The sequence below is a fragment of the Emys orbicularis genome, chromosome 7 (genome assembly GCF_028017835.1).
Source record: "Emys orbicularis isolate rEmyOrb1 chromosome 7, rEmyOrb1.hap1, whole genome shotgun sequence".
NCBI classification, from domain to species: domain Eukaryota; kingdom Metazoa; phylum Chordata; order Testudines; family Emydidae; genus Emys; species Emys orbicularis.
This window is the reverse complement of record NC_088689.1, coordinates 31,470,031-31,588,667: the sequence shown is the minus strand read 5'-3', so window position 1 is coordinate 31,588,667 and position 118,637 is coordinate 31,470,031. Positions and strand designations below refer to the sequence as shown.

General features: G+C 41.0%; 2 protein-coding genes across 3 annotated transcripts in view; one reads left to right on the top strand and one right to left on the bottom strand.

The window, feature by feature from the left end:
• The first annotated feature begins 6,356 nt into the window (after positions 1–6,356).
• CC2D2B (coiled-coil and C2 domain containing 2B) lies at positions 6,357–103,180 on the top strand. Its single transcript, XM_065407632.1, has 35 exons — positions 6,357–6,422; positions 7,389–7,454; positions 12,994–13,063; positions 16,760–16,839; positions 17,111–17,188; positions 19,082–19,174; positions 22,285–22,471; positions 24,828–24,964; positions 25,094–25,219; positions 27,486–27,695; positions 29,590–29,687; positions 31,763–31,903; positions 33,533–33,668; positions 34,009–34,130; positions 34,666–34,843; positions 36,011–36,161; positions 45,843–45,990; positions 46,323–46,461; positions 48,284–48,487; positions 50,406–50,498; positions 51,866–51,960; positions 54,919–55,089; positions 65,791–65,893; positions 71,139–71,248; positions 74,739–74,835; positions 81,780–81,878; positions 83,855–84,037; positions 84,190–84,393; positions 84,670–84,759; positions 85,252–85,365; positions 86,298–86,432; positions 91,124–91,246; positions 92,130–92,188; positions 94,165–94,342; positions 102,992–103,180. The coding sequence occupies exons 1-35, from the start codon at positions 6,357–6,359 to the stop codon at positions 103,178–103,180; spliced, it is 4,473 nt and encodes a 1,490-aa protein (XP_065263704.1).
• Positions 103,181–117,418: 14,238 nt separating this feature from the next.
• CCNJ (cyclin J) overlaps positions 117,419–118,637 on the bottom strand; it is a 6,804-nt gene continuing 5,585 nt past the window's right edge. For both annotated transcript variants that reach the window (XM_065408370.1, XM_065408371.1), the window contains exon 5: positions 117,419–117,830. In XM_065408370.1, coding sequence (XP_065264442.1) covers positions 117,419–117,830 — 412 coding nt within the window. The remainder of the gene's footprint in view (positions 117,831–118,637) is intronic.

Genomic DNA, 118,637 nt, shown 5'->3' with positions numbered 1-118,637 from the left:
AGGTGCCTGCAGTTTTCCCACAGCCGGGTGCTAAGTTGCTGACAAGGGTCCCTTAGTGCTGGTGGTGTTTGTTTAAAAACATTGCAGTTACCATTATATGAGCAAAGTTGCCAGTATCAGAAGAAAGCGGTCAGGGATAGTTTTCCGAAGAAATTAGCGTCTGACGGTGATGAGAAAGCTGTGTGAATTCTAGGGGACTTTCTTAATGTGCTGAGAGAGAAAAGGGAGAAAAATAATCTAAAATCTGCATAAGGCACATAACTCCTTTAGCAGCCCTTACGTTCTCTGCATATCTGAAAAAGTGTGGCTCCTTCTGTTCCCCACCCCCCACTGACACTTTTGTACAATTTCTGCCTTTCAAAGCTTCCCTCTTCTCTCCTGATTTCTTCCCCATTTAGCTCAACTCCTATCACATGCAGGCTCCTCTTCTGCTCCCTGCCAGCTGTGTCTCCTCTTTCAGGAGCACTTGGTTCCAGCTCCTTCCCTTGTTGTAGATAGCTGAAAGTGGGTGAGGATTGGGTCTTCCTACTGATGAGAGAGGAGATGCAGGCATGAGGTAGCAGGGACAGGACAGCTTAGCTATAGGAGAAAAGTAGCTCAGAGAAAAAAGGCTGCCTAATGCTGTCACATATTCCTGGCTGGTGTGATTAGTGGCTGGGATACCAGTATTCCTTGATGATGTTTGAAAACCCTGGACTGTTGACAGCTAGGGCCTGGACGAATCAAGGGTGTTGGCCACAAATGCTGAAGTCTATGTAAAGTGCCACTTTTGTTCAATCTTGACATGTTATAATTTTGCATTAATCAGCTTGTTTTAATTTTACATGTTTTTTGTTTGAGAATCACCTCTTTTAACTCTTTAAGAATTAGTTTTTCATCGCATAAATATAGACTCAGCATACTTAGTCCTATCCCTTTTTCTATGCACAAGCCACATTACACTTTTAATTATGTTCCTTTGTCCAGGGCTACAAATTAAGAGCCATATACTACAGGGGATCTTCCAATGGTAACAAAAAAAGGTTTGCACAAAAATTGTGAGTAGTATATGGCCACTAAACTTTAAATTAGTAAAATTATTCTTACAGTAAGTATCATTTGGCTGAGAAAAATGATGCAGGATGCTTTTAGGATCATTACTATTTCTGTCCTTTGATTATTTGTTTATGCAATTAGCCAGTTTGTGTGTACAGTTGCAGTACTTGTACATGCAGATTAGGCAGACACTTGTACATCTGTATTTGAAAATTATTAGCCTTCATTAGGCTAAAAAATAAGCATTTCACGGGGGCAGTTCACACCTCTTTTACACCTGCTCTCTCAGCATTCTATTGCTTCAGATTTTATTTATCTATGCAACCATAAAGACTAGAAGCATCAGTGCTGTCTTCTTTCTTTGTTTCCATTCTGCAGGATCTGGATGTGTATTGAAGTAAGGGGTGTGCATAGCTGCACTTAGCTAATGATATTTGACTCTTAGGCCTTGGCTACACTGGCGCTGTACAGCGCTGCAACTTGCTGCGCTCAGGGGTGTGAAAAACAGTGCAGCGCTGTAAAGCACCAGTGTAATCAGCGCCTGCAGCGCTGCACGCTCGCTCGCAGCGCTGCAAGCTATTCCCCTCGGAGAGGTGGAGTACTTGCAGCGCTGCGAGAGAGCTCTCGCAGCGCTGGCTGCGCGACTACACTTGCGCTTCACAGCGCTGCCGCGGCAGCGCTGTGAATTCTCAAGTGTAGCCAAGGCCTTATTGTAGTAACACCCAGTTGGGAGAGGATTGAACCAACAATATAGTAGTAGTAGAAGTACCTGGAACTCTTGCTTCCTGATCATGTTGTCTGGTGAACTAAAAATACATAGATTTCTGCTTCTCCTGGTCTCAGAGCTCAGTTTTGTTGACTTTTGTACACCAAGCCAATTTCCAGATTATGGTTATATGTCTCGAATGGCATATGTGCAAGTGTTTGGTGTAGAAGAAAGAACATAAGAATGGCCATACTGGGTCAGACCAATGGTCCATCTAGCCCAGTGTCCTGTCTTCCGGCAGTGGCCAATGTTAGGTGCTTCAGAAGGAATGAACAGAACAGGCAATCATCAAGTGATCATCTCCTGTCGTCCACTCCCAACTTCTGGCAGAAAAAAACAAAACAAAAAAGTTGTGATAGGGTAAAATAAATGTCAAAACATACCATTCAGATAGTTTCCCATTCTTTGACTAGTGTAATAATTTTGCTTCTGAAAAATCTATTTTTCCATAGTATACATTTTGATTGCAAATTCTACGTAATAGAAGTTGCTGTTCTCCCCAGTGTGTCTCACTGTAGTCTAAGAGAAATTAATTAGAAATTAAAAGATTAAGTTCTAAGCTTATTTTGGTTGATTGGGTCCTTGGGAAGGAGAGAGGGTTTATTTATATAGGATAGATGCAGTTAAAACAACAAGAAAGTGGAGAAATAACAATGATAAGAAGAATGGGAAAAATAAAAAAGTTATCAAAAACTATAACAATAGACTCTGGATGGGACATGTAAGATTATTTATATTATATTAATTCAGAAGTGAACTAAATAACTTTATTTAAATGATAAAATGCATTTTTATGCTGTTGAAAGAGAGGAATTGTTCGATACTGTGTAAAATAAAAAACCATATATGGGTCTCATGTCTAAAACACTACATTACCATTACAGCCATATTAGGGGATCCAGTTATTATGCAGTTCCATTTTGTGGTATAAATAGGACTTAACAAGCCATATTCGTAGATCTTGGTTTCTTTTGATCTGTCAATGAAGATGAGAGCACAAGTACTGATATATGTATGTTTTATACTTATGTAAATAGCTATGCAAATTAGATACATCTCTCAGACTCTTGGCAAGTTGCCAAACATGACTGTTGGGAAGTGTGGAACAGGAGCGGGGGTCCTAAAGTTTTGTATCCATTTGGTTTAGCACATATTCTGGCATGTTAATTTGTTATAAATTTCAGGTTAGTAACCTGATCATTTGGAAACTCATGTCATAGAGTTTAAGACTAGAAGAGACTACTAGATCATCTAGTCTGACCTCCTGTATAGCGACCTGTATATCACAGGCCATGTAAACCAGTTGTTGCAAAATCCACACAGTGATGAAATTCTGGATATGCAGCCTTGTTGACTGATGTGGAAATGTGGCCATCTGCACAACAATCAGATTGTTATTCCATATTGTTCACTGTTGACTACAGTAACTCCTCACTTAAAGTCATCCCGGTTAACGTTGTTTCATTGTTACGTTGCTGATCAATTAGGGAACATGCTCGTTTAAAGTTGTGCAGTGCTCCCTTCTAGTCGTTTGGCAGCCACCTGCTTTGTCCACTGTTTGCAGGAAGAGCAGCCCATTGCAGCTAGCTGGTGGGGGCTTGTAACAAGGATGGACCGGCAGCCCCCTATCAGCTCTCCCTTATCAGCTCTCCGCTCCCCTAAGTTCCCTGTGCTGCAGCCGCCCATCAGGCTATCAATTGCTGGGCAGTTCAGCCGTCCCTCCCCCCACTGCCATGTGCTGCTCCTGCCCTCTGCCTTGGAGCTGCTCCCAGAGATTCCTGCTTGCTCTGCAGGGGGAAAGGGGGGGGGCTAATGTCAGGGTGTCCCCCTCCCCCCTGCTCCTGCACCTTGCTTACCCCTTCTCCATATAGAGCAGGGAGGGGACACGGCTGGAGAGAGACCGAGACGGCTTGGGGCAGCAGCTGCTGTCTCAACTTCCTGATCCACTTAAAAAGACAATGCACTTAAGAGTGGGTCAGCTCACTTAAAGGGGCAGTGTGTATCTCTCTCCCACACACAAGGTGTGTGTCTGTCTCTCTCTGCTATGCTGTCTCCCCTCCCTCATGTTCGTACTGCCTTGTGTGAGAGGCTACATTAACAACGTGTTAACCCTTGAGGGCTCAGCCGAGTGCTAGTTCATCATTTAGCAGCAAGGCATTCCCTGGGAAATATCTCTCCCTCTTCCACCCTCTAACTTCACCACCTCAACCAAGCTTCACAATCATCATAGCTGTGAACAGTATTAAATTGTTTGTTTAAAACGTATACTGTGTGTATATCTATATAATATATAGTTTTTTGTCTGGTGAAAAAAATTTCCCTGGAACCTTACCCCCCCCCCCCCCGCCATTTACATTAATTTTTATGGGGTAGTTGGATTTGCTTAACATCGTTTCGCTTAAAGTCACATTTTTCAGGAACATAACTACAACGTTAAGCGAGGAGTTACTGTATTTTAACTCAGGCTTTAGACATAGATTTTAGTTGTTAATTTATATATTATAGTAGGATATAATACAAATGTTAAATATCCAAATAGAAGTACTCTATATTATTTCAATAAAATGCTTGCTACAAAATTATGTAACCAGAATTTTATCTGAATTTATTGTGGTGTCTAGCACTAGATAAACATGAAATACAATGCACTGTGATTTTAAAGAAGAGGATAGCTAACTTTAAAATATGTAAGAATTTGGTGCATCATGTCTGTCGATGAACATTCTTTAAAAAAAAATTTAATCATTGGAAATATTATCGGTTTTTTTCTCTCTGTATTTCTGTCTCTGCATTTTTAAGAATTTAAAATGTTTTCTCTTGGTTTCATCTTATTCCTTCATGTTATATAATTAAACCGATTTTAAATAGCTGTATAAACATTGCTTTCCTGGACCCACTGCATTGAAGAGAAGTTAAATATTTTTATTTTGGGCAATGAAACTTGTAATTGTCTGATAGTTGATAGTATTAGTAGCAAACACTGATATGACAGTTTGTGTTTTTCAGTTTACTTACTATCTTGTTTGTTTAAACACTTCAGAATAAATGGACCCTGTTCAAAAAGAAGAAGAAATGTCATCAGATAAAACAACTAAGGGAAGTTGTGTTAGTTGAAAAGTAAATGTTTTATATTCCTTTCCAGACAAAATACAGATGACTGGATTCAGCATTCTTAATTCATGCTGGTATAAGCTAACTGCTGATGTTAATCATAATAATCAATAATAGAAATCTGTGTATAGAAGACCCAGAAGATCTGTGGATTTTCTGTTTTGCACAGAGTCCTATTATTTTTTTGTGGGGGAAGAGGGGAATATGTACAAGACATTGTGTTGAGAACCAGTAACAACAGGAGTGGGAAGTCATTAAATAGTAAAGCTCTGTAGTTTAGAGTTGAGATTTTTAGCTGCTAACAAAGGAAGTCTTCGATGTAAAGAACCAATAATGTCCGGAGGCTATCAAAAATAATTTAGTTAGAGGCTTGATCAGCTTAACCAATAACAAGCAATTCAGTCTGTGTTCACACAGCAGTTTTCTCCTTTCACAACCATGTTTGCGAATCTGCTCCTATGTGGTATCTAACCATGTTTATACAGAACATTCTGAGAAAATCTGGGCAATTTATTCCATAGTGTTTCATCAGGGGATATGGTGCCCACGAGATGTGCATAAAAGGAAACATCAACATCATATGATCCAATGTGTTATGGGATGCCCTTTGCAATAAGGAGTTGGGAGAAAGAAGGACTGACCAAACAAGTACAGTTAGGGGGTCATATCCATACTGTATGCACACACACAAACATGCAGTGCTGAACTGGCTGTTGGATGAGCCTCTGGTAAAGGTGAAATGCTATTATTGTTATTAATAGACTTTTAACCATGTGATGTGTGAACACAAATCATGTTTGAGCTAGCCATGCCAGTAACTGGCTACTAATCTAGTTAATTTTTTCCCCTTTTTGTCCCTTTTCTCCCATTCTGTTTGATATTTATTGCCCACTGTTTGTTGCTTCTGTCTTCTCCCCAATAGTTGCCTCTCACTTCTTGCCTCCTTGATGGTTGCCTCTCCCTGGTTATCTTACTTTCCTTACGTTGATTGCTTTTCTTCCTTGCCCTGCTTTCTCTTCCCTCTCCTAGTTGGTTCTGTTATGTGTTCCCATTGGCTTCCTCTCCTCAGCAATTTAATCCCTGCTTTCTTCCCCATATTCTGCCTCTTTCTTCTCCTTATTATCAGGATCATGCCCCATTATGTAGGTGCAGTACAAACAGAGAGAGACATAGCCCATCACAAAGAATTTACAATAGGACTTAAAACAAAATGCAACAAGTGGATGTAACAAATGGAGGTAATGGGGAATGGAGGCTAATGCCTCATACCCGATAATGTGTGGTTTCATAGGTTGGCTTTGTGCAGTACTGATGGTTTCAAGTGTCTGTCTAAAAACTGTAGGATATAAACAAAAATGATAAATGTCAGCGGTTCCTATTTGATACTTCGCTCAGTTTCCTTCTCTGCTTATTTTCATTGCTGTGCTGTCTTTGCCAGCAGTATATGGTACAAGGAGTGGTGTCAGCAGAAGACCTCTGGCTGTTACCACTTGAGTATCCGACCCTTAAGGTAACATAAGAAGGCTCTCTTTGTGGTATCCTTGTGCTGTGTATAACTATTTTAAGGCTGCAGAATGGTAGAACCCAGATTAGAGCTTGGATTCTTTACAGATTTGTAAAAGTGAGCATTAGGAAAGGTAATGCTGAGTCTGCAGAGTATATTATGGGCCTTGTCACTTCAGAGCAATACATGCAATAAAGAACTTGGCTGCAGTAATTTTTTTTTAAGTGATATGCTATCCTCTTCATTTACAGAGGATAGAGAGAAAAAATCCAAGGGGATTTCAGGAAAAAAATAATAATTAAAATTTAATCCTAAATTCTTCTACTAGATGGAACTTTAGGGACCAGGGGCATTGTACCTTTCAACTGGTCAGAGAGATTGCTGTAGAGTCATGTAAGATATTTTTATTTCCCAAGGATGATCAGTTTTTTTGCAGATCTCCTAGCACCTTGACTGTGAGGAAGAGGAGAATTTGGATTTCCTAGATGGCAGTATAAAGCACTGATACTAGGCCTGTCTTTGGACCAGACCTTGAGAGAGTCTTGAATTATGGAAATTCTAACTTTCTATTCTCCAATGTCCTTATATTGCAGATCAAGACCAGCTGAGACATAGATTAGGTACCAAGGGAAAAAATGTGAGATTGACAGACCAGGTGCAGGAGCTGCATATCAAATTCAACATCCAGATGCTGCCACATCATATTAGAGAAACCAATACTGACAGTCAAAACAAAAACCTGTCACTACTACAGAAAAGCCCCCCTACTGTCAAAGCAATGTGCCAAAGCAATTAACTGATTTTTGGGTCTTTTGAGGTATGGTCTTGTGCACAGTGACAGCTTGACAAATTGTTTGGAGCATTGGCCTTTAGTGTTCTTTTAGTACTGAGATGTATTTTACTCCAAAGACATGTAACCTATAGATGATAATAATAATGTAAGCTTTAAGATTCTGTTTTCTAATTCTCCAGAAAAAGGATGCTCAAGAAGCAATTCTAAAGAAGAACGCCCTGAGAAGAGAAAGTGCTAGAAAAAAGGTGAATTTGTTAATGCTACTTTTAATGATCTATCTCTTTATTAGAACAGATGTTAGAAAATACTTTATCTTGTAGAATCCAAGTATTTTGATGCCTTGAGCTCTGTATGTAATGGTACATATATACTTAATTGTGACCACTAGCTGTTGAATAGTAGTACAGATATTTTTCAGTAATATATTACTCTTTAGATAAGAATCAGAGGGGTAGCCGGGTTAGTCTGGATCTGTAAAAAGCAACAGAGAGTCCTGTGGCACCTTTAAGACTAACAGATGTATTGGAGCATAAGCTTTCGTGGGTGAATGCCCACTTCGAAGTGGGCATTCACCCACGAAAGCTTATGCTCCAATACATCTGTTAGTCTTAAAGGTGCCACAGGACTCTCTGTTGCTCTTTAGATAAGAGTATCTTATACTAACAATATCTTGTTTTATTTAGCCCAAATACATTCTTTAGCACTAAAATGCCCACTTTAAAATTGGCTGTGAACGTAATTTTCTCACAAGCATTTGACTTAATTTATCTACATAGCAATGTATATAACTTCCCAACAGAGCTTATGTGCACAGGTATTCCAAAGTCCAGACTTCATACTGATAGCAGAGTTGTCCTTTCAAGAGATAGTTAGGTTATGTCATATTTAAAAAGAAATCCCTGCATGTGTTAATACAACCTTAGATTGTTAAAAGTGAAAATGGTGAAAATCTAAATTTCTTTTCACCAGTTATGTTGCTTCTAGACGGGTCAGCTTAATTTTCCAGTTCTCATGGATTTGTGTGATGCTGTTGTGCCTGGTTTGCAAAGTTTGTAGGGAGAATGTTTAAATCAAAACTAAACACAAGTTGTTTGAAATTATTTAGAAATATAACTTTATAAACAAAATACTAATTTTGGCCTACATTTTTGGACAGTGCCTCTTTAACTCTGCTATCCCTTTGGCTAGGAGGAATAGATACTAAACAGTTAAATTGTTTGTGATTCTCTGTTTCATAGATTGTTAGTGTTTAAGGCCAGAAGGGATCATTAGATCTTTTAATCTGATCTCCAGTATATCTCAAACTATTAAATTTCACCCAGTTACCCCTGTACTGGGCACAATAAGTTGTTTTGCTAAAGCATATCTTCCAGAAAAGCATCCGGTCTTGGCTTGAAGACATCGAGATGGACATTTTACCTCATCCGTAGGTAGTTTGTTCCAGTGGTTGATCATCCTTGCTGTTAAAAATTTATGTCCAATTTCTCAGTTGATTTTGTCTGGCTTCAGCTTCCAGCCATTAGTTGTTGTTACGCCTTTCTCTGCTAGATTAAGGAGCCCTTTAGTACCCACTATTTTTTCACCATTATCAAGTCACTTTTGAATCTTTTGATAAGCTAAACAGATTGAGCTTTTTAAGTCCCACTGTACGGCATTCTCGCCAGACCTTGAATCATTTGTGGCTCTTTTCCTGAACCCTCTCCAATTTTTCCACATTCTTTTAAAAATGTGTCCTCCAGAACAGGAGATGGTATTCTAATAGTCTCGCCAATGTTGTATGTAGAGGTAAAGTCACCTCCCTTCTCTCTACTCTCCTGTTTAGCTCTTTTTGGCACAGCATCGCACTGGGAGCTCTTGTGTTGCTTGTCTACTTTGAGCCTAAATGCTTTAGAATCACTGCTTACCAGGATACTGTCCCCCATTCTGTAGGTATTGCCTTCATTCCTTGTTCCTAGATGCATAACTTTACATTTGGTGGTTTAAAATGAGTTTTGTTTGAATGGGCCCACATTACCAAGCAATCCAGATTGCTCTGCATGGCTACCCTGTCCTCATTATTTATCAGTCCTTTTAGATTTATCAATTTTCTGAGGCTTTTCTCCCTAATTAGCTATATTGTCTTTCAAAAGGACATGGTGATTCAGATCAACCCACATTTTTTTCTAAATATAGACTTAAGACTCTACTATAACCAATCAATTTCATTTTCCATTTTTGAATCTAGAATCTTTTCTTAGACATCAGTAGTGTCTTAAATTACGCTCTTAATTAAACTAATGTTTTCCTGAAATCTTTTGTGCTATTTGTTCTTTACAGACCCAGGTCTATAGGTGCTCCAGTTTTTAAGCAGAGGAGAGCCTCGGCTATAAATGAGAGTTTAAAAGTGTGAAATGCGCTTCGTAAGCCAGATTTTGCTCAGTTATGATGGTGTAAATCTGTAATAATTCAACTTTCTTTAGATGAGCTATTCTGGATTTACACCAGTGTAACTGAAAACAGAACCAAGTCATTTTCTGTAAAAAGAAGTACAATTTGCATCCAGTGGTCTGAAGGAAGGTAGTACAGTTTTCAGCCTGTACTTGGATTTTCCAGAAAGGAGGTGTTTCAGCTTGTGGATGGTTTTAAAGAGTTTTTTGTATATAGCTAGCTAATGGGTTGCTAGATATATTGTTAGATTAAAGCAAGTTAAAATATTAATTGTTGGGACATGCTGTTAAACCCATGAAGTTTAATAGGCAACTGGAGAACATTTGGAACAAGAACAAGTTGAAAGCAGCCTTCAGAGGAACAGCTGTGTTATCTTTTATTTATGGTACAGTGTGATACTGTCTAACATTCCTGCCTGCTTTTAACATTGGAAAAAAAGAGGTTGATATGAATATGGTATTCTTTTACAGCAGCTTATTGGTTATTAACCTTTTTCCTTTCCTGTATTTCAATGTTATTTCTATAAACTTAGAAGTTTAAATTTTGACACATGAATGTATTCATGATTTTACTAATTTATAGTATGTCTATTATTATGAAATCTGGAACCATTAAAGATTAGCACAATCATCAGTTTATAAATGCAACTTTAAAGTAGCAGCAGCAAAGATGGTGCTTTAGTATAGAACTATTTGGAAAGGCTTAACTCAAAAGATGGACTTTGCACCATTCTCTAACAGTTTAAGTGGGGCTTTGACAAACCACCAGAGGGAGCATATTCTATAGTCAGGAACTCTGCACGAAGAATTATTCTGCCTCTAGTCCTCAAGAGTGCACAGCTATGGACTGTCAACAAAACCAACCCAGTTAAAATTAACCAACTTGCTGTTGCATGGGGAGAGTCAGTCCCAAAGTAGCCAGGTGCAAAATATAATTTATAGATTAAATCCCTCACCTATAAATTACATTCGGAAGCAGATAGAAAGGTAGTTCGGGACACAGAGTACAAATGCAATGTGCTAATTAGGTCCCACTGCACTAATAATATTTGGTGCTTTGGCAGCATTTCTTACTGAGTGAAGGCACTTTACAAAGGTTAGTAAATTCTATCACCATTTTATATATAGGGAAAAAAACACTGAGAGGTTCTTTCCTCTTAACTTCTGAGAGGACACTGATTCTAACCAAGCCAGAGGACTGCTGCATTTTGCATTAGCCCACTCCAGGCCCTCCACACAAGTAGACTTACGTCATCAAACTTTAGAGGAGGGAAATGGAATAGTGTTTGTTAGAATGTTGGAAAGGTAGCTGGTACCCATCCTGTTAAGAGCTTTAAATGTTAAAATCAAAACCTTGAATTCAATGCGCATACCAATAAGCACCCAATGGAGACAGTACATTCTCTTGCATACCCCAAATGACTGCCCTCCTGCATCAGCTTTAGACAGCGTGTCAGTTATTTAGGTGAAGTTGCTCAATATAATGTTCATTGCAATGCTTAACTTCATGGTTACAATGGCATGCACTACCTGATGAACGTACAAAAGGAAGGGATGCAGGCTGGCAACATTTGTGGAGGCTCTAATAACAGCTGATTTTAAAAAAAATGATTTTAATTGTTTAAGTACTTCATAAAAATCAAAAGAAATCTACTAACGGTAAAGTACGTTTAAATATAGTTTGATAAAAACTAATTATAAAACTAATCAGATTTAGCTCCAGTATTTCTTGTGCTAAATTTTACTCTGTCAGTAGTATTATAATGGATTTTTAGCAGTGTAAGTAAGAGCAGAATTTGGCCCAATATCTTTTTAATTTACTGTATCCTTTCAGGACAGATACATTGTATTTGTGAAATTAAATATTTAATCTATTAGACCAGTGGTTTTCAACCTTTTTTCATTTGCGGACCCCTAAAAAAATTCAAATTCAAATGGCGGACCTTTTTGGAAATCTTAGACATACTCTGCAGACCGCCAGGGATCCGCAGATCACAGGTTGAAAACCACTGTTCTATGCTAACAGCAACCTTTTGCAGACCCCTTAGATATATTCTGCTGACCCCCAGGGGTCCATGGGCCACAGGTTGAAAACCACTGTGTGGCATACTCCCGGAGCACAACCTGGAACTGTGGGACTTCTGAGTCCCCTTAAACTCTCCTCCCTGAGCTGTCTCTCACAATGCTATCCTAGTGACAAGCAGCCAACCCGTCCAGGTGCTGTGATCACTCCATCAACATGTGGAGTTACTGAGTTGCATGAATGCTTTCTAAGGCACTCATGAATTATACACAGGGAAACTCCAGCCAATCACCATAGCCCTCCGCCTTGCATCCCAGAAATATACCGTCTTACACTGTCCAAGACTACTTGAACAGTGCAAGCTCATTAATTAGTTTACCACTTTGTCAAAGGAAAGTGAATATGCACCAGCCTTTGTAATCTGAGCAGATTCCCCAAGCACTTTAGACAAACTCACTGGTAAGGACAAAACATTAAAATAAGTTTAGTAACTACAGAAAGATAGATTTTAAGTGATTATAAGTGTTAGGCACAGAGTACATAGTTGGTTGTATAAGAAATAAAAATAGAATCGCGGCCTAAATTCTAACTTTAACAGACTAACACTGGATGTTCCATGCATTTTACAGTTCTTAATACACAGGCTGACGTCCCTTCTCATCCTGGGGCAAGTCTCCACAGTTCGTTTTCTTCTAAACGATCTTCTAGGTGTTGAGATTGGGGAGGAGAAAGGCCCAGTGATGATGTCATCAACCCTCATTTATAGTTTCTTTCCACATCCTAGAAAGATCTTTGCTGTGAGGTGGGGGTCAGGTAGCCCCCATTGTATACGTGCCCTCTCTGAGGAGTCTCTGGGAGAGTGGATGCTTGATGAAACATCAACACCTGTCTGGCCAATCTAGATGTAAATCTGTCTTGTCAGTGTTAGTTACTCCTTTGTGGCCACTGAAAGGCTAGCTGTGGGCATTTCCCTTTTACCATATATTACAGCAACAAATACATAGCATTACTTCATAACTTCACATACAATGATAGTACATACAATACAACAGGATATTAATGTTCAAAAAATCAAGACTTCTTAAATGATACCTCCACAAGCCATGCATTGTACAAAACATATAATCATATCACAGCAGCGAATATGGGGGTTCCAGAGTGCTAGTTTGAGGTACAGTGTCATACACTGTATTAGACACTTACCGATAGCAAGTACTATAAAATATTACACAATCAATGCAATATGCAATTTTAGAAAATATTAACTGTGGGATCTGCAGTTTAATTTTAAAACTTTTACTTTAAATCTTTCCTCTGGTAATTTGTTTTTCATAGTTGACTGAAGACAGCGAACATGTTATTAGGAATCAAACAGAAGAATTTGTAGATCAGAATTTCCAGGAAGGTAGCTCAATAAAAATACTTGTCTTTGCTCTTGATTGATATTGTTTGACGAAGATGCACTTATTGCCTGAGCTGGAACTATAGTATACGTTTATTGGTCCAGATTGATACCCACACTCACATTGAATAATACCATATTCAATGGGACTTCTCATGGTGTAAGGCAGCAGTTCTCAAACTGTGGGTTGGGACCCCAAAGTGGTTTGTGACCTAAGTTCCCTCTAAGGTGCTTGGCCACATGGCCGCGCAGCAGTCTATTAAGCGCTGAGCAGGCACTCAGGGCTGCAGCACAGAGAGATGCCTCTTCCCCAGCCCTGGACCTGCCGCGGCCAGGGGAGAGGCACCAGCCCAGCCCCGGACCTGCCGTGGCTGGGGGAGAGGCACCTATTCCACGGCCCCAACCCCGGAACTGCCGCGGTGGGGAGAGGCGCCTCTCCCCCCCAACCCAGGTGCTGCTGAGGGGAGAAAGAGCTGGTGGGGAGTTCTCGCTCCCTGCTGTAGCCCTGCTGCACCCCAAATCCCTCATTCCCGCCCCCTCCCAGAGCCCGCACCCCAGCCAGAGCCCTCACCCCGCTGCATCCAAACTCTCTGGCCCAGCCCTAAGCCCTTCATCCCTAGCCCCATCCCAGAGCCCGCACCCCAGCCAGAGCCCTCACCCCCCTGCACCCCAACCCTCTGGCCCAGCTCTGAACCCCTCATCCCCAGCCCCTCCACAGAGCCTGCATCCCCAGCCGGAGCCCTCACTCTCCCACACTCTGAACCTCTCAGCCCCACCCCCGCCACATGAATTTCAAGGGACACGATCATAGGACCTAACCACATCAGCCACACCATCAGAGGCTCGTTCACTTGCACATCTACCAATGTGATATATGCCATCATGTGCCAGCAATGCCCCTCTGCCATGTACATTGGCCAAACTGGACAGTCTCTACGCAAAAGAATAAATGGACACAAATCTGACATCAAGAATTATAACATTCAAAAAACCAGTAGGAGAACACTTCAATCTCCCTGGTTACTCAATAGCAGACTTAAAAGTGGCAGTTCTTCAACAAAAAACCTTCAAAAACAGACTCCAACGAGAAACTGCAGAACTGGAATTAATTTGCAAACTGGACACCAAACTGGACATCAAATTAGGCTTGAATAGAGACTGGGAGTAGATGAGTTAGTCTCTAAGGTGCCACAAGTACTCCTTGTTTTTTACAAAAACGAATTTCCCCTTGCTAAATACTCATACCTTGTCAACTGTTTCAAATGGGCCACCTTGTTTACATTGGCCTCATTAACACTACAAAAGTGATTTGCGCTCCTTCTTGTCAACTGTTGAGAATTGCCTACTTCCAACTTAAATTGAATCGGCTCATTAGCACTGACCCCCACTTGGTAAGGCAACTCCCATCTTTTCATATGCTGTGTATTTATACCTCCCTACTGTATTTTTCACTCCATGCATCTGATGAAGTGGGTTTTAGCCCACAAAAGCTTATGCCCAAATAAATTTGTTAGTCTCTAAAGTGCCACAAGGACTCCTCGTTGAATTTTGTTATGTATCACCTCCAATTCATTCCGTACATCCGTGGGAAAAATTAGAGTGTACATTGGTCATGACCCAATTTTAATGGGGTTGCCAGGGCCAGCAGTAGTCTTGCTGGGACCCAGAGTTGAAGCTGAAGCTCCACTTTCACCTGGGGCAGTGGGGCTAAGGCTCCGGGCCCCTCGCCTCCCACCCGGAGCAGCGGGGCTTGGGCTCCACCTCCATGTAGTAATTTTGTTGTTAGAAGGGTGTTGCAGTGCAATGAAATTTGAGAACCCCTGGAAGGTATTATTCACCATGAGTAAGGGTATAACAATTGGGCCCTTTGTGATTACATACTTTTCTATATTTTCAGGGTTGTCAAACTAACAATTAATGAAGGTGATTGCAAAATGTTGAGTTTGATGTTTGATCACTTGATGATTACCTGTTCTGTTCATTCCCTCTGGGGCACCTGGCATTGGCCACTGTTGGAAGACAGGATACTGGGCTAGAAGGACCTTTGGTCTGACCCAGTATGGCCATTCTTATGAGTGAGATTTTTAACAAAATGTGAAATACATTGCAAATATTTTCATAATAAGAGATACAGCCTCCCCTCCACAACTGACTTAAATTTAATTCAAAATTAAGGTGGGGCTACATTTTTAAAATTAGCATAGCATTCAAATAGTGAATGCTACAAAATGGTTTCAATTATTTACTTTTATTACATATTTATTTTGATTAATAAAATAAATCTGAGAGTCTGTCTCAGACTCTAGGCCAAATTATTAAAACAATTATATTTTATTAGAAATTAACCCTTTTGTGTTCACATACAACTTTTAAAAAAAAATCACATTTAAGATGAAACTTTTCTTTCCAAAGTTGAATTTATTTAGAAAGTTTGATCCCAGTTTCTCTAATTGTTTGATGTGGCAAGGATAAAAATACGCTTGTCCCATAACAATATTAACCACATTTTGTTTGACAAGTCGGTGTCAAAAAAGCTGAATTTCAAAACTTAAAACTATGTAAATAATTGTCACCTCTCGGAGGAGTAGGGCCTTTGTTAGGTTTGAAAAAGGTTAGTTTTGCTATATCGAAGTATTGCCTATTTGAAAATGGTATGCTATGCATATATGGCTCCAGATTTTAAATCTAGAGGTATGCGCTATGGTCCAGATTCTGAAGTTGGTTAGTCCACTGTAAAGCATGAGTTAACCATGAAAACAGGTGGAGTTACTTCTGATTTACAGTAATCTTAGATCAGGACTTGGCCACTTCTGAGAGAATACTTCACATTAGGGAAGTATTCACTTTAATAAAGGTAGGATGTTTTCCTCCTCCGTTTGCCCCTTAATCTGTTACCTTCCACCAACTACCCAGCACTTCAGTTGTCATCTTCTCCCCTAGATCATGTTTCTATGAATGTGATGATTGGAATTGTGATAATAAAGAATTATATACTGAAGTCCTGCTGAGCAGGCTGGTTTTCATGGAGCCCAGAGAGAGAAAGAGTGGCCTTGTTCACAGCAGTCAGTGCAAATCCATGCACTGAGCATGGGAGGCAGCTAAGCCAGGAAGCAGCTGCTGAGTTTAAATTATTTGATCCTTCTTATTTGAATGCGTGGGGGAAAGATAAGGGAGGTTTGGATGAATGTTTGTTTGTATATTCAGTATAAAATGGTAAATTAACAGACATCAAATTTTCAAATTGGGCTCAAGGGGCCACATATTTTGCTTTTGTTCCTGTAGTTATGCCTCGAATCAGCATGAGTATGCATTAATATGGTAGCTAGTAGTCAGGGTTCTCCTTTCTGAAATTTTTTGTATGTAACTTTAGAAGCCAGTTTGAAAATTGGATCCTGGACATCTGTGTTTTTCAGACACCCAGGATTTAAAAAAATAAATAAATAAATATTCCTACAAATTGTACATGTTACAAGATTCTAGTTGTATCTTGGTGATTCTGTTTACATCTATAAAACTACCTGATGAACACTATTTTAGTTTGTATTTCTATCTAATACTTTTCATAAGAAGACCATTCTATTCACTATAAATAATTAATAGTAAAAGGGCTATGCACTGCAGAATATACTTAAAAAAAATAGCATTTAGTATCACAAGAAGGTGTGTTAAAAATGTTGTGCTATGCTGGCTTTACACTAGATGTGGCTGATGTAGAAAAACGAAGGAGTGTAACTGAAGCATTACGAGGTAGAGTAAGAGAGAAACTGAAAACATACAAGGTAACTTATTTTTCTTGTACTTGTAATTTATTGTTCAAGTGAAACATGCAACAAGCTACCTTTTTTGTGTGTGTGAAAGGCTGAAAGTTCAGTCAATTTAGAAAACTTTTCTGCTGTGCCACACTGTTTGGAACACCTCCAAAAGTCAAGTATAAGATCTGTAAAAGTTGTAAGTGAATTAAGTTTTTGACTTTCTGCATGCTTTTCAGAACAATGGTTGTGTCGGTTGTTTCTGTAGAAAATAAGTATAATACTATACCTCTTGTTTTAGGTTGTACAAGAAAAGTCCACAGACAAAAACCTCTCTGATACTAAAATATATCAGAAAAACCTTGAAGTGAGGGCTGAGGTAATAAATTTTACAAATATTGCAAATAGTAAACAAAATAAGTAAGCTATATACATTATATTCAGTTCAGTGCAAAAAATGCATGAGTTAAATTTCCAATAGTATCTTTAACTATGTTGCATGACATGCATCTACTCACATTTTGTTACTAATTTGTTGGTTAATATATTGCTGTTTGTTATGGAATGTATATATAAATATTCCAGATATCCATTGCAGCCAAATTAACCTTACTGTTGAAATGTTAACTGTTGAATTTTTGAATTTTTATGAGCTTAACTGTATAACCTGAATGCTGCATTTGCATTTTCTGACTTTTTTGTGATTCATAAGGTTTGATCCTGCACAAGAGAGGTGCAGAATGTTGTGCATAATGGCCAGACTTGGCAGAATTTTATTTTATTTTATTTTTTATAAATTTGATAGATAATAGCGTTTATTTTTAAGCATTTGCCCCATTTTTATTGACTTAAATTTTCACAATTGCAGGAAATTATGGGGGTCAGACAACAGGGGGTGAGCAATAATTATTTAATTACAGTAGGTGTTGACATTCAAAAAGTCAAAGCTTTATAACTGTTAAAACACAAATTTTCAATATCATATGTCAAAACTTACAAAGTAAATACCCTTAAATCAAACTCGTAAGTTCTCAAGCAGCATTTTTCTTACTTTGTCTATCTGTAAATTTTGATTATTATTGATGGAATTATTTTTGGTAAGTTTGTTTGTGTATAATGGTATCAATGTCTCTAAACATTCCTGATCGCCATCACCTTGGCAAGAAGGATAGGGGAGATAGCGGCTCTGGCGAATCCCTCCTTCACAGTGTTCTTCCCTCACAAAGTCACGCTTAGACCACATCCGAAGTTCACTCCCAAGGTGACCTCTGCATTTCACGTGAACCAACTGATTCACCTTCCAACCTTTTATCCCAAGCCTCATCAGGAGGATAGGGAAACCATGCTCCATATGCTCGATGTTAGGAGAGCCTTAGCCTATTTGGCAGGAGAAGAGTTTTTAGAAAATCTCCAAGACTCTTCCTCTCCATTGCGGATAGGTTGAAAGGCCCAGCGATTTCAGCTCAAAGACTCTCCAAATGGGTCTTGAACTATATCAAACTCTGTTACCAGATTCACAATTTAGCACCCCCATCCACAGTATACTCTATGAGATCAGTCTCTTGTCTGTTGCCTTTGCCCAGGGTATCCCTATATCAGAAATCTGCAAAGCAGCTACCTGAGCATCTGCACACACTTATGCCATATTGGGGGACTCTCCTGCAGATGCCTGAGTCGGCACCACAGTTCTATCATCCATGACAGACTCGACTCTGAAGCCCCATCCTTCAGTGGGAGGTCCTGCTTGGGACTCACCCACAGTGGAGCACCCATAGGGACACTACTTGAAGAAGAAGAAGTTACCTTGTACAGTAACAATGGTTCTTTGAGATGTGTGTCCCTATGTGTGCTCCACGACCCACCCACCTCCCCTCTGCCTCAGAGTTCTTGGCAATAACTCTTCAGTAGAGAAGGAACTGAGGAGGATTTGCCTTTGGCAGAGCCTGAGGTAGAGGGCAGCGCATGCATGGGCTGAACGGACACTGCTACAAAAGTTCTCCAATCAGCAGTGCAGCAACGCAGATATACCTAGAATGAAGCACCCATAGGGGGACACATCTCAAAGAACCATCATTACTGCACAAGGTAAGTAACTTCTTCTTGTGGCGATCTCTGATAAGTTACTGAAAATCAAAACAATTTTAGACTCCTAAATCTGAAAAAGATTTTTTTTCTGGTTACATACAAGATTTTTACATAGCTACATAATAATAATGATTGCTGAAGATTAGTGTTTTTGCTTGGGGTTTGTTTGTTTGTTTTTCATCCTTAGACAGAAATCTTATCAGATGACGGCTTTACATTTTTTATTATGACTGGTGAAGAAGGCTCAGAATTAAAAGATTTGGACAAAAATACATACCAGGTATAGTATTTTTTTCTTCATGAAAGTCATCTAAATTCCTTTAAAAAATCTCATATTTATCTAATTGTCCTTGTGTATTCTTAATTTAACTAATGCCACTCTCCTTCAAGCATCTATCAACTATTGTAAAGCACCCATCACTGTAGTATCTAGGCACATTTTCTCTTTCCCCAGGTAATTCTGTGCCTCCTTTCATGTCTCCCCAAAAAACTTCCTCTCCTATGAATCCCGCCTCAAAACTTGTTTCAGTTAGCTGGCTTTCAATCATTGATCGCTGTTAAAGTGCTTCTATTGCCAGTCTTGCTCCTGAGCACAAAAGAGTTATTTATATAAAAGAAAAAAAAAGGTTAACTTTATAACTCAAATATTTGCTACCCATAATTTATGCCTATAAAATAAAACACAATCAAAATGCCCTTCCGAGAAGTGTGTCCTCTCTTGTTTTGTTTCATTAATTCTCCTAAAACATTGTTGATCATGTCTTGACTCTTCAACACTTGGTTATAAGCTTATCGAGATAGGGACCTTGTCTTACTTTTTGTATAAATTATAATGCACATCACTGGTATTATTAAATAATATGCAACATTTGGATTGTATAAAGGATAAACAACTATGCATCATAGGATTATAAAAACATTGGAGATTTAAAGTGACATCATAGTAAACTATTGGTAAGGCAGAACAAAATAATAGTAAGATAAATCCATCAGTAGTCTATCTTTTTCTACAACTAGAGCTCAATATCTTTTGTGTGTGTAGTGTGTAGAGTTTAAAATAAACTAAGGCCCCAATACTGCAAATACTTTTTATGTTGCCACAGCCCTGGTGAAGCTTCCCCATGTTAGACATTCACCAGACTGCTGCATTTGAATCTCCAAATGCTAGACCAGGGTGGGCAAACTATGGCCCACGGGCCGAATCCAGCCCCTCAGGGCTTTGGATCCGGCCTGTGGGATTGCCCCTCGTGGCTCCGCGGGCCCCACGCCGCTCTGCAGAAGCGGCTGGTACCACTTCCCTGCGGCCCCCAGGCGGGGGAGCAGAGGACTTCGTGTGTTGCCCTTCCCTCCAGGCACCGCCTCCCACAGTTCCCATTTGCTGGGAACCGCTGGAGGTTCTGGAGGCGCGGCAAGGGCAGCGCATGCGGAGCCCTCCGCCCCTCCCTTCCCCAGGGGCCGCAGTGCTTCCTGGAGCGGCGTGGAGCCGGGGACAGGGCAGGCATGCATGGAGCCTGCCTTGGCCCTGGTGCACGCTGCTGCCACCCCGGAGCCGCTTTAGGTAAGCGGTGCCGTGCCGGAGCCCTAACCCCTCCTGCACCCCGCCCCCCAACTCCCTGCCCTAAGCCCCCTGCCTGCACCTCGCACCCCTCCTGCACCCCAACCCCCTGCCCCGGCTCTGCATACAATTTCCCCACCCAGATGTGGCCCTCGGCCCAAAAAGTTTGCCCACCCCTGTGCTAGACCCATGTGCTTTAAGCTTCCCTGGGTTTGAGTAGACTCCAGCACTGTATCTTTCTTTAGCCTCTTTGGCACACTTATGGGAAGAGACTTTGTTACACCTTCATGGAAGTGGGACCTCATGGTTCAGCTGCTGTAAGCCTCAAGGACCAGTGCTGACTCCTCCAAGACACCAGTTGCTTAAGCAGAGCTCCAACCTTGTGGGTACTTTGTGGGTACATTTACCTCTCCATGGCTATGTGATAGTTGAAGCACATAACCACCAGGCTTTGCAAAGGTTTCTAACAAAATTACTCTTTACTTTAGATAGCACAAGAAATGGAGGGATCTGGATAGAATAATAAAAATCCTGTACACATTTCTCTGCTTCAGTTTCCTCACCACATTTGAGCATTCTTTGGGGTCAGGTCAGAGTTTTTTAAGGAGTCTAGGATCCATCCATCCTTCCTCTCCTCCTTCCCTCTTGCACATGGCTTCTCTTTCAGAACATGGAGTCCCTCTCATTCCCGCAGCCTACTTCTGGTCTTTTTTCCCTCTTTCTCCAAAATGGCTGGTGAGAGACCCTTTCTTTTATAACCTCCTTTGTAGCACGCTGATCAGTCTCATCAGGTATTCAGTCTCCCACCAGTGATCCATTGCTTAGTTATCTCCCTCTACCCTCATACCAAATTCAAACTTGAAAAACTGGTTTGTCCAGGGTGGTAGCCAGCTCCTTGTCCAAGGGGTATACATGTATATAAAGGACCATAAAAGTGTAACGACCCTCCATTGTTGGCCCTATGTCACTACTTCTTGGAATTTCAGTCTAGCAAAGACAGCAGAGAAAGCAGATGAGCGCCACCTCCTCCAAAAAAGTGCAGTTTGCAGTCTGACATACATACATATAGAAAGTTACCAATTTCAAACAGAATTCATAAGCTGTACATAGATTCCCCAAACTGTCACTCGTGGTTAAATTAGAAACGAGAATAGCCCCATTGAACTTAGATTCCTTAGACTGTGAGCTTCTTAGAACACAGAATGTGTTTCATGAATGTTTGGAAAGACCTAATGCACAGTAGGTGCTACTGTAGTTAAATAATAAATGTTGTTTGTTTTTCAGAATAAAATGGTCATACATTAGTTTAAATCTGTTTCCTTTCTGAAATATAAAAAATGTCACACAAAATAGTAAAATATATAAACTTTCAAGTATTACAGGTCTATATGTTATTCTGGTTTCTCTAGGATATGAAGGAGGCTCATTTTCTCCTAATCAGAGAGCCAGCTTTTTTTTTTTTTTTAACTTTCTGTGCAAAATGTTTTGCTCTCTTGGAGATAAGAAAAAAAAAAAAAGAATTCTGGATGATGGGTTACTCTGAGTTATGTCACTCAAAGTTCAGGGATTTTCTGTCTCTTCTATCATGGAAGGTACAACTAGGTTTGAAGGCTATTTCATTGTTCAGCACTTAGATACTATAGTGATACGCATTATAGAAATAATATAGATAGGCAAGGGAAACAAAACAGAAAATTTGCTTTTCCTGAGGATTACTGTGTCCATTTAGATTAATTTATCGAGCAATCCTTTTATGCTAATGTGGATATTTATCATATATATCACATCATTCTGTTAATTTGTGTGTATATGGAATTGATTTTCTTGATGAACAGCAGAAATTAATACATGACAGTCATCGAGATCTTGATGTCTTGAATGATGAAAGTAGTCCTCTGCTTGACAGTGTGGAAGAAGTTTTATTGCCAGATGTGCTTGAAGTGAAAGCTGCTGAATATGAATGCAATGAACTGCAGATTAACAAGCAATGGGAACATCTTTTTGTGCCAAGCAGTTCTCCAGGTATTGTGCCTTTCATATAAAATTAGGAAAATTATTAAGTGTATGATGAATGGCATTAGTGTTGTTAGCATTATGGCATGTGCAGTTCTCAGGGTGAATTAAGTGAAGATAAAGAATAAAGTAAACTTTCAGAGCCAATATTGAATCCAGTCTGCAGATATAAATGCAGATAGATCTGTATCTGTGCTCTAGTCTAGTAGCTCTGGCATTTGAACTAAGCTCAATTTTACAAAAAGCAAAAATTACATGACAAAAATGTGTAATTATTTCATAAATTGTGCAAATAAAGGAGGGTATGTGATTCAGATCCTTAATTGCAACCATCTACCATCTTATCTCTCAGCTCATATCATCTAATCATCTTAACCATCTGCCACTAGCCACATACCTTTGTATCTACATTAACCCATACCAACTTATCTATTGCCTTAACTTAACTGCAGCTTCAGTACATATCTCATGGCTGGACAGAAATTGCCACCATAGCAGTTGACAAAATGGACTAGAAGAAGATGGGGAGAATTTTAGGAAATTGTAGTGATCAGCTAAACCGTTAAATCAGTGTTCTTGCCAGAAAAAAAAGTAATTATTATTTATACGGTACCAAATGTGTAGTATTTTAGGTATTTTAAAGACAAATAAGAGTTAAAAAAACAGTCCCCAAAATGTTACAAATTATACAATACTAATCTAAATTCCTAAATTTACTAATCTAAACTATATATATTTAATAATGAGAATTTTTTTTAACTTTGAGGGATTTTTTTTAGGGCCGTCAAGCCATTAAAAAAAATGAATCGCAGTTAAAAGAAATGTAGGGGGGAAATCTTAATTTGATTTTTAAAAAAATATATTTTTATTGGAAGTATAGAGTACAATAAAATTAAGGAGCCTAACCTTGCTCCCTATGAAGTCAATAACAAAGCTTCCATTAACTCCAGAGGGAGACGGCGTACTGATATGTCCAAGATTGTATAGAATCTAAGAATAATACACAGAGCCAGATGATGATAAAGATTTTAGAGTGGTAGCTGTGTTAGTCTGTATCAGCAAAAAGAATGAGGAGTACTTGTGGCACCTTAGAGACTAACGAATTTATCTGAGCATAAGCTTTCGTGGGCTAAAACCCACTTCATCGGATGCATGCCCACGAAAGCTTATGCTCAAATAAATTCATTAGTCTCTAAGGTGCCACAAGTACTCCTCGTTCTTTTTGATGATAAAGGTTTCTTTTAATAAATCATCTGATCTCAATGAGGGCCTAGATAACCAATTAATCTTTACTTGTTAGAGGAGGAGAGTAGTCGTGGACATAGTGAGGAACTGTGAGGTGTATGCTCTGTCAAGAATAGGGTTATGGTTATCTTGCAGCTGATTTAACGAGGGAACTACAGTACAGAGGAAATAAGGGAATTTTAATGTAAGTCAATGAAAGCTCTAAGTGTTCCCACCTGGAACAGTTGTAACAGGTTTCTAGTTGTTCTGATTCCAGTTTCCAGTTTTGAGAGCCATTGGTTGCTACATTCTTGTATTTTTATGTTGTTCCACTTAGAAGACTGGGAGGTGATGTCAGGAGATAATTGGAATAAATTAGGTGTTCAAAACCAGATCCTCATATTTTAGCTCAGATTTAGGTTGGAGGGATACCCTGATTCTGGAAAGATCATCCTGTATATGGGCCATCTCCTCCTCCAAAAGCATCCAAGCATCTACTCCTAATACTGCCACCAACTCATCATCCAAAGCCTATCAACATCAATAGAAAAACTTCCACTGACATCAGTTCAGAACCTTTGTGGCCTTGGGCTAGTCACTAAACTTGTCTGTGCCTCAGTTTCCTCATCTGTAAAATAAGGATAATAATGCTCATCCTTGTGTATTTTTTATATGCTCAGATGAAATGTGCTATATAAATGCAAAGTATAGTAGTAATATTAATTCATAGATGTGGTTCAGCACAGGTAACAACAGCAGTACACTTCCTCACACCGCACTGCCAAATCTTTCTTAACCCTCACCTGGAGGAGTCATCCCTTAGGTTGAGAGGGTAGTTCAGTCATTGTGCCAGCTGACTCCTTGGGAGCCTTCTTTTCCAGCAGTAAGAAAGCTGACAGGATTGGGAACAGTCTGATTTTATCAGAATTACTTATATGACTTATGTTCTTGTGTTAGAAATAGTTATGGAATATTACTTACAGTAGCATCAAGAACAATCCTTTTGATCACTCTTTCGCTTTATGCTTGCAAGTAAAAAAATTAGACCAGTACAAATACTTATTTTTTTAAATTTTAGTTTTACATTTTATTTGCATCACTTTTAGCTGAAAATTTACATGCAGTAATTGTTGTTCTCAAGTGGTTCACAGCTTTAAACTACCAAAAGGCATGATGCCACGCATCCTAGAAGATGAAGGATTGTATATTCCAAGAAAACCAGAAATTTGTAGGAGAAGTTATAACAAAATGGAAAATCGTCTTCTGAAGCAAGAAGGGGTAAATATATTGTTCTATTAAAAGCTAAAAATGTTGTAAGTAAAATGTAAAATAAAATCAGTAAATGAAATGTATAGAATTTTGTAACATGTCATACATATATTGAACTTCTGAAATATTTCTAACAAGGGCAAAAACTGGTTTGAAGAAAGTGGGGAAATAATTTCATTACCTTCTCCAATCAAACAATCACGAAACTTCAGAAAAAGTTTTCCTCTTAAGACTGGTCCAGGATTAAAGACAATATACAAGAAGGTCAGCTATTACTACTTTTTACAGCTATAGTTATTCAGGGGACTTTATCTAGACAATGTAACAAAAATTAATAGCTTGTATTTTTTTCATGGCAAAATATTTCATTAGGCAGTATTCAAAGTACCTTTCGTGGAGTGTCAGTCCCAAGAATGGGTCGGGAAGGGGTGATAATATTGTTTAGATGGAACCATTTGATATTGCACAGACTGTTCATCACTTAATTTAAAAAATCAGAAAAGTCTGTGCACTGAGGATTCTACAGCATTATTACCTTTTGACCTGAGCAGGTAGCCAAAATCTGGTTGTAGCAGGTTGTTTCCATTAAGAGGAGAAGTTGATGATAGAGTGAGGTATTTCTTCGATGCAATCCTATTTATTTACCAAATATGTACATAAAGACCTGTTTCCTTGAACACAGATGGAATCAAGCAGCAGGAGGCAGGAGTAGTTTCTTTGCTCACTCTTCCAAGCCCCTTTCCAGCTAACACATAGCCTGAAAGTGGTCTCTCAGCTTTTCCTCGAGCTCACATACTACCAGTTCTTGTGTGGCAATGTCCTCAGCTTTCAGCTGCCTTCTTTCTCAGCTTCTCTGGTGTTGCTGCTGCTGCTGCTTCTCTCTCACACACAAGCATATACAGTTCCACCAGTTAATGCCTTAGCCCTTGCATTTGCTTTATCAGTGGCCAGGGAAACCTCTTGGGCCACATGGTTACTCAAGCCTTGTTATGTATCCATATTTTGGGTGATGCTTCTATTGTTTCAGCTATCTGGTTGCATAAAGTAGCTCAATTGTTTTTTATACTTAACCTGAATGAAAGGTGGTTGTTACACTAACCAATTTCAGTGAGGTTTAATGCAACCCATAAGAGTATATAGTTTAGTCTGAAATTAATGTATTTTAATATCTTCCATTTTTTCTTGAATATTTATAAATCCAATTCTTTTAAGAGTAATTTAATCCAAGCATACAAAACCGACCTGCCACTCTAGTTAAGGCACACATTTGGCCTCTTTGAGCCTGTGGCATTCCCATCCAGCATCAGATAAAGTGTAAATACTTTGTATTAGGTCAGATTTACCCTTTTTCTTGGATTTGGCTTTTTGGTAACAAATAACAGAACATAAACCTCATTTTAAGCTTTCTCCCCAAGCCTGACTGTTTCTAGAGTTCCTTGCAAGACATCCCTATCTTTGCCGCTCATTCTTTCTGACCACATGGTCATGCCCACTTCATATCTCGCCACAATGAGTCAGTAGAATTTACTTAGCCGCTTTAAGCATGGTTCTGATACTTGCTAACAAAAAGTTCTGTGTTCCTCTTTGGGACTGTAGATCTTGCTATCTGTTATACCTTGAGTGGTGGGTGGAGCAGGTTATCGAGTAGAGCAGCCATTCAGGGAAATCTTTGAACATCTTTGAGTGGGGGATTGGGAGTGGGCTCTTCAACAGCCCAAAAAGGATGGCATAGAAGGTGGTGGCATGGCCCATGTTGTGGGCTACTGACTACAATTATGCAGATCCAGTGGTCCTAATATACCACTCAGTTACTGCAAGGAGAGGGGCAGGAGTTATTCCAACTCATAAACTAGACTGATAGCTGTAGAGTTGCTGCAGTGTAGCCTGACCTGCTGGTACAAAGGAGATTTAAATTTTGCCCCATAACCTCTGTGTACTTCACTGGCATAAAGTCCAATTAGTTGGGCTTTTTGTAGGTGAAGTGAATAGCACTATGGAACTTCCTGCTTCTTCGGCTGAGGCACTGCTTATAAATATATTCAGGGCTTGTAAATCATCTGGCTCAAATAGCACAGTTTTATTCCTGGCTCTGTCACTGACTTACTATGTGATCTTGAACAAGTCACTTAACTGCCCTGTGGCTCCACCTTTTTAAAAAAAATGGGATCAGTGAATTGCTTACCCATTTTTTATAAAGTGCTTTGATACTTGAGGGATAGTGTCATATTAGTGCAAATTCTATTATTACATCAGTACATGATTGTCTCCTTTCACATTTATTGTCTGTATAAGGGGGAATCTGTTATTTGTCTGAGTCTAGCTTTAGTCAGAAAGTACTGCAGTTTAAGGTTACTACCATTTTGTTGAGTACCACAGACTGAAATCACTCTGTATTTTGAAACGAGAGTTTTGGATTTTGAAAGAAGAAAACTCTTACAGATACAGTTACTGGTAAGTAACACTGCCTTTCAACGTGGTATTTATAAAGATATGTGAAATAAAGACATTATTTTATTTTATTTTAAAACAGGCAATGCAACCTGAATTGGAAAGCTGCATCATAACTAAATCAGGGGGTCAAAGAGAACTTTATCAGCTAGATCTCAATATATCAAGTTTATTGTTCAGCCACCATCCTCTTTTCAGCCAAGAACATGTGTTGGCTGCTAGGTTGCTCCAACTTTATGAATGCTTTCAGAACAGACAACAGCATAATATAGCTCTCTTGCTATCTGAAAAGGTAAGAAAATGCTTCATGTTTTTAATGTGGACAGTTTCAAAATTAAAAGATGCACAGTTCAGGAGGGGATGGAAATGTGTATGTATATGTACGTATGAATTGTAGGTGGAGCTGTCAGCAAAGGCTATTCTTAAATTTGCCTAAAATTTTCCATTATAAGACCCTGTTTTCAGTTCCTTAGAATTTTGCCAAATTTAAACTCTTTGAGCTAAAATATTCTATGCTGGGTGTCTACCTCAGGTCAATTTTTTTTGTGGGGGTAGGGATAAAATTTCAGAAAAATGGATCAACCATTTCTGAGAACAAAACTAGTGAAAAATATTTTTTCTAATGTTAAAATGTTCTTATAACTGTTTCAATGAGAAACTAGCATGCCCAAACTTTGGAGCAGGGTAGAGGTCACCCTGGATTCAGAAAGGTGCCTTTTGCTGTCCCTGTGAAAATCCACCTAAATTTAGCCAAATGTATAAGTCTCTGTAAATCACTGTGTGTATATGCTCAGTAGAGTTTCGTTGGAGGCTGGCCCCTAAATTCTCAGATTATATCTGCACGGAATGTACTCTGGCCCAGGGATACAGGGGCTGACCAGGATTCTTCCTGCAATTGCTTTTCCCAGTCACTGGGGACCACTGTGATGTAGAGCTTGAGAGCTGGAAGATCGTCTCTTCTGTGCTCTCAGTTCTCCCCTTGCTGGCACCCAGGCAGTACAAAAGAGAAGGGAAGAATCAGAAGGGTGAGGTGCGATGTAGTGACAGGACAGGCTAAGGGGTAAAGGCTGGGAGGGATAAGAGAAGAGAGGGGAGAGTTTCAGTCTAGGGAAGACACACATAATTGGCTGGCAACATTTTTGTGTTCATGGGAATAATTGAGACACTCCCCAATGTGGCTATACCTGTAGTTAGCAGCTCATTTTGCCAGCTGGTGAAACTAAATCTTTGCACTATAAAACATTTTTTCAAACTAATTCAGATGTGTTGGGTTATTGGCTTATGTGACACTGAACATTTCATAATTAAATAAGAAAAGATAATATAGATCTTTGCCCTAAAAGTTCATTTAAGAAAAATAGGGGTATATTCTCTGTTTGACTCACAAGGATTTATTAATGCGGTTAATATTTAATTACTATTAATAGAAGCCTTGTATGAAAATATTCACTGATCAAGATGATGAAAAAATACCTCTTAATTTGGTTGCAAAGGTTCAGTCTCCCAATATGCTAGAAAGTCAAGTCTCTCTAAGTAAATATCCTCTGATTCAGATGCATATTTGATGTTGTTTACTTAGAGCCAGATTGTGAGCCCCTTAATATTGACTTCCGTAGAACTATACTGCTCAACGTTGTGGCTAAGGGACTGACAATCTGGCCCTTTACCTTTACTAACAAAAGTATCAGGCTGTAACCATACTACACTCATGTGGAAAACCTTCAAAGTGCTAGAAATTCAAATTTCCACTCATTTAGTTGCTTCTCAATCATACCAGGATAAGAATGGTGTTTACTACTCCTAAACCTTTTGATCTCCCTGTTGATATTTTTTTTTAAACAAAGTTGCCAAAATACACATCTTTGAGAAAGACCTGAATATGACATTTTGGGTTCTCTGATAAATAATCTACATTTTATAGTTTTCTGTAGCACTGAAAATCGAATACAAAAACGGATCAAAAGGGTCTGAATTAACAGTACAAAAATCAGAAAAAGTAAAGGTAAAGCTGCCATTTCATCTTTAATGGATTTCTTTGTACCTTTTAGGTATGATTATGTTTGGTATTTCATCAGCATAATATATTAATATTTTTATTAGTTTTGCCGAATGCAGTAGGAACTTATCACTAATCAGCAGAAAAGTTTTTAACTTTTTCAAAACAATGTATGGGATTTTTATTACAGCTTAAAGCATTAATAAATGCTACCAAAATAATAGAAAGTAGTTTGGAAGCAAGCCAACTGAGCAGGAAAACTTTAGATGACTACCAATGGCAAATAAGGTAATGTAATTGAAAAGAACCAAGCATATTACAACTACACTATGCAACTGTCAGTTCTGAGTTTTCTTTTGACAACTTATATCTCTATTCAATCTACTCCTTAGAATTCCTTAATAAACATCCATTTTTATAATGCATAACTATTGTAATACTGCACTATTTTCTAAACACACAACTACTACATTTTTTATGAGAACTGTACATAAGCTTCTGGATTTGTTTTTAAATATTGATGATAAAAGGCTGCTGAAATAGATTTTGGAGTTGCTTATATTTGGTTTAATTTTAAATTTTAAAAAATAAAATTCTTCATACAGTTCCTGACCTTAACTTGACACGTCCACATTTCCAGTATTTTCCATTTTTCCCATTCCCAGCATCTATCATGACCAATTTAATTTCTTTTCCCACAGAGAGACAGAATTAAAAATACATTATGTGACTTTTCTGCAGTAGCTGATGCACAGTAGCAGTTATAGTGGTGAAAGTCTCATGGCATAGTATATTTAATTTTTTTTATTATTTGGTGATAACAGCATGCTCAGCACTATACAAAACCTAGAGAAATACACAGTCCTTACTCCAAGAATCTTATATTTTAGACAAACAGTACATTTCAAACACAGACCATAAAGCACCCGATGGCTTGTCTTTGGAATGATGTTGTGCTGTAGAACAGCCTCTTTCAAGTAACTGGAAAGTGTTCACTTACTGGAAACAAGAAAGTTGTATGATATGCAAATTATAATATAAAATTTTTGTTACGGTGAATGTGGAAATTGGATATAACAGAGTTGTTTGATATATTTAACAATATATTTAGCTATATCATGCCACAGAAATTCTATTTATATATTAGATATTCTCTTTCCTTATGCAAGTAATCCTATTGAAGTCTGTGGAACTACTTGCATGGGTAAGGGCAACAGGTGTCACTGTTCAAGGCTTAACTGTACCTGTGATGCTTCTCTGGGCTGTCTAAGTGTACCCACAGAGGTGCCAGGTCTGGTGCTTCACTTCTCTTGGTGGAATTCTACAATTCTCCTACTCTTAGAGCAGGCCCAGGGCTGTATACCAACTTGGGTATGTCTACACTGCAATTAGACACCCGCAGCTGGCCTGTGCCAGCTGATTCAGGCTCGTAGGTGTTTGGGCTCAGGCTCCAGCCTGAGCTCTGGGATCCTCCCACCTTATAGGGTCCTAGAGTCTGGGCTCCAGTCTAAGTAACAAGACTCCAGAGGAGTCTTTATTGTTTGCATCTAATAATACAGGAATTTAGTTTCTTTTTAGATATTTTTTCTACAGTTTGTGTAGTGAAAAGAGGCTTACATGCCCACCAAATCATGAGAAGTAAAAAGAAGTATGGGCCCAACCTGCAAAGTACGTGGATCCATATGAGAACCTCCCCAGAATTTATGGGCCATTTGGTTTTAGAGTTTTGGTTTGAGGCCATCTCGAAACAAAAATAGTTGATATTTATACAGAGGCTATTAGGCAGAAAGTAATACAACGACAAAGCAGTCTTATTCTTTTAATCTCCTATGTAACACCCAAGATACTAAGCAGGGAAGTCTGACAGTTTAACAAATTTCTGCTTGAATATCTACAAACCAGAATCTCAGGTTACCTTTGTTCAGTCCTCACCTCAGTAATTATGGGTAATTATGGGTCACTGTAGAGAAAAAGATATGGTTTCTCATTTTATTCCCATATTAATTAGTCACCATGCCAGACTTTTTTTTTTTTTTCAGATTTGTACAGTAAATCTTTTTGTATTCCAGAAACCTGCATACTGTTCTTGCATATTTTTCTTCCCTTTCCCACTTAATGCTGGTAAAGGACCAAATTCACATTGCTGTGTGCTGTATCTGAAAAAAATCTGCTAGTGTATGTGCAAAGAATCGATGGAAAATGAATATGCAGATTTTAATAAACTAAGTCTGTGCCTGTGAAATAAAGTATTTTAAATATAAGTGTTCTATTTAAAACTTGAAGTTTGGCAGTATAATTATAGACTCTCTGATTTTTGTTATCAGAGAATTAGATTATCTTTTTGTTATATATTTTTATTGCAGAGATACCAAGAAATTGTATGACCTAGAACAGCAAAAAGATATTTCTTTAATACATAGTATGTTAAAAGTCTGGAAACAAATAAAATCTGTACGTAGACAGCAAGAATATACAAGTACACCTGTAAAATTACAGTTTCAAAAGTAAGTTGATATGATATCCTTTCAGAGTGTCTTTGAAATGTCTTTAACTCTGTGTAAAGGAGTTATATTGAAATTGCCAATTAAAGATAGCCTACATCTGTAGCACATATTACAGAGAGTATATTTTGTATAATGTAAGAATACAAATAATTTTTCAAAAATATATACTTGGTGATAATGAAAAGAAAGGAAAAGTTTAGATATTAAGTACCTTTTGAACTAGAAGAGCAGTTGGGTAGTGGAATAAGCTATTCAGTCAACTGAGACTCTCTCTGCTTTCTGGGTGCTGGTCTGATCTGTTCCAGACATAAGAGGAGAGTCTCCTCCCAGTCAAGATGTAAAATTAGGAATTGTAAATTCTCAATACAATTTTTCAAAGATACTTTATAAAAATGTAGCTGGATGCAATATCTCAAACACCATCAGAGGTGCTATATACACCATTCCAGTTCTTAGGCTGGAATAGCTGTTGCAGATTGCAGATAGCTGTGTTGGAGCCTATTGACTTTCCTGTGTTGGTTTGATGTTAGGCTAGTTCTCATGCTGTCATTTGTACAGCACAGAGGCCTCCAAATTCATCATGGGCCTCCATGATATTCTGTTCTGAGCCAAATCTGGCATATGAAGGGGTAGGACGCCTGTGGAGGACAGATATCAGTTGACACTGTCCAGTGATTGTGTTTTAGGACTTCCGGGGGAGAGGGGGAGGTGTCTTTTCCTGCTTTCATTGGGTCAAAGTCAAAAATGATTCTCATAGTGAAGTTGATAGGCATTCGGAGCAGATGGTCTACCACCTTAGAGAGGGTTGCGTGCATTGGAGAGAGTGGGATCTATTTAGTTAGAATCCAGATTTCTTGGGTTTGAGGGGAGGACTCTAACCCTAGGTTCCGGTTCCCTAGGTGGGAATTCCCACACAATCTGATTGTACTGGTGTTGTGTTGGGTTGATGGCCCTTCACTCTAGATGCCCTTATCTAGTGCAACTAATACCGTATTTTCTGTGTTCTGACATTTCATTAATTGAAATGGACTTTCTATTAGTATATTTAGAAAGCTGCAGTCAATCAAAACTGCATGTGTTTCATAACCAGGTTTATATGGAATACAGTTTTGGAAAAGGACATTTATTTGGTGAATGTAGTATACTTATAGTGTTGTTGTTAGATCCATATTTTCCTAGCTCTCTTATAAATTAGGGTTGTGGTTAGTTAAGGTATTGCCTGAAATTTTGATTGATTATTCTCTATCAGTCCTTATAAATTTCCTATTGTAAATTTTGTAATTCTATAATTATTTTATGGTAATGAAAATTGATTTTAAGAAGTTCAAATACAAGTATTGAGCATCAGTATCTTGAAAAGAGATAAACAAAACAAAAAGCATGGGTTTTGCCCTTGATGTAGGCATCTCCCTTCCCCAAACATTCTAACTAAAGCAAATAATTACAAAAAGTGGCTGTTTTTAATTTATAATCCTGTTGATATCTTCCACGAGTTTCAAACTCTGGTGTATTGTGAGGTAACACTTTGAAGTATTTGTTCTACATTGGAAGATTATAGTGTGTGATCTAACAACTATAGCTACATTTTTCTAATTATAATATTTAAATGTTTTGTATCCATGTTTGAAGAAGGCTGACAAAGAAAAATAATGAGGATGAATATAAGGCAGGATTAGCACAAGATGCTGAAAAAGACAGATGGCTGGAGGGAGAAGATAATATTGATAACCCTGACAATATTTCAGAGACCTGGGGAAAACAGAAGGTACTTAAATTATGAGACAGGTTTTAAAATAATAAATATTGTGTGCCTGATCCTTCTCACATTATAGCTAATGAGAGTTTTGTCACTCACTTTTATGACAGCAGTGTAGTGCTCCTTGATTTGCTAGAGAAAGCAATTGCTTTAGAATTGTGGAAATCTTGGTGATGCTGTTAAATGTCCCAGGTCCAGTGAAAATTTAGGTGGAGGTTTTCAAAGGGGCCAAAGGAACGTAATCGTATTTTATAGATATCTTATGATAACCAGTTTGAATGTAGGAAATTAATGCTTGTGCTAAAAAAGGTATGTTACAAACAGTTAAAATACTGATACTGATTTCTAGGGATGTTTGGATTCAGCTCCTCTATTGGTGAGTTCAACACAACTTGCAGAGATAAAGGAATCTTTTTTCATACCACATCTCACTTTGACTGCAGAAATAACAGCAGTGTCCAAGTGTCCCATGTAAGTTGTAATTATTAAATTGCAACATATTTATTTCTCTGCTAAGGTAGAATAATGATGATATGTATGTTTTAATTTCACATATCCTTAGAAATTAGTGTATTATCATTTGAAAGTAAATAGCTTCAAAATAATTCATTTAAATTAAAAATGTAGATGTTTGGTTGTTTTTTAAAAAAAAGTAAATCTTATATTAAAATAAAATTTAACATATTAATGCCATCATCCTTCAAGGAATTATGCACATGCTTAATCTTATGCAATGTGAAGTCAATGGGACTGCTCACAGTGTGTAAAGTTGAGCAGATGCATGGGTCTTTTCACAAATGTAGGCTAAATATCTCTTTATTATGTACTCAGTATTAATCTTTGATAGCAAACGTGCATGATTTATATTCCCTTTAAATTAACCAATATGCTAAGCTTTTGTGTTTTTGTGATGCTACGGTAACTGTTGCACTTAGTCACCAGTTTGTTACTCTGAGTTTGATTATCTAGAATTAATTAAATCTGTATTCTATTTGGTAATTTATAGGTATGAACAGAAGAGAAGAGCCAAAGTTCAGAGGCAACAGTATTTTATTAAAATATTTTACAATGAAAAACAAGTCTCTTGCACTTCAGTAGCTCCCCTACAGCTGGATTTTAGAGTAATGTTTCAGCAAATTTTTAGTATTCAGTTATTAAATTGGCCTGAATCTCTTCGATTGGAGGTATAGTAATGTAATTACTTTTGTACTTCATTTCTGTGCAGTGTTTTAGGTCTGATCCCCAACTTGCATTAAAATCCACGTGAAGACTCATATTGATGGGTAGCTATAAGTCAGTTAGCCTGATACCAGTCCTAGGCAAAATAATGGCAAAGCTGATAGCAGGATTCAGTCACTAAAGAATTAAAGGATGGGAATATAATTAATGTCAGTCATAGTTTTATGGGAAATAGGTCTTGTCAAACAAACCTAATATTTTTTGATGAGATTGCAACTTTGATTGATTAAAAGTAGCAGTGTAGATGTATAATGCTTTGCAAAAGTCTGAGAACATTCCGCAGTATCAATAAGGCTCATGTTAAATGGATTCGGAACTGGCTAACTGACAGATTTCAGAAAGGGCTAATATGATTCTTGGTGATATAAACGGAGGAGTAGTGAGTAGGAGGAACGAGGTGATTTTACCTCTGTATACTTCATTAGTGAGACTTATCCTGGAATATTGCATCCAGTTCTGGTGTCTGCTTTTTTGAAAGAATGTTGAAAAATTGGAAACGGTTCAGAAAAGAGCCACAAAAATGATTTTAGGGCTGGAAAAAATGCCTTACAGAGAGATTCTTGAAGAGCTCAATGTCTAAGTACCTTCACAGGGAGAAAATACTGTATACTGAAGAACTCTAATCTAAGCTGAGAAAGGCATGACAAGAACCAATAGCTGGAAGCTGAAGCCAGATGGAAATTCAAAATAGATATAAGCCACACATTTTTAACAGATATTGATTAACCATTGGAACAAATTATCAAGGGAATTGGGAGATATTCCATGTCTTGATGTCTTCATATCAAGACTGGATGCCTTTCTGGAGCATATGCGCTAGTCAAACACAAGTTATTGGATCAATGCAGAGGTAGCTATATGAAATCATATGGCATGTGTTATACAGGAGAGCAGACTAAATGATCTAATGGTCCTTTCTGGCATTAAAAATCTATGACTATAATGGAAATTGGATTCATTACAAGTACATATTCTGTCTGTCTAAAATTATATTAATCCTCCTTTTTGGGGTTTCTTCCCCCTCCCCCCAGCTTCTTTCAGAATCTCTTTGCTGGAACTTGTTCTTTTTTGACACATCATCTTAACTACAGCACAAATTGTTTTATTTTTAGATTTGTGAATCATCTAAAAGGACAAATATGTTGGCCAAAATATATTTACCTATTCCTGACAATACTGTACTGCAAAGCAAAGGTGTATTGGAACAGGCGGAATTTAGCTGTGACCAGCAAGTTAAACCCATAAATGGAGAAGTGGGAAGCAGTAAGTTACTTATATGTGAAAAAGATTTGAGCCTGGCTTAGTGGTTTGTTGGCAGAATAGTGCACTGCGAGACCGAGGTCTTAAATCTAAATTCTTTGACTGATGCTTGAAGAAGAGTTGATAGTCTCCTCGGGGAGTAGTGTTTGGCCTCCTTCCTCCTGACCTCTTACACCAAACCTGTGGTAGTATTTAGTATTTTTCAGAGCTATGTCAGAGTGAAAGCACTTTGCATTACTCTAACACTGAGACCTTCCTTTGAAATGCCCTTCCTGTAGCTCACTCTGCCATGACACAGACACTTGGTAGTTCCTCCTCATTGGCAAAATGATGACCATTCACCATCCAGGATTTTCCTGCTGTTCGGAGCTTCCCTCTCTGCTTATCCAGTTCAATTAATACCTCACTGAGAGAAACACATAAGAAGTTTGACTTCTTTGAGTAGTGTCCCTATGATTGCTCCACTTCAGGTGCACGTGCATCTCTCGAGTCCTTGATCGGAGATTTTCTGTTAGCAGCATCTGTTCAACCTGCATATGCATTCTATGAATCCTTGTGCCATTCACCGAGGTGAGATAGGGCTGCCCAGTGAACCATTCTAAGTTCCTAATCAACCATCTCAGCCTGAGACGGAGCCTTAGTATGTCTGCCTTGAGCATGCCTCGTCTATCTCATGCAGTTTCTTATGGTTGGTTGTTTAGGATTAGCTTAGTGTAGTTAATTGTTAGTAGATAGTTTATAGTTAGTTAGTTAGATATAAGTAGTGAGAAGATTTATTTGTTTCCTTTCCCTCCCTTTGGAGAGTCTTATTCTCCTGATATAGCATGCCTGGCTCATCTCTCCTGTTGAGAGGCTATACCTGTTAGTGACCCATTCCAAGTATATTTGTTTGAGGGAGTCTCACATCTCCCAGAAATGCAACTTCTGCCTGGCTCTCATATCCAGGGCAAGGAAGAACAGTGTGATTGAACTGAGACTGTTCATGATGGAGTGCTCCCTTTGACATGCTTCTGAGTGAGGTCAAGAGTTTCCCCCACACCCACTCCACCTGTCTCTGGACAGATCAAATGGCCCTTCAGCCTCAGTGCAGGTTCCTAAGAAAAGGAAGGCTATGGAAACTTCAGAGAAAGCTTCGAAGAAGAGGCACTCGGACACTCTCATCTTAAGGAGCTTGTTCTTAAATGGCCCCAGTCCTCTGCTAGATCCACAGTCTTGGAAGCCTCGACCTCTCGGCTCAGTACCATAGAGGCAAAAGACTCCTCCTGTACTAGCGGGGCTTGAAAGTCCTGGAGAAACACATATCTGATAGGGTCCTGGTACCGTCTACGAGGGACAAGGTGGGCATGAATAAGCACTCCAGACAGTTACCTTCTGGCACAGCCCCACCATCAGTACCTACCCACTCAGCACCCTTGGTACCAGGCAAACCACAGTGTCGGTGTATTCCCAGTCAGTGGTACAGCCTTCTTCGGCTACCAAGTTGGTACCAAGCCCCTACTTAGTACCACAAGAATTAAGGACTTGTTTGTGACGGATGAACCAGAGTTCCCATTGCTCATGTGTACCAAATGCCTCTGGGTACTGAGACACTGATCTCCAGATTACCATTGTTTTCCGGTTACACGGGACTCTCAACCCTTTTTCATTGGTGTCTCCCAGGTGGAGGTTACTGAGGAGGATGAAGAAGACTTCCGGTTAGTCTTTTCTATTTCTGTACATGGTGCTTCTATATATCCCAGAGCTGCTTATCAGTAGCGATTCACTAGACCACCAGCACTATTACATAGGGAGGCTGGAATTGGACAGTCCTCTGCCGCATTCAAAACTGAGTGATAGGCATGTATTGGCCAGAGAGGGGGTGCTTGCGAGAGTCGGGTACGAACTCTATTATATTATGGTATCGGGGTGAGGATCTTCAGACCGACCCTGATCCACAAGGGCCGTGAAGAGGCAGTAAAACAACTGAGGCTGAGGCAGCCACGGAAACAACAGGCAAGATTTTAACTGCTTTATTGTGTAAAGCCAGAGGCAGAGGCCGAAAGAGAGCCACAGGCAAAGGCAGTAGCACAACAAAGCCAGTGTCAGAGGCAGAGGCAAAGGAGAGCCAGAGGCAGAGGTGTACTGAAAGGGCTCTTGAATGCTCTATGGGTAAGAGAGACCTGGGAGAAAAGACCCTGACTGACAGGGGCAAGGAAAAGAATATGCCCTGACTGAAGCGGGGGCAGAAAAGGACTGAGGGAAGAACCACTGCCCCAATCCTGTCTGAGAGGGGAGGTGTATGATGGGCTGGACTAGGTCCTGAGGCCCCCTGCTGGAGGCCTCATAGCCCTGCCTCACCCCGCCCCAGAAAAGAACAGAGGAGAAGTCCTCCTGGCAGCCTAGAGTGAATGCAGAGGAAGCAGCCAACCAGAGGGGCTGCTGGAGCAACCAATCAGGGGCCAGAAGTGCCATGTAAAAGGAAGCAGCAGAGGCAGAGCAGTCAGTTGTTGCCTGGAGCTTGAAGAGGGAGGACTGGGTGCCTGGCTGGCTGGAAGAGCAGCTGGACTGGGGACAGGTCAATGCAAGCAGGCTGAGCCCAGGGGACTGAGTCCAGAACCTAGCCAGACCAGGTGAGGGTACCATGAGGGGCCCTGCTGGTCTGGTTGAAGACTGAGCCCAGGCGAGGGCTGCCAAAAGGACACCAACCTAGGGTACCAAGATGGGCCCTTGTTGGGCTGTTAAAGAAGGCAGTGCCTCCGGGAAGGAAACCTTGGTGCTATCTCCCTATACCAGGGCCGTGAGCAAGAACTATAGACTATATACCCTGTAAGGGGCGATAGTGGTCTGCTGAGTGACTGAAGACCGGCCAAAAGAACCATCAGCCAGGGGTGGGGGCACTCGCGAGAGGCAGGTGCCACCCCATCGTAAGAACAGGAAAAAGCAGGCTCACATCTGACCAGAAGGGGGTTCCCGCAAGAGGAGGGTGCCGCCCCATTCAGAACAGAGTGATTGCAGGCATATATCGGCCAGAAAGGGGCACTCGCAAGAGGCAGGTGCTAATGCCATTACAGCCTCATAAAGGTTATAACATCAAGCTATACCATCCACTTTATGTCCCTCCCTCCCTTTCACGCCTTTCCCTGTCCCTCTTCAGGGACCTCTCTCACGAGCTTTTATTGAAACAAGAAGTGGACTCTTTCCTTCAGCTAGGCGCAATAGAGCTAGTCTCACCTCCTCACAAAGGGAAAGGGTGTTACTCAAAGTATTTCCTTGTGCCAAAGGAGGATGGAGAACAATTTTGGATCTAAAACTACTAAACAAATTTTTAAAGCCTCCAAAGTTCAAGATGGTGACTCTGGCAGCTATAATTCCTTCACTAGAGGAAGTAAATTTTGTTTTTGACCCTTGACCTACAGGATGCCTATTTTGATATAGTGTTACACCCAGCACACATTAAATACCTATGTTTTACTATAGGCCAGAATCATTTTCAATAGTGAATTCTTCCATCCAGCTTTTCTTTGGCCCCAAGGGTATTTTCAAAGGTCCTGGCAATAGTGGCTGCTTACCTCTGATGAAAAGCAATTCTAGTCTTTGTGTACCTCAATGACTAGCTACTCAAAACCAGTCCTACAAGGCAGTGCTGTCTTCACTCAGACAGCTTTTTTTTTCAAGGAATTGGGTCTCCAGATAAATGTATAAAAAATCCATATTAACCCCTGTACAGAAAATACTACTCAGGAGTTTTCTTTGTTTTGTTGGCAGCCAGGGCCTACCTTCCCATAGACAGATTCATAACTTTGTCAGGTCTGGTCAGGGTTATGCAGGGGAGTCCTCAAATTACAATAAGGAACTCTTGGGACACATGGCAGCTTGTACCTTTGGGACTGATCATGCAAGGTTATGCCTCTGCTGCTTCCAGGGCTGGCTCAGAATGACCTATTCACCAGCCAGAGACACTTTGGACAGGCAGATCAAGGTTCCTCTCCAGGTGAGAAACTCCCTAGCCTGGTGAAAAAATCAACTCACCGGCAGTGCAGTCATTCCTCTCATTCACCGAGCTCCAACTTTAACTGTGACAATAGATACATCACTTTTGGGAATGGGAGCTCACCTCAATGCCCTCATGACTCAGGGCAGATAGACACCTCTGGAAACCAGTCTCCACATCAACATGCTGGAATTTAGGGCAGTCAGGAATGTCTGCTTTCATTTCCTACCCCTTATTGGGGCAAATAAATTAGGGTCATGACAGAAATGTGGCCTGCATATCAACAAACAGGGAGGAGGAGGATCTCCCTCCCTGTGCCCCAAAGCTATGAAACTGTAGAACTGTTGTATAGCCCATCTGTCATAACTATAAAGGGAAGGGTAACAGCCCTCCTGTGTACAATACTATAAAATCCCTCCTGGCCAGAGACTCCAAATCCTTTTACCTGTAAAGGGTTAAGAAGCTCAGGTAACCTGGCTGACACCTGACCCAAAGGACCAATAAGGGGACAAGATACTTTCAAATCTTGGTGGGGGGAAGGCTTTTGTTTGTGCTCTTTGTTTTGGTGGGAGTTCGCTCTTGGGACTAAGAGGGACCAGACATCAATCCATGCTCTCCAAATCTTTCTGAACAAGTCTCTCATATTTCAAACTTGTAAGTACAGCCAGTTTTATCTTTGTTTTCTCAACTTGTAAATGTACCTTTTACTAGGGTGTTTGCTTTAACTTTGAACCTAAGGGTAGAGGGGGTTCCTCTGGGCTCTTTAAGTTTGATTACCCTGTAAAGTTATTTTCCATCCTGATTTTACAGAGATGATTTTTACCTTTTGCTTTAATTAAAAGCCTTCTTTTTAATAACCTGATTGATTTTTCCTTGTTTTTAGATCCAAGGGGATTGGATCTGGATCCACCAGGAGTTGGTGGGAGAAAGGAGGGGGGATGGTTAATTTCTCCTTGTTTTAAGATCCAAGGGGTTGGATCTGTGTTCACCAGGGAGTTGGTGGAAGAGTCTCTCAAGGCTACCCAGGGAAGGGAGTTAGCCCATTGGGAGTGGTGGCAGCGGACCAGATCTAAGCTGGTAGTTAAGCTTAGAAGTTTTCATGCAGGCCCCCACATCTGTACTCTAAAGTTCAGAGTGGGGAAGGAGCCTTGACACCATCAGATCCAAATTTCAGCCATCTACCTCCCAGGTATACAGAACACCACAGCCAGGACTACAAATGGAAGCTAGACTCTCAGATTTTCCCCAGAATATTCCAAAGGTGGGGACTTCCAGAGGTGGATCTCTTTATCACCTCCAGGAACAAGAAGTGTTCTCTATTCTGCTCACGAGGAGGTCAGGGCCACCACTCTTTGGGAGACACCTTTCTCCTGTCTTGGACAAAAGGTCTGTTCTATGAGTTTTCTCCAACACTTACACCAATACTTGTGATGAACAAGATCAGACAGGAAAAATCCAGGGTTATCCTTCTAATACTGACCTGGCTGAGACAGGCTTGGTACCCTTACCTGCTTCAGCTATGCGTCCAACTGCCATTTAAGCTTCCGACCATTACTCATTTCCTCTCCCAGAATGTGGGTTATGTGCTTCACACCAGCCTAGGGGTTCTCTGTCTCAGGATGTGGTTCTTCAATGGTTTGTGAGGTTATAAAATGGTTTGGTTCTGTTCTGCAGAAGTGCAAGAGATACCACTGAACAGTAGAAAGGAGTCAACCCAAATTACTTACCTGCAGAAATGGAAGAGATTCTTCCACTGGTGTTTCCATTGCCATTTCGTGCCTGAATCTGTGTTGCTTACAGTTATCCTGGATTACCTGTTGATCTAAAGAAATTGGAGTTATCAGTTAGCTTGATTAAGATCCACTTTGCTGCGATGTCAGCCTTTCATCCTCTAGTAGACGGGTTCTTCATATTTGCTCAGCCTGTGTCATCTAGGTTCATTAATGGTATGGGGAATCTGCCTTTAGGTTAGGGACCCCACTCTTACTTGGGACCCTAACCTGGTACTTAAATACATCATGAAACCTCCATTTGAACCAATGCCAACCTGCTCTCTGCTCCATTTATCTGTGAAGATGCCCTTTTTGGTAGCTATCATTTTGGCCTATAGGATTGGGAGGATTGGGATCTTGATGACAGATCCCCTTCTTTGCGGTGTTCTTCATGGACAAAGTCTCTTTATGCCCAAACCCTAAATTCTTACCCAAGGTTCTATCAGAGTTTAAACTTAACCTGTCCATTCATCTACCAGTGTTTTTTCCAAAACCACATAAGGCCCTACAGGAGACCTGTTTTCATACCTTAGATGTTAGAAAGACACTGGCTTTCTACCTTGATAGAACCAAACATTTTCAAAAGATACCTACAGTGTTCATTTCGTCCCAGCTAGATCCAAGGCATCCACGATTTCTCAGAGATTGTTGAAGTGGATCTCTAGGTGTATTGTTATGATGCAGCTGACGTTCATCTCCCTCAGAGGGTGACAGCAGAGTCTTCAAGTTATGAGCAATATCCACAGCATTACTCAAGAACTTTCCGGTATCTGAGATATGTAGAGCCACTACACAGGCTTTAGTACATACATTTTCTAAACATTACACCTTGATCTATCCCCAAGATCCAATGCAGTGCTTTGCAATGTAATACTTTCTTCAGTTCTAGACCCAATTCTGAAATTCTCACCTCCCACCTGGAGATACTGCTTGGGAGTTGCCTGAAGTTGAGCACTCATCGGGATACTTCTCAGAGAAGAATAATACATTACTCACCTTGTGCTGTAACTGCAGTTCTTTGAGATGTGTATCCCTATGGGTGCTCAACAACCTGCCCTCTGCTTCAGACTTTTCTCTGGGGGACATTTGGATGCAGAAGGAAATGAGGGTGGTTCATCCATGCAGCCCTATATAGCATCAGTGTGCGGCATGAGGATGCATAAGACGCAAGCATGGGCCAATGAACAATGCTAACAGAAAATCTCTGATCAAGGACTCAAGAGGTGCGTGGGCACCTGAAGTAGAGCACCTATGGGGGGACACATCTTGAAGAACCACAGTTACTACACAAAATGAGTAACCTCTTCTTACGAGGTTGCATCTGGACATCATTTGCCTCTCTAGGGAAAGAGAGAAAATAAGATCCATCTCAACTATGTCTTTCTTACATGGGCTTTAAGTATATTTTGGTTTTTCTGTTCACACAGAGAGAAACGTCCACTATTTCAGTGCAGTGAAGCAGCAGCTGAAGTGATTTCTGGAGCTGTGACAGGAAAAAATAGCCTGCTCAACTTTTCTAATTGAGGAGGGAAACTCACCTGTGAAGCCAGAGGCTCTCCTTGAAGCAGCAGCAAAATGAGGCAGCTTCTGAGGTGGTCTCTGGAGCAGTAAAAGAAAAACCTAGCCCTCCCATCTCACGTGTGGGGAAGAGACAGTTCCGGAACTAGCTTCAGTCTCTGAGAGCTTATCTACACGGATACTTACATGGAAAACCAGGAGATGAATCTAGAGCTCACTAGCTTGCCACACCCTAACTGATAGTGTGGACCTGCTACTAGGCACTAAAAGTTCCATAATCGTTTTGATATACTGATGTTTGCAGTACATCAGAGTGTCCTACAAAACTTTTGGTGCACAAGTAGCAGGGTCCACACAGCCAGTTAGTGTGCTGCAAGCTAGTGGGCGGTAGAGTCACATTTTGGTTTGCTGCATGCTAAATTTCTGTGTAAACAAGCCCTGAGGAAGAGGTGCCTCAAGACTTCCACAGAGTGAGGATCTCAGTGAGCCTTCTTCATGCTATTTTCTCTGGCATATAGTATCTGAGTGGACCAGTGAGTGCTTCCTGTTTTGCTAAATTTTGCCAGTAGGTTTTAACCTCTCCTCTAAGAAGTTTCCTACAAAGCCTTTTTAAGGATTGCTGAGAGTTTTATTGTGTTTCCGAAGAGTTATTTGAAATCTGTAAGTCAATGTGTGACACAGAGGCCCAATGGTGGTTCAGTAACCTGTGAGCAACTCTTGTCAGGCTTGACAAACTCACTACACCTAACACATTGCTGTCACAGTATTTATCTGTACAGAGCATCTTGTAAGATATTGAATGACAGCCAGTGGCACATTAGTCATTAATATCATTATGAATGTGTGTGTGTGTGTGTGTGTGTATATATATATATATGTATATGTATATGAGTACTTACCAATATTATGCTTTAAAATCTGTAACCAAACAAAGGGAAAAACAGGTTTTCTTCCAGACAGGAGTGAGGGTAGTTATTTCCTTGTCTCTAATGTAATGAGCATTGTGGAGCTGAATACAATGGGAGCTGCATTTGTATGTCAACAGGAAAAGGCAGGGGGATGGCAGGATGTGAAATCAGTATGTGAAGACACCAGAGACTAGAGCCATGGGCCGGGGTGGTGGTGGGGAGAGGGTTTTCTTGACTTTGGGGTCAAAACAGTGAGTTGGGGGGGAGGAATATAAAGAAAAGCAAAAGGAACATTTTTGATTCATTTCACTGAAGAACACTCCTGGTGGAGGGGAGTAATTCATGAAAAATTTGGATCTTGGTTTGACTGAAAATCAGCAAACTCTGCAAAAGGACTTTGAGGGTGAGAAAACTATTTTAGCCAAAGGATTGTAGCTTGCTAAAGTTAGGTTTAGTCTCTTAGAAATGTGTTATACTTTTGTTTCAGTTGTAACCATATCTGTTTCTACTACCCTTACTCAGTATCACTTGAATATCTATCTTTGTTAATAGCTTCTCTTTGTTTTATCATAAGTAGATCTCAGTGCTGTAATATTAAGTAAAGTGTGAATTCTTGGTTGAATCAAATAAGTTGGTGTGTACACTGTCTCTTTGGAGACAGTGGACTTGTTAATTACTGAGAGTGCCTAGTGACTGGTGCTGGATATCATAGGGGAATGCTCTTAAAGGGGGCTCACGGACTTGTGTGCTCCAAGTGTTAACTTCAAAGCAAAGAAGGGACTGGCAGAGTCCTGAGAAGTTTGACTGGGATAGCTAACAGACTGGGGTGACAGGAATCTGTGACTCAGTTTAGCACCAACAAATCTCTCTCTTGCTGAGGCATGGGGTGGTAACAAGGTAAACCACAGTCCTGGGCACACTGAGAAAGTATAACACAATGGTTTTGCCATTTTCATATCAAGTTTTTGTGACTGGCCTAGTGAGCCATGGTTCTGAGGAAGGAGATATCCTCTAATTCAGAATCTGGATGCCAAGTCCAAGAACCAATAAAGAAGGTCTCAAAAGGATTGGGAATAGACCTGTTTTTTCAGAATTCCCTCCCAGTCAATTCCTCACTCCAGCAGATCACAAACTGCCTATTGATGCCTGTCAGAAATTCTTGCTAGATCTGCTAAGGAACTGTACATATTCCCGAAGATCTGGGGGATGAATGGCTCTCCTCCTTTAAGCCCCAGATCAAGAAAGCATCCTGATTCAGGAAAGCACTTAAGTATGTGCTTATATCCTAAAGAAGTCTTGGGATGTGGGTGTGAAAGACTAGTCACTGGGGTATGGAAGATGTATGAATTAAGATGGGTAGACCTTTAACAACAAATGGCAGGGTTGAAGGATCAGTGTACTTGGGTTCATTTTTCTGAAGATCTCAGCTTTCAAAAGCTGGGGGAAAGCTGAACGAGAGAGAACTTTAAATTTAATTATACTGATTTATTTTCTTCCAACAACTTTTAATTTACAGATGTACCTTTTCTTCTGGATGAAAATGAAACTGAAGAGGTGTGTCTTTTGACATCAGGAAAACTAATGTATTCCTTATCCTGGGCGGTCGATGAGGAAGGAATTCCGTTAGCCCCTGTATCTCAGAAAATAATCTCAGCTAGTTACAGGTAATAATAAATCTTATATTTCTATAAGATTGTCACAGGTTTCACTAAATAGCATCTCATGTTTAATACTATGGGAAAAGTTATGCTAAATTATCATTTGCTTTATGGCAACGTATTCTGTATAATGCTAATTTACTGTAGACCACAGTTAACCTATTTTCTACAGATTTCTTGGGTGTTTCCATCTTTATTTTTCTTCTAGTCATGACTTAGAATAAGACTGAACCTGATGATGTCTGTGAGAATTGGAAATGTTTGCTAAACCATTATGTATATAGTATATAGGAGCTAATGTATGACAAAATAAGTGAAAGTCTTGCATTCCTTTTTAGTGTGCCAAGAAACATAAATGCAGAAATAGCTACTGGACTCTTGTGGTTCACTGACAGACAGAAGCTTACTGAATGGACCAAAGAAGTCAAGATTGATCCTAATGACCCTGAGTATTCAGATTTGATGGAATTCATTATGGTAATGTTTAGCAGAGTTCAGTATTAGGAATTTGTAATAATAATTTATAATTGATTCTAGAAGAAACTATGTATTGAGTCTAACATGACAGGAGTTAGGGAATTTCTAGATATTGACTACTAAAGCATTTTTTACAGGAGATCTTTGGCTCCAAGGTTATAAATAATATGGGCCTGAACTGTGAGACTACTTCTGTTCAAGATTTCTGGAGATGCCAAAAGAAGTGGGAGCAAAGCTGAATAATTTATGTATATACTTGGAGCAACAAGATAAAAGTGTTGCTCCCTAATTATAAGTGTGTCTATTTTTATTTTAGATTCTACTTGAATCAGATAGTTACCCCCTCTCCTTTTCTTCCTGTCATATCCTTTTCCCTTTCCCTAACTTTGGTCACTTGCTCTGAACTCTTTCTGGTCATTCTTTCTTCTGGTATTATACCACACTATGAATCTTACCCCATTGTTTAGATGAACCGTAGCAGACTTAGATCATCAATCTATGGATTCTATGAAAACAAATGATGGTGAAGCCCGGGAGAGCAAATGAATAAAACAATTTGCAGCCATCTTGTGTGATGAATTTTATTCTTTGTTTCTGTTTCAAGTCTTGTCATTTCAGTACATCATTTAGAGATAGGAAGCACAAAATCTGTGGGAAGGATCAGGGGTGAGGAAAACACACTGATGGGGAGCCTCATTGGGTTTTCCCTACTTCATTCACTCTGTGGATCTCAGGGATTCAGAAGGAAGTTAACTTCATGCATGGAAACAGGAGCCATCCTACCAGAGACACACTGCTGTCAGTTAGGTGATCCTATAGCTGCTCAGTAGTAGCTGCAGAGATTAACCAGGTGGTGGTCAAATGTGGTGCAATGGTAATAGTTGAAAATTACTGGGGCTCTGTGGACTTATTCGAGAGTCCATGTAATGACTTCTGATCACTGCCTGAACAGCTGACTTCACAATGCAATTTGGGGAATTTTTCAAAAGCGAGAAGAGGCTTCACTGCTACAAAATCTAGTTTAATTTTCATTTTGAAGTTTTTGAAAGACTAAGGGTTGTCTCCTTTGATCCCTTTGTAGATACTGAGTAGGCTGCTTCAAAGGTGGTAGTTTTAGACTCTGTTTCTCTTTGTAATATTTTACAACATATACTTTAAGCAAAGCACCTGGATCACCTGGATCGATCAGTCTTCAACTGTCATTAAGACTGCGCCGATCACAACACGTCCACCATTCTTCTCGCATTCTTGCCTTTCTTCTCCACGTTCATCCGAAACGTTTAACAATGTCATCTTCCCATCTTCTTGGAGGCTGACCAGGTGGTCTTTTCTGTTCTCGCAGGTACCACTCAGTAATGATTGCGGTCCACCTATTGTCCGTGAACCGTGCTATTTTAAGTAACATCTTCATTAGAATTTCCTAGGCCAATGGATGTATACAGAGATAGTATGGATTAGTCAGTCATTTAATTTCTGTGACATAGAAAAATACTAGGTGGATTTTTAAAGAAAAAGAACAAATAAAAATGCCATACAAACTCAAATGTCTGTTTCTCCTTAAAGTTAATACCAATAGAAAAAATGTGGGCCTTTGTTCACATAATAAAATCTATGCTGAAGAGAAGCCCCAAATAATAGCAATGGTATTGCAGGTCATACTGAGATGTATTGTTAGAAGTATGGGAAGTTTACTTAGAACCTGTTGGTTCTTTGCTTGGCTCAAGCCAGTAGTTGCACTTTATAAAAACAAATAGCAAAATTTAATAGTCATCACCCAAAAAGTTTTAAAATATTTGAACCTTGCTTTTACTTTCTCTAACAGTATGCAAGATCCAAGGAACAAACTGTGTCAAAATATTTTCGTCTTGAACAGCTGCAAGAAGAATTTAACTTTGTTACTGAAGAAGAGATTAAAAAGTGTAAACGTTTCCAGCTGTTGCAGCTTAGGAACTCAGAGCAGTTAGATTTCTGCCATTTTCGGCAAATACCACTGTATGATAGAGAGATACCAGATGCAGTCATTCAGGTATTTGTTTCATGTTATATATGACAATCTGAGTTTAATATTAATCTTTCATTTTTCACAGTAGTTGAATTCAACTTTCCTCTTCCTATTTGATTTCTATATGCAGCAAGGACATGTGTAATCTTTTACAGTATCATGATATAATGCTTAAGAGCCAGATTCCAATGTCCTTATTCATGTTGACTAGCACTTCATTACTCAAGTAGTCTTTGTTGAGTTCAATGATGTAAAGTGCTAGTCAGAGTAACGTGACCCTGAAATTTTAACACAATAAATTGGACAACATTGCTTTCAGTCTCTAGGAAATAATTGCTTTTTGTGACCTTAACCCAAGCATAGATTCTTCTAGTGCTGCTAAGAAAAAATGAGGGCAAACATAGACACTTCTTGGGATCCTGTTATATTAGCTATTTCTGAATGCTCCTGATGACATTTTTTTAAATAAAAATATTCAGGGATGTCTTTTGCTTGGTCTTTTGTCCCCTCTAGCTCTTTCTGATACCAAACGAGTTCTAGGCAGTGTTGGTAATTCTCCTTTAATACAACTGCCCTGGCTGGGATGATTTAGGTGGGGTTGGTCCTGCTTTGAGCAGGGGTTTGGACCTCCCGAGGTCTCTTCCAACCATAATCTTCTATGATTCTATGAACTGCCTGTTTTGTCCTGTGGTCCTTCTTTGATCATCAGTATTCTCTCTAGGATGCATGGGTAAGTATGCATAACATAAATAGAATGCAACATGTAATAAAGACAGTGGCCACAGAATGGGAACTTTGGAATAGCATTTCCAGTGCTCCCACAAGTATGGTTAATATCAGGAAGTGCTGGCATTGTTTGCTGATGATATTCAGCTGTTTATATGTTTTGACATCTTTAATGACTTCTCTGTGTTTAGCCTCTCTGCATGCTCTCACAAAGTAAGCTTGTGGCTTCATCTTCATTTTCTTCAGCTAAATATCTCAGGAAATACAGCCAGAGGAAAATCCTGCAGCACCACTCCATCTCCTCTGTCTTCCTTCTTGACTCAGACATTCCATTTGCCTCCTTTTCTCTTATTCTGTCATCATCCCTGACTCTAAACTCTTCTCCTTCACCTAGGGTGGCAGTTTTATCTAGCACACACTCCACAACATGGACTATGTGTGCCACCATCACTATTTCAGATTCACCTTGGCTGAAACTCCTCCATGCTTTCATCTTCTCTCATCTTGATTGGCTATGGCCTCCCCAAGTTCCAGTTCTCCAAACTGCAAAATACTTTGGCTCATTTTCTCACACATACAGAGAATCATGTTTTCCTCTCAAATTTCCCCACTGGCTCCCTAGTTCATTGCAGTATTCATTTCAGAAATGCTCTACTTATTTTTAAAACCCTCCATAGACTGTCTCCAACAACCACCAGCTTTTTCTTTGTCTTTTCACACAACCTCACAACTGGTGGTTCAAGCACTTTTTCTTTTCCTACTTCTCTTCCTTTGCCCTTTGCTCAGTTTGCATCAGTTTTTTTCTTGGTGTTGTCACACAGTCTCACTACTTTTAGTTCCAACACATTTTCCCCTGTCGTTCCTGTTTTCATAAAACTGCTTTTCTGTATTTCTGCACCTCTTTGACTCTCCTTTTGTTTTCAGCTCATGTATGGGGAAACACATATTTCTCCTCTTGCCTATATATTTTAATTTCCCTTTCCCACTGTTGTTGTTAGTTACAGTTTTGTAAATGTTTAACTTTGTGAAGTGTTTAGGGATACACTTTGAGAGAATCCAGCAAAGATGTCATATTCTGGAACTTCTGTTAATTTCATCATAGTTTTTAAAAAGTGGAACATAATATAGGTTGTTTAAATGCCTCTCTTCATTTTCTTTAAAAAGTTTTGTAAAGATCAGTGTATGATCCAGGAAAATTACCTAATTCTATATTCAGGAATATGAAAGCCAGTTAGAGAAGGATATATCAGTGACAGATGTGGATCCTATTACTGCTCAAAGGATTAGGTCTGCCAACTTTATAAGGAAGGTATGACAAATATTGACATGACTGTGTTGGCTATGAGAAAAATGACTTTTTCTTTTCAGAATCTGTAATGTGAAAGTAATACTTATTACAATGTTGGATTGAAATGTACTAGAAAATGAATAGCAGTAGAATGTGCAGCAGCAGTCCAAACTTCTTCACTAATGAACCTAAAACCTTTTCTGAAGAGATGACTTCTGGAGCTGAGTCTCTGTACCCATACAATCCTTGGCTTCCAGACTTTAAATAAGGGAGTCATTTGTGATTGTGTTTTTGGTGAGCTGGACACCTGTCCTCAATTGGACTGAGATCACCAATTAATTTTGTATAGAATACTGAATAGCTATCAGATGGTGATGACTTCTGGTTCCCACCAGCCAGCACTGGAATTCAGCTGATGACCTAGAGGTGAGGGGCACCATGTTCCATTACCAATGTCTGTCACTGCACTTTATGCATTAGCAGCAGAGTGACGATGACTAGGGCCCAGACCAAGGGCTCACATCTGTAAGATGCTGAGTAATTCCTGTGGCGTGTTGAATCCTCTTAACTCTTATTGAAGTAATAGCACCTCAGCATCTTCAGAAGTAGAATTTAAGAAATTAATATTTTAGTAAATTACTCCGTTGCTGCCATACACAAAGTCCAGTAGTGGTGAACAAATGTAAATAATGGAGGCAGGGATACACTAGAGAAGGTGGAGAGGGCTTTGAATCTTTTTCTTCTTAGCTGGTTGTAATGGGAGTTTGTTTCATGACACTAGAAGATTACGGTCAAGGATTTCTCCTCGGTTGCCCCCAGGGGACTTTATCAGTGTCCAGCCAAATTACTCAACCTGAGTGTGGGGAGAAGTTTTCTGCCCATTAGAATCATCATGTACGTTAATTCGGTGGGTGAAATTTTGTGCTGCAGATCTAAGAGGTACAGCACAAATCTCTCAACACAGGTTGTGGGAGGAAAGTGGCTTAATGCCATCTTTGCAGATTCCAGTCTGCTGCAGAGGCCAAAATGATCCCCAGCATAACTAAGGCAGCCTGGGGAAGCTGTCTAAGTTATCGTGACCTCTTCAGGCTGCCAAATGGTTTGCAGCATAAGGCAGAACAGTAACAGAGGTATCTGTGATGTCTATACTACCTCACTTTCCCTTCCATCTAATCTGCGACCTATTTGCTGGGGCTTGCAGTAGTGGACTTGCAAGGCAGTGTAAGCTGCTTTGAAGAATTCTGAACTCGGGGACCCTCCCCTGGCCAGATCCAGGGCACTGTAGCATGAAAGTGCCATAGTGGAGAATTCCTGCCTATATATTTACAAATGTGAATTTTCATTTTAGAGATGTTATCTTTCATTAAAAACTCAATTATTTTTTGCAGATGAGAAAACTAATTTTAAAGCGACTTGTCAAAGTTAAGCACAAATTTAATTTAATGGATATTGTGAGCGATTATGAAGAAATTATATCTATGAGGTATAACTAAAAACTAAACTTTGAATTAATGAATGTATCAAAAGATTATGAATTTATGCAAATGCATTACTTTATTAATGTAATATTTTACTTGGCACTTTTGTAATACTATATATTTTCAAATTGGTATATGAGAATTTAGCCACATGACTCTCACTGAGTTTAATGGATGTGAGTTGGCTAAAAGCTAAAAAGAACATTTTAGGTGATAGTCATTTTAAAAGTAATTGTTTAACAGTTCACAGTATGAACTTTTGGAGGGAATAGGTAGAAAAATAGAATGTTTTAATTGGTAATTTTTTAAATGTATGGTTCTATTCTGAAAATGTTCTAGTTTTAGTATTGTTTAATTTGCTAATCTTGCTTCTGTGCAGGACTTGCTTGGGGAATATCGGGTTATCAGGTTTCATTTTTGGTCTCTATATCCTTTTTGGTATATATCCTCAGGAGTTACTTTGTTAGGAATGCAGAATAGGTTCTCAAATGGAACCTAAACTTCAGAAAGTTTGCTTCTTTTGGAAAAAACAGGAATCTGTAACCAGGAATCCATCATATTTTTCAGGAATAGTTCCTATCATCTTTATCTTCTAAATTACATTTACATGAAAAGTGTCAAAAAGAATACTATATAAATTGCAAATATTAAAAGTGGAAATCAAATTTAAGAAACAAAACAAAACTTGATGAGATTAAATGAATTCTCTTTGCAGTTCCTTATTCATGAATCTATCAAGCAACATTTCAGAAGGGAGTCAGAATTATCAGCATGGGAAATTATCTTGATTCTGACCTCTTCCCTCAGTCTAAGACATTTTAGCTGCTGCTCTCTTCCTGAAAATACCAGAGGCAGATCAGACTTGTCCTCAAGACCCTGGGACTTGGCCTACCCCTTCTACTCTTTTGTTAGATTCTCTGCCTGTGGCAGTACAAACAGCAGCTGTTCAGTGCTCCCACATTATCCATTGCAATCTTAGCATTTAAAGTAGATTTTGCAGCAACAGTGAGTCAGGCCCTCCCCATTTCCTCCATTCCTTTAGGCTGAAATTTTAGAGGCTTTATTCTCCAAATGAGACCACCTGCTGAGCTCTTCTCAGTTTCTCACTCCTTGCATAACGACAGTGTGGGCCAAACAAGGAAAACCCGAGGCCAAGAGATGCTCTATCTGTTATGAGACCCTTCAGGAGCAATAGAAGCAGGACTCTAGTATGATTGTTCACAACTAGCAGGTCTCGCTCTGCCAAGGAAAGAGCTCAGAGTTTGCATCGTTAGTTGGGGAAGGGAAGGTCAGTACTTTTCAGCTCCGAAGGGTCAGCAAACTGGATCATTCTCATCAATCAAGGACTCTTGGTGTGAAAAACTAGCGTACTCCCAAGCCCAGTCCATCTCTGAGGGGGAGAGCTCCAGGGTCCTGTTCTAGGTTATTCTATAGTGGATCCTAGAACACAAAACTCAAGTCTAAATGCAGAAGTAATGCAGATTATTTTCTATGCAAGGAAGATCACCTAAACTGTATCAGGGTTACCCATGCAACAGTGACAATGAACAGATAAGTGGACTGGCTAAGCTGTCCGTGGATAGAATTTGGAACACTTCCCTGAACTAGGAAGTGTTTGGGTGATATCAAGAGAGGTGTACCTAACTGCATTAAGATTAAACCAAAGGCAAGACTCTTCTAGACTTGGGAAGCGGATTAAAGATCACTGGGAATACACCTGGCTCACAGATATCAAAACCTGCTTCTCTATGCTTTCCTTTCTCTGCTGGCATGAAGTTAGAGTAATTCAGAAGATAATGGAGGGAAAACTTGTTATTTTTTATAACCAAAGACCCATAGTATTTTGACTTAATGGAGATATTCCAGAAGTCTCCACTCCATTTTCCCAGGTGGCATAATCTCCTATGACAGAGCCTACTCTTGCATCCCAATCCAGACTACCTAAGCATGACAGTTTGGCTGTTGAGTAACAAGTCTTAAATAAGATGGGGATACTTCTCCAAAATTAATCTCCCATAGTTATTCTATCCCCTTGACTTATGCAAGGTTTTGGGCAGAATTCTTATATTACTTTCAATATAGAAATGTGAGCACTAGGAAACCAGATGGTGCAGCTCTTCTGGATTTCTTACAGAATGACCTACGGATAGGCCTGACATCCACTGTGACATACCAGGTCTTTCAGTGTTAAGCAGTGTCGTGAACATAGGTGTATCCAAATCTCTGGTAGATCATCCAATGGTATCAAGGTTCTTTAACACAGCATTTCTACACAAACCAACACTGGCACCTATCTTCCTTATCTGGGATATGCTTATAGCGGTAGAAGCTTTCATAAATGATTCATTCATACTGATAGGTTCTAACTCTGGAAAACATAATCTTAATTCATTTTCTTCCACCCTATGCATCAGAACTTGAAAGCTTGCAAATCTCTGTAGTTAGGTGGATTGAGTTTTGTATCACTGAAACATACTTAGCCTTGATTACAAAAGAGAACAGAATCTACTCAACACTTTCCACAGTAGCATTCTGGGTAGAAAGGGCATCAGGTACTTTAAAGGAAATCTGTAAAGCTGTCAGCTGCTCATCAATCAACACTTTTTTTAAAGCACTACAAGCTGTACCTTCATTCTGTTGCAGAAACCTCCTTTTGGCAGGAGGATGTTCCAAACAGTGGTCCCAAAATGGATCAATATTACTGATTTTAGGGAAGGGTGAAAATTCTTCTTTTGTCCTACATATCTGACTATAGGGGGCTTGTATTGCACATTTCACTGTAGTTTCTAAATGTTTCCCAGGTGAATTAGATTTGCATGGTAAGGTCTGTAGCGGACTTTGTGGAGCCTTCGGGTTGAGGACAATCATAGAAAGGTAACAATTTTTCCATTTTCTTAAATCATGTATAATAAAGGAAGATGTTTACATATAAAGCTGATTAAAACATTTTTAACTCTATCTAGCCATTTGAGGAATGCAGTTTTTAAAATAGGTGAACGTAGAAGACATTTAAAGCCGCAAAGAAAAGAAAGAAAAAAAGTTCCAGCGCAGACAATCTCTGATGGAGATGTTAAGCTTCTTATCAGAGTATTGAGAGCTTATAACATTCCTTCAAGAAATCCATCAGTTACTAGGTAGGAAACCATAGAAACAGAAGTTAGGGATGGTAAAATCCTATTAGGTAATTTGGTACATCCTCCATGTAGTCCAGGATTGTTCCCTAATTAATCTTTTCTTGAGTTTTGTCTAATTTAGTTTCTACCATTTCCCTTCTAAGAGTATTCGCATAGTTTTATAGATCTCACTTAAAAGAAGAAAAAATATAACTGACCAAAAGTGCAGATTATAGGAGTTTGTTAGTTATTCAACTCCAATGAAATCTGTATTTTATCTGTAAGGAACAGTATGCTGTAGATAGTTCTGTTATGTGTTTAATGCTGCTTATATTGACATGGAATTGTTTCAGCTAACCAGAATGCAGGGCTACTGTATAGTTATTGCTGCATAAATATACAGATTTTCCCCCCAGAAATGCAATTTTCTGCACTATGATCAGGAACATAGGAATTGACATAGCAGGTCAGACCATATGCTTTGGTAGATGATGTAAAACCACCTTAGGATCAGCAATAACTTGCCCAGAAAAGTTCTCCAGGATTGGGTCAGAATACTGTGGTATTTGCATGGCAGTCTCCCAAGTCCTGCTCCCAACCCATGTATAGATGTCCAATCCGGCAGAGGACTTTATGCAAGGAAGAATTCCACAAAGCAGCACTCTTTCCTTTTGCCCTCCCAGATGGTGATCTGGTGGAGTGCTCTACCTTCCACTCACAGGATGGAAAGTATGATGAGACTTCTTGTAACTGATTGATTGGTATTTGATATGTTCAGCTCTTTTCTGGATACTGCTTAGCTGGGATTGAACTAACTGTCTGCATCAAAGTATGAGCTATCAGATATAGTACAGAAAGGAAAAAAAGGAAGTCAACTAGGCTGGGACATCGTATGGTATCTGACAAAAAATGTTATTAATTAGAGACTATAATTTGTTAGCCAGTTTTACTTATCAAGTTGCTCATAATGTAACTTTTGACCCATATGCACTCTCTGGTAGTAATAGTTTGTTTAATATTTTGCCTCTAAAATGAAGATCAGTTTGTAAGTCTCATAGAATTTAGTATTTTTTCATGACTGCAACTGAATGACTGCATCAGCTATTTTTTTACAAGTATAGACTATGTTGTCTTCCCCCACTTAATATTTTCCTTTACTGTTTTATGTAATTACTCATTTAAGTTTTAGAAATATTCTTCTAGTAAGACTGGAAAATTAAGTGAAGCTTGCGCTGCAAAGGATAGTATTTGCAAGTTGGAACTAAATTTAAAAACATCATATAAGTTTTATAATACAGCAAACAAAAACAGTTGCTATTTACATTGGATGAGCACAATTTTCTTTCTAGCTACCACAAATATTAATCTAAATAGACATATTTTAACACACCAAGCCTGGTTTAAGAGCTACTGCATCATGAGAAACATTTTCATTAAGGCTAACATACTGCTAGGGCATAAAGTAGGAAATGAAAGTATTTACAGAAAAATGTATTCAAAGTGATACATTACATGTCATTGGTATAGTTTTGACAAACATTCTGTCATTTAAAAACTTGTTTAAAATATTAGTACTTTATTATTTGGATAAAGTAGGAGAACCTCATGACTTTCAATGCTTGTACTGTAGACTCAATTCATGAAGACATTGACTCTTTATTATACTTTATGGCTGAGCAAAGCAAGGTCTAACATTCCATGTGATAGCATTTCTGTTTGTATCTCTAAGGGTATGTCTACACTACGAGAGTAGTTCGATTTTAGTTAAATCGAATATGTGGAATCGATATTACAAAGTCGAACGTGTGTGTCCACACTAAGGACAGTAATTCGACTTTGTGAGACTTTGTGAGTCCACACTAACGGGGCAAGCGTCGACATTGGAAGCAGTGCACTGTGGGCAGCTATCCCACAGTTCCCGCAGTCCCTGCTGCCCATTGGAATTCTGGGTCGAGCCCCAAATGCCTTCTGGGTAAAAAAATGTGTCGAGGGTGCTTTTGGGTGCCTGTCGTCATCCGTCCGTCACTCCCGCCCTCCCTCCCTCCCTGAAAGCGCCGGCGGGAAATCAGTTCGCGCACTTTTCTGATTAGTGACAGCGCGGACGCCACAGCAGTGCGAGCATGGATCCCGCTGCGACCATCGCTGCAGTTGTGGCAGTTCTCAACGCCTCGCAGCTTCTCATCCACCTTTACCAGAGGCAGCTGCAGAGAAATCAGGAGAGGAGGCTACGGCACCACCGTGAGGGCATGAATTCGGAGAGTAGCTCCGAGCTCTCAGAAAACAGGAGACCCAGCGCCCAGGACATCTCGGTGTCACTGGGTCTTGTGGATACTGTGGAACGGCGATTCTGGGCCCTGGAAACAAGCACGGACTGGTGGGACTGCATAGTGCTGCAGGTCTGGGATGAATCCCAGTGGCTGCGCAACTTTCGCATGCGGAAGGGGACTTTCCTCGAACTGTGTGAGTTGCTGTCCCCTGCCCTGAAGCGCAAGGACACCCGGATGCGAGCAGCCCTGACTGTCCAGAAGCGAGTGGCCATAGCCCTCTGGAAGCTTGCAACGCCAGACAGCTACCGGTCAGTCGCGAACCACTTTGGTGTGGGCAAGTCTACCGTGGGGGTTGCTGTCATGCAAGTAGCCAAGGCAATCGTTGAGCTACTGCTCTCAAAGGTAGTGACCCTGGGAAACGTGGAGCTCATCATAAATGGCTTTGCCGAGATGGGATTCCCAAACTGCGGTGGGGCTATAGATGGGACTCACATCCCTATCCTGGGACCGGACCACCAGGCCAGCCAGTCATAAACAGAAAGGGATACTTTTCCATGGTGCTGCAAGCACTGGTGGACCATCGGGGACGTTTTACAAATATCAACGTTGGATGGCCTGGCAAGGTTCATGACGCTCGTGTTTTCAGGAACTCTGGTCTGTTTAGACGGCTGCAGGAAGGTCTTTACTTCCCGGACCACAAAATAAGTCTTGGGGATGTGGAGATGCCTACAGTGATCCTCGGGGACCCTGCATACCCGCTAATGCCCTGGCTCATGAAGCCCTACACTGGCGCACTGGACTCAGAGAAAGAACTCTTCAACTACCGGCTGAGCAAGTGCAGAATGGTGGTGGAGTGTGCTTTTGGCCGTCTCAAGGGGAGATGGAGAAGCTTACTCACTCGCTGTGATCTCAGCGAAACCAATATCCCCATTGTGATAGCTGCTTGCTGTGTGTTCCACAATCTGTGTGAGAGCAAGGGGGAGACCTTTATGGCGGGGTGGGAGGTTGAGGCAAATAGCCTGGCATCTGATTACGCCCAGCCAGACAGCCGGGCGATTAGAAGATCCCAGCGGGACGCGCTGTGCATCAGGGAGGCTTTGAAAGCCAGGTTCCTGACTGAGCAGGGTCTCCAGTGACTGTTTAGTTTGTGGACACAGATGCTGAACCTGCCCCCGTTTCTTTACCCAGTTACTATCCTTCCAAGTTACATACCCCCTTCACCACCTTCCCAACAAATAAAATCTGTTCCGTTTTGTTAATGAACAACGTTCTCTTTCTTACTGTTTTCGCGGGAATGTTTTAAACCGGGGACCAGACTGTGGCGGGGGGCGGGTTTAGTGTTCTGATGCAAATGATGCTTCTAAACTCCGGGAATGACAGGCTCCGCAGTGGTGGATTGGTTGTTTCAACGGAGCCTGCCAGCAGTCCTGGGCGGGACTGCGTGTATGTGTCGGCCAAGTGACTTTCTGGCAGGGGGTGGAGGGTTACAGACCCCCTGCTGCGTGGCTCTGTGATCCAGGATAAGGACCGCGGCATAAGATCTCTAACTGCCCTCCCCTGCCACAAAGTCACAGATCAACCCCCCCGCCCCCCAGAACATGAAAACCACCTCCCAGACTGACCAGGGTAAATGGTGACTGCACTGTGTATGTGTCCTGATGCTGGACCTGCCCCCGCCTCTGTAGCCTGCTAAAGGTGACTGTCCTGTCCAATTAACAAACCCCTTCCCCCCCTTCAGACAGAATCTCCTCTAAAAGACAATCTTGGAAACAGTACTTAACAGAAACAGATGTTTTATTATGAACCGCACATGAAAAGGGGGGGGAGGAAACTTGGACGGGGGCTTGTGTGAGATGGGTAGGAAAGGACTTTTCAAACTTTGTGGAACGAGAGCCTTCTATTGCTGCAGCAGTCTGCAGGGGTTGACTGAAAGTTTTAATGGCCCTTGCCGCCCCTCCTTCTTTGGACTTTTGGTGAGGGGGGTGTGGGACTTGGTGGCGGGGGAGGGCGGTTAGAGATAGACTGCAGCGGGGCTCTGGCCTCCTGCCTCCTGTCTTGCAGAACATCCACTAGGCGCCAGAGCGTCTCCGTTTGCTCCCTCATTAGTCCAAGCAGGGTTTGAGTAGCCTGCTGGTCTTCCTGGCGCCACCTCTCCTCCCGTTCCATGACTGCTCGGTGCATTTGTGACAAGTTCTCCCTCCACTGTGTCGTCTGGGCTGCCTGCTCTCGTGAGCAGTCCATAAGTTCATAGAACATGTCCTCACGCATCTTCTTCTTCCTCCTCCTAATCTGCGCTAGCCTCTGGGAGTGTGATGCCAGGCTGGGTTGGGAGACAGTCGCAGATGTGTCTGTGGGAATGGGAAAAAGGGAGTGAATTCCTGAAACAGATAAATGAAGTTGCTAACAAAGAACATAGTCTTTCTCTGTGAACAACACCATGCACTGCACCTTTCACATGCGCACTCAGGACAAGGTCGAATTTTCGGCCCTCGCCTTCAGTGCCTGGGGTCTTGCAGTTGCGATCTGAGAAGCGTGGCAGGACACCTCTACTTTTGTTGTAGGAAAACATGGTAAGCCGTAGACTTGTGGCAGCTTAAAAGTTTAATAGTAGCACTGGGCTCCTTTCGCACTGAAAGCAATGCCACTCTCTGCTGGCAGCAATCAGGGAAGCATGAGCTCTGCCCCTGTCCCACCACCTCGCGGCTGTCCCAGGGAAAGATCCCTGTATGCTGCCCCTCTGCCGCCTCCACCGCGTGGCTGTAAAGCAGTCCCAATACTAACATTCCCCTCCCTAATTTAAAGCAGGGCGTCATGTGCGACATCACGCTAATGAGGATCTCGGAGAGCGACAGGGGACGGATGCTTCGGGAGAGCATGCAGAAGCCAGGGCCGTATGCCGCCATGCTCTGCCGTGCTATGATCCCGGACTACTTGATAGAGTCATGGCGTGGGAACGTGTCTTACCACGGTGGACCTAACAAGATCGCCCTGCCACGGAACCTGATGCGCAGGCTTGAGCAGTACCTCCAGGAGAGCTATGCTGACCTCTCCCAGGAGGACTCTCTGTCAATTCCCGGACATATTGACCGTCTTTTCGTGTAACTGTACTGGAAGGGACTACAGAGTGGAGCGTCCTGTGGTTGCCTAATCATGAAAATCCGGACATTATTTGATTTTTTATACATAGTTGGGACTAAATAGTTGCCTAAGGCAAAGAAATCATGAACACCCAATTGCTGATATAGTTAATATTCCTGTTGTGTTATAAATAAAAGTTTCTATGTTTAAATGAGTGAATGAAAACCCCATTGTTAACAATATAAATATTCCAGTTATGTTAAAAATAAATGTTTAGATGTTTAAAGCACTCACTGCTTGATCCTTCCCCTGATTCGGTGTCCGGGGTAACGGATGGGGACGGTTGGTAGGGGATCTCGGTAAGGGTGATGAAGAGCTCCTGGCTGTCGGGGAAATCAGCGGTGCAAGCGCTGTCGACTGCCTCGTCCTCCTTCCTCATCTTCCCCGTCCGCTAACATTTCCGACGAGGAACCGGCCGTGGACAATATCCCATCCTCAGAGTCCACGGTCAGTGGTGGGGTAGTGGTGGCGGCCGCACCTAGGATGGAATGCAGTGCCTCGTAGAAACGGGATGTGTGGGGCTGGGATCCGGAGCGTCCGTTTGCCTCTTTGGTTTTTTGGTAGCCTTGTCTCAGCTCCTTGATTTTCACGCGGCACTGCGTTGCATCCCGGCTGTATCCTCTCTCTGCCATGGCTTTAGAGATCTTCTCGTAGATCTTTGCATTCCTTCTTTTGGAGCGCAGCTCTGAAAGCACGGACTCATCGCCCCACACAGCGATGAGATCCAAGACTTCCCGATCAGTCCATGCTGGGGCCCTCTTTCTATTAGATTGCACGGCCATCTCTGCTGGAGAGCTCTGCATCGTTGCAAGTGCTGCTGAGCTCTCCACGCTGTCCAAACAGAAAATGAGATTCAAACTGCCCAGACAGGAAAAGGAATTCAAATTTTCCCGGGGCTTTTCCTGTGTGGCTGGTCAGAGCATCCGAGCTCGAACTGCTGTCCAGAGCGTCAACAGAGTGATGCACTGTGGGATAGCTCCCAGAGCTATTACCGTCGATTTCCATCCACACCTAGCCTAATTCGATATTGCCATTTCGAATTTAGCGCTACTCCTCTCGTTTTCGAGGAGTACAGAAGTCGAATTTAAGAGAGCTCTATGTCGAACTAAATAGCTTCGTGGTGTGGACGGGTGCAGGGTTAATTCGATGTAACGGCGCTAAATTTGACATAAACTCCTAGTGTAGACCAGGCCTAAGGCATAAAGAAAAGAAATTAGAAGGTGGATGGAATGTGGGGGACACAAAGCCCCGGGCCTGAGGGGGAAAATGGGGGACAATGGTATGGGGGCCATCGGAGCCACACAGGTTGCTGGCATGAGGTGGGGAAGAATGAGGGGGGACACAAAGCCCCTGCCATGATAAAGAAGGGGAAAATATGGGGAAGGAGAAATGAAGCAGTAGAGAGAAACCCTGGCATTTTGGAGATGGGGAGAATGGGGTCATACAGAACACCTGGCAGGGGGAAGAATGGGGACCCTGAAGGGGAGAATGGTGTGGAGAGGAGAGATGAGGGAGCACACAGACCCCCTGGCATAGGGAGAGAACAAGGGGCAAAGGTGGGAGGGGGGAGATGGGATGTTGGGGGCATACAGAGACCCTTGAATGTGGGGAAAATGGGGGCACACAGAATGTCGGGCAGGGGGAAGAATGGGGACCCTGATTTGGGGGGAAGGCAAGAATTGGGTGGAGAGGGGAAAATGAAGGGAGCACACAGCCCCTGGCATGGGGAGAGAATGAGGGACGATGGTTTAGGGCAAGGGGGACAGTGGGGCCACATACAGGCCCTAGAATGTGGCAGAGAGAGGAAGAGGAGGACACACTGAGCCCCTGGCAGAGAAGGAAGAACAGGGGACCCTTGTATGGGAACATGGGCACACTGAGCCGCTGGCATGTGGGGGAGGAGGGAATTGGGGGGCACAATGAGCCCCTAGCATGTAGCAGTGAGGGGACAAGTAGAGACTGGGGCATGAGGGAGGAGAGTGTTGGAGGCACGTTGCATGGAGTCCTTGAAATAGGGACGGGAAGGTGGCTCACAGGGAACTTGTTGGAGCTGTGGGGGAAATGGAGGAATGAAAGGAGGCCCTGGTGTGTGCAATGTGCTCGGCCTACAAAAGTAACAAAGTGTGCAATCCTTTCATTTATTTGGAGTTCAGCTGCATAATGAAAGACTAATTCAGTGTATAAACATGTAGGAACGGTTTGTGAGAGTACAGATGTCTAGCATAATGGTTGCCAAATCCAATCAAATTCTTGTGCAGTTCTGAGCTCTTGTTTATTTGAAACAAAGAAAAAGTAAATGCCTTGAGAGAGTATGCATCTAAGAATGTGTGCCTCATTCCAAACTTGCTATGCAAATAATTAGCATTACAAAACAACAGTCTATAACTTTCATGCAATTGGACATTGTTTGCAATAATGGATAGGCTGATTCCTTCACAGAATGCAAATCATATTTAGCAACAATAATTAACTTAGAGATGGTTTATTCATTATTTCATCCATGGTATATTACAATACCCCAAATGTAAAGAAAAAAATCACTGTGGTTCTGAGATTAGTGTGAAAATAAAACAAAACTACAACATGAAAGAGACTCAGCAATAGTTTAACGCGGCCAAAAATAATTTATGAAAATTTCAGTCAAAGAGAAGTGAGAGTCCATCTAGGAGCTAAAATGTGGAAATTGTGTCCCTGAGAGAGACAGCCTCACCAGCTGCTCATAAATGCAGAATCAAAAGCTGCCAAGTGTTGGGAGGGGACATTCAGATTGGGCCTTTGGGCTGAAGTTTATTTTGCCTAAAAACTGCATGAAGTTTAACATGTTATCAAAGGACTTTATATAGAAATGGAATATCATAGTCTTAGGGATAACTATGTTTCTGTAGAAGCTGAGCTGGCCTGAGAAGCAGACCAACAGGGGTGCCATTTAAGGAGGGTGGAGAGGCACTCTTCCCTCCCCCCGAGTTTCAAACCACATTATAATTTTACCAACAGGCATGGTGCTGGGGGTGCTTGTGGAAACTATAGCCACCCCAAAATTGCCTGTGCTCCCCTGTATCCACCCCTCCCAGAACTGGGTGCCCAGCCCACAGCAGCTGCTCTCTGGCTGCCCAGCTTCCACCACCCTTCCCACACTCCCCCAACAGACACTCTCCCTCTCTCTCACACTCACTCTCTCTCTCATACTTCCCAAAGAAGTCTCCCCTTCTTTGGGATGTTGATCCATGGTTGGTGCGGCATGGGGGGAGCTCACCTGATGCAAGAGATGGCTATGCCCTAGTGGGTCTCTGCTGGGGTTGGGGGACAGGTAGCCTGTCTATGCTGATGCCTCTGGCTCAGGAGGGGGAGCTGTGGCTGCTGCTGTACTGAACAAGCTCATCTTAGGCTAGGTCTACACTACAGCGGGGGGTCGACCTAAGATACGCAACTTCAGCTACATGAATAGCGTAGCTGAAGTGGCGTATTTTAGGTCGACTTACCTGGCTGTGAGGACGGCGGCAAGTCGACCGCTGCCGCGCCGCCATCGACTCCGCTACCGCCTCTTGCTGCGGTGGATTTCCGGAGTTGACGGTAGAGCCATCAGGGATCGATTTTATCGCGTCTTCACTAGACGCGGTAAGTCGATCCCCGATAGACCGATTGCTACCCGCCGGATCGGCGGGTAGTGAAGACGTGCCCTTAGAGACAGGCGCAGACATACTCAGGCACACACACAGTCTCTTTCTTTCTCTCACTCACACACATACACACACTCCCCCCAACACACACACATACACACACTCCCCCAAAACACACACACACACACACACACACACACATCTCTCTCTCTCTCTCTCTCTCACACACAGACACACACACACACACACACACACACACACACACACACACACACAGAGTCTCCCCCCTACACACACTCTCTCTAACACACAATATTATTATTCTTGTTGTTACTTCTTGCTACCTCCTGTCAAAATGTGCAGTGCACATAAATTCTCTGTAATTTTATTCTTTCAGAGTTTAAGGATTATAGTACTGTTATTTTAGTTTTTTTGTCTGGGGTCTGTGCATTTCATAATTTTATTTCTCTCTTATGCTTAAATTTAATTCTTTGAGTAGTGAGTTCTAAAATGCCTAATCTGTCCTGGCTGGAGTAATTATCATTATTACTTTTATTACCATATTGTGCTTTGTCAGTATTTATTTAAAGTGGTACAATCAAATAATAGTATCCTTCTAGAATGTAAATTTAGTTTGTACTCACCTTAGCAGTGCCCGTTTAAAATCAATTAGCTAAACACATAACTATAGACACCGTGCAGATGGTCACTTATTTTCAAATTGTATTTTTAATTATATCTGTACAATAACTTAAAATTTGTACAAAAACAAATGTGGTTCCAAGACTAATCCTCTAATAGTAATGATAGAGTCAGATGTTAGTGAGTCATGTCCACGATTGTGATTGGTAAACATAAATGCCAAAAGAATTAGAAAAATTAAATCCCGTTCTTAATAAAAGAGAAAAAAATTGCGTATGTTAAAATTAAGTAAATGTGGTTTTAGAATGAAAAACTATAGAATAAAATGGAATAGATAATGGCAGTAACAGAGTGTGTCTGTTAGAGAAAGTAAGCAGATTTTATTTATTTTTATTTATCTCTAAAGATAGTGTATCAAAGTATCAAACTTGTGTTTCTTGTATCTGTGTTAAGGCTCCAAAACTGATACCGCAAGGCTTGGGATTGTGAATATCTTGCTGTATTATCTCCTGATTGTCCTAAATTTACATATAAATGTAAAATATGGCTTTAATTGGTGGTGTATATATATTTTTCTTTTTTAAAATAGGAAGTAGATACAGTGCTCCTGTAAGCTAATTTCTAAGTTGTTATTTGCAAAAAAAACCGAAGAATTTTCAGGTGCCTAAGTCGCCCCTGGAATCATGGTTAAAGTTACCCCTCTGCCCCCAAAAGCTGAAATGGCATTCCTGCAGACCAGGCACACCAGTACCATGGCAGCGCCGGGAGGCATAATGTGTCCAAATTGAAATGACTTCAGTGAGATTTGGACTGGAACAATGGAGTGGCTGCATGATCAGGCCCATAAAGCTTTAGACATTTCTTCATTTTAGGGATTTATGTTTTGATTTGTATTACTGATTTTGTTAGATGTTCTTTATAAGTATGTATAGAATCTGTAAATAGTAACTAATTATCTGTAGCATCTGTAAATAATGAACTAATACAAACAATTGCCATGTAGATTAAAAAGAAAAGCTGGTTGAAATGTGTATGTCATTCATGTTTTATATCTAAAGACCAGCAGGTGTTCATTCGCCAGCATATGCAATTAATCAGCTGTCCCGGAGTAGACATCTATTATCAGGCAACTCATCATACACATCTGATCCTCTAAGTGAGGTAAATAACTTAAATTACTCAAACAACCAACCCTCCCCCCCCAAAAAAAGAGTGAATCATTTTGTATTGTTTAAAAGTAGGGCTGTCGATTAATCGCAGTTAACTCACGTGATTAACTCAAAAAATTAATTGCGATTAAAAAAATTAATCGCGATTAATCACACTGTTAAACAATAGAATATCAATTGAAATGTATTAAATATTTTGGATGTTTCTCTACTTTTTCAAATATATTAATTTCTATTGCTACACAGAATACTAACTGTACAGTGCTCCCTTTGTATTATTATTTTTGATTACAAATATTTGCACTGTAAAAATGATAAACAAAAGAAATTGTATTTTTCAATTAACCTCATACAAGTACTGTAGTGCAATCTCTTTATCATGAAAGTGTAACTAACAAATGTAGATTTTTTGTTACATAACTGCACTCAAAACCAAAACAATGTAAAACTTTAGAACCTACAAGTCCACTCAGTCCTACTTCTTGTTCAGCCAATCGCTAAGACAAACAAGTTTGTTTACATTTATGGGAGATACTGCTGCCTGCTTCTTATATACAATGTCACCTGAAAGTCAGAATAGGTGTTCGCATGGGACTTTTGTAGCTGGCATTGCAAGATATCTACATGCCAGATATGCTAAACATTCGTATGCCCCTTCATGCTTTGGCAACCATTCCAGACAATATGCTTCCATGCTGAAGATGCTCATTAAAAAATAATGCGTTAATTAAATTTGTGACTGAACTCCTTGGGGGAGAATTGTATATCTCCTGTCCTGTTTTACCCACATTCTGCCATATGTTTCATGTTATAGCAGTCTCAAATGATGACCCAGCACATGTTTGTTTTAAGAACACTTTCACAGCAGATTTGACAAAACGCAAAGAAGGTACCAATGTGAGATTTCTAAAGATAGCTACAGCACTCAACCCAAGGTTTAAGAATCTGAAGTGCCGTCCAAAATCTCAGAGGAACAAGGTGTAGAGCATGCTTTCAGAAGTTTTAAAAGAGCAACACTCAGATGTGGAAACTACAGAACACGAACCACCAAAAAAAGAAAATGAACCTTCTGCTGGTGGCATCTGACTCAGAGGATGAAAATGAACATGCGTCGGTCGGCTCTGCTTTGGATCGTTATCGAGCAGTTATCTTGCGCCGCCAGCTACAACAGTGCCATGCGAATGCCTGTTCTCACTTTCAGGTGACATTGTAAACAAGAACCAGACAGCATTATCTTCTGCAAATTGTAACCAAACTTGTTTGTCTGAGCAATTGGCTGAAGTAGGACTGAGTGGACTTGTAGGCTCTAAAGTTTTACATTATTTTATTTTTGAATGCAGTTATTTTTTTGTACATAATTCTAAATTTGTAAATTCAACTTTTACAACTTTGAAAGAGATTGAATTACAGTACTTGTATTAGGTGAACTGAAAAATACTATTTTTTGTTTTTTTACAGTGCAAATATTTGTAATCACAAATAAATATAAAGTGAGCACTGTACACTTTGTATTCTGTGTTGTAATTGAAATCAATATATTTGAAAATATAGAAAACATCCAAAAATATTTAAAGAAATGGTATTCTATTATTGTTTAACAGTGCTATTAATCTCAATTAATTTTTTTAATCATTTGACAGCCCTATTTAAAAGGAATGACAAAGGCTTCAAACAATATTTTGACAATGGATAAGAGGGCAAAGTTTTACTTTCTTTATTGTAACCGTATCTGCTGTGTCAATACTTATTTAAATGGTCCCTCACCAATATATTGATTTGGGACAAAATTCCCCCTGACATTTAAGAATTTGTTCTTATTCGTTAAAAAGATCTCCAATCCTTTGTTCTGTTACAGCCTGTTTTTGCTTCAGCACCTCTGGTATTTTGAGGGATTTCAGTTTCATTATCATAGTTAAATATGTATTTTTATGGTAACTTCTCAAAATGCGTATTTTCTGATTTTGGACAGCAGTGGTTTCCAACCTTTTCAGCCTGAGAACTGAATATTATTTCAAAAAGGTCAAGGGCCACAATCAACATTTTTGGGCTCTCTGTTCTGTTCCGCTTAGTCTAAAGGGAGCCAGAACCACCTGCAGGTCCCATGCTGGGGATTTCCCCAACATGGGGTTAGTCCAGGGATCGGCAACCCTCGGCCCATGCGGCTTCCCGCAACCCCTATTGGCCTGGAACAGCGAACCGCAGCCAGTGGGCACTGCGATCGGCCGAACCTGCAGATGCTGCAGGTAAACAAACCATCCCAGCCCACCAGTGGATTTCCCTGATGGGCCGTGAGCCAAAGGTTGCCGATCCCTGGGTTAGTCCCAGTGGGCATAGAGAAATCATAGATGGCTTCTGTGTCTCCTTTCCCACATCCCCTGTCACAGGAGCATTTCAAAGTTAGGAAGGGGTATGCTGGGGTTGGGAGGAAGAGTGATCAGAGTGCACTGTGGTCTGGTTATTGCTTGGGAGGGCCTGTGGGTACCATAATTACCTGACCTGCTCTAATCAATGCTGAGACAAAGCAAAGAATTAGAGTGTGATAACTGGTTGCTGGTTCTCAAATTCTCTTTCTTTCCTTTTTTTCTGGGCTGCCCTTGACGGCTGTGTATGGGAAAGAGAGCCATCCTTTACTAAGTGCTCCCCTAGTCTCAGGCAGTGCCAGTTGAATTCCTATCCTGTCCTCCGATAGTCCAGTAGGAAAGCAGGCAAATGGCATAGCCAGAATTACTCTCTTTCTTCCTCCTGTGATGCAGCAGGTGGCCACCAGGGGAACTGTTACGCAATTGCCCCAGGGAAGGGATAGCGCTCCAAGTGCCCCCTACTGTCTCCCTATTGTAATGGGGTCAATTCAAACACTGCAGTTTAAAAGTTTTAAGACACAGCTCAGAGAACACATTTCCTATTAAGAATGAAATACATATTTTCTTCTTAACACTCACCATTCAGGGCCACAGTCTAGAGCCTCCAGGGCCACAGGCTGGACTCCACTGATGTATAATGATGACTCTAAATTTAAATTGATATTAATAAAAAACTAATTTTCAGAAATCTTAGAAGACAATGAAAATTAAACTGTATTTGGGAGACTTTCAGTCTTGTAGAACCTAATAACCTGTAAGTGTTAATATATCATAAGAGTTGGAATCATATCTTAATATAAATTCTAGAGATAAGGATCATCTTTAATGAGGGTATCGTTATATGTACTGAGCAACTGTTATCTAAATATAAATAGCGCTTGACCGGATGTATCATTTATCAGTCACAAATGTACTGAGTAAATAAGCTGGTTAATTTCCATGTGTTATTCACCAGGGAGCTGGACTTTAATGAATAAAATTGTCTTAGTTGCTACTTGCTTGCAGGTAGGGCGGGGCGGGGAAACTTTTTGGCCGGAGGGCCGCATCGGGTTTCGGAAATGGTATGGCGGGCCGGTTAGGGGAGGCTGTGCCTACCCAAACAGCCAGGCGTGGCCCGGCCCCTGCCCCCTATTTCCCCCCCCCCGCTGGCCCCGCTCTGGGACTCCTGCCCCATCCACACACACCCCCCGCTCCCTGTCCCCTGACCGCCCCCGGAACCACCACCCCTGAATGCCCCCCGCCTCCCCATCCAATCCCCCCTCCTTCCCGACTGCCCCCGGGGCCCCTGCACCCATTCAACCCCCTGTTCCCTGCCCTCTAACCGCCCTGATCCCTATCCACACCCCCGACCCCTGACCACCATCCTGAACTCCCCTGCCCTCTATCCACCCCCCCTGCTCCCTGCCCCCTTACCGAGCTGCCTGGAGCACCGGTGGCTGATGGCGCTACAGCCGCGCCGTCCGGCTGGAGCCAGCCACTCCACAGCGCACAAATTGAATATGGGTCACAAATTGAATATGAGCCAACAATGTGATGGAATTGTGAAAAAGGCTAATATTGCTCTGGGCTGTCTTAACAGAAGCATTGTATGTAAGACACGGGAGGTAATTGTCTGTCTACTTGGCCCTGGTGAGCCCTCAACTGGAGTGCTGTGTCCAGTTCTGGGTGCCACACTTTATGAAAGATTGCATGAATTGGAGAGAGTCTAGAGAGCAACAAAAATGATCAAATTCTCCTGGGGGAATTCTGCATCAAAATATTAAAAATTCTACAAAATTCTGCACATTTTATTTATCAAAATAACACTATATAATCACACCAGTTTCAATTATTTTGGTAATTTATTTCAAAATACCTGTCAGCAAGTTTGTTTGTAACAATACAGACACACAACAAATTCCCCCAGGAGTAGAGAGTTAAAGAAATCCCTATGACAACCCAGTTCCTGCTTCTCTGTTGTCCCTCCCCCCCCCCCAAACCCAGCTATGCCCACCCCCTGCCCAGACACTCACTCCCCCCTCCCCTCCCCAAGCCCAGCTTCAGGACCCCCACCCCACCCCCCCCGGCCCAGACACTCTCAAACCCTACTCTCCTAGAGCCCAGGGATCCAGAGGGAGAAACAGCCTGATGCTGGGTCGTGGGCTTACCGGAGTTTCCTCCATGCCGCTGCCTCCTTCCTTCAGGGTGTGCAGGGAACTGCACCTTCTGGGAACCCTCCAGTTTGCTTCCCCTTCCCGCAGCCTTGTCTTCCATTTGTGAGCTGGGCTCTGCTGGGTCCAGCGGCCCCTAGTGGGAGCCAACATTTCTACAGCCCATTTATGTAGGGAAAAAAGGAAATTCTGTGTGCACAACATTAATTTCTGCAAAATTCTGAATTGCGCAGTGGCACAGAATTCCCCCAGGAGTATAAAAGGTGTAGAAAACCTGACCTTTAACAAAACTGGGCACGCTTAGTCTTGAGAAAAGAAAACTCAGGGGGGATCTGGTAACAGTCTGCAAATATGTTCAGAGCTGTTACAAAGAGGATGGTGATTAATTGTTCTTCATGTCCACTGAAGGTAGGACAAGAAGTAATCGTCTTAATCTGCAGCAAGGAGGATTTAGGTTAGATATTAGGGAAAACTTTATAAGGGTAGTTAAGTTCTAGAATAGGTTGCCAAGGGAGGTTGTGGAATCCCTGTCATTGGAGGTTTTTAAGAACAGGTTAGACAAACATCTGTCAGGGATAGTCTAGGGGTTTACTTGGTCCTGCCTCAGCACGGGGGGCTGGACTTGATGACCTCTTGAGGTCCCTACATTTTTATTATTCTATAAGATGATGTGGAAATAAAACAAAGCAGTACAAATCTAATAAAGTGTATGATTTTTGTGTTTTAGGTGACTGTGCATCCTTTTGTAGAAGTTTCTTTCCAGCACACAGTTTATCAAACTAGCACTGCAGATGGATCTCATCCATGCTGGAATGAAGAACTTCAAGTGGATTTTATGTAAGTTGGCCAAATACTTCTCCATGAAAAATGTACAAGAAAATAACAGTATTTGAATGCTCTAGTGAAGGAGTCAAAGTTTCCCATGGTTAGGTGGTTATATTTTGTTTCAAAAGTATTTTAAAGTTTTTCATTTAGCCTGCTGAACTCATCTGCCTTTCTGTATCTGTGTATAAGAGTTGGAGATGAAGTAGGAGGATTGAATGATTTAGGGCAATGGTTTTCAACCTTATTTCATTTGTGGCCCCTTAAAAAATGTAGAATGGAGGTGCAGACCCCTTTGGAAATCTTAGAAATAGTCTGCAGACCTCCAGGGGTACCCAGTCCACAGATTGAAAACTACTGGTTTAGGGTAATGGTTCTCAATCTTTTCCATACCATGACCCTGTATTTCAACAGAAAAAAGTTTCAGGACTTCCCTTCCATGTAGTCATAAAGAAAAGGAGGTTGGCTGCAACCCTCTTGCACATATTCATGACCCTGAGGCTAAGATCTGATGGTTTAAGACATTAGGAATGGGATACATTGTTTTTTTCATCTCTGGGCCATGTTTTTAAACCAGCCAAGTCAGTAGTGACTAAAAGTTATAACTATCCAGTGGCCACTTGTAGTCCGTTCGTTCATTGGCATCTTCACTGACTATAACGGACTACAAAAATGCACAAACCAAGTAAAAGAAGTAACGAAGACGATAGGTTTGAGATACAATGCAAAGAAATGTCAGGCTGGCGGGAGATTACTAGTGGAGTTCCTCAGGGATCGGTTTTGGGACCAATCTTATTTAAGCTTTTTATTACTGACCTTGGCACAAACAGTGGGAATGTGCTAATAAAGTTTGCGGATGACACAAAGCTGGAAGGTATTGCCAATACAGAGAAGGACCGGGATATCATACAGGAAGATCTGGATGACCTTGTAAACTGGAGTAATAGTAATAGGATGAAATTTAATAGTGAAAAGTGCAAGGTCATGCATTTAGGGATTAATAACAAGAATTTTTGTTATAAGCTGGGGACTCATCAGTTAGAAGTAACATAGGAGGAGAAGGACCTCGGAGTACTGGTTGATCACAGGATGACTATGAGCCACCGATGTGATATGGCCGTGAAAAAAGCGAATGCGGTCTTGGGATGCATTAGCAAGGTATTTCCAGTAGAGATAAGGAGGTGTTAGTACCGTTATACAAGGCACTGGTGAGACCTCATCTGGAATACTGTGTGCAGTTATGGTTTCCCATGTTTAAGAAGGATGAATTCAAACTGGAACAGGTACAGAGAAGGGCTACTAAGATGATTCGACAAATGGAAAACCTGTCTTATGAAAGGAGACTCAAAGAGCTCGGCTTGTTTAGCCTAACCAAAAGAAGGCTGAGGGGAGATATGATTGCTCTATATAAATATATCAGAGGGAGGGAGAGGAATGATTTGAGCTCAGTACCAGTGTGGACACAAGAACAAATGGATATAAACTGGCCATCAGGAAGTTTAAACTTGAAATTAGACGAAGGTTTCTAACCATCAGAGGAGTGAAGTTCTAGAACAGCCTTCCAAGGGGAGCAGTGGAGGCAAAAGACATATCTGGTTTCAAGACTAAGCTTGATAAGTTTATGGAAGGGATGGTATGATGGGATAGCCTAATTTTGGCAATTAATTGGTCTTTGACTATTAGTGGTAAATATGCCCAATGGCCTGTGATGGGAAGTTAGATGGGGTGGGATCTGAGTTACTACAGAGAATTCTTTCCTGGGTGTCTGGCTGGTGAGTCTTGCCCACATGCTCAGGGTTTAGCTGATTGCCATATTTGGGGCTGGGAAGGAATTTTCCTCCAGGGCAGATTGGCAGAGGCCCTGGGGGTTTTTCGCCTTCTTCTGCAGTGTGGGGCACGGGTCACTTGCTGGATGATTCTCTGCACCTTGAAGTCTTTAAACCATGATTTGAGGACTTCAATGGCTCAGACATAGGTTAGGGGTTTGTTGCGGGAGTGGGTGGGTGAGATTCTGTGGCCTGTGTTGTGCAGGAGGTCAGACTAGACGATCATAATGGTCCCTTCTGACCTTAAAGTCTATGACTGTATGACTCTATGGCTAAATGTAAAGTCATGTTAATGGGGACTATAGGGACAGAAATCAAAATTGAAGACGAAAAACTGGAGAAGGTGGACAATTTTAAGTATCTTGGAAGTACCACCAGCCAAGATGTTACTAGTTCCGAGGAAATAAGAAGAAGAATCGGTAAGGCAAATGCTGCATTTGGAAGACTCAAAAACATCTGGCAACTCAAAAACATCTCCCTCAAGACAAAACTGAATATGTAACAAGCAATTGTTATTGCTATCACAACATATAGCAGTGAGACATGGCAACTTACCAAGAAAGATGGATGCATTTCATCACAAAAGTCTGAGACGAATATTGGGAATAACATACAGAGATAGGAAGACAAATGAAGAAGTCAGAAAAATTACTGGACAAGGTACCCTCTCACAAATAATCTACAAAAGAAGACATCAGTGGCTGGGACATGTGCTGAGAATGGAAAAAGAATGCTTACCAAATACCGCCCTTGAATGGAAGCCAGAAAACACAAGAAGAAAGAGAGGAAGACTGCGAATAACATGGAAATGAACAGTTCTGAACGACATCAATCACCTCAACTTGAAATGGGAAGATTTGGAGAGAAGGGCAGTTAACAGGCAAGGATAGCAAATGTGGGTAGCCCAATGTGCAGCAAAGCGCGGGATGGACTAAGGTCTAAGTGGCCACTTAGTCTGTTTGAATTGAGTTGGAATAATAACTCTCAAACCTCCCGTTCTCCTCCCAATTTAGGGCATATGTCGGGGGTAGGGTACGGGATGGAGTGGACCCAATATGAGGAATGTGGCTGGTATGATGTAGTTGCTCTGTTTTGTGCCAGTGTAACAACCATAAAGACTGTTATAAACTGGCACCATTTTTAGAGCAACCCGGGAGCTGAGAACCAGAATTAGGGAGGTGTGCAAAGGCAGTTTAAAACCACCTGTTTCCCACTTGGAAGAATGGAGAATCTGCCTTTGTTCCTTTATGTGAGCTTTCATTCAGTTGGTGCTCTGAAATATGTGAAAGAGTAGAAAATTTACAAAACATAGTTTAGTAAATATGAGATAGAAGTCAGTGGAAATACATCAGTTTACACCAAAATGAGGATCTGGCACAATTTATATGACTAAACACCTATTGACACAGTAATTAGAGAAACAAAATATATCGGGTCAAATTCATCCTGGTGGGTAACTCCTTCAAAGTCAGTGGAGTTAAACTGGAGTGAAATTTGTCCTTTGTTTTTTAATGGCAAACATACCAATTTAGTTTTCCTTCTTTAAAATTGTTTATGGTTTTGTAATATTTGAAGTAAATTTCTGCCAAAAGTGATTGTGTTGTTTTTTTTAAAAAATGATAAAGCTCTCTGATATACAATATCTGATTAAAACTAAAAGATTCTGTTCTTAATTACAGATCACCAGGACATGATTATAGCTTTTCAGGACTGTCTAAAATAAAAGACAATATATATGTCAACATTTTTGATGAAGTTAGGGTGGAAAAACATGAGGTAAATTGTATAAAACACAATAACTGATTTTTTTATTACATTTTTTTGAAGTTTGAAAACTATAACCATGTACATATCTCAACTTCTTCTTTTCTTAACGAAAGAAACTATATGTACTATTGTTTTCTAATTTTGAATAAATTCAGTTTTTACTTTAATTAAAAGAATACTAGAAATGTCACAGCCAACCACTGTTGCCATTTGGGCCAAATCCTGTGAGGCATTGTAGCGGGGTGGTTACCCGCGCCAGCCCTGACAGGGTTAAGGCCAGCCCTGGGAGAGGGCTGGGGCTGTAAGGAAAAGCCCAGGCTGCTTAGGAAAGCAGGCACAGCTGGGGCCACACCCCAAACAGAGCACAGCAGGTCCTTATAAAAGGCTGCTAGCTTGGAGCTAGAGTAGCTCTCTCCGGAGCAGGGCCTGGCTGTCCGTAGCAAAGGTACTGGGAGTGAAGCAGGGCTGGGGAAAGGCCAGAGGAGCAGGGGAGCTCCAGCCTGGTGACTCCCCAGGCTGCAGGGCCTGGTCCTACGCCCACCCCTGAGGTACTGGGTGGTAGAGGAAGACAGCAGGTCCTACCCCCTTGCCTATGATGACTGGCTCTTATACTGCAGTCTGCTCCAGGGAGCGGGGGCTCATTGCTGACTGGCAGTAGCCACCAGCTGAGGTGGTTTTTGAGCAGTTAGCAATAATTTTTTATCACAGTGAAATTCTTTAAGCCATTTCCTGTAACGTGACCCAGTTCAGTGCTCCAGATGTTATCATAGACAGTTTTGTCATCGGGAATGGAATTGCTAACAAGAAAATGTTTAACTGTCAGATGTACTGTATATAAGAACAAATAGGCACACTGCTAACTTTCTGATTACTTCCTTGTTAGCTCATCTACAGGCCCCATTCCTGTAAGTAGTTGTGCTAGTGTGGCCCCCTGTATCAGCATGTATACCGCTGACTTTGGTGGCACAGAGGCAGTGCAATATTTGCTTGCATGCTAGAGTCTCAGTGAGCTATAGATTTGTAAAACTGTAATAATTTAAGAAAATTATACCCACTTCTTCTGTGACACGTACAAGAAACTAGCTGACTGAGGGTATGTCTACACTACGAGAGTAGTTCGATTTTACTTAAAGCGAATTTCTGGAACCGATATTACAAAGTCGAACGTGTGTATCCACACTAAGGACAGTAATTCGACTTTGTGAGTCCACACTAACGGGGCAAGCGTCGACATTGGAAGCGGTGCACTGTGGGCAGCTATCCCACAGTTCCTGCAGTCCCCGCTGCCCACTGGAATTCTGGGTCGAGCCCCCAATGCCTGCTGGGGCAAAAAATGTGTCGAGGGTGGTTTTGGGTAACTGTCGTCATTCAACCATCACTCCCGCCCTCCCTCCGTGAAAGCGCTGGCGGGCAATCAGTTCGCGCACTTTTCTGGTGATTGACAGCGCGGACGCCACAGCACTGCGAGCATGGAGCCCTCTGCGATCATCGCTGCAATTATGGCCGTTGTCAACACCTCGCACCTTATCATCCACCTTTTTCAGAGGCAGATGCTGAGAAATCGGGTGAGGAGGCTACGGCAGCGCGGTGAGGACATTAAGTCTGAGAGGGGCACAGACCTCTCACAAAGCACGGGACCCCGCGCCGTGGACATCATGGTGGCAATGGGTCATGTTGATGCTGTGGAATGGCGATTCTGGGCCTGGGAAACAAGCACGGACTGGTGGAACCACATAGTGCTGCAGGTCTGGGATGAATCACAGTGGCTGCGAAGCTTTCGGATGCGTAAGGGAACTTTCCTGGAACTTTGTGACTTACTGTCCCCTGCCCTGAAGCGCAAGGACACCCGGATGCGAGCAGCCCTGACTGTCCAGAAGTGAGTGGCCATAGCCCTCTGGAAGCTTGCAACGCCAGACAGCTACCGGTCAGTCGCGAATCACTTTGGAGTGGGCAAATCTACCGTGGGGGTTGCTGTGATGCAAGTAGCCAATGCAATCGTTGAGCTACTGCTCTCAAAGGTAGTGACTCTGGGAAACGTGCAGGTGATCATAGATGGCTTCGCTGCGATGGGATTCCCAAACTGCGGTGGGGCTATAGATGGAACTCACATCCCTATCCTGGGACCGGCCCACCAGGCCAGCCAGTACATTAACTGAAAGGGCTACTTTTCAATGGTGCTGCAAGCACTGGTGGACCATAGGGGACGTTTTACCAACATCAACGTCGGATGGCCGGGCAAGGTTCATGATGTTCGCGTTTTCAGGAACTCTGGTCTGTTTAGACGGCTGCAGGAAGGTATTTACTTCCCGGACCACAAAATAACTCTTGGGGATGTGGAGATGCCTATAGTCATCCTCGGGGACCCAGCCTACCCGCTAATGCCCTGGCTCATGAAGCCCTATACAGGCGCCCTGGACAGTGAAAAAGAACTCTTCAACTACCGGCTGAGCAAGTGCAGAATGGTGGTGGAGTGTGCTTTTGGACGTCTGAAGGGGAGATGGAGAACCTTACTGACTCGCTCTGATCTCAGCGAAACCAATATCCCCATTGTTATTGCAGCTTGCTGTGTGTTCCACAATCTCTGTGAGAGCAAGGGGGAGACCTTTATGGCGGGGTGGGAGGTTGAGGCAAATCGCCTGGCTGCTGATTACGCCCAGCCAGACAGCCGGGCGATTAGAAGAGCCCAGCGGGACACGCTGTGCATCCGGGAAGCTTTGAAAACTAGGTTCCAGAGTGAACAGGGTAACCTGTGACTATTAAGTTTGTTTCAACAGAAGCTGAACCTGCCCCCGTTTCTTTACCCAGTTAATGTTGACTATCCTCTCCAGTTACCAACCCCCTTCTCCCCCTTCCAACACACCTTTAAAAATAAAATAAATGAAACTTTGTTCATTAACACCATTTTCTTTATTAAGGATTTCGTGGTAAAGTGTTGAAACTGGGACACAGACTGTGGTGGGGAGCGGGTGTAGTGATGGAAAGGACGCTTCTAAACTCCAGGAATGACAGGCTCCTGCTCCTAGAGCGGTCCGCAGTGGTGGACTGGTTGTTTCAACGGCGCCTGCCACCCCTCCTTTTCGGGACTGTGTGTGTGGGGGCTATGTGACTTTGTGGCAGGGGAGTGCGGTTACAGATCCCCTGCTGCGTGGCTCTGTCATCCAGGCTAAGGACCGCTGCATAAGTTCTGTAACCGCCCTCCCCCGCCACAAACTCACATAGCCCCCCCACACAGAACATGAAAACCACCTCCCAGACTGACCAGGGTGCCTAGTGACTGCAATGTGTGTGTGACCTTCTGCTGAACCTGCCCCCGTGTCTGTACCCTGGTAAAGGTGACTGTCCTCTCCAATTACCAACCCCCTTCCCCCCCTTCAAACACACTCTCCTCTAAAAGAACATGACGGAAACAGTAATTAACAGAATCGTATTTTTTATTAACAACTACACAGTTAGGGGATGAAACTGGGACGGGGGCTTGGGTGAGGTGCTTTTGGAGTGAAGGAAAGGACTTATCAAATCTTTGGGAATGAGAGCCTTCTGTTACTTGAGCAGTCTGCAGGGGTGGAGTGACTGTTTTCACGGCCCCTGCCGCCCCTCCTTCTTGGGACTTTGGGTGAGGGGGGGATGGGACTTTGTGGCGGGGGAGGGCGGTTAGAGATAGAATGCAGCGGGGCTCTGTCCTCCTGCCTCCGGTCCTGCAGAACATCTACAAGGCGCCGGAGCGTGTCCGTTTGCTCCCTCATTAGTCCAAGCAGCGTTTGAGTCGCCTGCTGGTCTTCCTGCTGCCACCTGTCCTCCCGTTCACTGTGTGATCGCTGGTATTGCGACATGTTCTCCCTCCACTGGGTCTGCTGTGCTGCCTCGGCTCAGGAGCAGCCCATAAGTTCTGAGAACATCTCGTCCCGTGTCCTTCTCTTTCGTCGCCTGATCTGCGCCAGCCTCTGGGAGGGGGATGCCGGGGTAGCTCGGGAGACACTCGCAGCTGTGGGAGGGGAAAAAGGGAGTGAATTCCTCAGAAAGATACAGTTTTGTGAACAATGAATATAGTCTTTCTCTGTGAACAAGACCATGCACAGCACCTATCACATGCGCGCTCAGTACAAGGTCGAATTTTCGGCCTTCCCATTGAGTGCCTGGGGTCTTGCTGTACAGATCACACAAGCGGGGCCGGACAACGGAATTTGGCTAGCAGGCAGACATGGTAAGCCGTAGACTTTTGGCTGCTTAAAGCTTAATTTATAGCAGTGCCCTCCTTTCACGTTCCAAGCAATGCTCCTAGCGTTGGCCAGTTCCTGCTGCCGGCAATCCGGCCAGCATGAACTCTGCCACTGTCCCACCCCCCTCGTGGCTGTCCCCGGGAAAGATCCCTACATGCTGCCCCTGTCCCGCCTCCACCGCGTGGCTGTAAACGGCCGGTTACAGTTATGTAAAGGAACAGGCAATCAGTCCCAATACTAACATTCCCCTAATTCAAAGCAGGTCACCATGAGTAATATCACTCTGATGAGGATTTCGGAGACAGAGAAAGACCGCATGCTGCCTGAATGCCAGCAAGCACCAGGGCCGTATGCTGCCATGCTTTGCGAGGCAATGATCCCGGAGTACTTGCTGCTAGCCTGGCGCGGAAAAGTTTCCTACCATGGAAGGCCGCTCTCCCCAGGAACCTGATGCAAAGGCTTTCACAATACCTCCAGGAGACCTTCGTGGAGATGTCCCAGGAGGATTTCTGCTCTATCCCCGGACATATTGACAGAATTTTCCAGTAGCTGCACTGGCAAGGACTAAAAAGTAAAGCGCCTAGGGCAAACTAATCATGAAAAACCGGACATGTTGACAAACTTTTCCAGTAGCTGCACTGGCAAGGACTAGAAACTAAAGCGCCTAGAGCAAACTAATCATGAGAAACCCATTGTTAAGATACCATTCCTATTCTGTTCAAAATAAATGTTTAAAGCACTTACCTACTGATGTTTCCCCTGATTCACGGTCTGGGTTACCGCCTTGGGAGGGTTGGTAGGGGATCTCCGTGAGGGTGATGAAGAGTTCCTGGCTGTCGGGGAAATCAGCGTTGAAAGCGCTGTCGACTGCCTTGTCCTCCTCATCTCCTTCCTCATCTTCCCCATCCGCGAACATCTCCGAGGAAGCGGCCGTCAACAATACCCCATCGTCAGAGTCCACGGACAGTGGTGGGGTAGTGGTGGCGGCCGCACCTAGAATGGAATGCAGTGCCTCGTAGAAACGGGATGTCTGGGGCTGGGATCCGGAGCGTCCGTTTGACTCTTTGGTCTTCTGGTACCCTTGTCTCAGCTCCTTGATTTTCACGCGGCACTGCGTTGCATCCCGGCTGTATCCTCTCTCCGTCATGACTTTTGAGATCTTCTCGTAGATCTTCGCATTCCGTTTTTTCGATCGCAGCTCCGAAAGCACGGACTCATCGCCCAACACAGCGATCAGATCCAAGACTTCCCGATCAGTCCATGCTGGGGCCCTCTTTCTATTCTGCGATTGCATGGTCACCTCTGCTGGAGAGCTCTGCATCGTTGCCAGTGCTGCTGAGCTCGCCACGATGTCCAAACAGGAAATGAGATTCAAACTGGCCAGACAGGAAAAGGAATTCAAATTTTCCCGGGGCTTTTCCTGTGTGGCTGGTCAGAGCATCCGAGCTCAGACTGCTGTCCAGAGCATCAACAGAGTGGTGCACTGTGGGATAGCTCCCGGAGCTATTACCGTCGAATTCCATCCACACCTACCCTAATTCGACATGGCCATGTCGAATTTAGCGCTACTCCCCTCGTCGGGGAGGAGTACAGAAATCGATTTAAAGAGACTTCTATGTCGAAATAAATAGCTTCGTTGTGTGGACGGGTGCAGGGTTAATTCGAGTTAACGCTGCTAAATTCGACATAACCTCCTAGCGTAGACCAGGCCTAAGTCATTTACTTATCTATTTAATATATTTATCTTCTGAATTAACTGCTGGAGGGAGAGCGTTGAATGCTGGGAGGAAGAGGCATAAAGACATTGGAAATGAAGCAGAGAATTAGCATCCCGCAAGCTGAGCATCATTTTCATCTCTCTCCTTTCCCTTCACCCTATTTCCAGGCTGTGTCAAAATCCTATCACTTCTTCCTTCATAACATTACTAAGATCTGATCTTTTCTTTCTGTCTTGCTCAGCTGAAACTCTTGTCAAAGTCCTCATCATTTTCAGTCTTGATGACAGCAACCACCTCCTCCACACCCGCATCACTATTCCCCAGTCTATTCAAACGGCAACTGACAATGGGGAATCCTTACATGGTGTAGTGCCAATGTAGGCAGCTGCACACTGCCTGTTCCCCTGCTTTCTGGATGGGGTCGGGGGAAGAAATACTCCAGCATGGAAAGGGGTGGAGTTGGGCAGACCACAAAGCATTCTTTCTGATCCACATCTGGTACAGTAGTCTCTATGGGACTGTTACTGCCAGCATAATTTAGAGCAGTCCTTAGGGTGCTCTAAGTTATGTCAGTGGCCATTTTGGTGCAGCATTGGGGAAATAGAGCTTTCTTCCCTGCTTTCCTTAGCTGTGCTGACTGTAAACTGGGCATAGTTGTGGATTGAGCCCATGAGTCTTCTAGCTTCACAGATAATGGGAAAGTTTAAAAAAACCCTCTGGATTTTATTGTGAAAGCATTTCACTGTGAGAAAATTATGGATTTATTTGTTGATCAGGTTCAGTTTTTTATGAGCAGCTTATTGGTTCTATGAACACCTTGTTGAGTCTATTCAGCTTGGTATTGATTGCCTTTTGTTGCCACAGCCACAATTGAAAACATATATAGAGATAGATATAGATATGTGTGTATATATGCTAGTAAGTTTCCAAAGGTTATGGAATCAGTGTCAGCTAAGACACACACACACACACACACACACACTTACTTAACTACAGCTAACTCTATGTATTTCAATAGGATACTTGTCTTAAGGGTTGCAGTGGCCACTCGTATATAAGAAAGAACTGGTTTGGATCAGTTACTTTTCCTTTCTCTGCTCTTCTGGAACAATCAAAGGTAATTATAATAAAAACATTTTAAAAACTTCTGTTGTATCAGCACAAACCCTTAAGAGCTTTTTCTTTTGGTGAAAGCAAGATTTTAAAATGTTTACATTGTCGATAGCAGTGATCTGCATACACTAGAAAGAATAAATTTTTTATCATTATGTAACTCCTGTGGACTTTACCATTTGTTTGTGAACACAACTAATCTTTCCCTGCATAGTCAAGGGAGATCAAAAATACAATTTAATTTGCAATAGCAATTCCAAGACACAAACTTCTTCCAAAATATTTTAATGAGAGCGCTGGTTTTGACTCCATTTGCCACAGCAGTGAAAGCCTATCTGTTCAGAAACTGCTTTTCCATGGGGTGAGGGGAAGTAAAAGGCTGAGGGGAAACTGCACTGAAATTTGCAAGAGCCAAATAGAAAGTTCCAAGGAGAATGGAGGATTCAGCTAGAGCACTCGGCTAATCTTAGTCAAGGTGTAGACTCTTTTGCTGACCCAAGGAAAATAAGGCCTTGTTATTGCTTGAGAGGACTATGGGAAAATGCCATAGTAGTGACCTAGACAGGAGAGACAGAGTGACTACCTGATCCTACCTATTTTAGAAGCACCTGAGTTCCTACCCACCAGCCAGGAAAGATATAAACTGTGAATAGATCTGGGAAGCCCGCTGCTATGGTTTAGAGTACACCACACAATCTCGCTCTGATCCAGAGACTCAGTAATGTTGGGATTCCCTCAGAGACCTTTCCACTCAGCTTATCCAGAACACCTCATCCATTTCTGGGAGAACATTTCATCTAGTTCTCTGGGATCCAAAAACTTAAACGCCAGCTCGTCACTCAGTTTACTTTAATAGGCAGGTAGCAGCTCTTTGATGATGCCCAGATGCAGGGGGTTTAGATACAGGGTGATACCACAATTCCAATTCATGTCATGCACCACACAGTTTATAGACATCTTTCCTAGCTACTAACATCTATACTTCTTGCATGTAAAGGCCAATTGCTTTGCAGTTAGTATAAGGCAAGCTTATCAGTTCAGGTTGTTTCTACCTTATTTGTTTACTATAAACATACCCACAATAGTTAGTCTAGTTAGTTTGGCTCCCTTTTTTATTCACAATAGTTAGTTGTTTCAGAATTACTTGTTGGGACTTGTTCAGCAGTTACTTGTTCAGGCATGTCATGTCTTAACTTGGGCCTACTCAGGTCAGCTAAGTCAGTCCTACAATTGGCTCCTAGGAGATCTTCATCCTTTTGCTGTTTTGTTTACCCTTCCTCCTACTCCATCACTGGTGTGCCTTACCTGTTGAAACAGGTCCCACTGCCTATGAGCAGCCCAACATTTTGTAGGCTTAAGACTGAGTTTTTTGTAATTAACTAGTCAGTAGTCCTAACTAATATATATCATGTATTGAAAGTTGGTTTTGCATAGGGTTTTGTGGGGGAAGATTGGGCTAAGATGTGCTATATTATAATTGTATTTGCAATAAAGTTGTTTAACCAGCCATTTTTACAATCTTCTGTTATTTAAACTATTTAAAATGAACTGCACAACTTCTGTATGATTTTTTTCACCCACGCTTTATGTTCTCCTAGCTCCTTAGATTTTAAGCATTGCTGCTATTAGGTTACGTGTGTTGTTCTAAATTTCCCTGTATATTTTCCTGGGACTGAAGTCTGCACTCATGGTGTAAGACTTTCCCCAGGTAGAGGCACCATGTGTTCTTTAACTTGATACAGGGTATGACTTCCTTTAGAACCCTCCAAAAGGTTCTCCCGTTTAAAATTTGAGGATTGTTGCCCTTACCCAGAATCTAGTGAGTGGAATCTCTGTGAAAAAAGCATAAAAATTACATTTATTTCCTTTTATTGCACATGATATAATTTGGATCATTATGACCTTTATATTTTGTTATAACATCTCTTGCACTGTAGTTTGTTTGTTTTACCTAATATAATAATCTAAATATGTTCACAGATCTGTGGTACATTTCAAGTAAATACGCCACCAGTTTTGCTTGGCTACACTTGGAGCAAGCCCTGTGCATCTCATAAAGAAGAGCATTGTGGACAGAATTTAAAAGAATATACCTTTTTAACCATCTTTGCTACGATTGAACCTCAGCTATCTTCTGTTGAAAATGATTTAGAATCAGATAAGGTTGGCATTTATGCTTAATATGCATCAATGAAGACTTTCAGAGTAGGGTAAATTTGTTTCTTAAAGCAAATGGTAATTCTTTTGGGGTATTTTATATTTTAAAGTCAGTCTTTGAAATTATATTAACATTGTAACTGTAATTATGATTCTAGTTTGCAGATCATGAAGATGGAACACTTTTGCAAAGAGCATGCATTTTTAAAAAAAATTGCAAAGCAAAATTTCCAAAAAGAAGAATAATAACCTCTGTTTTTGACAATGAAGGACGAAATATTTTAGTTACAAAATATATTAGGGCACTAAATCCACCACAGCTGCTACTAGATATGTATCTTGACGATCCTAATGCAACTTTTGTAAGTATGAGTTTATTTTCTATCATACAGTAAGAAATTCAGAACTGCTGAAATTAGTCTTTGACATTCCTGAATTACTATTATAATTTACATTTTTTTCTCTGTAGCTACTATAGAAGTTCATATTTATTACATTAGTAATTCTTGATAGCATGACAAGAAATTTAGATTAACTGTAGTTTTATATTTTTGAATAATCCAGAATTGAGATCTATTCAGTAGATATTTATGACATGTGCGCCCTGGTATTTACGTATATTCCTATTTCATTTATAGGATCTTATTTCTCAGTTTGTGTCTTTAATTCCTTGTGTATCAGATACATTGGATGAAAATGCTGATGTTGATGTTTGGATGACATCAGAGGTAATAATCCTATATTAAATAATAGATGTAGATGAGTTAATAGATTGTTGAAGTAATCTGTTTTACATGCATTAAAATTCTGCGTGAAAAATATTTTGGTTTACAGAGCAAAAAGCCAAATCTTGACTGCTTGCCAACCACAGATTAAGCCTCATGTCGTCTCTTAGCCCAGTCAAATCCATAAAAAGGGGAATGAGCTCTCAGGAAACTTCACAAGCTGAATCATGTGAATTTTGTGAAAAATTCTCCCTCAGTGAGTAGGGTGGGAGTAGGGGGGTTTACATAGGAGGCAAGGCTGTCTCCAAAACCTTCAGATTCCAGATATACCCATGTTATCTCTCAGTGTCCCTCTTCCACCAATAGACAGCTTTCTGAGGAGTGTGCTGTCATTGGCAATCTCCTTGGCTTCCGCTCTGCATTTTATGACTAGATGGGAAGATGACAGCATAGAATTTCTAGTAAATAGCTTATTCTTTACCATTTTGCATTTAGCATTGCATCAATTTGGCTATTGGAAATAAAGGAGAGCATGCAGTGCTTCTGTGTAACTACCTTCTGTATTTTGGGAAAAAAGCATGGGTACTGTTGGGAACATCAGTGTTAGAAGTAAGTGCCATAATTTAAAAAATGTTTAAATCTTCATTGGTTTCATCCCCCACGACAGTATAAACAGTGTAATGTGCTAAAGAGAATAAAATATGTAGTCAATAACATACCAAGACAAATATATTGGAAACATCAGGATTGCCATGCCATATCAGACCAATGGTGCATCTAGTCCAATATCCTGTCTTCCACAGTGGCCAGTACCACTTGCTAAGAGGAAGGTGCATTAAACCCCATTGTGGACAATTATGGAGTAGTTTTCCTTAATGGACATTTCTTCCTAGCTCCCCATTAGTTAGAGATTGGTTTGCAACCTGGATGATTTCATCATCTTATTTAAATATTTAATCTTCTGAGAATCCTACTAGGCTCTTGGCTTCAATGACATCGGTGAAAATGAGTTCCACAGCTTAATTATGTGTTATGTAAAAGTATTTATTTAATCAGTTTTAAATTTGTTGCTTTTCATTTTCACTGAATGTCCCCTTATTCTTATGATTAGAAGAATTAAATATGACACCACCTAGTTTGCCTTCTCTATTACATTTGTTGTTTTACATATCTCTAGTGTGTCCTCTTATTCATCTCCTCTTTAAACAGCCCCATTTTTTTCAGTCTCTCCTAATCTGGTCACAGCATTCATATTTGAAATCAAAGTGAATATCTATGTGAGTGAGGCTTGTAAAATTAGGCCCTATTTTCAAAAGATAGAGAAATATTCATGAGGCAGCATCGGGTAAACTTGCCCTTGCTGCACTTTCAATAAACAGAAGACTACAATCTGTTGGGATGTCAGTCTGGCACCTTTCACTAAAGGAAAATAAACTATTTGTAAAAGGCTGAGGAAAAGTAAATATTGGAAGCTCATTTTACTTTCTTCATTGGAATTGTGTATATATATAAAATTGATGACATCTACTTTTTGTTGGTAGGGGAAAGTGGCATATGTATTAACTCATGAAAATGAAGAATATTTCCTTTGGAATCCCTTGAATGGACAGTGTTATAAACAGTTTGATACATTTTGTCCCCTACAGAGTGTTGACTGCTTAATCAATAGGGAAAATGTAAGTATGTAAAATTAAACCAAACGAGACAAGGAATAGTGTCATGTTAATTATAGACAAAGTATTAGGCCATATTTTAAAGGATCAAATAAAGTAATGTAGAATTTACAAAGAATAGGATTCAGGATATTTATATCATTTTAGAGACAGCAAAACTTTGCTGCTTTGCTAGCTAACTAGTATTCAGTATGTTACTACTGTATAGAAACTAATAAGGTTCTACTCAAGTCTTTAGATGCTGTCTAGTATTTTAGTATGACTGAATCTGTGAGATCCCCAACATTTTGTTATGATTCTGCATCATATGTTTCATCTGCACCACCTTCCACAATGGTGGTGGAGAATAGGATATTTTAATTATGTGTTATCTCTTTAAATTTTCAATAATTTAATAGAGAGGAAGAAATATTACTACCATGATAAACCATGGGATAAGAACAACTTCAGATACTGTACATAGTAGTTTATAAAGCAGTTTGCAGACTACTACATGAAAGTGTATAGTTTCTTTAAGAGCATTATTTTTATTTTATTTTGGAGTATGCTAAACACTTCAGATCTGTACTGCAGATTCTTAAAGTATGGGTCTGATCTTGCAGTGTTCTTAATGTCCTCAAATCTTGACTCCAGCGAGAGGCAAGAGCACTTAGCATCTCAAGTAATACCCATTGCAGGAATGGGTTCTTCAGTAGTTCCTCTGCACCATAAAGACAGCAATGTTTTTGGTCCATAGGTTAGGACTACAGCTGAACATGAGGAAATCCATTCTGAGATTGGTGCGAAGTATAGAGTTCACAGAGGCCTCCCTAGATGCAGTATCAGCCAGAGCTTTTTACCTTCCCAGGGACAGGTTCATGACATTAACAAACCTTGTATCAAAAATTCAAATCAGTCCACAGACATCAACAAAAAATTGCCTTCAGTTAGTTGGACACATGGCAGCTTGTACCTTTGTGACTCAACATGTCATGTTATGCCTTGTTGCTTCCCTGGCTCAGAACAGTTCATATCTCAAACAAACAGCCTGAAAAAGCTGGTGTCAGTCCCTCATCAAGTAGAAGACTCTCTCAATTGGTGGAAAGACCCGGACAACGTCTACACAGATGTGCCATTCATCCAACCTTCCCCTTCCATCAGCATAATGACAGATGCATCTCTGGTGGCCAAATTTAGGGATCCACACCATTCAGGGCAAATGATCTACCCACGAGACACAGTTACTCCTCAACCTCCTGGAGCTGAGGGCAGTTAGGAATGCCAGTAACCATTTCCTGCCTTTAATCAGGAACCGATCCATAAAAATCATGACAGACAATGTAGCCTGCATGTTTTATATCAACTGACAAGTTGTGTATGTGGAGAGAGATCCCTTTCTCTTTTTGCCAAAGCAATAAAGCTATGGAGCTGATGCGTAGCCAACTGCATCCTAATCTTGGCAGCTTACTTCCTGGGTATACAAAATACTATGGGTGATGGATGACCTCAGCAGGCAGTTCTCCCAGAATTACAAATGGGAGTTGGATTCTCAGACTCTCAAGCACATTTTTCTGAAGTGAATCTCTTTGCCATCATTACCAACAGAAATTGCAAACAGTTTTGCTTCGGGGGGTGGGTTATAGGTCCTCCCTGACTGGGGGAGGTGCTTTCCTTGTTCTGTGGACAAGAGGCCTTCTCTGTGCACTTCCTCCAATGCCTCTGATTTTGAAAGTGGTAAATAAGATCAAGCAAGACAAAGTCAAGATAATGTTGTTAAATCCAATATTCCCACACAGGGCTGGTACCCTTTGCCTTGCCGTTTGTCTGGCGATGAGCCTTCCATCCGTTCCCAGCCTTCTCTCTCTTGATGCTGGGCAGACTGTCCATCCTAACCTGGGAATTCTTTGCCTCAAGGCTTGGTTACTCAGTGGTTCACAGGAGTACAGACCTCCTGTTCTGCAGAGGTACAGAAGATGTTCTTAAATAGGAGGAAAAGGTCTACATGAAATACTTACTTGCAAAAGTGGAAAAGGTTTCCACACAGGTATATTCAGCGACATCTTTGGTCTGTTTCTTCTTCATTCTCTGCTGTCCTTGACTGTCTACTGGAATCCAAAAAGTCCAGGATTATATGAGTTCCCTGAGGGTCCACCTGCTATCTATAACAGCCTTTCATTCCTTGGTTGAGGGATTCTCAGTGTTTGCTCAGCCCACCACTGCAAGATTCATTAAGTGATTAAGAAAGCTTTTCATTCACATTAGAGAACCCATCCTTGTATGGGATTTAAACTTTAAACTTTTTACTCCGATGTCTTATGAAACTCCCTTTAAAAGCGATGGCCACTTATTCCCTCCTTCATCTATCCATGAAAACAACCTTGTTGGGGGCTATCACTTCTGCTAAAACAATTGAGGAACTGGGAGTTTTAATGGCAGATCCTCGTATTACAATGTTTTTCAAGTACAAAGTTTCATGTCCACTTCCAAAATTTTTACCTGTTATCTGAATTTCATATCATTTAGGTCATACATTTCCCAATTTTCTTCCCAAAACCACACCAGACCAGGGAAGATGCTGCCTTCCATATCTTAGATGTCAGGAGGGAGCTAGCCTTTTATTTGGACAGAACCAGATCATTCAGAAAATCTCCAAGACTGTGTCAATTGCTGACAGGTCCAAAGGGTCCACAATTTCCACCCAGAGGCTCTCTAGGTGGATTTTTGAATGTATTATTTCTTGCTATGAATCCGACGATTTACAACCTCCCTCTATGGTATTGGCCAACACCGTGAGATTACTTTCTACTTTTATGGCATTACTATCTGATGTAGATCTGTAAAGCTGCAAATTGGTTTTCAGTACATATATTCTCCAAGCACTATATGTTGGTTCATTCTTCTAGATCAGATGCTCCTCTTGGGAACACAGTTTTGTTTTTAGTATTAGACTCAGCTCTGAAGCTCACTTCTTCTGTGGAGGATACTGCTCGGAAGTCACCTGAAGTCAAGGATGCATAGGGACATTACTCAAAGAAGAAGGAAGGTTACTCAGCTTGTGCAGTAACTGGAGTTCATTGAGATGTGTGTTCTGTGGGTGCTCGACTACCCCCTCTCTTTCCCTTCTGCTTTGGCGTTTCCTCTGTGGGACTTAGTGGTGGAGAAGGAACTGAAGATGGTTCTCCCACACAGTCCTACATATCCTCTGTGCAAGGCACGAGGACGTGTAGGGCACATGGGTGGGGTGAATGGGGATTACTAGCAAAAATCTCCAGTCAAAGGCTCATGGGGTAAAGGCACAGCTGAAGTGGAGCACCCACAAGGACACACATCTTGAAGAATTCCAGTTACTGCATAGCATAAGTAGCCTCTCCTTTTCCACACTTTCCTCTCATACCTTGAGTCCTGAGGAATCATAGAATCATAGACTTTAAGGTCAGAAGGGACCATTATGATCATCTAATCTGACCTCCTGCACAACGCAGGCCACAGAATCTCACCCACCCACTCCTGTATCAAACCTATGTCTGAGCCATTGAAGTCCTCAAATCATGGTTTAAAGACTTCAAGGTGCAGAGAATCTTCCAGCAAGTGACCCGTGCCCCACGCTGCAGAGGAAGGCGAAAACCCCCCAGGGCCTCTGCCAATCTGCCCTGGAGGAAAATTCCTTCCCAACCCCAGACATGGCGATCAGCTAAACCCTGAGCATGTGGGCAAGACTCACCAGCCAGACACCCAGGAAAGAATTCTCTGTAGTAACTCAGATCCCACCCCATCTAACATCCCATCACAGGCCATTGGGCATATTTACCGCTAATAGTCAAAGACCAATTAATTGCCAAAATTAGGCTATCCCATCATACCATCCCCTCCATAAACTTATCAAGCTTAGTCTTGAAGCCAGATAAGTCTTTTGCCCCCACTGCTCCCCTTGGAAGGCTGTTCCAGAACTTCACTCCTCTTAGAAACCTTCATCTAATTTCAAGTCTAAACCTCCTGATGGTCAGTTCATATCCATTTGTTCTTGTGTCCACATTGGTACTGAACTTAAATCATTCCTCTCCCTCCCTGGTATTTATTCCTCTGATATATTTATAGAGAGCAATCATATCTCCCCTCAGCCTTCTTTTGGTTAGGCTAAACAAGCCGAGCTCTTTGAGTCTCCTTTCATAAGACAGGTTTTCCATTCCTCGGATGATCCAAGTAGCCCTAAGGTGATTTGTAGTAGAGAAGGAGCTGGAGAGGCAGTTGGTCCGCACTGCCCCTTGTGCCCTGAGTTCAGAGCACAGGATGCAGTTGCAGACCAACAGACACTGCTAGTGAAAAAATCTTCTGGTCTCAAGCTCATGCGCACGTACACACAGTGGAATACCAATAGGAACCACATGTCTCAAAGAACTCCAGTTACTGTAAGATAAGTAATCTTCCTTTTTCCATTTGACTTCTTTGGGAGTTCCCCATAGGGATGACTTGCAGGTTCAGACCCTATGTATTAGTGAAATGTTAGCCAAAACTACAGGTGGTTAAGCCTGATCCTCTTCAGTTGGCAGTACAAGTGCAATTGCTTCCCTCCATCGTACTATATAATGGCATTTCTCAGACTTCTTATAAACTTGCATTGGTATTAAAGGAAAACATTTAAAAGTACATTTCACATCTTTTAATTTAAAACAATTTTTGTAGATTGATTGCTACATTTTATACTACTGTTTTGATAGGTCTGGTTCAATACACAGCAAAACAGTTCACCAATGTGCGTAAGTTTTGAAATTTCAAAGGAAGGTTTTTGGAGGCAATTTCTACCATACAATTTTCAATGCATAAAAACACAAACTGTACAGGTAACTCCTCCAATTTTCAAAGTTTATCTGTCTGATATAAATTATAGTAATTATCATTTGTTATGTTTGTTTCAAAAGATCATCATTGTTAATAAGTTGCTGTAAAAAGCGGGCAGTAATTGCTTGAATACCCCACTATTGTAAGCACCTGTAAATCCTGCTGGGAAAAGGTTAAGTGGGTTGGCTATGCTGATTTAGAGGCAGGTGACTAGTTCCTGAATATAATGGATTTGTGAGTGACTCTATGAGGAAAGATGTGTGTGGAGCAGTCTTGAAGGAGCAGTCAAGCCTGCAGAGAAGGTTTGAACTGAACCATATCACCTTATTGTTATAAGAGCTAAACAAAGTAGGTTGGGAAAGGTGCCTGCTTAAGGTGCCAACTCTATTTTCATTAAGATAGTAAAAGTTAATGGGCAGACCGTTGACTACTGCTGAGGGGATCACACAGTGCAAATTAGGGGTTGTGGAAGGTCTATATGTGTGTGTGCCAAGATGACATAAAGATCATCTTTGCACTACCCTGATTATGGGGCTGTTATGTGCAAGAACAATCTTCACGCATAAATTAGAGCAACCAGAGAATTGGTCTAATTGACGTGGCTGTTAACAGCCCCAATGGGGCCAAAATCACAGCTCGGGATTGGAGCAGTATCTGCATGTCCCTATCATGGCCCCTTCCCTCCACCCACACCCTCTGCGTGTGCAGCTGGGTAGCATAGGAGCCTCTGGGACACTGGGATGATCCTCAGAGGGACAATTGTGTTTACTCTATGTACATATTCCACTGACAATGTGTGCAAAGTAGCTGCACTTCATTTGAGGATCTGGCCAAATGTCTTGTTATATCTTAACTTCCTATCAAGTATACATCTCTCTCTTTCAGCCAAAAGAAATACTTTACACCCCTACTAATGGAAGCATGGTAGAAGAACTACAGAACAGGTAGGGATCTTTTTGAATACTAAAAGCATGTGACCATAGTGGAAGTTGGGGATGCTCAGCTTCTTGGGAAACCAGGTCAACAGTCCATTACTTTTCTACCACAAATTTATCTTTTCCGAATGGCCTGCTAGTGGAATTGCCTGAAGTATATTAATTCTATGTATACTAGCCATGTTTATCTAAAAGAAGCGTTAAAGTTTTAGGGCCAGATCATAAAAAATAAATGCTTTAAAAGGTCACAGGGAATTTTGTTAATCATGTTTCATTACTTAAATTTATTTATAAATAGGGCTGTCAGTTAACTCACGCGATTAACTCAAAAAAATTAATCACGATTAATCGCACTGTTAAACAATAGAATCCCAATTGAAATTTATTAAATATTTTTGGATGTTTTTCTACATTTTCAAATATATTGACTTCAGTTACAACACAGAATACAAAGTGTACAGTGCTCACTTTATATTTTTTTATTACAAATATTTGCACTGTAAAAATGATAAACAAAAGAAACAGTATTTTTCAGTTCACCTCAAATAAGTCCTGTAGTGCAATCTCTTTATCGTGAAAGTGCAACTTACAAATGTAGATTTTTTTTGTTACATAACTGCACTCAAAAACAAAACAGTGTAAAACTTTAGAGCCTACAAGTCCGCTCAGTCCTACTTCTCATTCAGCTAATTGCTAAGAGAAACAAGTTTATTTACATTTACAGGAGATCATGCTGCCCGCTTCTTATTTACAGTGTCACCTGAAAGTGAGAACATTTGCATGGCACTTTTGAAACTAGCATTGCAAGGTATTTACGTGCCAGATATGCTAAACATTTGTATGTCGCTTCATGCTTTGGCCACCATTCCAGAGGACATGGTTCCATGCTGATGACGCTCGTTAAAAAAAATGCCTTAATTAAATTTGTGACTGAATTCCTTGGGGGGAGTATGCCTCCTGCTCTGTTTTATGCACATTCTGCCACATATTGCATGTTATAACAGTCTCGGATGATGATCCAGAACATGTTGTTTGTTTTAAGAACACTTTCACCTCAGATTTGACAAAATGCGAAGAAGGTACCAATGTGAGATTTCTAAGGATAGATACAGCACTCGACCCAAGGTTTATGAATCTGAAGTGCCTTCCAGAATCTGAGAGGGACGAGTTGTGGAGCATGCTATCAGATGTCTTAAAAGAGCAACACTCTGATGCGGAAACTACAGAACCCGAATCACCAAACAAGAAAATCAACCTTCTGCTGGTAGCATTTGACTCATGATATGAAAATGAACATGCATTTGTTCACACTGCTTTGGATTGTTATCGAGCAGAACCCGTCATCGGCATGGACGCATGTCGTCTGGAATGGTGGCCAAAGCATGGAGGGACATATGAATCTTTAGCGCATCTGGCATGTAAATATCTTGCGATGCCAGTGCCATGTGAACACCTGTTTTCACGTTCAGGTGACATTGTAAACAAGAATCGGGCAGCATTATCTCCTGCAAATGTAAACATATTTGTTTGTGTGAGCGATTTGCTGAACAAGAAGTAGGACTGAGTGGACTAGTAGGCTCTAAAGTTTTACATGGTTTTATTTCTGAATGCAGGTTTTTTGTACATAATTCTACATTTGTAAGTTCAACTTTCATGATAAAGAATTTCCACTACAGTACTTCTAATGGGGGAATTGAAAAATACTATTTCTTTTGTTCTTTTACAGTGCAAATATTTGTAATCAAAAATAAATATAAAGTGAGCACTGTACATTTTGTATTCTGTGTTGTAATAAAAATTAATATATTTGAAAATGTAGAAACATCAAAAAATATTTAAATAAATTGTATTCTATTATTGTTTAACAGTGCGATTAAGCGCACGATTAACCGTGATTAATTTTTTTAATCACGCGATTAATCACAATTAATTTTTTTAATTGCTTGACAGCCCTATTTATAAACATTTTGTAACTTTTATCACAGGATCGAAAAGACCTTAAAAAGTAAAATAATGGAATGGCGATTTCAGCAACCAACTCGGTGGCATCGACAGTGTACTGCTCTTCTACGACAAATTCTTCCCAAGCTAGAATTAAGAAATAGGATCTTTGTTACAGACAAAGAAGAAAATGAATTGGAAAGTTTACTGGAACATTATTGGGTTAGTATTTACATTATAACAATTAAATTTTATAATTTAAATTATAAACAATATTAAGAGAGATTAATTTAAAACTGAGTATGTGTAGTATAAAGAAGGTAATGTGTATAAATAGCTGCAGCACTGAATACAGAAGCTCACTCATGATCAAACATACTTTAATACTGCTTTATTTTGATATAAGTAAGGAAATAACAATGACTAGCTATATAAAAAAGGAACAAAAATAACTTTAAAATGCTCAAAATAAGAACCACAGACATACATTTCTGTAAGTTGACATAGAATATGTAAAACAGTTTTTGCCAGAATGCATCTTATAATAAATCTCACATTTTGGAAATTATTTCCTGATATTTCTTTTCATAATGTCACCCTTCTGGTTTCATGTTTTAGAACAACAAAGACAATTTATTTCCATTTTTGCTGTTTACATCTTTCAGATATGTTAAGATGGTTATTTAGTCTCCCACTCATTAGTTATCATTTAGACGGATTGTACTAGTTATTCTTCTTCAAGTGATGATGGTCCCTATCTGTATACGACACATGGGTGCACTTGCATGCCATGTGCCTGAGTCCGGAAGTGTTCTTAGCAGTGTCCGTTGACCTGCAAGTGCATAGTGCATCTCCTTGAGCTTCCAGCTTAAGGGTATAAGAGGTAGTGCAGGTCGACAGCTCTTCAGTTCTCTTTTACTGCTGCATGGCCTGAGTTGGAACCCCGTTCCTTCGCACTTTTAGTTTGCTAAAAGAGTGACTTACTTTGTACATACTTTGTAAATAGTTTGTCTTAGTGATAGTTAGATAAGTTAAGTTTTAGTGTAAACGGAAGCTGGACCAGGGCAAGGCCTTCAAGGTGACATGCAAGTGGGACGCCAGCAACCATTTCCTCCCCGGGGACAGCTTCACCCAATTTGCCAACTGTAGGTTCATCCACTGGGCCCGGCTCAACTGCGTCCCGCTGAACGGAGCCGTCTGCCATGGGAATCGGGACAAGTGATGCAGGAAGTGCGCCTATGCCAACGAGACACTACCCCACATCTTGTGTAGCTGCAAGCCCCATTCCAGAGCCTGGCAACTGCGACACAACGCCATCCAAGATCGCCTAGTCAGAGCCATCCACCTGTGGGGAAGGTAGCCGTGAACTCCGCCATCCCCGGAACTGACAGCCAACTGTGACCGGACATCGTCATCACCAACAAGGACCGGAAGAAGATCATCATGGTGGATGTTACAGTGCCCTTCGAAAACAAGACCCTGGCTTTCCACGACGTCCGATCTCGAAAGCTGGAGAAATACGCCCCTCTGGCCGACATCCTGAGAGCTAAGGGCTACGAGATCCAAACTCACGCGCTGATCATCGGAGCCCTGGGCGCATGGTACCCCGGTAACGAGCGAGTGCTGAGAGAATGTGGAGTCGGTCAACAGTACGCTTGGCTGATGCAGCGACTCATGATGTCGGATGCCATCAGGTGGTCGAGGGACATCTACATAGAACACATCACTGGACATCGGCAATATCAGGAGGAATGAGCTGGAGTGCCAATGAGAAGTGCTGTCGGGAAAGTAACTCAAATACTTTCCTGATGGAAAGTTTTTATCTAAATGGACAACCTATCCTAAATTCTCAATTACTGTGGGACAATCTTCACTCATTGATATATTTTGCTTTCTGCCACCAACTCTCTGTATAACTTTTTTCATGAGTAATGTACCTGAATACATGGATGCTAAATATCTAAACTGTATTCTTCAATTCATTCACCTAAATTTGGGTTATTGCTGATTATGCACTATATGTATCTTATGACTTTAAAAACAAACTTTGTATTTGTGGATAATCTAAGCACTATACCCAGATGTACAGACACTCTTTTCTCAACCTATGTATTAAACATTTTTTTAACATTAGCTTTAATAAAAATTTTAATTCTTGAGCTTGAGTTCAGAAATGTTTCTCAGCAGTGTCCATTGACCCACACGTATGTAGTGCATCTCCTCGTGCTCTCAGCCGAGGGTATAAGAGGTAGTGCAGGTTGATGCCTCTGCAGTTTCCCTCTTACCATTCTGGAATCCAGTCCAAACCAGAGGGGATGGAGGGCAGGGACCACACATCTCTAAGAACCTCCAGTTACAGGTAAGTAACGTTCTCTTCTTCCTGGAGTGATGGTCCCTATGTGTATTCCACACGTGGGTGACTCATGAGGAAGGCTAAGATTTCGTCATGGATATTTTTAGTAAAAGTCACGGACAGGTCACGGGGAATAAAGAAAATCTCAAGGACCCCTGACCTGTCCCTGACTTTTACTAAAAATATCCATGAAAAAATGGTAAGGGACTGGTCAGCTGGGGGTGGCTGGGAGCTCTGGATTTTCCCTTGCCAGCAGCGGCGGGGAGCTGCAGGAATCCCCCTGCCACCGCGGCAGTGGGGAGCTGCGGGGGGTCCCCCTGCCGCCACGGGGCAGGCCAGGGCCTGTGGGGGCCCCCTGCCCCCTCTCCACGGTGACTGGGGAGCTGCAGGGGTCAGAACAAAAAAAACCCACAACTTCCTAAAAATGTTCAGTCTGCTGATTATTGAGGGCATACTTAAAAACAAAGCAGGCTTCTTCCCATACTCAGTCTGTGAGAAATTCACCCCTATCGTGACATGCAAAATGAGGCTTAGACCCCACTTAAGACCTCAAAATATGGCTGAAATAGGATTTAAGTGATTCTGGGTGAACTTCGTCCTCCATGAATATGAGAGGATCAAAACAGCTTAATGTGGCCACAAGACGCCCGTTTTAGGAAACAGCCAGGTGTATTTGTTTGGAGGCAGCCTTTGTTGTTGTTGTTGTTGTTGTTGTTTTAAACAACTATCATTACTTCAGAACATGTTTAATTCAGTCAATAAAATACCACAATTGTAAATCAGCTTTTGTATAGTGTGTAGGAATGAGGAAGGTGTAATTTCATAGCCATACAGTAGGATAGATTTTGATTTCAGTTACTCCAGTGTATATTTGGAATAGCTCCACTGACTCAGTGGAATCCCTCTTTGCTATCTTAACCAAGTGAGACACAAACAAAAAGCATGCAAAAATTTCACAGATGCACTGAAAATCTTCAGTACACTAGATATCATACAACTTCTGCCACAAACAATAAAATGGAATTTAGATTGAAAGCTTAAAAGCCTTTTTTCTGTTATGTATTTTCTCAAAGTTTCTGTTCTGTAACTTCACTTTAAATCACAGTACTTGGGATATTCCATTTTCTTGAAGGAAAATATTTCTACAATGATTTTATTTATCATGGTCATATTCCATAGATTCTCCTGAAAGATCCATTCATTAAATAGAAAAATGGAGCTGGCTGAGGAAGCAACAGAGCACTAACCCTAGTTATAACAACATTATGAAACAAAAGCAGAATTGTGTTCCAGTTATTAATCATCCCTTGTGTGATATTGTTTTCCCTTTATACTGTGCATCTGCTGATAACACAAGTATAAATGTTACTGTACATAAAAATTATTTTAAAATTCTTCATAATGATTTATTATAAGATACCCTCTTTGGGTGAGATTCTGTGCTGTGCCTCTAGAGGTATTATCTACACTTCGAGCTGGAGGTATAAATTCCAGTTTGAGGAGACATACCTGTGCTAGCTCTGATTGAGATAGTGTGCTAAAAATAAAATTGTAGCTGTAGCAGCAGCAGGGGCTAGCTGTCCTGAGTACCTATTAGTGTCTTGGATGTACTTGGAGCATGAACTTAGTGTCTTAGTGTAATTGGGACAATTAGTCTCTCCCATAGCTTGCACTGCCGTGGCTACACTCTTTTTAGCACTCTAGCTTGATCAGAGCTAGTGTGGTTATGTCTCCTCAAGCTGGAAATTACACCTCCCAGCTCCAAGGTAGACATACTCTCAGAGGCATAAGCATAGAATTCACAGCAGAAGTAGAAGTGGGGGCTAAAGTGGCTTTAAGATGTCTCTGTGCCTCTCCAATGCTGGGCTGTTCCAGGGGCTGGAGAAGCTCTTGACATAACCTAGAGACAGCTTCCCTGGGCTGCCCTATGGAATGTAGTGCTGCATGCTGTTCGCCTGGCCTAAAATGCCCCTCCTACCTCTGTGCCAGGGCTTGCAAGAGGGTCCTCAGAAGAGCACCTTATGACTGTCTCCACAAAACCTGCACAGAGGGAATCCTCCTGTAATGATGCTGGTTCTGGCGGGACCCAACTGAGAGTGCCAATTCAGGACAAATTGCTAAAACAGGGCAGTTACAGCCCAAGGCTGGTGTTTTTCCACCTCTAAGGCAAACCAAACCAGCCAGACAGTGAAGACTTTGGTCTCACCCCACTGGCTAACCACAAGTCACACAAGCAATTCTCTTAGACACTCCAGTTTCCCAGTATCACCACCAGTGCCACTCGTTATGGGGACAAATGGTTATGAAAACCAATACCCCAATAAAAGAAAAAAGGTTCTCTCGATCCCAAAGGACCAAGCCCCAGACCCAGGTCAATATACAAATTAGATCTTACCCACAAATCACGCTGTTGCCAATCCTTTAGAATCTAAAATCTAAAGGTTTATTCATAAAAGGAAAAAGATATAGATGAGAGCTAGAATTGGTTAAATGGAATCAATTACATACAGTAATGGCAAAGTTCTTGGTTCAAGCTTGTAGCAGTGATGAAATAAACTGCAGGTTCAATATCAAGTCTCTGGAGTACATCCACAGCTGGGATGGGTCATTCAGTCCTTTGTGTAGAGCTTCCATTTGTACCAAAGTCCCTCCAGAGGTAAGAAGCAGTATTGAAGACAAGATGGAAATGAGCCATCAGCCTTTTATATTCTTTTTCCAGGTGTAAGAACACCTCTTTGTTCTTACTGTGGAAAATTAGAGCAAAATGGAGACTGGAGTCACATGGGCCAGTTCCTGCATACTTTGCTGAGTTACAAGCAGGCGTGAGCTGGAGCCGGTTCGCACCGGTTCACACGAACCGGTTGTTAAATTTTGAAGCGGTTTTAGAACTGCTTGTAAACTGGCTTCCCTGCGAGGGAAGCTTTGATGGGCTCTGGCCGGGAAGCGTGAAATTCCTCCTCCCGGCCACCGGGGGGGCGCTGCGGGAGCCATGTGGGCTGCCTCCTGGCCCTGTTGCTGCTCCTTGGACCTCTGGCCCTGGGGCTCTCGCTGCTGCCTGGTGGGTCCCCAGCTGCTCTGCTGGGCCTAGGCTGCGTCCTGCTGCTCGGGCTGCCCCGAGCCGTTCTCCCCGTGTGAGTCCCACCACCCTGCCTGCAGCCAGCCCCTCCCGGGAAAATACGGACGTATGGTAACCCTATTGGTACAAAAAATACATACTGTGGCACATCCCTTAAATCAGAACTTTTTATAGGGAACCGGTTGTTAAGATTTTAACAGCTCATCACTGGTTACAAGGCATATCTGCCTTCTCTCAATGGGTCAATTGTATAGCTGATGGTGCTTAATGGGCCATCAAGCAGGCTAGGCAGAGCTAACACCAACTTGTCTGGGATGTTTCCCAGCAGCATAACATAAGTTTGAAATACAGACAGTATAGAGCCAATATTCATAACTTCAATTACAAAATTGATATACACATATAGACAGCATAATCATAACCAGCAAACCATAACCTTGTCTTAGACACCTCATTTGACCCCCTTTATACAAGATGTGGTGCCACTACAGGACTTTGGTTGCAACCATGTTCTATATGGTCCCAGTTCAAATCAATAACGTGACACCTCCCTCAGCCAGAATCAGAGCTTTTAGGGTTTCTTTTACACAACGTAAAGGAGCAGGAGTGGATTGAGGATCTCACCCTTTATCTTTACTGAGTAAAAGCTTATATATTATTGAAAATGCATAAATGATAGATTTATACATAGACTGGGCATCGAATCCCGTCCTCTACTATCACAGGCTACCACATCATAATCTCATTCATAAATTTATCAAGCTACAGCTTAAAATTAGTTAGGTTGTTTTCCACCACTATTCCTATTGGAAAGGTTGAAATTCAGTGTTGTTTAGTGCAAAGTAGTGCACATTGGAAAAAATAATCCCAACTATACATTCAAAATGAAGGGGTCTAAATTACCTGTTACCACTCAGGAAAGAGATCTTAGAGTCATTGTGGCTAGTTCCCTGAAAACATCCACTCAATGTGCAGTGGCAGTCAAAAAAAACTAACAGAATGTTAGGAACCATTAAGAAAGGGATAGGTAATAAAACAGAAATATCATAATGCCACTATATAAATCCATGGTACACCCACACTTTGACTACGGCATGCAGTTTTTGTCATCCCATCTCAAAAAATGTATATTAGAATTGGAAAAGGTGCAGAAAAGGGGGGAAAAAACAATTAGGGGTATTGAACAGCTTCCATATAAGGACAGATTTTAAAAACTGGGATGTTAATCTTAAAAAAGAGACAACTAAGGTGGGGGGAGGACATATTAGAAGTCTATAAAATCACAAATGGTATAGAGAAAGTGAATAGGGAAGTGTTATTTACCCCTTCAGATAACACAAGAACTAAGGGTCACCCGATGAAATTAATAGGCAGCAGGTTTAAAACAAACAAAAGGAAGTACTTCTTCACACAACATAGTCAACCTGTGGAACTCATTGCCATGGGATGTTGTGAAGGCCAAAAGTATTACTGGGTTCAAAAAAGAATTAGATGAGTTCATGGATAGTTTCATTAATGGCTGTTACCCAAGATGGTCAGGGATGCAACCCTCTGCTCCTAAACCTCCAACTGCCAGAACCTGGACGACGGGATGGATCAGATTTCTGTTCACTCCCTCTGAAGCATCCAGCGCTTTTTAGCTGTGTTAGTAAAACCTTCATGCAAAATTTATTCAATGTGAATAATTTACTCAGTGCATTTCCATAGGCATCATAAAATGCAATAGCTGATAAAAGATGAATATTCAAATAATCCTCTCAATCTCCAGCAAATCACAGCCATAGAGTTCTAATTATTACATTAGGAGAGTTTATTATCACAAACATGAAAAATTAACTTTTGCCTCATATGAAAATTAAGTTTTATAGAACATCCCAAAACTATGTTCTAAGAACAGAGAGAAGGTACAATCAAGTACAAACAGCACTGCTATTTAACTGTAGTAGCTCAATATTGAAATCTACAGTACTGTACTCTTCTCTAACGAGACACTCCAATCTATGGTTTTACACACTGTTGCAAGTAAGACAATACTTGCTATGTAAAAACTTTATTGAAGGTCATGCTTTTCTAAGAGAAGAGAAATTAAGCAGCAGAATAGAAAATGCCCTTATCTCAGAGAAAATGAATACTCTAACAGAGCCCAGCAATTAAAAAGATATGCACTAGTACCCTGTTTAGTAATCTAATATGTATTGGGAAATGTCTGGTGCTCCAAACTCTGCCATAGTGTAGTAAAAGAAATCAAAAACATTTTTTCTTTTGGGGAAAAAACAAATGTTACTCTAAATTACATTTTATATGGAGGACCTTCAACTCTGTAAAGATGAATTTCCATCTATGATTAAAAATACTGACCTGTAACTGGAGGTTCTTCAAGATGTGTGGACCCTATCTGTATTCCACTACCCGCTCTCCTTCCCTTCTGCTTCAGCTCTTCTCTGATTCATGGTATAGAAAGAACTAGAGAGATGGTCAGTCCACCCTACTCAACGGACACTACTTTCAAATTCTCTGGCTCCGAGAATTGAGAGGTTTTGTAGGCTTTAAAGTTTTACATTGTTTTATTTTTGAGTGCAGTTATGTAACAAAAAAAAATCTACATTTGTAAATTGCACTTTCATGATAAAGAGATTGCACTACAGTACTTGTATGAGGTGAATTGAAAAATACAATTTCTTTTGTTTATCATTTTTAGAGTGCAAATATTAGTAATCAAAAATAATAATATAAGTGTACACTTTGTATTCTGTGTTGTAATTGAAATCAATATATTTGAAAATATAGGAAAACATCCAAAAATATTTAATAAATTTCACTTAGTATTCTATTGCTTAACAGTATGATTAAAACTGTGATCAATTGGGATTAACTTTTTTGAGTTAATCGCGTGAGTTAACTGTGATTAATCAACAGCCCTAATGAATTGCTTACTTTTCATGTATACTGACAAAATTTTTAATTTGGATATTCTGCATGAAATCTTGGCCACATTGAAGTCAATGGCAAAACTCCCATTGGCTTCAGTGGAGCCAGAATTTCATTCTCTCAACTTATCATGGTTAATAAGTACAAAGAAAGAACAATTTTTATTTTTCTGAAAGTTTCTTAATGCAGTGCAATAACTTTTTACAGTATGTTTTATTGTATGATACAAGAATATATAATATAATCTTTACATTGAATCAGTAGCTCAGAGCTAAAATACATTTCTGATAAATGAGAGGTTGGTTACTTAATAATTAGACAATTTGATGGAACTCATAAGAGAATTATCAAATGCTTCATTTCAAATTCAGACAAATGCATATGCCATATACTGTTTTTGATATGTGAACATTTTTTAACCATAAAACTATTATGAATAAAAGTGTAGCATTTAGTTTTTCATAAAATAATCCTTTCAAACTGTACTTATAGTTTCAATCCTATGTTTTTCTAGGTGACAGGATACCCTATCCAGATGCCATACACAGATTTACCAACAATAAGCGAGGCTGTGTATCAAACTGGCATTCATTCTTCAGAAATCCCAAACACAGAATTTGCTCTTGCTGTGTATATTCATCCATACCCAAACAACATCTTATCTGTATGGATCTACTTAGTTTCTTTGGTCCGTCATCAGTAAACAATGTTGAATTCAATTATAATTAAACTAAGTTACTACATGTTACGTCTCATGGTTTAAGATGGTTATTTAGGCATGAGAACTGGGACATGAGAAGGTAATTTTATACCACAAGAGATAAGCCAGTACTATTTATTGTACATTAATAGAATCTTGTTACTTTAGAGAGATTGTAGCTTTTAAAAATTCTAATTAGATCCATTAGATCTATTATAAATTGACCTTATCATTTTTGCTAATTTCCCAATAATCTGAGACCAGCATTAAACTCCTGTAAATCATTAGAATTATCATATTTAGTGTCCAGAGAAGTTGTTTAAATGATTTCTTGGGAAGTAGAGAGTAAACCCTTTGAGGAAAGATCTTAATGGGTTGTTTTATAAAAGAATTAGAATTTAGGGTCTTGCTGCCTCAACACAGTGAATTTCAAACATTCCAAGAGTAACACATAGTTGATACTATTAGTTAAATAAGGTGCTATAGAATATTGTGGAATGCATATTATTGTTTGACTGGTAAAGACACAGTAGTTTACAATGGTGAATGTGAAAGTTGTGTAATAAAATTCAAGTTTGCAACTTTAATATCCAGAAGGCTTCCCTAAATCTTAAGGCATTGTCCTACTCCTTTGAAATCATTGGGGGCAGGAACAGATCCTTAGTGTCATTGCTAATTTGTGAAGTTCACTTTGTGTGTTATGTTTTATATTCTTTTAATTTTCAGTTCTACGTTTTTTTGGAATGATTAATGGCAAATATTTTGTTCAAGTGGTGTTATGAAAATCCTTACTTTCCTTTAGCAGAATGTTTATGTTGTTTAATTTTTTAAAACTGAACGAGTTTAACTTTAGCATACAACAGTTAATTGTAAACAATAGGATTGCATACAATATACTTTATTATAGGGAAACATTCAAAAGCATAAAGCAAAGCTGTCAAATATATAAATGTTTTTATTATAAACTTTTAAAATCATTATAATGTTGATACGTAAAAAACTAGTGGTTTATTAATATTATTTTATATAGAATTTTAAAATATAAAGTATAAAATAAACTATAAGGAATATTAAATTAATATTCATTGTGTATATTAAAATATTTTATCAACACATTAGAAAATGCCATTGCTGATGCCACTTGGGACAATTTGGAAATAAAACAGCACACTGATAACTGGGTTTTGAAGTTTGATTATTGTCAGATTAGGATGCTTACTTTGCATCCTCTGTGTATTCAGGGTCATATCTATGGCTGGCAGAGCTAATACATCACTGGAAGAGCTAGAGTCTTTTCTGGCTTGTACATAATCAACAGAATTGTTGGCTAGGTTCCATTTGCAGATTGTTGGTGATGTGTCAGCCAGCAAGAAACCAGTTTAACCTTTAACTTCCAGGCTGAATTTGCAGCACCGGCAGCCAGGAAAACCTAATCATTGCACTTACAAACAGCAGAATTGATTTGGACTTTTGGAGGTCATTGGAGACAATAAACAGGAAACTCCACTTTGCTATTTTTACATACACTAAAATACTAGAGTTGAACTGCAATTTAAAGGGAGAGGCTGAAACTTTGGATGAAATAATTCAAACTGCAGTGCCACCTTGCAGCCAATTGTCTCAGACTCTCTGTGGTCCTAAATAATCACAAGGCTTGATGAAACCTTGTGCCCTTGAGACCAAGGGTATGTCTACACTGTGAAATTAGGTCAATTTAATAGAAGTCGATTTTTTAGAAATCGATTTGATACAGTCGATTGTGTGTGTCCCCACAAGCGCATTAAGTCGGCGGTGTGCGTCCACAGTACTGAGGCTAGTGTCAACTTTCGGAGTGTTGCACTGTGGTAGCTATCCACAGTTCCCGCAGTCTCTGCCGCCCATTGGAATTCTGGGTTGAGCTCCCAATGCCTGATGGGGCAAAAATATTGTCGCGGGTGGTTCTGGGTACATGTCATCAGGCCCCCTTCCCTCCCTCCATGAAAGCAACCGCAAAAAATCATTTCTCGCCTTTTTTCCTGGGTTACCTGTGCAGACGACATACCACGGCAAGCATGGAGCCCGCTCAGCTCACTGTCACCGTATGTCTCCTGGGTGCTGCTGGCAGACGCGGTACTGCAGTGCTACACAGCAGCATCCCCTTGCCTTGCCTTGCGGACAGAAGATGATACAATACAACTGCTACTGTCGTCGTCGTCCCGTGGGTGCTCCTGGCCAACCTTGGTTAGGTTGTTCGGGGGCGCCTGGGCAGACATGGGTGCTCCTGGCCGGCCTCGGTGAGGTCGGTCGGGGGCGCCTAGACAAAAATGGGAATGACTCCAGGTCATTCTCTTCTTTAAGTTTCGTCTAATGGAGATTCAGTCCTGCCTGAATATCATGCCAACTGGAGGGTTCTGCCTCAGGCTGCTCTCCCAGTCGGCAGCACCGCGCGGTTGCATCTACCCCAGCCTATCCCTTGCTCCCATGGCTCATGAAGCCTGGACAGTAGTAAGGAGCAGTTCAACTATAGGCTGAGCAAGTGCATAATGGTGGTAGAATGTGCCTTTGGACATATAAAAGCACGCTGGCGCAGTTTACTGACTCGGTTAGACCTCAGCGAAACCAATATTCCCATCGTTATTACTGCTTGCTGTGTGCTCCACAATATCTGTGAGAGTAAGGGGGAAACGTTTATGGCGGGGTGGGAGGTTGAGGCAAATCGCCTGGCCGCTGATTACGTGCAGCCAGACACCAGGGCAGTTAGAAGAGCACAGCAGGGCACGCTGCGCATCAGAGAAGCTTTGAAAACCAGTTTCATGACTGGCCAGGCTACGGTGTGAAAGTTCTTTTTGTTTCTCCTTGATGAAAACCCACTCCCTTGGTTCACTCTACTTCCCTGTAAGCCAACCGCCCTCCCCTCCCCCCTTTGATCTCGGCTTGCAGAGGCAATAAAGTCGTTGTTTCAAATTCATGCATTCTTTATTAATTCGTCACACAAATGGGGGGATAACTGCCAAGGTAGCCCGGGAGGGGTGGGGGAGGAGGGAAGCACAGGGGTGGGGTAGTTGTAGGGGCACCCCCTAGAATGGCATGCAGCTCATCATAGAAGCGGCATGGATGGGGCTCTGACCCAGAGCGGCCGTTTGCCTCTCTGGTTCTTTGGTAGGCTTCATGCAGCACTGCTGCGGGTCCCTGTTATAACCTCTGTCCTTCATGCCCTTGGAGATTTTTTCAAATATTCCGGCATTTCGTCTTTTGGAACGGAGTTCGGATAGCACAGATTCATCTCCCCATACAGCGATCAGATGCAGTACCTCCTGTTCGGTCCATGCTGGAGCTTTTGCGATTCTGGGACTCCATGGTCACCTGTGCTGATGAGCTCTGCATGGTCACCTGTGCTGATCAGCTCGCTACACTGGCCAAACAGGAAATGAAATTCAAAAATTTGCAGGGCTTTTCCTGTCTACCTGGCCAGTGCATCTGAGTTGAGAGTGCTGTCTAGAGCGGTCACAATGGAGCACTCTGGGATAGCTTCCGGAGGCCAATACCGTTGAATTGCATCCACACTACCCCAAATTCGACCCAGCAGGGTCGATTTCAGCACTAATCCCCTCATGGGGGAGGAGTACAGAAATCGAGCCCTTTAAGTCGACAAAAATGGCTTTGTCATGTGGACGGGGTTAAATCGATCTAACACTCGACCTAATTCGACCTAAACTCGTAGTGTAGACCAGGGCCAAGTTGCAGTTTCCAGTCCCTAACTATTCCAATATCAATTGAGAAGCATGTCCAAAAAATTGGGTATTCTAAGAAATAGGTGTAATTCATATTTAGTAATGGTATTTGAAGATCAAGGGATTCAGGTACATTATTTGTCTGTGATTTTAATGACCCATCCTTTGTGTGGTCTTTTATGTACCTCTAATTCCACATTGTATTGCACATGCTAGACCTATCACAAAACTAACATAATACCATGATGATGGGTACCTTATAAATGTAAGTAATCAAATAATGATGATTTTGATTTTAAGGCATTTTTCTGATTATTATGCAAGAACTACATTTCACTCAGTGCTTTATTTTTCTGTGCACATGTAATACAATAATTCAGTTTTCAGAACTCACCTATCTGCTTTTCATTGTCAGCTCAGGTACACAGACATATGCAAGAGTTTCTTTAAGACAGTGGAAGAAATTAGAAAAGAGCTGAGAGCTAGTTTAATGAAGAAGATGGAATTAATGTGGCCACGGGCTTTTCTTGCGGCCACAGCCTCCTGGGCTGTGATTGTGGGGGCAGGAAGAGGGGAGGTGGGGAAGCAGCGCCCCCTTACCCTCCCTGTTGCTCCTGGATGCACCACCTTGGTGTTGGCTGCTAGGGCTGCAAGCAGGGGTTGGGCCGTGCCCCCTCTGGAGACAGCTGGGGCACAACACCAGAGCAGGCACCTGGTGAGTTCCCCACCTTCCCAGGGGCGGTGGAGCTCAGGTTTTGGGCTTCAGCCCTGGGGTTGTGGGGAAGCAGGCTCTGGCTACAGGGCTTCAAGTCTGGCCCCCGATATCTCCCCCAGCACCACCACCCCCCAATTGCCCCTGGCCCCTGCTTAATTTGTCCCCAGGTTTGCTGGGGCTGAGTTAAGTACGCTGTCAAAAGTGATATTTGTGTGTTTGTTAATACCACTTTTAACAGCAGATTTACTAGCTAGCAATAAATAAATTACAATGATTTGGACGTGTATATGTGCATATTTATTTGTTTTTCCTAAAGGTAATTAAGTATTTTAGGAAAAAGTGTGAGGCCACCAAAAAATTTGTCCTGAGAACCCCTGGAATAGAAGGTATATCAGTGGGCTTTGTGTGTCAGTCATATTGGATTCCATATCAAAGGAATTTTAATTTTATAGGATAAACTATAGCACATTAACTAACTGAGTTTGAGGTTTGAGGAAAAAGTTCAGTGCCTAATGAACCAGTTGAATTTTCTGTGTATAATCACATTCTTAAAGAAAAAGTTTTGCTGGTATTTAGCAGAGTCTAGGATAAAGGCAAAAATGTGTGTGTGTTTTTTAAAAGACCAATCGAATACCAAAATAATATCTAAAGGACTGGATGGCAAGCGTAGAGAAGCCTTGCTGAAATGATAGATGCTGCAAAATTCAAAATAAACGCTGCTTTTAAGGGAGGTAATTTTCTTTGGTTTATTGAGAGGTGGTAGCTACCCCTCTTATGGTATATAATTGTGTTCTGTTAAGGACATCATGTAAAAATTTCCTCTGCAAAATAGAGAAGGTAACAGTAATACAAGCAAAAGTTGAGACTGGGAGCATTCAGCAAAGTCAAGTGTAAGAAGGCGGCACAGTTTTGATTATAGTATATTTACAGTCTACATGCAATTACTTTTTCCCAGTCAGAAATGTACAATGAAACCTTAATAATACTATTTTATTTCAAGCGACAAAGAGTCCTGTGGCACCTTATAGACTAACAGACGTATTGGAGCATAAGCTTTCGTGGGTGAATACCCACTTCATCGGATGAATGTAGTGGAAATTTCCAGAGGCAGGTATAAATATGCAGGCAAGAATCAGTCTAGAGATAACAAGGTTAGTTCAATCAGGGAGGATGAGGCCCTCTTCTAGCAGTTGAGGTGTGAACACCAAGGGAGGAGAAACTGTTTTTGTAGTTGGCTAGCCATTCACAGTCTTTGTTTAATCCTGAGCTAATGGTATCAAATTTCCAAATGAACTGAAGGTAAGAATCAGTCATATGCCTGTATATTTATACCTGCCTCTGGAAATTTCCACTACATGCATCTGACGAAGTGAGTATTCACTTTTTTTTATTTTATTTTATTTGTTTTATTTTATTTTATTTTACTCGGTAATTCACTTTGTTCTGTCTGTTACTACTTGAAACCACTTAAATCCTACTTTCTGTATTTAATAAAATCACTTTTTACTTATTAATTAACCCAGAGTATGTATTAATAGTTGGAAGGGCAAACAGTTGTGCATATCTATCAGTGTTATAGAGGGCGAACAATTTTTGAGTTTACCCTGTATAAGCTTTATACAGGGTAAAACAGATTTATTCAGGGTTTGGACCCCATTGGGAGTTGGGCATCTGAGTGTTAAAGACAGGAACACTTCTGCAAGCTGCTTTCAGTTAAGTCTGCAGCTTTGGGGCAAGTAATTCAGACCCTGGGTCTTTGTTGGAGCAGACGGGCGTGTCTGGCTCAGCAAGACAGGGTGCTGGGGTCCCAAGCTGGCAGGGAGAGCAGGGGCAGAAGTAGTCTTGGCACATCAGGTGGCAGCTCCCAAGGGGGGTTCTGTGATCTAACTCGTCACAACAATCATTTCTAAACAAAAAATAAAAGCATTTCATTTCAAAAAGTGTCAAAACAAAATGTTTGTTTTTCAGAAGCTTTTAGGTTTTTTTCTAAACAAAGCAAAATCAACACAAATTTGCAAAACGTTTTGGAGTTGATGAACCTACATTTTTCACTGAAAAAATTTTGTTGAAAAATTTTGCCCAGCCCTTGCTTTGGGACTACTCAAGTAGAATAGAACAACTGTTTTAAAGGCATTTTGTTCAGTTTGAAGGCGGTACTGTGGGTGTAGCTGGAGAATGTCAGATCATTCTATTTATTGTACTAGAAGCTAGACCACAGTTGGTAAGTGACTCATTTAAATGATGTGTAGAACCATTTTCAGTTTTTTTAAGAGCAGACTTTTAGTACAAAGATTTAGACTGTCCTGCTTTATCATATACTAATCAGAAACTAATTCTTCAAATTTGACTTCAGTAAATTTACAGCAGTGAAATATGAGGGGAAACAAAATTTAATTTAAAAATAGTACAAGGCATGTAATGCTTGTGAAAGTTGCCTGCTTGACAGCACTGTAGACTGAAGTGCTGTTTATCCACATAACAGAAGAGTAAAGCCACCTCCTCAAGCTGCCCCATGTCTCCACCTTGTAGGAATTATGGAGAACTGCAATTACTGAGCAAACCAATCATCCATCTAGTTTGATATCCTGGGTCAAAGCTGGATGCTTTACAGTATCAAGTAAAATCCCTGCAAGTCCTTGAAATTCAGTTATAGTTAAAATAACAGCAAATAGTGTTTTTATTCATGTAGGCATCTAATTGTTTTTTTTTTATTTGACTGCTACTAACAAGTACCCAGTGGCACTGAGTTCCAGAGGTTAACAATACATTATGTGAAAAGGTATTTTCTTTAAATTTGTTTGCTTTTAATCTCATCAAACAAATAGAAAAATGTAAATAGGGACATCTGGCTAGATTTCTCTGTACCACTCAACACTTTTAATCTTAGTATGTTACAGAAATTGATTACTCTTTTCCCTCTCCCACAATCACTTGTGTCAGGATATGTCCCTGATTGGTTACAAAGTAAATAAAACAGAAAACCAAAGGGATAAAACTACCCCTAACGTTGATAAGTAATTATTTTAATACTTTAAAAAAATGTCCATCCCAAGTCCGGACTCTGCAGCACAGCTCCAACTGTAACAGCACTACTGTCTAGCACTAGTGACCCTGTATCACTATCTATAGCTCTGACCCTTCAAAGGATCTAAGATGGAAGAGCAATTCTGCTCAGTCTTCTAGTGTCACAATTCAGGGCAACTGTACCTGTATTCCCTCTCTATGGCCCAGCAAGGGCACACCGGCTTATAGGCTTCGAGCTCCTCAGCAGTCATCTCTCTCCCTCCTGACCTGACCTTTTACAGGATGCTCAGTTAACACCCTAAATTGCGTTATTCAAAGCAAGTTAAACTGCCTAATCAGGCCATCATCTGCACTTTGCTTACTCTTTGAAGGCTATGAATAATGAAATTGCCCACAGTTATAAGTCACCACACAGTTCTTTGTAAGCAAGCACATTTATTCTCAAAGTGAAAACATTAGAGAGAAAACATAAAAACATATGCACATGCTCATAAGCTTACTAGAGATCACCCCTCCAACACCAGCAGGGACTCTGCTAGGAGTCAATCCTTCAAACTTCAGCAAGAGTTTTTGCTGTGGTTACAAGTTCATAATAGCCTCAGCGCAGAACAAGCACATTTACCACACATCAGCCTGTTTCTTTATACATCTTGGCCCTTTGAACTTTAGTCTTTGGAAACAGGTAATCATCAGACAATGGTTCTCTTAGGGCGTAGGGTCAAGAGGTTGGGTTTTCTGAATAATTTACGGAGGGCCTTTGCATTCACTTCCCCCTATATGTTTCCCAGGAATTCTGCTTCACACATATTGTCCCAAAAGATCATTTTTGTCTGCTGCAGTACTCAATATAGTCCTTTGATCATCCAACCCTACAATTATACATAACCTTTGCATTTAACACAATTGACTCCAAAGATACGTAATCTTAATTCAGTAAGGTTTTTCAATGATATTGCAGGAAATTGATATATCTGTCACAAGTAGGAATCTACATGAACACAGAAGTCCACTTTTGTCCCAACACAGATCATGGAATTCATTGGAGCTACTCTGGACTCTATCAGGGCCAGAGTTTATCTCCCTCAAGACAGATTCCAGTTGATGAAAAATTCAGTCAGTTCAGAAAGAGCCTACAAAAGTTGGTTCATTCATGTCTCATCTTCCTGGTCGACATGGTGTCCTGTTCTTGTGACAGCTTCTTTAATACTCCAGCTCCACTGTCTACAAGCTTGGCTTTGGCTAATACACCTGCCAAGCAGTCACACTATGGACAAGTTAGTCACGCTTCCCCCGTGCCCCCTCCCCCCGCCCCCAGGGTGCAAGATGCTCTACAGTGCATGGGAGTCCCCTTCTCACTGTCTCCACCCCAGAAGACATTGATCACATATGCCTTCCCAGTAGGGTGGGGCACCCATCTGAATGGGCATACAGCACAAGGAACATGGACTCCACGGGAGTCCAGGATGCACATAACACTCCTGGAACCGAGAGCTGTCTTAGAAGCCTGCAAACAATTCTTACTGGTCATACACTCCTAGCACATCCAGGTAACATCAGACAACATGACGACATTGTTCTACATCAACAAGCAAAGGGTAACATGATTTACCTCTTTTTGCATAAAGGCAGTCAATCTGTGGAACTAGTGTATTCAACACCAGATCACCCTATCAGCAGTACACCTCCCAGCAATACACAACACACTAGCACCAGCCTCAGCAGGCATTTCTCCCGTGACCACTAACGAGAACTACATGATTCTGTGGTGAAGAGCATATTCAGCGAATAGGGATCTTCCTCCTGGGATCTGTTTGCATCACAAGAAAACAGGAAATGTAAGATATACTACTCCGGGGGGGGGGGGGGGGGCAAGGCTCAAGTTCAGGACTCCAGGGGAGATGCTCTCTTATTCGTACAATATACTTTCCCCTCCTTCCCACTGCCCCACCCATCAGCAAGAACTACCTTGACCTCTCAGGAAGATCCAGCAGGACAGGGCAGTGATCATCTTCATTGCTCCCAGCTGGCCCAGATAGTTTTGGTTCCCCAGCCTTCTCCAGCTGTCAGCCGCTTCACCTATCAGCATCCAACCTTCCCATGCCTCTTGACACAGAACACAGGCAAGATCAGATGTTTGAACCTGGACTTCCTCTGCCTCACAGCTTGGTATTTGGAGTTGAACCTAGAGCAGACATGTTCAGTAGCTATTCAAACCATCCTTAACAGTAGGAAGAAATGTACCAGAAAACGTTACCTAGCTAAATTCAAGAGATTTTCTATTTGGGTTCAACATCACCAAATGTCCCCAGAAGAATCAGACAGTCCCACCATTTTAGACTATCTGCCCTTCTTGAAGACCTCAGGTCTTTCCTTTAGCTCTCTGTTGGGTACACTTGGCAGTGATGCGCCTGTCACCCTCCAATTGACAACCACTGAATTTTCACCCATCCAGTGACTGTACATTTTCTAAAGGGTCTAGGCAAAACCATCCCTCCCATAAGGAAACCTGCCACGCCATCGGACCTTAATTTTGCAGTCCCTGACTCAGAGCATCTTTATTGTTAGACTACATTTAAAAGGTACAATGTCCGCTTAGTTGTATGTGATCAAACATATACATACCTTTACTACAAGCAATGTGATTATTACTGGAAATGTAGAGAAAAGAATGCTCTATATAGTTTACTTTCTGTATTTGATGGCATTGTGCTTAGTCAGTCATTTACTCAGCTTCTTTACTTTCACCTGTACAAAACTGGAAAATGTGATTGTAAAAAAAAAAAAAAAAAATGGCAGGGAAACATCAGTAAAGATGTTACATGAATCTACCTTCAACTCCCTTGCAACTGACTTCATTAAGTGGACATTGCCTTTTAAAAGCAAACATATATTATTGCATATTCACTTATGGACACAAAAAAAATTTTGTGTGATGAAAAAATGAAGCCAAACTTCCAGTGTATTATAAACACCACATTGTACAACAGTGCAGGAATTGAAGGTGGACCCTCGCATGTGATCCTTTGAGCCAGGAGAGAGGTAGCATTCCATATGGTGCTGTTGTGACTCTGACTGCTGCTATTTGTTTTAGTTATGTTGATTATTCAAGGGTTTCTGTCAGCAAGCTTCTATTTTATTGTAGCTGGAAGCGTAAGTCCTTTTAAATTTACACAACTGAAGAATAGAATGATTCAGTGATCAAAAGCCAAGAATCTTTCCAGTTTGATAGTTGGTCAGTAATTGGTTTCCAACTGTATTATACTAAAGGCCGTTTGTATTTATACAATGAAAGGCCTTCTCTTGCAAGCACTTATGCCTGAGCATAACTTTAATCAGCTGAGTAGTCCTGTTGGCCTCAGAATATTCATGTGAGTAAAGTTAGTTACAGCTGTACATAGGTATCAGCAGGAAAGAACACTGAAGTAGAGTGAAGCATGGCCTGTACTGTATGACCTGAGAAACTCAGATTCTGCTAGATTGGCTTAATATTTGGAGCCCAGTGCCTAATGGGGTCTCATTTTAAATAGGTCCACATATGTACCCATTCTTGATGTGAGAATGAGATTCTTTCTGTAACAGCAATTATAAGAAATTTCAAACATCACTTGTTCTTGTGCTGCCTGCCCCACAGGTAAGCTCTGGCAGCAAGACTTACTACAGTTAAGGATCCCAAATTCTGGATTTCTCAGGGTTCTGTTCACCAAAATCTATGCTGTTCCTCTTCCCATTCAATTCTGACTTTTTCCATACAGTTCTACTGTAGGCAGAATGACTTGCCAGTAAGACTCGTTTTTAAATTTTTTTTTTTTTTTTTTTTTTTTTTTTTTTAAAGTCCTACTATAGCTGGTAAGCTATTTCAGAACCACTTTTTGTATTTCTCTCTCAGATGTAGCTATACACTGGATACAATATTGTTGAAGTGTACAATATTCTGGCTTATGTTATGGATTTTTTTTTTAAACCCTCCCTGCACAATTTCCTTCCTGTTTTGTTGTTATAAATAGACTCCTGCCACAGGAGAGCAGTGGAGAGAACCTTCAAGTTCAAGAGCTGTGGTAGGAATGAAGTTACACATCAGTTAATTCAGGCATTTAAATAAAACAAAACAAACCAGACACAGACAGCAGATGATTTACTCAAAACTAGTTTTATTTTTTAAAAAAATCCAAGTGCATAGCACTCATCCAGATTCCATTGTTGTGGATGTTTTGCATTTATGATCATTTTTAATTATGCCATTAAATGCACATTCTGGTTCGCTCAGTAAGAACTTGAAGTAGTGTATTTAATGGACACTGGTAAAGCCCTTTTTCAATAACACATTGAAATTGTTCACAGTGCACGCTTTCTCTATTTTCATTGATACTGTAATGTCAGACACAAACTAAATAATAAATAAAAAAAACAAAAAAGCATGTAGTGGATCCTTTTACAGTTAAGCCTAATGCCTTAAAACACAATCAAAATACCCTACTATATGTAGACTTTGCAGTATTAACTAACTGAATAATCACCCCTATAATTCCAGTGTTAATTACCTAATTTTATATATAAAATACTTGATAGATTTACTAATATTTCAAAAGAATCTATACTGCTCCATCACAATTAAAGATGACATTTAGCCAAGATATGCATTTTACAGACAAATTGCTACAGGCATCTGCTGTTATTTCAAGTCATGGTCCATCAGAACACTGTACATTCACATAAACGAGGTAGTTAGAGCACTGAAAACTTGGACCTAGCATTGCAATAAACTGAAATCTGAAGATGGAAGACAGTTTCCCTTTTGGATCTATTCCCCTTCTCTCCAAACTTAAATGAAAAACAGTTCAGGCATTTTAGGAGGTAGGAAACTTGCTTGCCCCATCCCACCAAAAAAGAAATAAATTTTGGGGGAGTGATGGAGGGAAAAAGAAAGGTGGCTCTTTGAGGAGGTAACAATAGTTGATATTGTGCTCACCTGGAAGTTTATTCTCTAGCATGAAGTAGAGAGGCTTAATTTCCCCTTACACATTCTCCCAATCCTCCTCTCTCCCCATGAGAAAAGGACAATTTGAAACATGATGTGTGTTAAAATAACTATAGACACAGAGGATTTCTTCTCCTCCGTAATAAAGGATGGGTTCTTGCAACATATTACGGTTCAGCTCCAGGAAGAGCCATCAGAACAAGCAGAAGTATATTCAGTAATTGACGAAGATTTTGGGATGCCCCCTCTCCCAAGTTAATCTTCCATATTAATATTGATGTCAAACACCCCTTCTTTCCCACTCCCAATATTCTTTGCAACATACAGTGTGAGTGAACTTCCACTGATCATATAGTAATAGAAGGTCTGGCCTCATGTCTGCCATTTAACCATGCTTTTAAGTGCTGCCATTAGAAATTAAACAAAAAACAAACATACATTTAAGCCAGTAGGGCTCTCTCCATCAATTCCCTCTCCTGTCCCAGATCAGGGGGAGTCAACTGCCTGATTTTGTAAACAAGGAACTTCTCCATTAATATACTATCCTCAACACCACCTTCATCCTCTGGGGCTGGAGGAATGAAGCTTCCTACTCTCAGGTCATCTGATTTGTGGGTGATATTGAAGCTCATACAGCTAATGAGCATCCTGCCTGTGACCTAGCAATACACTTTTGTTCCAGCAGTGAGAATGCTGATGTTGCTCTTCAATGTGAGACTTCTGTGAAGCAGAAGAATGAGCTGCCACAGCATTACCTGAGAACTTATTCCCCCCCACCCTGCACCAAGCCTGACATATGAAATACTGATTTTTTGTAAGCATTTAACGGTGCCTTTTCTGTGTAGAGAATTTATAGACTGAAAAACTAGAGGATATTTTGTATTGGTTGTGTTAATAAAATATTAAAAAAAAAAAATCACAACCGTGAGTTCTGGTACAGTATTAGTTCAGCTTAAACTTAAACTACTACTACTCTGTAATCATTTGATAACAAGAGTGTTGGGTGGCAGGGAGTAGTTAGGACTACACTTCTACTTTATACACTTACAAATCCCTTTGGTACTCTGCACTGTAGATGCCCTGAAAGAAATACTACCCTGGATTACACCCAGTTAAGTGTACACACAAGCAGCACAGAGTCATTCTGAATAGATAATTCCCTGAGTTAGTGAGAAAGTGTTATTCTAAACATCTGAATCAAAAGGAAAATATGTAACATCTGTCCTGTGAGGCACAAGATTTAAAAACAATAAAAAAAAGTCAGTTAACTCAAGTGCCTTAAATTGGACATACATTTTACATTATAAGAGCATGAGCAAAAAAAATGACAAGTAATTGCATTACTGATTTAGTCAATGAAAGTTTGTTTCTCTCTACGTGGCCCCAGTGTTTCTGGGGAAGCCCATCATTGCTCAGTGGATTCTTAAGTTTCAATTTACCGAAAGTAAATCTTATTCAGTACTATATGGAAGTATTGCATAAATATGACCTCTTCAAAGTAATACTGTATATCTCCTTCATTAAAAGATATGCCTCTAGCCAGTCCACAGCCATTTTTCTCTTGACCTGTATTTCAAAAGTGGCTGTTAAGAGCACACAGTGCACTGGAGTGTCAAAAGTATTAGCACATGACTGCCATGCACACATTCCTTTTAGAAAACATACTACATGCTCGTTCTTTGCAGAATCTGTACTTGAGCTAATCGGTTGCCAATCCAGCTGTTTTCCTTCTGGAAAGAGTGCTACTTTTATTTAGATTGTTGCCCTCAAACTTATTTGAGGTTTGACAAAAATTAGGGTATCTAAATTTGTATTCATCACCTCTCAAAGCAGGGAGTAATACAAGGATACCGTCCATTGATCTGGTAACTCCGGTTGTACGAGACACTTATACATGGCTTCACTTCTATTGGAACTGCTAGTGACATACTAGCACCAGTCTGTATGTGACCTCGAGCCTGAACGCTGGATTGTAAGCCAGCAGGGCAAGTCTGCAGTGGGTAAGAGGACGTGTGACTAGTTGACACCATCTGCTGACAGTTTTGCTGTTGTGAGGTTTGATGGTGATACTGTAATGGAGCTTGATGCGCCTGGAGATACTGTGATACATGTTGTTGAACATGAACCTGCTGTGGAGTTGGAGTCTGGGTAGGAAACGCGCTCTGTTGTGCAGGCTGGGCATGTTGTCCTTTTTGCTTGTTTGCTTCTTTTACGTCATTATCATGAGCACTATAATACAAAGAGAAAATAAGACCATTTTAGTCAACTTTATGTACAGTTTTAAGTGTATCCTAACTGTAAAACTGCAACAGCCTTTAAATATCAAAAACTATTTTTAAAAGGTCATTTAAGAAGCAATTCATATTCTTTAAAGATGTACACTAGGAAGTTTAAATGATTTTAAAGGTTAGGGCCAAGAACTTTCAAAAAGGCTACAATGTTAATAGAAGTATTTGCATTTAAGAGTTAACGAAAGTAGTCTGCTTGGATATAAAGAAGTCAGAGCAGTAACATTTGCTAGTACAACATTACAGTGACAGTGTATGAGAATCTGAAAGTGACATTTTTGGTGGCTAATCTGCTCCTAGCAATGAATGATTGTATTTATTTATTTTATTGTGACCATCTCAACTTCTCTGAGTCATTGATACTACTGATCATGAGGGACTACTGACTTGCTCATGGTGCCTTGCTGGAGTGACCCTGCAGTCGCTCTTCCCCTTCCTCTTAGGCCTTCCAGAGAGGTGTTGAGTACTTTCTTTCCCACCCCAATGGCATTCTTGGTATCCTTATTCTGCCACAAGGTTTGATACTGTAATGCCTCGTGATTACTGTGTACAGTATGCAAGGCCATCAAGGGAGATAGTTATGGACTAGAGTGCCACCTGCATGGAGAAGACAGTTTCTCTTCAAGTCTTGATTCAGATTTTTCTGTTCTTTATGTGCTAATCAAAGTTTGGACGTGGATGGGAGCAAATGTCAACAAGAGGGAAGTGAGGCTGGTGGCCTAGGGATTCATCTAAAAGAATGGAATTG

Excerpts from the sequence above, each read along its gene's own strand:
- CC2D2B (XM_065407632.1), top strand. The coding sequence starts at position 6,357 with ATGGTACAAGGAGTGGTGTCAGCAGAAGACCTCTGGCTGTTACCACTT. Across the intron at positions 24,965-25,093 it reads GTCTTCTGAAGCAAGAAGGG|GGCAAAAACTGGTTTGAAGA; the intron begins GTAAATATATTG and ends ATTTCTAACAAG. Across the intron at positions 34,131-34,665 it reads GCAGTGTCCAAGTGTCCCAT|GTATGAACAGAAGAGAAGAG; the intron begins GTAAGTTGTAAT and ends GGTAATTTATAG.